Below are 144,179 nucleotides of genomic sequence, written 5' to 3' on the forward strand. Positions count from 1 at the left end.
TTTCCATTTTTATAATTAATATTTAAGGATTTTAGTAATAGGATTATAGAGTGTGGCAGAATTAGAAAGAAAAAACAGAGGGGCGCCTGGGTGGCTTAGTGGGTCAGTTGAGCATCTGACTTCTGCTCAGGTCATGATCTCATGGTTCGTGAGTTTGAGCCCTGCATTGAGCTCTGTGCTGATGGCTCAGAGCCTGGAGCTGCTTCTGATTCTGTCTCCCTCTCTCTGTGCCCCTCCCCCGCTCATGCGCGCGCACGCGCGCGCGCGCGCGCTCTCTCTCTCTCTCTCTCACTCTCTCTCAAAAATAGACATTAAAATTCTTTTTAAAAAAAGAAAAGAAAAAAGGGAATTTTGAGAAATAGAAAACTTTTTTATGTCCACTAAATGTTTATCCTCTAAACTAGGGCTTCTCACCCTTAGGACTACTGACATTTTGAGCTCAGCAACCCTCTGTTGTAGGAGCTGTCGTGTTCACTGTAGGATGTTTAGCAGCATCTGGGCCTTTCCACCAGATGACAGTAAGCATCCCTCCCTTCCCCTCTCCTCCCCACCCCTATGACAACCAAAAATGTCTCCACACATTGCCAAATGTCCCACGGGAGAAAGATTGTCTCTGCTTGAGAACCACTTCTCTAAACTCACCCTTGTAGCACTTTTAAATAAATTATAAGTAATTTTATTCTTTTTTTTATTTTTTTGAGAGAGAGAGGAGAGAAAGAGAGCGTGTGTGCACATGAGCAGGGAAGGAGCAGCAGGGGAGGTGGGAGAAAGAGAATCCCAAGCAGACTCCACACTGTCAGTGGGGCTGATCTCATGAACCATGAGATCATAACCTGAGTTGAAATCAGGAGTCTGACGCTCAACTGACTGAGCCTCATAGGGGCCCCATCAGTAATTTTAATTGTATATATGTTCACATGCACGCATGCACGTATCAGAATTTTGTCAGAGAATATTAGGCCAGCAGATCTGAATGAACTAAACCAGTACATCTCAAACTTTTTTCTCAAATCATAATTCCCATCTCTCCCTTCAGTAACTATATCCCCCAATCCCTGTATCCCATAGTAAATCATGAAAAGATGAGTCCAGTACAACCAATTAATAGCTGAACTCTCACCATGACTCTTATTTTGATTGATTCCAATATGAAAATAAGAGAAATTATGCATGAAAGAAGCACACAAAATATTTTCGCTGGTTTTACTCTCATCAATAGCATTAACTTCTACCAGTGCCTTTAAAAAAAATGTTTTCTAAATTACTAGGTTGAAAGATTTTCATGTCATGTTCTAGGAAACTTTGATTGTGATTTGTTTATAGTGATAGTGAATCGAAAGCTAAACTATATGGGAGCTGGGAAGTAGGGAGACAAGGGCATGGACAGTCAGCCACTGAATTATACATACAAATGTGTCTTTCCAGGGAAAAGTAATAAACAAGAGCTAGAGAAGCACAATGATATATCCATAAATATTGTGTATGTTCTCTGTATTCTGTTCTCTTCTTTCCTGTGGATCATAAAATTTGTGTTGAGGAAGCCAGATTGTGTGGTCATAATCACACTCTATAAACTAAGAGAAGTAAGTATAAGGATATGGAAAAGCATTTCAGCAGCTCTGGAGAAAAAGTCCAAAAATTTAGGGCTCTGTCCCCGCCCCAAGAGGCTGGCAGACCTTATGCAAAAGAGAGGCAGCAAATTAGAATTCTACTTTTATAAAATTTGTTACTGAGTTGACCTTCTCCCCAAAGTCTCCCCCATAACTTTGCCCACTCTGTGTCTAGCCCCAGCTTGTGATTGGATCCTGCTGTTTATTTTAACTTAAAACTTTCCAGCTTCAATTTCTTTGTTGACCTGCTTCTCTAGTCTTCAGCCTACAGTGTTGCTTCTCAGATAATAGTCCTTCTTTGAACAAGTGCTCTATTATCTCAAACAATGAGGATCCAATGAAAAAGGAAAGAATGGTCTATCTTGGAAGGCAAACATGGAATACTTACCATATAGGGTGATTAATATTGTGAAAAGGAACTTATGGGGGTGTGCTAGCTTGAACTCTTCCCCCCAAAAAGATATATTAATGTTCTAACCCCCTATATATAGGTATATGCCCATATGAATCACCTTATGGAGAAATAGTCTTTGCAGATGTAATCAAGTTGAGGTCATTAAGGTAGGCCCTAATCCAATATGACTGCTATCCTTTGGAAATAGAAAACATCATATGATGTCAGAGACACAGAAAGAATGCCATGCCATGAGATGACAGAGACAAAGAGCTGGCTTTCCATAAAAGAGGAGAATTCCAAAGCTCAGGGTTCTTCCAAGGAGAAGAAGGGATATGATTTCTTCAATGTGGCTATACTGAGTTTGAGGTGTCTATAGGATTTTCAGGTGAAAACATGTATCAAACATGTTACATGGTAACATGATACATGTACCAGTGAAACATGTATCACAAGGGTATAAAACTTAGCAAAAACATGATAAGAAATTTAGTTAACTGATAAAATTATAGCACAGCCACTTGAGAGAATGGAATAAAAAGCTAACTGGGACCTTAAAAATGATTTCCAAGCAGATTGACAGTCTAACCAAGACTAAATAGCATAAGTGACTCAAGTTGTAAATCTGTTTTAATGTTTGATGATCCCTGTATCACCCCAGAGTCCAGAGCCTGTGAGAAGGCAGATGATCAAAACTGCCAACATTGGCAGTTTCCTGAGCAAATGTGGTAAGAAGGCAAGGGACTAAAGAAGCTAAAAGTGCTAACACAACATGAATGATGAGTGTGAAATGTCAAGGGGTCTCCGCAGGGGAAGGGACTAGTCAGGCAAAGGTTGGTGGCTTTGAAAAAAATTAAAGGAATCAAAGGTCTAAGGTGACATTGAAATCAGACCCTAGGGAAGGAGATGAGATAACGGGGAGTTATAAAACACTGTGGTTGCTATGGTCTGAGTGTGTCCCCTAAAGTTTGAATGTTGAAATCCTTGCCCCTAAGGTGATGATATTAGGAGATGAGGTCTTTCAGAGGTGATTAGGTCATGAGGAGAGATCCCTCCTGAGTGAGATTAGTGCCCTCATGAAAGAGACCCCAGAGAGTTAGCTCACTCCTCTCACCAACTGGGGACCCCGGAGAAGGCGGCATGCAAGAACCAGGAAGTGGGCTCTCACTAGACATAGAACTTGCTGGTTCTTTGATCTCCCACTTTTTGCCTCCAGAACTGTGAGAAATAAATGTCTGTTGTTTATAAGCCACCCAGGCTGTGGTAATTTGTTAGAGCAGCCCGAACAAATTAAAACAGTGATCAAAGAGAAGAGTATTAGATTTTCTCTGAATTCCTTTACTGAGAGAAAAAATGTGCATAAAGATTAAAATTTTTGAAATAATTATGAAATTAACCACTATGTCAAAAAAAAAAAGAAGTTTGCAGCATCCTAGAAGCCCTTTGATCCAATACCCCTTTCTTTCTTCAGGAGATGATCACATTTACTTTTGTGAAAATCATTTCTGGCTTTTCTGTAGTTTTGCCATCTCTGTATTTTCCGTAAACAGTATAGTTTGGTTTTGTCTATTTTAAACTATATTTAAATGGAGTCATCTTGGATGTATTCTTTTTCAACTGATGTTCGTTTGCTCTTTCCTTATGTTTGTAATATACAACCATATTTTTGCAAATAGCTATAGTTCTTTAATTTTCAATGATGTCTAATGTAATATTGTATGAGCACACCACAGTTTATCCACTTGAGTGTCGATGAGCATTGGGTCATTTCCAGTTTGGGGTGTTATAACAGTACTGGAATGCACATATTTGTATAAGCATCCTGATTCATACGTGCATGAATTTCTCCAGTACACATAAGTAGGAAGAGAATTGAAGGGTTTCAGGACATGTGAATTTTAGCAGGTTATCCCAAATGATTTTCCAAAGCAGTTTTGCCAACTTATGCTCCACCTGCAACGTTTAAAAATTCCTATTGGTCTACACCTCATCAATATTTAATGTTGTCAGACTTTTTAATTGTTAATCCGGTAGATGCTTAATATATCAAAATACATGTGTAATTTCAATTTCCTTATTACTATTGACACTGAACACCTTTTTATATGATTATTGCTTATTTGGAGTTAGGTTCTCATAAGAGGCTTACTCAAGTCCTTTGCCCACTTTTCTATTTGGATGTCTGTCTTTCTTGTCAACTTATGAGAGCATTCCTTATATATTCTGGATACTGGTTCTTGTTGGCTATATGTGTTGTGTGTATCTTCATCATTCCGTGGCTCATCTTTTCTCTCTTGTTATGGAGATTTCTTAAATGTGAAGAAGTTCTTGATTTTACATCACTAGAATCAGTCCTTTCCTTTGTGGGTAGTGATTTTTGTATCTTGTCTGAGAAAATCTGACCTACATCAAGGTCACCAAAGTATATTTTTATAACTTTTTAAAAAGCCTTATGTTTTTGCCATTTACATTTAGTACTTTAAACCACCTGGACTGTTTAAATATGGATGCTGTCTTAGGTTGAGTGCTTTGGAAGTAGTTCCTAAGATGAGGATATTTGTGCAGGTGACTCATTAAGTACACGTTTCTAGGGAAAGCTCTAAGGGATTTGGAAGCAAGGGATGGGAGAAAGCCAACCAAGAATGCAATGTCAGGCAAGCCCTACAGAAAGTAGGTGCAGCCCATCCTGCAGAAACCTCTAAAGCAGTGGTTCTTAACAGGGGGTGATTTTTGACCCCGGGGGATATCTGGCAATGTCTGGATATATTTTCTTGATGGTCACAATTATGGGTTGCTACCAGCATCTAGGGGGTAGAAGGCAGGGATGTAGCTAACCATTCTTCAATATATAGGGCAGCCCCCATGACAAGGAACTATCACATCCAAAGTGTAAATAATGTCAAGCTTGAGAAACCCTGCTCTAGAGTGTGAGTTATGTCTTGGAGCTCTCAGGCAAGAAAGTTGAGATTTCTTACTCTTGTGCTCATCAGTCATTGATGAAGAACTGCCAGTTAGAGGTAGGGGAGACATGTTTCTGGGCAGTTCTGGGTCTCTGAAGGATGTGGAGATAAATGGACTACATGTCTCAAGGTCAGTCTTCCAGGGCCAAAAAAAAAAAAAAAAAAGTACACCAAAGGTGGGATGTTCACGGAAATGGTACAATGGCAATCAAATGCATCTGACTGGAGCAGAGCATCAACTCTGTCTACTATGGTCCACTCGTGAACTGCACACATGCACCCATATTTCAGTCCATACTGTTGTGTGCTCCAGAATGGTGCTTGGTTACAATGTCTAGTGAGAAAAATTACAAGACAAGGATCACTGGTACAAACTACAATCTCCACTGCTACAACTGGTGTGGAGGCTGAAACTAATCATACCACCCACTTTATATTTTCTCACCCTTGCTTAACCCTTCTGTTGTCTACATTGCTCACCTGATGGGGTGATCTTTGTCCTGGCCTTCATTCCTGGTGAGCTGCTGGTGACCATGAAGGTGGTGGTTGAATAATTGCCCATTCACAGTTAAATTTAGGCATAAGAGTACCAAGAGTGGATCCCCGTGGATCCCACAAATTCCAAACACACTTCTCTCTATCCCCATTGTGTAACAGCAATTATACCTCCTCCTGACAAACTGAATCAATTGCCTACTGATCTAGTAGCAACCAAATAACCAGGCAACCTCTGTGGTTTTAGCTTTTATAAGATTCTTACTGAGTCCCCTCTCTAGGAAGCAGACCTCTCCACCCATAGAACCTAAAGCTATTGGAACCAGAATCAAAAAGTCCCCTAAGGGCTTACAATGAATGATGGCAAGTGGGGCCACTCACACTTTTATCATTTGGTGGTTTATTTTCTTAACTTGGCAGTTTCAGAGGTATGGGGGAAAGGGTCAGGATCTTCCACTCAGTCTTTTCTTATAATATAGTTTTTATTTCATAAACCAATGAATCAAAATGAGAATAGAGCGTTCATCACATGCCAGGAATGAATTTATCACCTGAACTCAACATACCTCTACTCATGATAGGTAGCTTGGGTCCCTTGCTATCAGTGTCAGCTCAAATCCTGTATCCAACTGCCCTCAAAACACCTAGTGTGCTGTCAGTGCCCAGTTACTGGATAAGTGGCCATTGATCTCTTTGGGGAAAGACAGAAAATTTCTATTATGTACATTTGTTGTGCTTTTCCAGTGTGCTTCTTCAAGAGGACGCAGCCATTTATTCCATGAACTTTGTGTCTAAGAACTGGCTCACTTATGAAAACCCACTTGCATGTCTAACATCTGACTTATGTTCATCCATTCTGATATCTTTTGATTATACAATCTCTCTTCAGAAGTCTTTATGAATATAGTAATCTGTTAGTCATGGGTTTCTATAGGCCAGAGCCCCCGGCTGCCATTCTGACAGCCCATTACTTAATGTTGGCCATTACTTAACTCCATTTTAACTCTGATTATTTGGTCTCAAATTCTATCATTTCCATTACACTAGCAAGTACATCTCATAATAAAAAAAATCCTCTAACAGCCATTAGTACAAGGACATTATTGGGTTTATAGATGATGCTAGTCACCTAAATAATACCAGCAGATTTCTTAATACATTGGTGAAGGAGTGTCCAGAGAACACTAGAGTGTCCTAAAGGACGTAATAATCTGGAGACTCTCAGATGGGGTCTTATAGAATAAATCCATTCAGGGGCGCCTGGGTGGCGCAGTCGGTTGAGCGTCCGACTTCAGCCAGGTCACGATCTCACGGTCCAGGAGTTGGAGCCCCGCGTCAGGCTCTGGGCTGATGGCTCAGAGCCTGGAGCCTGTTTCCGATTCTGTGTCTCCCTCTCTCTCTGCCCCTCCCCCGTTCATGCTCTCTCTCTGTCGCAAAAATAAATAAACGTTGGAAAAAAAAATTAAAAAAAGAATAAATCCATTCAGATACAGTAAAACCTTGGATTGCAAGTAACTTGTTCCATGAGTTGTTCTGCAAGATGAGAAAACATCTTTAATAAATTTTAACTTGATAAACAAGCGATGTCTTGCAATATGAGTAGTATATGATGCCGAATGTCACATGATCACAACTGAGCTGATGGTTCTCTCTCTCTCTTTCTCTGTGGGATTGTGGGTGGTCAGCTCCCAAGCTCAGATGCTTGGTCTCAGGCTGCGGTGCTTGGCAGAAATTAGTGATTTTTCAGAATGGTGGAAGGTGTCCACAACTGGCACTAGTGTATTTTTTTGTCACTTCAAAACACCTATGGACAGTCCTTTGCTTTTTCCATACATGAGTAAGCTTAAGAATGCTTTGCTTCATTCTAGGTCAGCCTGCCGGCAGATATAGACCCTTCTTCTGCTGCCTTATTGCCAATTACATTAAATACAGTATATGACAAGAGTTTATTAATACTGTACTACAGTCAACACCTGAGTGAGCATATACAATGGCCCCCATACAGAAAAAGGTTGAAAGAAAGGTGATAAGAAGAAGGAGAAAGTTACAGTGGAATAAGTTAAGAAGGAAATCATTGAGAAGTATGAATAAGGTATGCAAGTGGCCGAAATTGCAAGATTTTGTAATAAGTCTACATCAGCATCTTGTCTGCAGAGGGGGAGGAGGAGAAGGCAGAGGAATCCCTTACTTCAAATGAGATTAGGGAGATGCGTAAACTGTGGGAAACAGTGCAAAATTTTATAGAAGAGCACCACCAAATAAGGCTGTAGCAGTGTGAGCGATGAACCTAATGACAATGCAATGTCACATTTCCATGAAATCCTCAAAAGGAGGTAAGAGCAAGTGTCTTTAGATAGGTTCCTTGTTAAAGTTGCACGAAAAGAAAAAGATTCCATTGAGGCAATAGATAGCAGTGATTCTCTTAGTGATAGTGAAAGTCGTCCTACACAATAACCCTTCTCTTGTCTCCCTCACACCAATCATGAAGGTTTTCCAAGGTAAGTTAGGTTAATGTATTTATTTTTCTTTATATTTTGTATTTTCTTTATTATTATGTATTACATTACAGTATTGAAATAATTTTTATATGATTATTTTTGGGTTGTGGAACGAATCATCTGAGTTTCCATTATTTAAGGGGAAATTCACTTTGATGTACAAGTACTTTGGATTACAAGCATGTTTCCAGAACAAATTATGCCCACAAACCATTATTAAGGTTTTATTCTATCCTTATTTCTCTGCACTTTTTGAGCCCTTCCTCAACACTCTACCAAGGCAACTGTGACCTCTCCACCTCATTTAGTGTGTGTTCTTGCTTTTTCCAAACTTAAGAGCCATCCTAGCAGTATAAGAATAGTTCCAGGAGCCCTTGCCAGAGCATTATATCCTAAATCATTGAAGAATGATGCATATCAATAAATTTAACCTTACTCAGACTTATCTTCTGCCTCCACACCCCAGTCCAGCCCCCTAGATATCCATTTCCAGATGTGCTCTCTGCACTTTTGCCTGGGGATTACTGTTCTCCAGCACATCCACCATGATGTTTTTGTCTCAAGTCTCGAAGTCCCATCTCTTGTCCATCAGGGTCTGACTTTGACTTAGGAGACTTGCTAAGGCTGCAAACTCTACCTTCTCAGTTTTTCCTTTCCCAACATAGATATTCAGGTGCTAGACCAGGGTTTCTAAGAAACTTAAGATACATAGCAACCAAATGCAGGGAGTAGTTCTTGATTGGATTCTTAAGAAAACAGTTGTAAAGGATATTTTTGATACATTAGAAAAACACAAATAAGGACTGCAGATAAATAATTTGTATTATGGTGTTGGGTGGTATTTGATGTAATGATAGCAGATTGGGTAAGAAGGAGTCCTTGTTTTTGGAAATGCAGACTGTGATATTTAGAGGTAGAGTGTTGTGATGTATATGGTTTTCTTTGAAATATTTCAGCAAAAAAGGATGATGAAGGAAATATGGCAGAACATTATAATTGTTATATCCAAGTGTGGTAGACATGGCTGTTCATTATCATATTCTCTCTACTTTTTACATGTTTGCAATTTTTCATAATAAAAAGTAAATAAAAGGCATTTATAGAGGAAGGAAAAGTTTAGACTTAGATTTGATTGCTCAAGATAAGGAAACAACCAGAATCTCCGAGGAGAAACCTTCAGAATGGAATGGTCCCAGAAGGATTCAAGGAGGCTAAGTGATTCTAAAACTGTCCCTCAGGTCCTGCAGTAGTTGAAGAATGAAATCCTGGGCAGTCTACACAGAGAACCCCACCCACTTACATGCAAAGAGAGGAAAGAAAAGGAAATCAAGCAAAATAAAAAAATAATGTCTGCTCCTAAAATATGGCACTTGCCCTTTCCCCATAAAAAAAAAAAAATCTCACTTTAAATGACCCATTAACTCTACAAACTACCAAGATACCACACAAACTGTTTCTGTAATTGTTGCTCATATCTTAGAACCCCTTTAAACTTTGTGATGAAATCCAAAGGAGAATCATCTTATACTCAATTCAATTTTAGTACTGAGATTCTGCGGCACAGGAAAAAAAACCAAAAAACAAAAAACAAAAAACTTCTATTAGGAAACAGAGTTTGTTCCAGCAATCCTGATTCTGGGTATATATCCAAATGAAATTATTATCTCCACGAGATAGCTGCACTCCAATGTTCATTGTAGCATTATTTACAACAGCCAAGATATGGAAACAACTTACCTGTCTGTTGCTAAATGAGTAAGTGAAGAAAATGTGGTATGTATACACAAGGAAATATTATGCGGCTTAAAAAAAAAAAAAGGGAAGGAAACCCTGCCATTTGCAGCATGGAAGGACCTGGAGGACATGACGCTAAGTGAAATAAGCCAGACAGGAAAAGACAAATAAATGCTGCATGGTATCACTTACATGTAGAATCTAAAAAACAGAAAGAAAAAAGTTGAACTCACAGAAATAGAGAATGATGGGGTGCCTGGTGGCTCAGTCATTTGAGTGTCAGACTCTTGATTTCAGCTCATGTCATGATCTCATGGTTCGTGGGATAGAGCCCTGCATCAGACTCTGTGCTGTGTGGAGCCTGTTTGGGATTCTCTCTCTCCCTCTTTCCCTGCCCCTCCCCCCCTCCTCAAAATAAACAAGTAAACATTAAAAACAAAATAAATAGAGAATGGTGATTGCCAGGGGCTTAGGAGGTGGGTGTGGAATAGGGAGAGGCTGGTGAAAGGGTACAAACTTTCAGTTATAAGATGAAAAGATCTGAGAACCTAATGTGAAACATGGTGACTGTGGTTGATAATTCTGTATTGCAGAATTGAAATTTGCAGAGAGAACTTAAATATTCCCAATAATAATAATAAGGTAAATATGTGAAGTGATGGATATGTTAATTAATTCAGTGGTGGGCAATATTTCAAATTATATACATGTATCAAATCATCACTTTGTACCCTAAATATACTAGAGTTTTGTCAGTTGTATCTCAATAAAGCTGAAGAAACAAAAATGGTCACTGATCAGATTGAATCTGTCAGCTAAGCTCACTTTCCTTCCACAAGTTACCTCTCTTTGAACTTGAGACTTTTTGAGATTCCGATTCTACTTATTACTGTACCTTAATTATCTTAAGTGGATGTCCAGGGGTTTAGACCAAGAATCACAGAGTTCCTAAAATATTGAGTGGTGTTCTGATTTGCTGTTTACTTAATATCCTCATCTTGTAATAATTGAAGCATCAATGTGACATTCTACATTCTCAATCAGTTTTCCTCTCATGGTGAATAAGCCTATTTAAAATGCATACTTGTCATATCTTTAAAAAGTGGGATTTATTCACTGGTTATATCAGTGAAGTATTAGAAGCAGAGTTTTATCCACCATTTAGCAGTCAGTGAATGCAATTCCGTTTCACACTCACCATGTGCTTAGACACAGTACTAGACAGCCCAAGTGCCGTGTGCACAAAGCACAGCAGGTTGCTGCCCTCAGAAAGCTTACAGCTGTAGAGAGAAAGTAGAGATTAAACAAGACCTGAAAATCATTAATTAAATCATTACCCAGTGTTGCAAAATGTTTTAAAAGAGAACAAGAAACAGGGGACCTCCTGGATTGTAAAATACAGAGATGATAATATCTTTGTGGCATTTTCAAGGCAAGTAATACAAGGACGTCGAACATGGTTGGGAAGAAAAAGAAAATTGTGTGTTTTGGGAAAAATGTAGAGTATTAAAGCCAAGGAAAAATGCTTTAAGATATGAAACCTTTGTAGGATAATTTATTTAATAAAAAAAAAAGATATGAAACCTTAAAACCCCTTTCCACCAGTAGCCAAATAAAGTTGCACTAATATGCAAGCAAAGCTGCATACAATAGTGAAAGGTAGTTTTTTTTTTCTATAGTACATTTTGTTTATTGCCAAATTCACTGATATAATCCTAGTGAAACTATTCCATTTTCTTCAATAAACATACATCGCATGAAATAATCCTTCGCAAATTCGTTGAAAATCACATTATCCTCGGGGCGCCTGGGTGGCTCAGTCGGTTAAGTCTCCAACTTCGGCTCAGGTCATGATCTCGCGGTCTGTGAGTTCGAGCCCCGCGTCGGGCTCTGGGCTGATGGCTCAGAGCCTGGAGCCTGCTTCTGATTCTGTGTCTCCCTCTCTCTCTGCCCCTCCCCTTTTCATGCTCTGTCTCTCTGTCTCAAAAATAAATAAACTTAAAAAAAAATCACATTACCCTCAAATGTAACACATACTCAAATACCACATAAAAGATCTGCTCCCAACTACATGTATTTTAATATTACTTGATGGTCCCATGTCCTCTTGTAGAAAGATCAAAGGTGCTTTCTACATGTTCCTGAGGATTTAGATTATTTTGCCATAGGAGACTGGGGAGATAATTATGATAAAATTTCTTCTTCAGCAGACAATATATAATTTACCTTACTAGCTTCAGATTCTGGAAAATTAATTTTGTTCTTTTTAAGCAGGAAGCACATGTCTCTCAACATACGATGAAAATTTTAACTAATTTCTGTTTTTTCAAACATAGAAACTGAGGCAAAGAGCATATTACCTTTTAATTACTATCCACTATTATTACCTTTGGATGAACTGAACTCCTGTAGCTCTGGAATTTTGAATTGCTTTTTTAAAAAGTGTTTCTGAATTTAAAAATTAGAAAGGATAGAGCATTGCCAACAGACTTTCTGGAGCTGGGTAAAATTTCAGCCCCAGACATCGATGACACAGAGATAAATAAGTTTTCCTTCTATTCAACATTCACACATGAATCTGTAAACTGGAACTTTTGTTGTCTATGAAGGAGTGAGGAAGGCATATGGTGAGGGCAGCATCTAATTTAATAGCCCTTTACCAAACATCTCATTTCAGGAATATAACCCATCTCATGCCAAAAAATCCACATTAAAAACATACCACAGATGTTATCTGTTAGGGGAGGGGTTGAGGTTGGAGGGAAGGCTGTAGAGAGAAGTCAGTTTGTTAAGGGAAGTCAAGATCCCCAAGAGTGAGGGAGAAATTCCCAACAGCCAGAGGACAGAGGTCAGTGTGTGACAGGGAACAAGGGACGGGCCTGGAGAAGCACTTCTAGGAAGGGATACGGAAAACCAGGCTCCAGCTCTGGTCATCATTTACATTACAGAGGATTTCACATATTACAAAGAGCTTTCCGTACATTACTTTCTTCAGACCTCATTGTGGGGAGGCAGGTTTTACTAGCTACATATTGCAGCCAGGGGAACAGAGACCCAGAAAGCGACCTGACTTGGGTTGTGGCACTTGCCTAAGGGAACATAACTAATAAGCAGAGTCCAGACCTTCTCCCAAATAGGCTCACTCCTCTTCCCAGTACCTCACCTTTGGACTCCCCTGTTATTACCAGAAGCTCCAAACTTTACTGTTGGCAACGACTTCTCCTACCATGTAAATTTTAACATGTTTCATCAGCCTAAGATCCAGTTTGTTTCTTTCTTCTGCTTTGATTACACAGTATATAGGAAATCTGATTCAAATGGATACACAGTTGTAAATAGTAACAATTTTTAATAGCTCCTCTTGTAATTTCAAGAAAATTTCAATTAAATAAAAATAACAGAAAAAGCATTTTTTCCAATAACTGCATAAAAATGAGTTAAGCTGCCAGCACAAATTATAGAGTTGTCTCCAATGTATAAAGGTACAGAATTCAATGTACCTGTTGTTTTTATAACATAGTTTCAACAGTGTCTGTGTGCATATACAAGCACTATTCTATGTATATATTATGTATATATACATACATATGATATCTATGACATACACATGTGTATATACATATACAGAGATACATATGGAGGCAGCGATATATATAAACACATACATATATATAATGACTTGAAATTAGAGACAAGTATTTGAAAAACAAGGTATTACTCTATGTGTATGCCACCAAAGTTTGCTCTGAATCTTTGAAAAAACAATAAGGGTGATAACCAAATGACTTTATCAACAAGAATTAATTGGGTTGTATAAGAGGGCTATGAGAGAAGCTTACAGTGCTGAAGAATTGGTCTTAGATAATTATATTCCTGTGTCTGAGCTTTATGAATGAAAGAACAAACAAATGAGTTAATTCATCTTTATTTGAGGCAATCAATCCATAGATATTTACTGAGTGACTTCTGCTTGCTAAAACCACAATGTTATGAACTCTAGGGGATATAAAGACACAGTCTAAATAGAAGTTAATAATGAAGAACAAACAGGAACAGATAACCAACCTTACAGAGAAGTGAATAATGAGTACCATGAGAGTCTTATGAACAGTAAGTAGTCAAGTGGTTCAGAAGGGGAGAAATCGCTTCCATCCCGGGGATTCAGGATGTTGTAGAGGGGGTTCAGCTGGTGTCTGATAGGTGATTGAAACTGGACTCACAGAAAAATGGAAGAAGGGCATTCCAGGCAAAAGTAGATACCACAAACTACTCTGTAGTTTAAAAAGGGGGGTGGGGGAGCTGGTGCCTAGGTGACTCGGTTGGTTAAGGATCTGACTCTTGATTTCGGCTCAGGTCATGATCCGAGTGTGGTGAGATTCAGCCCACATTGGGCTCTGTGCTGGGTATGGAACCTGCTCTATCTCTCTGTCCCTCTCCCCCTCTCTCTGTCTCCCTCTCTCTCTTTAAAATTGAAAAAAAAAAAGGCAGGCTGTAGCCTTTTGAGAGTCATTACCTGACAAACTATATAATTTGAACTCTGTCCAAGAAAGGCAACCACACAAAGCTTTGAGGGAAGGGAGAAGCATGATCAAGTGGTAGGGCGCAAGATGATTAGAGACTTGGGAAATTGTCCAGGCATAAAGTAACAAAAGTCTGGAGGAGGGTAGTTGCAGTGGAAAAGGAAAGTGAAGATATGAAAACAATTAAGTCTTAACTAACCAAGGCTCTGACTAGACTCTACATCGCCTGGAGGACAGAGATTGCATTGTATTTACCACAGTGGCTGACTCTTAGCAGGCCGGTATTTGGAAATCTGGATTTTTGCAGAGAGAATGAATACAGAAGAGAAAAGAAGGAAGGCTTTTAATGATTACACTTTAAAAAAAAAAAAAACGTTTATTTATTTATTTTGAGAGAGAGAGAGAGAGAGAGAGAAGAAAGAATCCCAAACAGGATCCATTCAGCACAGAGCCTGACAGCGTGGTCTGATCTCACAATCACGAGATCGTGACCTAAACTGAAATCAAGAGTCAGAGGCTTAACCAACTGAGCCACCCAGGAGCCCCACTGATTACACTTTTGAACCTAAGCAGCTAGAAGAAAGGTGGCATTGTTAACTAAAATAGGAAAATCAGTGGTGAGACCATTCTGGTATTAAAAATGACTATAAGCAAACCTCACCTTACTGTGCTTTGAAGATACTTGCGTTTTTGACAAACTGAAGGTCTGTGGCAACCCTGCGACATGCAAGTCTGTCAGCACCATTTTTCCAACAGCATTTGCTCACTTCGTGTCTCTGTCACATTTTGCTAATTCTCACAGTATTTCAAATTTTTCATTATTATTATTTTGAGTTGCTGTGATCTCATGATAAAATGTTAATGGATGAGGAGTTGGGCGAACACGAAAGTGGTTTCTTGAAACTGCTCCTGGTGAAGATGTGGTGAAGATTGTTAAAATGACAACACAGGAGTTAGAATGTTCCATAGACTTGGTTGATAAAGCAGAGGCAGGGTTTGAGAGGACTGACTCCAATTTTGAAAATTCTACCATGGGTGAAATGCTCTACAATATCATCACATGCTACAGAGAAATCATTTGTGAAAGGAAGTGTCAATCGATGTGGCAGACTTCATTGTTGTCTTAATTTAAGAAACTGCCACGGGCACACCAGCCTTCAGCAACCACCTGATCAGTCAGCAGCCATCAACACTGAAGCAACACCCTCCATCAGCACAAAAATTACAACTCACTGAAAGCTCAGCTGATAGCTAGCATTTTTTTTTTTAGCAATAAAGCATTTTTAAAATAAGGTATGTACATTTTTTAGACTTAATGCTATTGCACGCTTAATAGACTACAGTGCAGTGTAAACATAACTTTTTATATGTACTGGGAAATCAGAAAATTTCATTTGACTCACTTTATTGAGATATTTGCTTTAATGCAGTGGTTCGGAACTAAACCTGCACTATCTCCAAGATATGTCTGTAGAACGAAATTCGATAACTGTGTTGAATTGGAATATCACCATTATCCCAGTCCCCGTTACCACACCTAATCTATTACTGACCCATAAAATTGTTTTTAGGTCAGGTCCTGCTGGCGTCTGTACAATAACATGAGTCATTCCTTTCCTCAGGATGACTGTCTTCTTTCCTAAGTTCCTAACGCCAAACTTCTGTAACTCTGGGAAGTAATTACGAGAGCAAAGAAAAAAAAAAAAGGACTGATTGTGCTCAGCCTGAAACCATAGCACCAAAAAGGCCCAGTCCATGGGAGCACCATCTAGCCCACACTGTATAGCCAAGGGGACAAAAGACAACCCCCTGACAATGGTTCCTCAGACCTCAGATCCCAAGAACCTGTAATGACACCAAACGTGAAATACATCTGGCATGATGTGGACCGTATCACAGGTACACAGAAGTGGGTGAACTGTTCACTAATGAGTAGTACTCACTAGCTATTTTAAGACCAGGAAAAAAAAAAATTCAGTCCCAAACAGATTATTTAGTTGGACTTATTCTCTCACTTGTTCATCATTTTTTTAATCAGTGCTTCTGTGGGCCTTTTTATATAAAAGGACATTCTCTATTTCTGCCAAGTCTGAAAATGTTATCCAATTCTTCCTCATAAAGACGGCAGTTTGCAAACTTAGCTCACAAATTCAAATAACTGTGTAATTACCCACCACATCTTTAATTTAGAGCATCTGACATTATAAGGCATAGAAGTAAAAGTAATGGTACTGAACACCATAAATGTCTCGATAACAAATAAACCAATAAAAATATTACTCAAGATAATGCATGCAGTAAGAAAACTCGTAGAGGATTTATATGTATGCTTAAGGCATCCATTCAAAATTTGCTTTTACAATCACTTTAAATGAATAATAAACATGTTACATTACTAAAAATAAAATCATTCAACACAGTAACAGAAGCAAAGAGAGCAGCTGGTATGTGCACTCTCCTACTGCAGCTGTTTTGTATTATTAAAATTTTACATTTTACAACTGACACTAAAGCAATCTAGACTTTTCCAAATGCTATATGATTTGGACTACTTAAAAATGTTTCCCTCATAGCCCAAAAATACAACTTAAAAAATTTCTTTTTAATGTTTATTTATTTTTTAGAGAGACAGAGAGACAGAGCACGAGCTGGGGAGGGGCAGAGAGAGGAGGAGACACAGAATCCGAAGCAGGCTCCAGGCTCTGAGCGGTCAGCACAGAGCCCGACGCAGGGCTCGAACTCACAAACCGTGAGATCATGACCTGAGCAGAAGTTGGAACTTAACCGACTGAGCCACCTAGGCGCCCCCAAAAATATAACTTTTTAAACTTAAAACCATAAATGTCAATCCCCATATTACAATGGGTCTACATGCTCAAATATATGAATGGATGGGGCCAACTCTTAATAAGCTTCATATGCTGCATATTATCATCTGTTTATAAGATTTTTGTTTCAAGAAGACCTGTAAAGGAAAATAGACACAATCTTCAAAATACAGACTATGTATTCCCCTGAAAATTATGTAGGTATGAAGGCCAAATCTAAAGAGATCTATACATAACAGACCATGTAATTATGTGAAATATGGCAACTGGACATAAACTTTGGAGTAATTCAATGAAAACATCTTACTGGACACCTACTATGTGATGGGTACTGGAGGCACAAATAAATGAAAACAATTCTTGCCCCCAAAGGGAAGGCATGAGCAAGGAAATCACAGATGCTGGGATGCCTAGATGCCTCCATGCCAGTTACTTCCTGGGTCATCTCATTTAAATCTCACTCTGAGAGGTTGTCCCATCGCCTCATTCCTTCTCTCCCTGTGAACCTTCTCTCCCCTTCTGTTGTGTCTTCCCCTACATTTATCCACCACTACTTCCCTTTCCTCTGTCTTTTCCTCCCTCTAAGACATCCTAATTACTCCCCCTCTGCCATACATCCTCCAGAATAGAATAAGAGGCACTGGGAAGATATTGCTCCAAAAGATGGCCTGCATACGAAATTTAAGATCAGGTCAGTGTACGTCCACTATGAAACCCACTCGTGGCTTCAACCTCCCTGCTGCACCACAGCCCCCTAAGGCCAATTGCTGTCTGCCCAGGAAGCTTTCTTGACATACAGCTTTATCTCTACTATGGGGTCAAAGGACACAGCTCTATACCCATGGTCATTTCTTATGATCCCAATTTAAAATGAAACTAAATGTGTGTGCACATCCTTTCTCCCTGGCCCATACTACGCTATACACCCTGTATTGCTAAATATTCCCATAGTGCCGAAAAGATGGACATCTTCCAAAAATTGCTAATTTTTTAGCAAACAAAAGAGACTTTGTGCAACAACATTGTGTCCTTTATAGATGACAACCATGCTTGAGTGTGAAGCATGCACTTTGTTCTCCCAGCAGAGACCAAGACATAGTCTTTCTCCTCTATTTTCTTTTTATGTCTTGATTAATTCATGTTACCTGTCTAATCGTTAAGTATTTGAGATCAGAGCTCTTTTACACTGTCCAAGCACAATATGATCACACATGTTAACATTGTCGACCCTCCAAAATAATAATGACATTTGGCATTAATGATTCAGAAGTTAGTTTTTCTCTCCTAAGCAAAATTTGTCCAGTGATGCCAAGGTGCCCACACCTATCCTATAATCAGGAGGGGAAGAATGACAGCTTGTGCTACTTGATGTGATCTCAGGAAGCCATATCTGCTGGTCTACAGGCTGCTTTCAGCAGGTCCAGTGTGTTTCTCTCATGCTAGGACACATGCAAATATAGTCTCGTTGGATCATCCTGCTACTTTCAGAATCTTCTTTTAAAATACTTTTGTATGCCCATTATAAATTAACCTTCAGTAAATGATTAGGTCAATTTCCTTTGGCATCGCTAATAGTTTAATAAAACTTGTTCAAGTTTACTGAATATATTGAAAATGCCCTTGATAGTCAAAATTAAATAAATTCACCACTTTAAAAATATTAAACATCATAATTAAAGCTTCCTTGCGATTATTCTGAATGATATTTCAAAATCATCAGGTCAATTAGTGAAGCAACATTTACATGACATCTTCTCTGTCTTCATTTTCGGATCACTTTAAATGGGAAAGTTGCAGGAGTTTTTAGTCCAAACTGATGGAAATACACACATTTATAGCCCGAGGATTTCTCATTCGTCAGTTGGTTTGCAAAAAATTGGCTCTAAAGAAATCATGGTAGGAATAAGTGTGGCTACATGATATATTGTTGGTATTCTTTATTGTCATTATTTCTGGGGGGAAAAAAACTAGTACTAAAGTGATTTGCTCTTCTTCGTAAGAGGCTCCAGAATTGATTTCCTACCTAACCACCCACACATGAATTTACATGGAGCACTGCATTAACTCTAAGTATGAATAATCAGTCCCTTACTAATGAGGTAGGATTCAAATTAGACTTTCCCCCTTCAGCTTGCGTGGTAAATGTTTTCCTACCAAGTTAGCAATCTTTACAGGTTACAACTAGTTCATAATATTGTTACATACCCACCCTTGGCTGGGGTGGGGCTGCTACTCAGGTGGTTCTGAAGGACAGAGTGGTCAGAGCATCCAGCCAAAGAGGGTTATTCTCAAGACTTAAAATCTAATGTCATTAGCCCTGCCAGTGTCAGACTTGCTTGGGACCCATGACTCTTCCTTCTTCTTCTTCTTCTTCTTCTTCTTCTTCTTCTTTTTTTAATTTTAGAGAGAATGAGAAAGAATGCAGGTACAGAAGAGGGACAGAGTGGGGGGAGGGGCGAGAGAGAGAGAGAGAGAGAGAGAGAGAGAGAGAGAGAATCTTAAGTAGGCTCCATACTGGGATTCTGAGCCGAAATCAAGAGTCAGCCACTGAACTAACTGAGCCACCCAGGTGTCCCTCTTCCTTTCTGATCTTACCCCTTTTGGAGTGGAAATGTGTATCCTACGCCTGCCCCACCAGTAACTTTGCTTTCTGGTTTCATAGGTTTGCAGATGGAAAGGACTTTTGCCCCAGGATGAATCATATCCCAAGAATCAACCATAACTGATTTAAATGGTATTTGGATATTTTGGACTTAGAGTCGATGCTGGAATTCGTTAAGACATTTGGAGATGTTGGGATGGGGTGAATGTGTTTTGTATGTGAAAATGGTAGGAATCCGGGGAAGGACAAAGCAAGAGTGCCATGGTTTAAACCATGTTTCCCCAAGATCCATACATTTCAGTCCTGACCCTATTACCTAACAGTGTGATCTTATTTGGAGATAGCGTCTTTACAAAGATAATAAAATTTAAATGAGGCCATTAGAGTGGGCCCTAATCCAATATAACTGGTTTCCTGAGAAAAGGGAAATTTGGGGGTGCCTCACTGGCTCAGTTTGTTGAGCGTCCGACTTTGGCTCAGATCATGATCTCACAGTTCGTGGGTTCAAGTCCCATGTTGGGCTCTGTGTTGACAGCTCAGAGCTTGGAGCGTGCCTCAGATTCTGTGTCTCCCTCTCTCTCTGCCCCTCCCCTGCTTGTGCTCTGTCTCTCCCTGTCTCTCAAAAATGAATAAACATGAAAGAAAGAAAGAAAGAAAGAAAGAAAGAAAGAAAGAAAGAAAGAAAGAAAGAAAGAAAGAAAAAAGAAAAGAAATTTGGGCACAGAGATCTGCATAAAGGGAAGATGATATGAAGACACAGAGGGAGGAGATGGCCATCTACAAGCCAAGGAGACAGGCCTGGAACAGAGCTTCCCCTTAGAAGCCCTAGGAAGGAACTAAGCCTGCCGAACCTTGCTTTCAGATTTGTAGCCTTCAGAGCGGTGAGACCATAAATTTCTGTTGTTTAAGCCACACAGTGTATGGTACTTTGTGATAGCAGCCCTAGCAAACTAACACAACACAATTTAATACTAATGAATTAACACAGAAAATATGCTGATCTTTAGATCATAAAGTTTATGTGATATTTGAACATTTATTCAGCACTATAAGTTATATTTTACAGTAAGATATTGATAAAGCTTTAATTTCCTTATAAAACGTAATTAATAAACATAGAATTATATCTTAAAAGTCATGTATTTACTATGCATATTCTGCATTTGTGTAATTGATTTAAAGGAAAAAAGTCAAAATAGAACACTCTGACAGCATATGCCAAAGAAAAAATAGTTAAAAGTTATACTAATTATATATAATGGATAAATATGCTACCGAGTCCTTTTCAGAATTTGGCTGAGCTTTACATTTCAGAGCTGAGACCATGATTGTACTATTCAACAAATCAATTCTTAAGAGAATGAAAAGTTGATTTATTAAAAATGCATAATTCCCCATGAGATAAAGCTTGTATACAAATAAATAGAACTATGTCTAAAAGTCAGACTTCCTCTTACTTGACTCATTCAAATTAGATTAAGGAAAAACTCAAATAATGAACAAAATAGCATCCTTAAGTCATTCTGACGTCAGATTCAACTGAGATTTCTCCAAAAAAACACTGCCAATTAAATAATATCACTCATGAGAGCTCTTGCTTCTAAAATTTGAAACTTCTCTAAAGCAAATCTCTGCTAAATAAACATTGTACCTATGTACACTACAAATGAATAAAGAATACCAAGTACATTAGAAAACATTCAATCTTTTAACTTTGATCCTTTTTTATATGTGTTCTTCATGCATTCCTTTGAAATAAAAAATAGTTACTTCTTTTATGTGTTGAATAGTTTAAAGGAACATGGTCAGGGGAGCCTGGGTGGCTCAGTCAGTTAAGCATCTGACTTCAGCTCAGGTCATGATCTCACAGTCTGTGGGTTCGAGCCCCATGTTGGTCTCTGTGCTGACAGCTCAGAGCCTGGAGCCTGCTTTGGATTCTGTGTCTCCCTCTCTCTCTGACCCTCCCCCACTCACCCTCTGTCTGTCTGTCTCTCTCTCTCTCTCTCTCTCTCTCAAAAATAAGTAAACATTAAAAATTTTTAAAAAATAAAAAATAAAGTAACATGATCACTTAACATGTCATAAATCACCCCTGAATATTGTCTTTTGTTCTTCCAGGGTCTTGTTTTCAACCAGGAATGAGGCCATTTGAACCAACTCTTTGTACTGGTGCAAAGAAGAGAGTTCTTCATCTACCTCCCACAGGCTCCCCTGCCCTTGAGTCCTTGCCACCCATCATCTTCTCTGAACAGCGACAACCTGAACAGGAACCCTGGAAGTCAGGGGTCATGCACCCAACGGCCGGAAGGATGGCTTTTTCCGTCATGAGAGCTATAGGACCACCTGCTCTTTTCCAGATGTCAGTTGAAATCTCAGAAGAGCAGACAAACCATTCTGATTCCTCTCCTCCCTCTCTCGCCCCACACGCCCTGGTTCCCAAAGGCTCCGACAATAACCGTGCACTTTACATTAATAGGATAACTAGAAGTCATTGTTGGGAAAATTTTAGAAGGTAATGAATGTAGTGCCACATCTTTGATACAAGCTGCATGGTTACATATAAGCGCATGATGATCTCTTTGCCCCATTGGGTGAAGCTTGCCTTTGACAACATCCTGTAGTGTGTGGGGGCACAGAGAACAGTGGTGCCCATCCCTGGGCATGGAGATCCCTGTCCAGATCCACGCCAAAGAAGATATGGTCCTGGATACAATCATTGAGATGCAGCGGCAACCACTGCCTTCTTCAGGATGGAGGGACCAATAAGAAATACAGACGCCCCTCTAACTCTGTGGGACAAAGCTGACTTGGCCACTGATGGGCTATGTTCTTAACTGACTTAACCTCTCTTAAAGTTGCTGTCCTGACAGATGACAAATGACCTACATGGCCAATGGATGCCATTTTCTTTTTTCTTTCTTTTTTTTTTGAGGGGGAGGCTTATTTGTTTTCTTGACCTATAGCCTTCCTAGAACATGTTCTTCGATGTCTAAGAGACCATTGCCGGCCCCAAGGCCAATTAGAGTAAAGCCTCCAGCTAGGTTTCGCTGCAGTTTATAAAGTTAAACATTTGCAAGCAATCTGACTCAAGGCATACATCTTGTGATATTTGGAATTTAGGCCCTTTTATTCTCCAGCTGGTAGAGAAGAAAAAAAAAAAAAAAAAAAAAAAACCAGCTGCAGTGAAGACCAATTGAATAGCTTAGCCCTGACACAGGGAGCAGAGAGAGTGTTGTGGAACTTCTCAGTTCATGGGGCAGGAACCTGACCTACTTGTTCTCAGTCATTTCCCCTGAAAGCTAGGTGTGACTTTTCTGAAAATGGACTGCCTCCCTGCCAAAGCATAGGCAGGATATTTGGACACATTGTCTCCTTTCTATGACCTATTAAATGTCATTTATGTACTCCAGAGCAGAGACCATTATTTATGGAGTGGGACTTGACAGAAAGTTCCCTGGAGTGACAGGGACATATGAGGAGTCCTTCCCTGTAGGACGCACTTTGAGTGAAAGTTGAATTAATTTAGAAGGTAAAATGCGGCTCAGTTTAAACAATACATTTGGGATGATGAGAGATAAAAAACATGCAATATGAATAAGTGAAATTGCTCTGTGTTGGGTGGGCGGGGGAAGCTTTCACAAAATAAATATTTAGCTAGATGTCAAATTTGCATTCTCTAAGCAGAGCTGTCACCAGCCTCTAAGGAATGAACAAAGTCTGAGGAAGCTGGTAACAAAAGGGTTAATGGGACCAATAAGCACAGCTGCCACTTTTTACCCAGACCTTTTTCATTTGCCCTTAAATTTCCGAGTCTCCTCCTTCTGGGAGGTGGATCAGAGGCTTGTCTTTGCATCACCTCCATTTGGGTGCCTTTCAAATAAGCCCTTTCCTTGCTGCACCCTTGATGTCTCAATGATCATCTTTGCTGCCTGTCAAGCACATGAATTTAGCAAGCTAGCCAGGAGCTTTTTGCCTGTGGTTCATGGGCCCCCAGAGTGTACTGGGAGTCCAGTGAGGACTCCAAGCAGCTGCCTGGGCATTCTTTCCTAGGGACCTTCCCTAGGCAACCCCCCCACCTGGGTGCCGCTAACTTTTGGCACTCAATTTAACTCTTGCTGCAAGAAAAGGGTTTTGGGGTTTGGTTTGCACAGACACAGCTCGTGGTGAGTACTTCGTGGGGAACAGCACCTGAGCATATTTCTTCCTCCTCTCTGGCCGGGCTCTCCCTCTCTTAGATTTCCTCCTCCCATTCGGTTGTCTCCATATAGGTAGTGTGGGTTCTCGTCACCGTCTTTTCTAGCTTAAGAAGCTGATAAGGAAGCCATTTGGTTCAGTCAGTGATGCTCCGACCCTTAGGCAGGAAGTTGAAAGCCATCTGGTTCAGTTGGTGAAGCACTAACTTCTGGGGAGGAACCAACACTTGCAGAGGTACCCTAGGCTTCATTTGGTTTGTTTGCTGCTGCAGCTTTGGGTAGGTTTCCATAAAACTGACCATGTTCTAACTGGAAAATGGGAAATGACAATTTGATTCCCAGATCAGCCGTTGGGCCGTATTCTCCAAAACTGAGCAATCTTTTTTTTCTTTTAAACATTGCTTGGCCACAATATTCAGAAAGGTGACCAAGTAATGGTTCCATGAATTATAATACTATCTTGCAGTCAAACTTATTTTGTAAAAGAGAAAAACTTGTAAATTGGGCCTTTAAAATTTTGTTTGCCTCTTTGCATTTGTATGTGTTCATGTATGTGGTATGTTGTGAGATAATTTTTCTACCTTCAAAGGTGTTGCTAAAATAAATTTGTAAAAGAGCCCTATTTAGTTGGTTTAAAGGCAAGCGCTTATAAGAATTTGGACATTCTAAAACTCAGAAAGATAGAAACTAACTCAAATGTATTTCAAATCCATGCAATCTTGGAAAATACTCAGTAGTAAAACTAACTTAGGGTTGTTGGTTTAATTAAAATGGACATGTTTTTAGAATTATCAGCATTAAATGTAAAACTCTTATTTCACTCATGTTTATTGAAAGTCAAATAAGTCAAATAAGTTCATAAGTTTCCATTCCATTTGTCAGGAAAAAAACCCTGAGAACTTTGTCAAATGCCTTAGAAAGTTTTATGGGCAATATAAGAACAAACAGATGTAAACAATTTAAATAAATGTAATTAAGACTACTGAAAATAAGGGAAACAACTCTGTATGCAAGGAAAGCAAGACTGGTTATTTAAAGAGGGAAAACTTAGGACAAAATCTGAATAAATGTAAAAGGAACATTGGAGAAGGTTTGTGAGAAGGGAATCTTTGGAAAGGAATTTTGTGCACGGTCAGGACGAAGATTATGGAGATTAGTGTGTAAACAAGTGTGTTAGGGAGTGATCAGCACCTGGCCAGGAGAAGGGGAGGGTAAGAACAAGGTTAGGCAGGAGTTGAGTGGTAGCACATCAACAGAAACCTTAGCTGACTCTCTGAGGAGTTCCAAATGTTGGATTGCCCTTCAGAATCCTCCTAAATTGGGACAAAAGGGTCGGACTTTTATACCCTCCTGTTGAACAGTCATTGGATGTGAGCACCTGGGGAGAGGGCATGCCCTTGGCAAGGCAGCTGTCTTCTGTCAGGGCGACCCCCCAGTGGCATCAGAGAGTTGGGGACCATCGGTGGTGTTCCTACAGCCCAGAGTCCGACATTTCTGATGGGGATTCTGGTCAGCACATCCCAGCACCTGCCACAGGAACTCGGATCCACACGGTTCCCTGGATGTCCTGGTCTCGACATCAACATGGGAAATAACAGGTAAGAAAAAAGGGAGAGATTGAATCATTTTTTAAAATTCATCTTCCTGGAAAGAATGAGTCTTAATATTATAAGTATACCAGTAAAAGATTAGAATTTGGTGTGTCTCTGTTAAAATGAGATTTTTCTTAGATTATTGGCCTAAATTATAAATAAAGGTTTTTTATCTTTAAACTGTCTAGAAAAATGAAGCTTCTATGTTTTGTCTTTATTAGGTATTTAATTACTTAATGCTGCATCTTCTCAATATTAAAAGTTACAACTATGTAACCCTCTGCATTTACCTTAGAATCTTATTGCCACCTTCGCTGAATATATAATTTTACAATGATCTCTAATTTTATTTAGGCATGTGCTTTAAAACCTTGATATTTCAGAAAAACTTCCCAAAATTAAGCTTCTAAATTAAATCTTTTTGACTAATTAGGCTTGTAATGTCAAATCACATGGGAAGCATTATCAAACAAGTGATGATAAATCTCCTTAGGTTATGTTACATGGTTGAATGCTAGAACTGTTCAGAATTTGTATAAAATTCCTAAGGTGTTGATATGTCCTGGTGTAATGCCATCACTTGCAATTCTAATGATTAAAGTGTTGTGTGTCACAGAATCTTCTTGCCAATTGCATTGTAATAACAAATACAGGTCTCTGATATCTTTAAGGTCATAAAACTAAATCTGGAACTAATGGGAAAACTGCAAACAGACTCTTGTTAAAAACATGGCTGGTTCTCTAATGTTTGCTATTCCAGATTTAAGGCTACCTATGATTTGTAGAAATTTCGTAAAATATTCCTTTGTAAACAAATATTTACATTTATCTTTATCTCCCTACCTGATCCCTCCAGAATTCAGACACTTCTATTTTCATGGCAATGTATTTATTTGCATAAGTTTAATAAGAATCTGTTTTACTGATGTCAGAACACAATGGAAAAAACATTGGTTATATTGCCAAGGCTTTGACTGGAATGTCCTAATTTAGAGAGATATGCATAGACTCAGCTATGACCAGACTGCTTTAAGGAATTAAGGTTGACTTCATGGAGCCAATGTAGTCTCTCTGAAAAATCAGCCTGATACCTTGCTTACAGGGTTCCAGCAGCCTTCCCAAGTGAGTAAAGAAGGTCACTTCCTGGCAGGTACACGAACCTCAGGATACTTGGGGGACCTTGAGAAGAGAGGAATTCAGCCAAACCTGTAGGTATTACAGGTGAAATCTGATGGCAAGTATTTGGCTTGGCTTCTTAGCCTTGAGAGGCAATCAAAAGTTCAATCTGAAAATCAGATATGAAATTCAATATGAAAGTTTCCAGGAAAGCAGATTTAAAAAAACAAGCAAACAAACAAAAAACCTATATGGCCAATCACTGTTTTGCTGCACTTAGGGTAAATAATTAGGCCAAGTTTGTCATAACTGGACTTATTTTAGAAACAAATTAGCGCCAATTTAATTATCTTTGGAAATGGGGGTGATTTTAGAGAAATTCTATTTCAGTAACACACCTTTGTTACTAGTTAGATTCTAGTTCTGATTAACTGTCTTTTGAGTGTTTGTTGTTTGCCTATAAAACTGAGCTGGGTTCTGAATTCTTCTGGTTTCCTCAAATATCTGGCTATGACTCTCCAAACTAATATTTCCTATCTTCTCCCATTCTCTTGACATGCAATCACTGAGAAATAAAACTGTTCTTTTTACGGAAGCCCTGCAAACTGAAGCTGGACAACTTGAGGTAAATTTCGAGAAAAACTGCCACGATGCCCCATGTTTAGACTGTCTTATGCCTGTTGCTTCATAAACCACTCAAAGATCACCAGAGACATACAGATAATTGAGCAAGTTTATTCCAGACATCCTGATCTGATGGATCTGCTATTGGAAAATCCAGAGTTTGAGACGTTTATGGACAAGAACAGTTGAATGGATCCAAAACCATTAAGAGCTGATTGCAATGGTGACCCATCAGCTATTGTCCACTGCTGAGGACACCAGAAATTAGACTGATTGCCCAAGGGAACAACTGGGCAGATCAAGCTACCAGGCTGGCGGCCTATACTAAGGTCCAAAACCCTCTCTAATTATAGACTTTAGTGCTAGACATAGATTTAACTAAAGTATCAGCCCCAATATTCCTTGGAGGACAAAAAAAAACAAAAAACAAAAAACAAAAAACAAAAAACGCTAAGGAATGGGGATTTAAACACCATGCTGACATTAAAGCCAGCTGGAAATATAATGAACCCTTATTTCAGAACCTCTTGTGGGAGAAATAATTAACTATATTCACCCAAGCACCTATTATGGGTGAGATGCTACTCTTCAGTGGATCCGGAAGTATATTGCAGATCCCAATATTTAGAGAACTATTAAAAATGTGACAGCTGGACTAAAAAACAATCTTAAGACTGGGCCCGTCCCAGTGCTAAAAGGTATGCAATTTAGAGACACCAAACTTGGAGAAGATTGGCAGGTAGATTTCACCATGATACCAAAACAACAGGTAATTTTTGATATTTTCTATTTGTAGACAACTTTACAGACTGGGTTGAAGCTTTTCCATGCTGTTCAGAGAAGTCCTCAGAAATTGTCAAAACACTTTTAAGCAAAATCATTCCTAGGTTTGAATTGCTGCTAATAACTCAGAGCGACTGTAGAGCTGCATTTGTGGCAAACGTCATACAAGCAGTGTCCAAAGCCTTGGGAATTAACAGAAATTAAACTCCTTCCTGGAGACCCAAATAAACTGGAAAAACAGAATAAATGAACTTTAGCTAGGATATGCCAAGAAACCAACTTGGGAAAAAGCCTTGACAGGTGCCTTGCTTTGGGTTAGAGCAGCTCCTTAGAAGCAGGCTTGGTTTAAGCCCCTGAGAAATGTCATATGGAGGACTCTACACTTTTTTCATGACTTAAGAGTTCCTGGGGCACCAGGGGTGCCTGGGTGGTTCAGTTGGTTGAGCGTCCAACTTTGGCTTAGGTCATGATCTCACGGTCAGTGGGTTTGAGCCCCACATCAGGCTCTATGCTGACAGCTCAGAGCCTGGAGCCTGCTTCGGATTCTGTGTCTCCCTCCCTCTCTACTGCTCCTCTGCTCTCTCTTTCTCTCTCTCTTTATCTCTCAAAAATAAACGTTAATTTTTTTTTTTAAGTTCCTGGGGCACCTGGATGGCTTAGTCGGTTAAGCATCTGGCTCTTGACTTTGGCTCAGGTCACGATCTCATGGTTCATGAGATTGAGCCCTGTGGCCAGGGCAGAGCCTGATTGGGATTCTCTCTCTCTCTTTCCCTCCCCTGCTCATGCTTTCTTTCTCAAAATAAATAAATAAACATTAAAAAAAAAAAAGTATGAGTCCTGTCCTGTCAGGAACTCTATCAGGTATGTTCAGTACATATATTTGCTTCCAGCAGGTTGAAGCACTCCACAGATGTGCCCTTACAGCACCCGAATCCTGGACTTAGTGTTACTGAAGCTGGAAGACCAAACACCCAGAGCACCGACTCCAACTGCCTTGTACAAAACCTTGCAAGGTGCTGTTGACCACCCATCCCTCAGTGAAACTAAAGGGAATTAAGCCATGGATTCATGACACTCAAATTAGAAGAATCCACAGGTTCCTTATATCCTGTCAGCAAGGAGAACATCAAAAAGAACCTCGGTTGGACCAGGAAGCCTCTGAAGGACTTGTAACTATTTAGGAAAGCTAGTTCAAAGAAATATATGGATAAGTACAACAAGCTACTTGGTTATAACAAATCTCCCTGAAGGCTCTAGATAAACTATAGTACAAGAACTACTATAAAAATATAAAAATCCAGGTAATGTAAACTGTTGAGTTTCAGCATAGAGCTAAAGATTGCTAAAAGAGCGCAGAAAGCTCTCATTCCTCTCATCCTGATCTTTGCCCCATTTTAGCAGGAAGTGGCTAGAATGGTCATTGTCCCAATTTCCTCAAGAATGAGAAAGGATCAAAAGACTGGTAACCTAAGGGTTAACAGGACTAATAAGCACAGCTGCAGCTTTTACCCAGATCCTTTTCATTTGCCTTTAAATCTCACGCCCCTCCTCCTTCAGGGAGGTGGATTGGAGGCTTGCCCTCCTGTCTGTTCATCTCCTCCTTTGGCAGCCTCCTGAATAAAGCCTTTCCTTGCTGCATGCTCCATGTTCTAGTAATTGTCTTTGCTGTGCATCAGGCAGATGGACTTGGGTGCAGTTACAAAAAAGTTATCCTATCCTTGCACTATTTTTGTTTGTTTGTTTTGCCTGATACCTGGACTTCATAGTATATCGATTACTACTTCTTAATCTTTTATTCATTCAATCAACAAATAGCTCTTATGTACCTGCTGTGTGCCAGTCCTTGGCATAAGCACTGGCTATCAGGGTCAACATCGCATCCTCCCTACTCTCACGTTGCTTCATCAAGTTATCCACAAATGCATAATTACAAACTGATTTAAAGTGGCTTGGGGAGCATAGGAAAAAGGGTTCCTGAAGAAGATGGACATGAACTGAGAGGAAAGAGGAAAGCCAGAAGGATGTGGCCAATGGACAATATGAAAAATAGCCATGAGATTTGGCCACATGGAGTTTGCCAATGACCTCAGGTAGAATTTTGTTGATGTTTCTAACGTGGAAGCCAGACAGTAGTGTTCTAGGAGGGAGGGAGTGGGAGGATAAGTAATTTAGACAGCAGGAAAAACAAAAACCCAAGCCCCACTTTCAAGAGGTTTGGTAGGAAAAAAAACAGAACAGAGAGAATGTTAGCTGGAGGGTTTGAGGACAAAAATAAAAACTTAGTAGTTTAGCCTTCCGTCATCTCACCTGCCTACACCCATCTCTGCCTATGATGAAAATAGCACGTGGACCAGATAGTTGCCCAGAGTGAGTGGTGCTTGGACAGGAACCAAAATTACACTCACACAGGAACATTCATTTGGTAAAGTTTAATATATGCAAAAAAGTTCAATGATCGAAAAACCATCCTTTGGACAAGGCAGTAGCTGTATGAACTATAATTCCTCTTGCATTTACAACGGAATTTTACCTGTTTCAATTCAAAATATATATTTTTTTTTAATTTCTGGGCACACTGGACTAGCATAATTAGGCTAAACATTTTGTTTTAAATTTGCTATCTCTTAATATTGTTATGTGAACAAATCTATACTAATGGGGTATACTAGCATTCTACCTTAGTGGATTATGTAGACCCTTGGCATTTCACTGGCTGATTAAAATATTTAGAAAATTAACTCTTTCAAGGCAACAGCAGATTATTTCTACTCTGGGAGTCAGTGCTGCTGCTGCTGCTGAAATGAATCAAACCGACATCTGCAACACAGTAAAACAAAATAATCTGAGGACAACATTCTACATGTTTAAATTCCCCTTGAAGTCATTTTTACCACTACAGTTTTGGATGCCTCTATTTTCATGGACATCGACAAGTCTCACATTTACATTAATTGCATAAGAAAGCGCATTGCCATTTTATTTACAGGAAAAGATCAGTCTTCCCTGTGCTAAAAGGACACCTCGAATATATTTTTAAAAACAAGGATGGGAAGCTAAGTAACTAACACTACACCCACGGAAGGCAGGCATCCTTAACTAAAAGCCAGGAAGAAAGAGCCTGATGGCATTCCAAGTGTTAAATAGATTAATTCACAAAAATCGATCCAAGTGCCTGGGGTATTCTGCTACTGTTTCTCTTGACATTCTCGCCTCTGGCTACTATATATTTTTCTACAAAGAAAGTACTTAGGAAACAGCATGTCTAATAAACTCAGAGGGAGTCACTGTTGATCAGATTCGGAAACCACATTCTAAAAAAAAAACGAAGGCAGCCAACCTGCGCCCCCCGTTGTGGTATGTGAGACCCACTGACTAGAAACCAATTTTAAAAGCTATTCGAGTTCGCCTGCCTGGATGCGCATCTTGTTCCTCAAGAAGTGAGCAGAAGAAAAATGCCAGGGTTATTTTGGAAGCACCGAATTACAAGATCTGGAATAAGCAGCTTCATCAGACAGGCAGCTAGAAAATCCTGTTTGCAAAATAGCTCCCACTAGCTTCTTTTATGTCCGAAGTGAGACTCAATTTCGGCTAGAAAATGCACGCCTGTCAGCGGTAAGGAAGAGGTATGGTGGCGCTCCCCCCCATCAGAAACACGGTTGCCTGGGTGAACGGACCGCGGGAGCGCTGTGTCTTCCACGCGCAGAACTGACCCGGTACAGTCGCTGTCACTCTCCCAGTCCTAAAGGACAATCTCTTTGAGGCGTCCGGGGAGAACATCCCGACCAGCTGGTTTGAAGCAGGCAGCCGGGGCTGCGCGGTGGCCGACTACCCCTCCGGGCACGAAGGTCAGTAAGGTAGCCAGGTTAAAGGCACAAAGGAGAGGAGGGGCGAACTCCGGCACCCTCGCTTAGGTGTCGGGGCGTTGGGACAAATCCAGCGGTCCCGGGAACCAGCCGAGGAGAGACTTGGGACTCAAGCAGGGCAGAAGGTGGGCAGAGCCCCTTCTCCCCGCGGCTTTTACCTGCCACAGCCGAAGCACGGCCACCGGCTCTTGCTGAGTCCGCGCCTCGGCTCCCGACTGGACCGCAGCCACTCCCTCCCCAGCCTGCACCTGCAGCTGAGCCGGCCCTCTTCGGACTGGGCAGTCTCCGGGACATTCCAGCGCCGAGGTCCCATGGCTGGGACTTCTCGGCACCCCGCTGGGACGCCCCGGCAGCTTGTCGCGGCGCTCGCCTACGTGCTCCTGAGCTGCCCCGTGCTACATGGACAGGTGCCCTCGCCTGGGACTGAAGACCACCCTGCGCTCTACTGGCCCACCTGGGGCGCACCGGGTCTCAGTAGCCCCGACGGCCCTAGCGTCCTGATCGCCAACCCCGGACTCCGGGTTCCTGTGGGCCGCTCGCTTTGGCTCGACCCGCTCCGGGACCTGGTGATTCGAGTGCAGCCGGGGGACTGGTGCGAGGTGACGGTGCTGGAAGCCTTGCCGCTGAGCCACGGCGCGCTCTCCCCCGGCCGCTTCCCCTGCGCCTTCGGACCCCGCCAGGTCCAGTACACCCACTTCGGCTCCCGAAGCCCCGGGCGCGCTCGGGTGCGGCTGCAGCTGCGCTACGACGCCCCGACTTACACGCTAGCACTGCCCTTCACGCTGGCTGTGGACGTGGTGTTTCCCCCGCCGGAGCTAGTGATGCGCAACAGGCCTTTGGCGGTGGAGAAGCTGCGGGGCTGGAGCCACGCCATCGACAAGAGAGTGCTGGACTTTGCGTCCCTGGCGTCCGCAGGCTCTGCCCCCAGCAGGTGCCGGCTCACCCTTCTTCCTCCCCAGGGCGGCCCACTGCCCAAGTATGGGCGTTTGGTGGACGCCATGGGGGCCCCTCTCCCCAGGGGCAAGGGCGTAGACTGTGAGGCTTTTGTCAGAGCTGGGGTGCGCTACCAGCATACCGCCACCACCCTGTCGCCCAGTCGGGACTATGTGCCCTTTATGGCGGAGCTGCTAGGGCCAGAAGACAGAGGCGTGGGGTCAGCCGAGGTGCTGCTCCGTGAGCATTTCCAGCTGCTGGTGAACATCCGCGACGGAGTAGAGAACACGGCACCTCGGCCCAGTTTTGTGGCCCTGATGATGATGGAGGTCAATCAGTTCTTGCTGACAGCCCTGACCCCTGACGCACTGGCTGCGGAAGACACGGAGTCTGACCCTGATGACCTGGTCTTCAACATTCTCAATGCCCCCACAACCACACGAGGGCACGAGGGGTACGTGGTCAGCACTGACGACCCCCTGGGCCTTCCAGTCTCCTTCTTCACCCAGCGGGAGCTTCGGGAACTGAAAATTGCCTATCAGCCCCCTACAAAGAAATTGGATTCAGAGCAGCTCTTCCAGTTGGAGCTGGAGGTGGTGGATGGAGATGGTGCCACCTCAGACCCCTTTGCCTTCATGGTGATAATGAAGCCCGCGAACACTCTGGCCCCAGTGGCTAGATATAACCGAGGACTGCTGCTATTTGAAGGTCAGTCCAAGCCCCTGTCCAGCACCCACAGCCTTCAGATCAGTGATAATGATAACCTGGAAGAAGTGACAGTAACTGCAGTTAGGGGCTTAAGACATGGGCAGCTGATGGTGCTTGGGGCACCCGCTGGGTGCAAGCATTTCACACCGGTGGACCTGGCAGCAGGGCGAGTGGTTTACCAGCATGATGGCAGCAACACCTACAGTGACAACATCATCTTCCGGATGGAGGATGGACACCACCAGGTGGAATTCCTCTTCCCCGTCACCATCATACCTGTCGATGATGAACCACCAAAGGTCAAGGCCAACACCGGGCTCTCTGTTACAGAAGGACACGTGGTCCAGATTTCCCCCTTTGTCCTGAGTGCTACTGATACTGACTCTGAGGACTCAACCATCCACTTTGTGCTGGAGGACCAGCCTCTGGAAGGGAAAAAGGAAGAGGGAGGGCGGGATCTAGCCCCTGGTTCCTCCTACTCCAGTCAGTACCAGGGGGAGATGCTGCTGCGGCAGACTGAGCCACCTCTGTCCCCTGAAGATGAGGACTGGTCTTATGTGGAAAGAGAAGGACTTTATGAGAAGGTGGTGACTGAATGGCTTCAGCAAGACATAATGGGAGGGAAACTCTTCTACCGCTATCTTGGACCCCATAGCCCTCAACCTGTAGTGGCCCGGCTGACTTTCCGTGTACAGGATGACCATGAGCCACCCAATCTATCCAACCAACACTTCTTCACTGTCAGGGTCCAACCAGTGGATCTGAAGAGTCCAGAACTATTTCCAGGAACTACTCTAGAAATGACTGTGCAACAATACCAACTCACTCACTTCCAGAAGAAATTCCTCCAATATACTGATGAGGACTCAGATGACCAGAACCTGTGGTACACCCTGCTGACACCCCCAACTGACACAGATGACAACCACCAAGTCCTGGCTGGAGAAATTGTCCTCACTGATTCCCCAGACATGCCCATCATGCGTTTCACCCAGGCCCAGGTAAATCTGCACCAAGTTGCCTATCAGCCCCCACAGAAGATGCTGGGTGTCGCACGACGGGTTGTGCAGTTCACCTACCGAGTGGAGGATGCTGCAGGCAATAGTGTGCCTGGCACATTCACATTATTCCTAAAGCCTTTGGACAATCAGCCTCCCAAAGTCACCAACAGAGGCTTTACTGTCTTAGAGGGAGAAAGTTTTATCCTCAGCAGGAATGAACTGGGTGTCATAGATCCTGACACAGATGTTGACCAAATTGTCTTCATATTAGTCTGGGGTCCCCAACATGGACACTTGTACTACTTAAACAAACATATGACCCCAGGAGAGCTTTTCATGCAAGCTGATGTAATTAATGGGAGTGTCTCTTACCAGCACAGCAGAGACCAGACTACCAATGACACCTTCCATCTGGAGGTAAGTGACGGGGTTCACCACATACCCATCACCATCCAGATTTCTGTGCATCCCACTACAGCTGACAAAACTCCCAGGATCTCTATTACAGGTGGTCCGTTATTAGATGTTTCCATTGATGTACTAGAGAACAGAGCCGCTGAGATCACCATGGGCATCATACATGGCAAAAAGAAGGGCACAGATGACTTGATGTTGTCTTTCATTTTGGAAGATAGCCCAAAATTGGGTACTATTCTCGTGCATGGTTTACCTGCAGAACGATTCACCCAAGAGGACCTCATCAGTGGGGCAGTAGTCTATGTCCACACTGGGGGTGAAGTTGGTTTCCAGAAACAACATGATGTCTTCAGCCTCACCCTCTCCAAGGGTTCTTATCAGTGGTTGGTGGGGAACAGCATAGTGGAAAGAGTGCAGGTGAAAGTGGTTGTGCTGCCTGTGGACAATGTGGCACCCAAAGTCTCAGTGGCAGAGTCTTATATTGTTGATGAAGGTGGGAAGAGTCCCTTGACCTTACAACATCTCAGTATTGAAGATGTGGACACACCCCAAGATGAAATCCTATGCACAGTGACCAGTCAGCCAGCCTCTGGCTACCTGGAAAACATTGCACCAGCTCCTGGCTCAAAAGAATCACGGGCTGGTAGCCCCATCAGTGCTTTCTCCATCAGTGATGTCCAAGTGAGGCATATCAATTATGTACAGAGTATTCACAAGGGGGTAGAGCCACAAAAAGATCAATTCACCTTTTATTGTTCTGATGGCATCAACTTCTCCCCAAATGTTGTCTTCCCCATAATCATTTTACCCACCAATGACGAGCAGCCTGAACTTTTTGCTGGTGAGTTTGTGGTATTAGAGGGGATGAGTCTGGTCATAGACACCCCACTGCTCAATGGAGCAGATGCTGACTTGCCACAGAATGAGCTTCACTTTCAGCTCACAGCCCTCCCTCAGCATGGACGAATCGTACAGCAGCTGGCCACAGGCAGCCAGCCCATCCACAGTTTTACCTTACAGGAGATCCAGGAGGCCTCCACCATTGTGTATGAGCATGATGACTCCGAGACCACAGAGGACAGTTTTGAGGTCTGGCTGAGTGACGGCAAGCACGTTACCCACAGGAAGGTACCCATTGTGGTGATCCTAGTGGATGATGAAACCCCTCAGCTGACCATTAATGATGGGCTGGAAGTAGAGACCAGACACACTAAGGTCATTACAAATTGGGTCCTCAAAGCCACAGATCTTGACTCCGATGAGAAGAGCCTCAGTTTTGTCCTCCGTTCAGGGCCTCAACAAGGGCTTCTACAGCGACTGAGAAAACCCAGAGGGGAGGTGAGGAACAACCTCACCCTTGGGATGAACTTTACCCAGGATGAGATTAACAGAGGCCTCATCTGTTACACTCACACAGGCCAAGAAGGAGTTCTTGACATTGTCAAATTTGATGTGACTGATGGGATTAACCCTTTGATAGACTGCTCCTTCTACATCACTGTTGGCAGTTTAGACAGAGTCTCACCTGAGGTGGTTAGCAAAGGGATTACCCTGACAGAAGGTGGCAGAGTGACCCTTACCACCAATCTGCTTAGCACCAGCGACATCAACAGCCCTAATGAACAGCTTCACTTCAGAGTCACACGGGCTCCTAGCCTCGGGCACTTGGAGAGCTCTGACCACTCTGGGAAGCCCATTGCCTCTTTCACTCAGCTACAGTTGGCTAGCAACAAAATATGCTATGTCCACACTTCAAATGATGAGATAAAGATGGACAGCTTTGAGTTTCAAGTGACTGATGGGCACAACCCTGTGTTCCGAACCTTCAGGATCTACATCATAGATGTGGATGATAAGAAACCTATCTTGACCATCCACAAACTAATGCTGCAAGAAGGGGAAAGCAAACAGATCACTCCCTTTGAGTTAACAGCGGAAGATAAGGATACTCCAGATGATCTTCTCCTCTTTACTATCACCCAGCTCCCCATCCATGGCAGGATTTTGTATAATGGCCACCATCCTGTGACCACCTTCACCAAGCGAGACCTGAATGACAACCTGATTAGCTACTGGCATGATGGCAGTGAGGCGACTGAAGACTGTTTCTCTTTGACTGTGACAGATGGCACTCATGCTGACTTCTATGTCTTCCCAGACACTGTCCTAGAGACACACAAACCTCAGGTAATGAGGATCCACATAAGTTCCCTAGATAACAGACTCCCCCAGATTGCCATTAACAGAGGTGCATCGGCCTTGAAGCGCCTTCACACTGGACACATGAGCTTCTTGATTACCAGCAGGTCTCTGAGGACAGAGGATCAGAACAGTGTCCATGGGCTCCTGAAGTATAAAGTGACCGGAGGACCAGAGCATGGCTTCATTATCAACACTGGCCTTGGGAACAAGAGTACGCGAGTGTTTACACAAGGTTAGTAAACAATGTCCCCGATGCCTCTGTCCCTCTCCTTGAGCAGATTAGATCTCCCAGTTCTGTTTAAAATTGTCCCAAGCTCTGCATTTGCAGAAAAATTCTGATTCTGATGAAATACAATGGAATGCGAGATTATTCAGATAACAAAAAAAGGCAAGTAGTCTTTCTTCAGCTATTTCCTCAGGATGCCCGTTTAACAGGAACCCTTGGACAGCTGGTAAGGCTTTTAGTTATGCCTTAAAATTACAGAACGCAGGTGGACAGCTTCTGAAAAATATCATCATAAGATATGATTACATTAATTTTGAAAATATCCATTGAATTTCAAATTTTAAGTAAAGAAGCATACCTAGGAATTGTTTTCATAGTTCACTAGTAAGTTTACTTTTCTGAAAATGATATTTTATATTTATATTTTAGAGACAAATATTACACTGCACATTTTATTGTGTTCAAATAATTTTCAAGTAATTTCTGCATCTAAAAAATAAAAGCATAGAACTAAATTTTCCTAAATGCAGAAGGATATGTTTGAAGGATTTTTTCTTTCTAAATATATTTGTTGTTAGTACTAATGGTGAACTTGAGGCAGGTTCCTCTGTTTTCCCAGGCAATGTGACACCTGGTCTCTTTGGTAGCCCTTTACATTGTCTTAACACTTATCGTGCAGCTCTGTGTGCATGAGATGTGAAGAGATTAAGGGAATTTTCTACATACAATACATTTAAACCTAAATGCGGTCTTAGAGTAAAACTTATGAAGGCTGTTTAAAAAATAATTTAATTATCAGAGTACCTGGGTGGCTCAGCCAAGCATCTGATTCTTGATATGGGCTCAGGTTGTGATCTCACAGTCGTGGGATTGAGCCCTGTGTTGGGCTCGTGCTGAGGGTGAAGCCTGCTTGGGATTTTCCCTCTCTGTCCCTTAACTGCTCATTTTCTCCCTCTCTCTCTCTCTCTTTCTCTCCCTCTCCCTCTGTCCTTTCCTTCCTCTCAAATAAATTAAACTTTAAAATGAAAATTAAAAATAGTTTAGTTACATTTTCAGAATTGTCTCTAAAGCCAATGAAATCATATGTGGTTTTACAAGAGAGAGAAGAGAGAGAGAGAGAGAGAGAGAGAGAGAGAATCCCAAGCAGGCTCCGCACTACCAGCACGGAGCCTGATTAGGGGGCTCGAACTCAGGAACTGTGAGATCATGACCTGAGCCAAAACCAAGAGTCAGTCGCTTAACCGAGTGAGCCGCCCAGGCACCCCATAAGAATTATCTTTATAAATAAATACCCCCAAAATGCAAATTGTCTTTAAAATACTAATAATTACCAATACAAAAACACGATAATAGACCCAAGGGACAAATTCTTAAAAATCCGGGGCGCCTGGGTGGCGCAGTCGGTTAAGCGTCCCACTTCAGCCAGGTCATGATCTCGCGGTCCGTGAGTTTGAGCCCCGCGTTGGGCTCTGGGCTGATGGCTCAGAGCCTGGAGCCTGTTTCCGATTCTGTGTCTCCCTCTCTCTCTGCCCCTCCCCCGTTCATGCTCTGTCTCTCTCTGTCCCCAAAAAAATAAATAAACGTTGAAAAAAAAATTCTTAAAAATCCAAGAGAATAGGTAATAATAAAAAGTCATGATTTGATTCTCATTTTCTTTTTCCTTAGAATGCAGCCATTTTTCTTGTTTAAATTCATTTTGACAAATAGTTAATCAATAACTGCCATCAGGCCAAGCTCCATGCTTTTGCAGAAGACCTAAAACCACATGGATTCACCTCTCCATGAGGGCCCAGATGTTGTGAAACATGCACATCTAGAATGTCCTTTTTGGGGGGTATTATCCTAAAGTTCATACACATAGCCCAGTAACAAAATTTTAAACTAAGTTCTATTTTTGCTGGTATAACATTAAGAACAATTTAGATTCATGTTCACTTAATCATTTTTAAAAAGTTAGATTTGTGTTCGTTTCATCATTTTAAAATTTCTTTATTGTAGTATTTTCATGCCTTAAAATATTGACTTTTTTTTTTTTAAGTTTACTTATTCATTTTTGAGAGAGAGAGACAGACAGAGAGAAAGCAAGCAGGGGAGGAACAGAGTGAGAAAGAGAGAATCCCAGGCAGATGGTGCTCTGCCAGTGCAGAGCCCGTCACAGGGCTGGATCTCATAAACCATGAAGTCATGACCTGAGCCCGAAATCAAGAGTCGTTCACTTAACCAACTGAGCCACTCAGGCGCCCCAAAATGTTGACGTTCTTAACATCCTCATTTTCTGTTGTGCCATTATGATGAGTGAAACTTGCTCTTTCATCAGCTGACATTGATGAGAGCAGGATCTGCTATGTGTTGAATGAAGGCAGCAAAGCAACAAACGACCTCTTCTACTTCTCTGTTGAAGACAATGGTAAGTCAGTATTGAAACCTTAAAAGGGAGTCTTGGTTATTTAAAAGCAATATGAAATTGAAAAAAATGAAATCATTTGCATAGTAATCACAATCAGTATATGTCATAATACAAACAAATGAATTCTTTTTGCTTTATTTGTGATCCCATGTCAAATGGTCCTTGACAAATGTTTTTTGGAAGGCAAAGCAATGAGGAATTTCAATAATGAGATATGAAGTATTTTACCTGACCTAGATTACATGTGACATCCCATAAGCAGGTAAATCTTTTCTTCAGGAGGTTCTGAGAATCTGACTGAACACATTAGAAAATCCACCCTTAGATTTTGTTAGGATTTTCAGCTCCAGAACTGAATCTTAGTGGCTCCTTCTCAGAATTGTAATCTTCATGGATGCAGTGAAAAATATATTGACTGGCATAGAGGAAAACTTGCTTAAAAAATCGCCTGTGTGCTGCACCTATATTGGTTTACTCTGTCTTCAAAGTAGCGCAATGGGAAGCAACTAGCTAACAACAGGCACTCTCTTTACACAGCTAGGAATATGCTGACTATGTTGTCAGTGAAAAATTATTTTGCAGTATAACACGATAATTGCAAAAATTATGTCTGTGTGCTGCTTGCCACTCAATAACTTCTCTCAGTATAAATCATTACTCATTCCCAGTAAGTAACATGCATTTTCTTCCTCAGTCTTGTGTAACCATTCAAGACTGTTTGGAAAGCAGACCTACATGAAGGCCATATGGTATACTGAGCTTGAATCCCAACTGACCCCATGTGACCTTGAAGAAGTTACCTTGTCCTCTCTGTGGTTCATTTCACTCATCTGTAAAATGGCAGTCTTCATACAACTTCCAGAGGGCTGCCAAGAGGATTAAGTGAGATAATATATGTAAGTCTTTGGCACGGAGTAGATGCTCATTAATAATGAATTACCTTCTCCACTTCTTTTTTTTTCAACGTTTATTTATTTTTTTGGGACAGACAGAGACAGAGCATGAACGGGGGAGGGGCAGATAGAGAGGGAGACACAGAATCGGAAACAGGCTCCAGGCTCTGAGCCATCAGCCCAGAGCCTGACGCAGGGCTCGAACTCACGGACCGCGAGATCGTGACCTGGCTGAAGACGGACGCTTAACCGACTGCGCCACCCAGGCGCCCCACCTTCTCCACTTCTAATGAGACTAACTATAGTGGAAACCACTAGCCCCTCCTCTCAATCTTCTCACTTAAAGTTTAAATGTTTATTTAATTTGGAGGGAGAGAGAGACAGAGTGTGTGTGTGAACAAATGGGGGGAGGCCAGAGAGGAGAAGGACAGAGGATCCAAAGCAGGCTCTGCCCTGACAGCAGGAAGCCCAATATGGGGCTGGAACTCACAAACTGTGAGATCATAACCCGAGCAGAAGACAGATGCTCAATCAACTGAGCCACCAAGGAACCCTTCACATGAAGTTTAAAAACAGAGCTTTCCTTCATTCCCCAGGTTCCCAAGGATGAAAGTCCCTAAAAAGATGAAGATGAATTTAAGTCTTCTAAACTGATTCACTAATGTAAAGCGCCTTTGAGACCCAAATGATTTATAGTGACTATTCTTCTGATTTTGAGTGGGATGATATTCTAAAAAGATATATATCTGACTTGGACACTATGCTTTCTGGGCAACATCAGAAACAGAGTCAGTCTGTGTTGATAAATGTGAATTTTATATTGCGACCATTTTGAATATGTACTTTCTATGGGCCAGACAATGCTTATACACATTATGACTTTGGGTTTTTACTATAAAATAAGAGGTAAATGTTACGATGCCCATTTGAAAATGAAGGCACCAAGGTTGACTAACTGGACTCATGCCATACAGGTAATAAGAAGGTGAACTAGAATCAAACTCAGGTGTTACAGGTTTCAAAGCCAAGGTTCTTAACCACTATTGCTATACCACCTCTGTTCAGGAAGATAAAATCATGAACAGAAGTCAGAGAATAAGGCAAAGATAGCACTTCTTCACCTAACAAAGGAGCCCCTAGCAAATTAAAGTGATAAGAATAATCAAGACTCTAAAACATTTGCAGATACATTTACTCATAGTTGGATCTTAAAACACATATGTATGTCCATATGCTGATTAAATATTTATGCATTTATTTGGGGCACCTGGGTGGTTCAGTCGAATAAGTGTCCAACTCCTGATTTCAGTGCAGGTCACGATCTCACGGTTCATGAGATTGAGCCCCGCATAGGGCTCTGTGTGCTGAGAACGACACAGAGCCTGCTTGTGATTCTTTCTCTCTTCTCTTTCTGCCCCTCCTCCTCCCCTACTCCTTACCTCTTTTGCACATGCTTTCTCTCTCTCTCCCTCTCAAAATGAATAAGTGACCTTTTAAAAAATATTTATGCATTTATTTGTTCCCTGGATTTTTTTTATTGTGTTCTGAGTCCCATACACAGAGCTGAGATCCATGTTGCCATTTTTAGAATTCTTGGAATCATTTACAATTGCTAAAGGACCCACTTAAACATTTTTGTACCAGGCATTTTTAAATTATATAAATTTATTTCTCTACAATAGCCAGCTTCATCTTTTCTTTAAAAATATCCCAATTTTTAAAATATTCCCCAAATAGAATGGGACAGCATATAGCTTGACAGTGCATAGCCCTTCCAGTTATTTAAGCTTTTAGAATTGGGCACACTTCTAAGGGATACATTTTCTTACCAATGGGCTGAAATAGAATTTGTTGTTGTTGTTGGTGGTGGTGGTGGTACCGACCTTGGAAGCATTAAAAGAAGACTGTGCCCTACCTCTAGGACTGTGCATTAGGCACATCCTCAGGTGAGCTCAGGGTCTTAAAGGTGAAAGCATTGTCAGTATGACTCTAGAGCTGCAATTTATTAAAACCCCAAAGCTTGACAGCAGGAAGGCTTCCAGTTCATAGGCTCTGAAACCAGGCTCCCTGCACTCAAACCCCAGTCCCACCATTTAGTGGTTGTGTATCTTTGAGGAACTGTGCTTTCATTTGCTCATCTGTGAATTGGAGACAATCATAGTGTGTATCTCATAGGATTATTATGAGGATTTTATTGGTTTCCTATTGCTGCTATAGTGAATTACCACAAATTTAGTGGCTTAGAACAACACAGACTTGCAAGTCTGTCTGTCAGAAGTCCAAAATGGTTCTTACTGTGCTAAAATCAAGGTTTAGACAAGATTGCCTTTCTTTATGAACACCCTAGGGGAGAACCCATGTCCTTGCCTTTCCAGCTTTAGAAAATGTCCCATTCCATATTAAAAGCCATAAGTGTCCAAGTCTTTCTCATGTTGATTTACTAAGGCACCAACTCTCCTCCCTCCCTCTTTCACTACAAGAACCCTTGTGACTACATTGGGCTTACCTGGATAATCCAGGATACTCTCCCCATCGCAGAATCTTTAATCACATCTGCAGAGTCCCTCTTGCCCTGTAATAAAACATACGTACGGGTTCTGGGAATTAAGAAGCGGACGTCTTTACAGGGTCATCATTCTAAGTACTACAAGTACTAAAGAAACAACCCACACAAGGCATTGAAGAGTGCCTGGCACAAAGCAAGCACACAGTAGATGTTATTACCTTTAGAACTTTTAGCTGAGATACCAAATTTTTTTTCCCTTCTTTTAGATAAAAAGAAGTTTAACAATTTATTCCTGAAACTCTATAGTTAAATCAGTTGATTATTTAAAAAGGTCAACTTTAAACTATTATGGTGAGTTATCTTATTGGGGTATTGCCTGGAACTCTTGGTTTCTCATCCTTTTCTCTGCCCACTCATAAACTGATTCCATATTTGTTAGAAGTCCGCTAAGGAGACAAAGGAAGAAGAGGAAGTAACTCAAATCCACTGTACAGGTTTTGCCCGTGCTTGCTCAGCCTCTGCACAAAGGAATAGCTTGCCTATCCGCCTCCTGTTTCCTGTATCAATTGTGCCTTTTTCTTTTTGTTCTGCTGTAGTTAAATGAAGTCGCACATGCCACAACGTAATAGGATACTTTTCTTCTTTCCTCTCAAATAGTTATGAGCATACCTATACTTGTATGCAGAGCTGAACTGGGAATTCACATGGAAATTTTTGTCGATGTACCTGGTTTGTATGTTGCATCAGTTGCTGCCTCATCAATTTTCAGTAACCAAGACTAAGGCCATTGCTGTTTAAGATCTCAGTCTTTTTTATAACATTGGTGGTAAACTTCATTATGTTCAAGGTTCTCATGAAAGTCACTGGTGAAATAGAGAATACATTTTAGATTTATAAAGCTCTGTACTGTACCAGTTAAGCATACTGTCAAGTGCATTCGTATTCCTTCTTAAGTCATTATACTTATAGATTTGTCTTGAAATTTTGCATATCTCTACTATATGTAACACTGAACAGATCTGTTCCACTTACCATATAATAATATTAACTTAATATATATAGCACTTAACATTTCTCCAAAATGTTTTACAGATGTTATTTCAATTGATCCTTACTATAACCTGTGAGATATAAGTTATCATCTCAAATTTTACAATGAAGAATGGATTTGAAGAATTAAAATGATGCAACCAAAGGAACCATCAGAAACATCAAGTCCATTCTTTCTAATAAGCCACACTGAATGATTATATGGGTGTGAGACAATTTTTAGTTTGGCGATGTACTGTAGATATGTCCTTAAGACCAGAAACAAATTGCTTTATTTTCTCTTAAATTATTCAGCATCTAAAACCAGTTTGACTAACACTATGCATTTTGATATTTGCATTTGACCTGATACTTGCCTCATGGTCCGTATGAATACCAGTTTTCTGTTTAGGTGAACTGTCTTCTTCAAGTTATGAAAATAAAGTAGTGAACAATGATTTTTTTAGGACCAGTGATAGAACTAACCATAAGTCCAGTGAGTCTGCCCGTGTTTTTAAGGTAATATCATGCTTGTTTATTTAGAACTTTAAACTCCCTAGAACACATCTGTGAATTCAAGAGCAAGACAGAAAATGTCTCTGAGTAGTCCAATCAAAATCCATGGCCCAGTATTTTCACACTTGACTCGAAGAAGCCCTTTCCTGGAGTCTAATTACTCTTATTTCCCAAACAATTCTAATTTCAGTTTAAATAAAAACAGTAATAAGAAGAGAGTGGGGGGTAAAAAGCAAAGAGTTACAGAATGCAGAAGGGATAGATAAAAATGAGCAGCTACAGAATTCAAATTCAGGAGAAACCAAGAGACAATATAGAGAAGAGACAACATGTTCCACGTATTTCTATGAGTATAATATGGCAGAAGCATAACTGCAGTAAAACTATAAAATATTTTGCCAGCCTTCAGGATGATGTCATAATAAACCTGTATTTAATATGGAAAGAGGTTCATAATGTACTCTTAAATAAAGAAAATCAAGTAGAAAACAGTGTGTAAAGTTGTAAAGGATGATTACATTTTCACGTATACATCCATATGTATATGCATAACAAAAAGTCTAAAGTATATGTAGCAAGATGTTAAAAATGGTTTGTAATGGCTGTGATGGATTTTAAGTTGTTTTTATTTCTTTTGACTTTTCTTTACATTTTCTTGTGTAAATGCCATACAGTGGCCACTATTATCAGGGAAAAAAAAAAAAGCAATTTCCATTTAAGAAAAAAGAACACTTGAATACATCACAACCAACTTCGTTCAATAATATTGATTTAAATGGCTAACCGTGTTACTCTGGCTTATAAATAATTCAAAAATGTCTCCCTTAATAATGTAATGGATTCAAAAATCCAAACAAAGGAGAATCAGGGTGGATTCTTTTCAGGCGGGAAAGAATCAACAGTTTACACTGGTCACTGACTCTTTCCTTCATGAATCCTACCTGCTTATATCTTTTATTCCTTCCTACCGTGACCAGAAATGAACTGTTAGCTCTTGGACAAGCCATAATAAGCAAGGCCGGTCCAAAGGCTATAGAGCAGACGGCTAGAGGGACAGGAAAGGCTCACCACCAATGTCCCATGTTTAGTACCAATCTGTGGAAGAATTAGTTCAGAGCCACAAAGTGTAGGAAGTAGCTAGAGGGTTGGACGTGGTGATACTGTGCTAAGCAAAACTTTGTCATCCCCTTTCCTTTGTGAAATATGCTAGGTAACCTTCCCTTTGTGTCACTTGTGATTTGATTTGATTTTTTCACTTTTATACCGAAGCCATTGATTCTTTATAGAAAGAGAGAAGAGGTACTTCTGTTTAGGTCACCTTACATGCTGTCTAGACAGTCAACTCAGCCATATTTCCTCTCAGTTTGGAGGCCACACCTGCAGTTTAACTGTCCTGCAGCGATATTTTGCTACAAATTAATCCTTTTAGAAATGGCAACATCTTTCCACAACCCTCAGTATGGAGTCATTTTTAGGAAGAGCATTCAGTGAATGGGAGAATGGTAAGGAACAATATTGAAAACTAGCTTAATGGCACCCTATTCAAGCCTTGTTTTTAGCATTGCTAATTATACTTCCTGCTAAAAGCTTTAAGTCTTCAATTCTGCATAAAAATACCTGACTGTATGGGTATTTTTAACATAGTCTAAATGTTTAAATGGCCAATAATTCCTCCACCAGATAACTTGCTGTAAACATTTTTTTAAAAAATAAATGCATGTACATGGTTAAAGAATAATAAACTGTACCTTGATACCTGATCCCTTTTCCCAAAGGAGGAATTGTTCTTTCTGTTTTCTTACAAAAAGAAAATTAATCACATAGCAGAAAATATATGTATATCCTTTTTAATTTACACAAAGGAGATTATTTATTTTTTATGCTTGGCTCTGAGCCTTGCCTTCCTGTGTTTAATGTATGTCTATATTATATCCAGACATATATTGAACTAGTAAAAACAGATCAACCTTATCTGCTTTATTCGTTTTAGACAGCTATGTAATATTTTACTTTTGACTGTATTGTAGCCTAATTAACTGGTTATGTAACCCAAAGTATTTTTTGCTCTCTCATTTTCAGTGCTACTATGAACTTACTCTTGACCTACATTTGTGAATGCACACGTTTTCTTAGCAATGAAAGATGCTGATTTAACCTGGATATTTACATGTCTAAAACATGTCTAAAACATTCTAGCTTTTCCCTAAATTCATAGTTGCTTCAGACATGCAAAACTTTTCCTCACAACAGTACCAAGACAGACATGTAGTTCAGACAGAAAATGTGAAAGCAGTTTATTCCAAAATTAACTATTAATCCTTAGAAGTTAAAAAGTGTCAGCAGGGGCGCCTGGGTGACTCAGTCAGTTGAGCGTCCCACTTCAGGTCAGGTCATGATCTCTCGGTCTGTGAGTTCGAGCCCTGCATCGGGCTCTGTGCTGACAGTTCAGAGCCTGGAGCCTGCTTCGGATTCTGTGTGTGTCTCTCTCTCTCTCTGCCCCTTCCCCTCTCATGCTCTGTCTCTCTCTCTCTGTCAAAAATAAATAAACATTAAAAAAATAATTTTTTTTAATTGTCAGCAAAGAAAAAAAAAGGAAAGCCTTTGCTTCTGGGAAGTGCTCCCAGAAATCCCTGAAGTTTTGTACCCAGTCAGTTATGGCTTCCTTGGCTCTCCTAGGACTGACTTTGGAGGAGTATCTAGTTTTGGTATTTTTAAGGTCTGTCATGGCTGAACTTGCAAAGATTGAGTCTCCAATTTAGAATGAAGTCTGAAGTCTGCAGGTGCAGTGAACTGCCCAGGATGGACCACTCTTCTGAGTAGAGGTCAAAACAAGTTTTGCTAATCTCTAGCTCACTGGTCAGTGGGGTCACGAGGACCACTATGCAGTGACAACGAGAGAGACAGGGCAACCTCATCCATTTACATGTCACACGCAGAGTGGAGTCTAAGTCACAGCATTTTATAAAATATTGTGTGTCAGTGCCAGGTGCTGGACTACTACACCTATTCACAGTGTGGGAATACTTTTAAACCTCATAATTCTGGATAATTCCCACATCCTATTTTGTGTGACACCAGCTAGCCCATGCTTGATAAACATAGCAGCTTTTAAAAATATACTTAATAATAACAAATAGAATTCTTTACTTGGTTTCCACATAGAAAATTAAGTGGGGATTTTAGATAAAAGTTCTTCAGATGTTGAGGTGAAAGTGAGATGATTTCCAGATGATTTTCTCAGTTCTCCATTTTATTCTGCTAGTGCTAATGTTTTCAGCAATATTGTTTTAAACTAAAAATAATATGTGTACAAACAAAATATATTCAAATAGTCCAAAAGAGTTAGCACACACACACACATACCTCTTGCTGTAATTATGTCTTCCATTAATTTTGAAGTCCTAGAGGTCTGGGAGATAGCAGATAACTTAAATTTTATTTACTTATTGTCTGCTTTTTAATCTTTATGTAAAAAGGGAGTTGTTTAGGATTGTATTTTGGGCTGTGTGTACCAGGTAAAGAAGAGGAGATAATCTGGCTGATTAAATTGATGTGTTCAATCGAATCATATAATCCTGATCATAATCTGTGTTAGAATTGAAATGACTTCCTGACAATACCTAGCATATAATAGGTGCTCCAATCATATTGGTTGAGCAAAAGTGTAAACACAAACTCATGAAAAAGCTACCAAATCTCAAATTCATTTTATGATTTGTAGAGACTGTATGCTTAGTCATAGTTGTGATTTAAAAAATAATATCGATCATAATTATGGATAATTTGGAAAGAGATTTTTGAAATTAAAAAATAAATGTATTTTAGAGTTTATGATCGACAGCAAATAATCTCAAAGAAAAATTGCTTTGGTCACTTTATCTTTGAGCATGAAAGCATTTTGTTCATCGTTTTCTCCCCATAAAATAAAACACAGGCTTATTTTTTTACCGTAATCTACTTTTTTAAACCATGCAATTCCATGTATAAAAGTTGAAAGCCAGGCTGAGCATGCAGTAACCTAGGAAAACTCTGGTATGAGAAAATAATCACTCTTCACAAGGATGATTAATGAAAGGAGAAAACATTTTTGAGAGCTAAGAAATCTTATGAATGATGCTCTTTTAGCATTCTCTACTAGTAAGTCAATACCTACTATATTCAGGGAGTGTCTCCTTTAGATCACATAATTGTGCATCGCTTGCTTTTCATTTTCCAGTTGCTAAATATCCTCATTACCACATACATCAATTTAAGAAACATTTTATTGCTTGAAAAGAGAGTTTATTGCTTAAAAAAAGGCAAAGCTGTTTTTGTCTTGTGTTATGTAAACAGGCTCTTAAATAATCACTTCAGGGCTGAATTTAAAATAAAACTTGACAGGGGTGCCTGGGTGGCTCAGTTGGTTAAGTGTCCAGCTCTTGATTTCAGCTCAGGTCTTGATCTCCAGGGTCATGAGTTCAAGCCCTACATTAGGCTCTGTGCTGACAGCAAGGAGCCTCCTTGGGCTTCTCTCTCCCTCTCTCTCCGCCCCTGCCCCACTCATGTGCATGAGCTCGCTCTCTCTCTCTCTCTCTCGCTCTCTCTCTGTCTCTCTCAAAATGAATAAATAAACATTAAAAAGTAAAATAAAATAAAACTTGGCAACTTTAGCATTAAATTCCATGGACATAACACATGTGCCTACTAAACAGATAATTATAAATAAACAAATACACATACGTGTATATATACATATGTATATTAGTTTATGAGGTATATATGGACACATAGAGCTCTCTAAACTGAGAAAAACATTTTGACTTACTTGGAATGGCTAGTTAACATGTATCCATCTTCTTGATAATGAAGTAAAGTAGTTTGGTTTCAAATTCAGGTTCAACATTTATTGAACGTCTATCTTGTCCCGGGTATTGTGCTCGACATTTAAATTCCTTACCTCTCATTTAATCTCCACAGTATCATCATGAGATAGGTATTATCCCCCCATTTTATAGGAAAACTAACTCTTGGTGACATTGGGTAAAATGACTATTAGTATTAACGTTATTAGCACTTGAACATGTGGAAGGATAAGACAATCACAAAATCCTAGTTCTTATAAAATTAAGTCAGTATTAATATTATCCTTAAATGTATCAATCTGCTCTTTGTTCAGAAATTACATGTTGCTCTGGAATGCAGAAGACATTTAATTTAAAGCAGAAATTGTAGGCAAATACTCAGAAGCTGATGTTTATATACTGCACATGCGTAAAGGCAAGTCCTTCAGAGAGAGGAAGACAAGAAGCACAAATGAGCGAATGATGCCATTGCCACTTTTACAAATCAGAAGTCACTGTTTCAACTTAGGGCAAATGACTCATCTGCAGTTTTGAATGACTGGAGTCACGGAAGACAATATTTTTAATAGAAAAATTATCTACAGATTGCATTCTGACTGAGTTTCAAATAAGTTGGGCTGCTGGGCATTTTGTTCATCGTTTGCTATCAGGCCACAGACACACTGGCTTGGCTCCATGTACGATAATGATTCAGACTTTTCTAAAGTAATTTGCAAAAAGTGGGAATGAATATGCATATATCCATCTGTGCCCCTTCAGCCTAAATATATGAGAAGCTGTCAGAGAAACAAAACCTATGTAAGAGGCGCAGAATGAATATCAAACCCTGACCTCACTAGCAGGAGACCATGTAGTTAAGTATGCTAAACATCCCTCGTGTTAACCTGGTCAGGTTTCCAGAGGCTGTGTCCTAGCGGTAGCACAAAGCCAGGAAGCCAGTAGCAATGTGATGTCAGCCTCTTGAAATCTCAAGCTAACGTTAGGGTATGGGGTTAACTGATAAAATGATCAAGGATCGCAGTGTTTTGTTCATTAGGTGTGTTATTAGAAATAGAGCCTGGCTGGGGCGCCTGGGTGGCGCAGTCGGTTAAGCGTCCGACTTCAGCCAGGTCACGATCTCGCGGTCCGTGAGTTCGAGCCCCGCGTCGGGCTCTGGGCTGATGGCTCAGAGCCTGGAGCCTGTTTCCGATTCTGTGTCTCCCTCTCTCTCTGCCCCTCCCCCATTCATGCTCTGTCTCTCTCTGTCCCAAAAATAAATAAACGTTGAAAAAAAAAAAATTTAAATATAAAAAAAAAAAAAGAAAAAAAGAAATAGAGCCTGGGGGCACCTGGGTGGCTCAGTCGATTGGGCTTCCGACTTCGGCTCAGGTCATGATCTTGCGGTTTGTGGGTTCGAGCCTTGCGTTGGGCTCTGTGCCGACAGCTCAGAGCCTGGAGCCTGCTTCAGATTCTGTGTCTCCCTCTCTCTCTGTCCCTCCCCTGCTTATGCTCTCTCTCTCTCTCAAAGGTAAATAAATAAACATTAAAGAAAAAAAAAAAGAAATAGAGTGTGGAAGTAGAATGTTTGGCTTTTGCTACTCTTTTGTGACAAGAGTTTAAGAAAGTGAACGTGGGAATGTACCCTTCTGCAGATATAAGCAGAGGGAGCCTTGGAGCTTCCAAATCATCGTTAAGTGACGCCTTCAGTATTCCGCTTTTTGGCTTTTACTTTCTTCTTCTTTCTACCTCTCCTTTCACCTTCTGTCCTCACTTTCCTTCTCGTTAGCTTTTAATTGCTTCTGCACAACTTAGAGAATTAGTTCTGGAGGCTCATCATATTCCTCTTCTTCTCTGGTTCTTGGTTTTTTCCCAGCCCTGCAATATACTTCACCTATGACTTTATTCACATTTCTTAATCCTACTTATGCATTCTTTTCCATTCTCTAAGATAGTGTTCAGAAAACAGAACATACTTTGGTGTATGTATTAAAAAGTGTTTGACAAAGTGTTTGACAAAAATAAAATACCATTATTAAAGCAATCCCTCCATCTTATAATAAGCAACTTTCTTAATACCTGACCTTAGTTACATCGAACAAATGTGCTGAGGAAGGTATGCAAGTTGTTGTTTTGGAAGTAAAAATTCTCTGAAACAGAATGAGGTGTGATGATGTTCATGCAAAAAGAGCGAAGAACATTAGAAACATCCACTAGAAAATAAAATCCTGCTGAAGGGAGAGAAATGGAATCCCTTTGAGCTCAGCCATGTAAAAGGTTTCTTTCACATGAAGAGCTTCAAGAAGCTAGACGTCCCGTCTTTAATCATCAAGGCGGGCACTAAGCCATGCTCAGGACAGGCCCTTTGGTAAAGTTGGCTGTGTTACAGCCGGAAGCATCTTCGCTCTGGAGAGCCAACTGAGTTTCTCAGCTGAAATGATTATGATAGCCTGAAAATGGCTGTGGTCTCTGCTTCCTGTGATGAAAGAAAAATGGAATATGCATCAATGGCACAGCATTGGGAGAAAAGAAAATGGGTTTCTTGAGACAATGACTTTCTGGTCTTTTTAAGCAACTGCATAGAGCTGCTGGAGTTAAATGATTATTTGGGGGAAGACCTGTAATGGATTTCCCATTTCCTTTTTTAAAAAGGCAGTTTGATCTTACATGCTCTGTTAAATTAATAAATGCTGCCTAGCTTCAGAGTCTTGGTGGCCAAAATTGTGTGCGTAGATGAATTAAAGACATTAAAGGCAAATCCAGTTTTTCTCCTGCGTAGTTTATTTTCAGTAAAATAAATCTGTAGATCTTAACCCAAGAGATCTGTAGATACAATTCAGACGGTCAAGGAACTTGAATGAAAAAAAGTAAAAAGAATATCTTTATAATTACTAACCTCCACCTAAAATACAGCTTTCCCCCCAATTATACAGGTAGGTAACAAATGATAATACCACCAGCAAAACTTACGGCTTTGTAACCAACCAATAGGAATAACAGATATTTTAATATCAAATTATGGGAATTGTAGAGATGTCAAAGTATCCTTTATATTCATTACTACTTTGAAATTTTGGTGATAATTACTATTGGAAATTTTTTAATAGTCTTATGAGATAATTCACGTACCATAATAATTCATATTCATCCATTTAAAGTGTACAGTTCAGTGGGTTTGGATATACTACATTATTATTTTTTTTAATTGTAGTCATATATGTAGCATAAAATTTGCTGTTTTAGCCAGTTTACACATATAATTCAGTGGCACTAATTGCATTCACAGTGTCATACAACCATCACCACTATTTTCAAAATTTTTTATATACCCCAAACAGAAATGCTCCAAGCATTACACAGTAATTCCCCAACCCCTCTCCCCCAGCCCTTGTAATTTCTAATCCACTTTCTGTCTCTATAAATTAGTCTTTCTGTATATTTCACATAAGTGGAATCATACAATATTTGTCCTTTTGTGTCTAGCTTATTTCACTGAACATGATGTCTTAAAGCTTCATTCATGTATCAGTATCAGATGTACCAGTACTTCATTTAAAAAAAAAAAAATGTTTATCTGAGAGAGAGAGAGAGAGAGAGGCGGGGAGGGGCAAAAAGAGAGAGAGAAACAGAGGATCTGAAGTGGGCTCTGTGCTGATAGCAGACAGCCCGATGCAGGGCTTGAACTCACAAACCATGAGATCGTGACCTGAACTGAAATCAAGAGTCAGATGCCTAACCAACTGAGCCACCCAAGCGTCCCTCAGTACTTCATTTTTATCGCTGAATAATATTCCACTGTGTGCATATACTACATTTTGCTTATCCATTCACCTGTTGACAGATACTTGGGTCATATCCACCTTTTGGCTGTTGTGAATAATGCCGTAATGGACACTAGCATAGGAGGGTCTATTCTAGTCCCTGCTTTTCATTCCTTTGGGTATATATATCTAAGAATGGAATTGATAGGTCTCATGGGCTAATTCTATGCTTAGCTTTTTTGGTAACCACCCAACTGTTTTCCATAGCAGCTTCAGAACAAATGTTTACTATTCTGATAACTGTGTTTTAATATAATTGAGTTTTACATAATTATATCCATTTTCTTGTGTACATTCAGAAACATTGTCTGAGGAACGGTCCCCAGGCTGTCAAAGGGCTTCCATGACACACACAAAATGTCAGGAACCTCTGCACACTGGCTTCTCTTTTGTTAAGCAAACTGATTTAAATCTGTGAAATCCTGGCAAGTGGTTGATGTCTAGAACTAAAATTGTCCATCATTATAAAAATAGTGATTTTGCATTACCTTGGAAATTCAGTTCAGCTGAGCTAGACTAAGGACTGAACTTTAAAAATGCTTTCAGAATCAAATTTTCTTGGTTGATAACATAATAGGCATCTTTACTAACAAACATGTTAAGAAAACATAATATGCACTTCAATGGGTAAGTACAAGTTCCGGCTTTCAATATTCTAGAGCATAAGGGCTGGTTGGATGAGTATACTTTGAAAAGCCAGATCGTTCCTGAAATGTGGCTGATTTATCAATCAGTTACAGTGGAGTTCCGAAAAGAGAGAATAAAAAATATGAACGCTTCAACAATTTGCATCCCTCCCATAGAACTATAGTTGATTTAAAACATCACGAAATGCATTCATTCACAGTCTTGTGCAACCATCATCGCTATATATTTTCAAAACTCTTGTCACTTCAAACAGAAGCCACATAACCATTAAATAGTATCTGTTATCATTAATGTGTCATTTATGTAGAGGTTCACTTAAACTCTGTGTTTTTCAATGAGAAATATATTGTAGCCACTTACTCCGTCCAAGCGTTTAAGATTTGGAATATGATTGTCATCAACTATGAAAAGAAACACATAGGAAGAACTTGCCTCAAATTTCAGAAATGGCATAGTTCTGTTCTGACTTAAGTATCTCTTATTTAATTAGCAAATATTTATTGGGTACCTGCTATATGCCAGGCTCATGATATATAACAGGAAAAAAGGCATAGTCCCAGCTGTGAAGCAACTTACAGTCTCATGGGGGATAAGTTAAAAGTCAGGGTAAATGCTATATTGAGAGTCAGTTTAGATTGTTATGAGAGCAAATGTGAAAGGCATCTTATTCAGAACTGAAACGAGGCTTCCCAAGATGTAGCCAGGTGAGGGAAAAAGGAAAAGAAGAGTGGAAAGGCAAAACAGAAGAAAGAACAGAGGAAATTTGGGGACTGCCATGAGCTCACTCTAACTGCATGGGTCAGAGAACAGAGGCTGTGGCAGGAGCTGAAGCAGTGAGCAGGCTCCAGACCAGGAAAGATGTTCTCAATGTGTCAGTGGACTTTATCCTGAAAGTGAAGAAGAAACAGTAAAGTTCAGACAGAGCGGTGACGTGACTACCGGGTGCTATGTGCGCATAACTTTGCATTATAGAGACTAGATCACAGGCAGAGGCAAAAGTAGAAAGGGGGAGATTGCAGTAAGATAAGTGAGAAATAATGTTGGTATAAGCTTAAGTGGTAGCAATGAGTGTGGAGAGAAGTGGATAGATTTTTTTTAATTTGTAGGAGCTAGAATTGACAGTTCTTGAATTTGAGGGAGCAGAGAGAGGAACTCAAGAGTGATGCCTAGGGTCTTCTTTCTAACATTATTATTGTCTCCCTAATATACTGTGTTCTCCCAAAGTTTTAAATGCAAGTGAGCAGCCATTCGCCAGTGACTGATGGTCTGTGTCCTACTGGAACAACAAAAGAGAACAGAAAAATATAACCAGCTCGAAAAATACAAGCCTGATATTGCCTTTTGTACAAGGCATAGAGACTCGAAGAGGCATTGGTAACTGAGACTCATGCTAAGACTGATGTTTTGGTCAAACCTCTTGATTGGGCAAGAGGATAATCAAAAAGGGGGACTGTTGAAATAAATTCCTAGGCCCAAGATGGAACTGTTTCTGCCTAGGGTGTCACATCAGGGAACTAAACTTAGATAACTTTCGTGTCCCTGTAAAAGCTCCACTTGACCAGAACTGCAGTATACCCAGTCATCCAATCTCCAAATGCCAAGCCAACTCTGGGCCTTCTCACCCCAATCAAGGGTGACTGGGTGACCCCAGCCAATCAGATGTTCTCTATTTGTTTCTTCCTTGGTCTTTATTCTTTATCCTATAAAATCTTCTTGCCTTCCACCCATTTTGCAGTTCTCCAAAAGGAAACTGTTCATTTCATGAAGTGTTAAATGAAATTTGTTTATGTCACCTAAAACAAAACAAAACAAAACAAAACAAAGTGACGCCCAGGTTTTTAACGTGGAAACCTGGGGGACATGTTGGCAAGGAATAAGGAGTTCTGCTTGGAAAATATTGAGTGTCAAGTTCTCATTCCAGAGCCAGTACTTACCAGCCCTATGGCTTTGGGCAAATCTTAGGACTTTTTGAACCTCTGTCTAAAATAGAGATGCTGATTTCTGTCTGGTTCACAGGATGTGATGAGGCTCTAATAACTTATGCTTGTGAAAGCCCTTTAGAAACTATATAACTGAAGAGTACTGTGATTGAGATGTGAGTACTTCAGTAACTGACTAAAACCTTATTCAGTGTCATCATTGCTATCCTGAATTACAATTTAGAGATAGGCTTAGTGGGAAAATATAAGCCAGGGAATCAGGAGACCTGAATGTCTGCTAGCTCCACAATGGAGGACTGGTCCTCCTCTGAAACATAAAGTTGTCGAACTCATCATCTCCAAGGGCCCTTCTGGCCCTAAAATTATAAGAATGTTGTTAACTGTTGTCTTGAAATCTATTGGATATCCAGCATGATCTTAGTAGGTCTAAGGGGATTATTCTTGTGGACAGCAGTTCAAGAATTTTCAGTCACCATTAGCCTACTTTATGGAGGAAAGAAGGCTCAGGCTTTCTGAGAAACTATTATTACACAAATAAGTACATATGTGATTAATATGTTACTTGATCAATGTGAATGTGTTGCAGAAACAGTATAATTGAATATGACTAAGGGATGGCAAAATGTGATTCATTTGGTGCAATGAAGAGTCAAGAAGGGTATGAAGTAATTCTAGTATCTCCTATTGGATTTCATTTTATGGATTGAATATATGAAGTTTGATTTCCCCTTGTGCCTTTAATTGCAAACAGCAGAAAATCTGTAAAGTCCTAAACAATTCCCTGCTAGATTATTTTATGCTCTGCACTGCTGAACATAAGCAACCACTCCTGGGGCTTCCCCTGCCCCTTAGTTTTGTTTTGTTTTGTTGCAAAATCTATTTATTTACATGAAAGTTAGGTACATAAAAATACATGAAATGTTAATATAATATTTTAATACCTTTATTGAGATATAATTTGTGTATTATACAATTCACCCATTTAAAGTACACAATTTAATGGTGGGGCACCTGGATGGCTCATTCAGTTAAGCGTCTGACTCTTGATTTCAGCTCAGGTCATGATCCTGTGGTTGGTTTGTGGGTTCGAGCCCCAGGTCGGGCTCTGTGCTGACAGTGCAGAGCCTGCTAGGGATTTTCTGTCTCCCACTCTCTCTGCCCTCCCCCATCCTCTCTCTCTCTCTCACTCTCAAAATAAATAAAATGAACTTAAAAGAATAAAGTACACAATTCAAAGGTATTAATATATTCCCAGGATTGTGCAACCATCACCACAATCTAGTTTGCTAACATTTCGTTCCCCCAGAAAGAAACCCGTACCTGTTGGCAGTCACTCTAGTCATTTCCCCTAGCCTGTCATTTTCCCCTAGCCTGCCCTAGGCCTTGCCAACCCCTAACCTACTTCCTGTCTCTATAGATTTGCCTATCGTGCACTTTTCATATAAATGGAATCATGGAATGTGTGGCCTGTTGTCTGGTTTCTCTCACTTAGCATAGTGTTTTCAAAGTTCATTCACATTGTAGCATATAGAAATACATCATTCCTTTTATGGATGAATAATATTCTATGGTGTGGATATACCATTTTTTATTTATCTTTTGTCAGCTGATGGGCATTCGGCTTGTTTCCACTTTTTGGATATTATGAATAATGTTTTCATTTCTCTCGGGTGTATACCTAGGATTGGAAGCCTTCCCCTAAGTTTTTTTTTTTTTTTTTTTTTTTTTTTTTTTTTTTTTTCAACGTTTATTTATTTTTGGGACAGAGAGAGACAGAGCATGAATGGGGGAGGGGTAGAGAGAGAGGGAGACACAGAATCGGAAACAGGCTTCAGGCTCTGAGCTGATGGCCATCAGCTCAGAGCCTGATGCGGGGCTCGAACTCACGCACCGCGAGATCGTGACCTGGCTGAAGTCGGATGCTTAACCGACTGCGCCACCCAGGCGCCCCTTCCCCTAAGTTTTAATAACCCAGAGCTTAATATGTGTTCTCACTGATGCCATGGGGAACCCTTTATTACAGTTGGAAGACTAATAATGAATGTCAACTAATAGAAAATCGATTGAATTTCTTTTGAAAACACATTTTAGGGCTAGGCATTTTTTAAGTGTGCACAAGTCAGTTGTTTGCAAATTTATCATCACAACAGGGTGAGAAATCTGCAGTGCAGTAAGTACGTTTCAGAGAGGCTCGGTAACCTAAGATTGTAGTCTGTTTTCTTTTTTTTTATTTTTTTAAAAACTTTTTTTTTAACGTTTATTTATTTTTGAGACAGAGAGTGAACAGGGGAGGGGCAGAGAGAGAGGGAGATACAGAATCTGAAACAGGCTCCAGGCTCTGAGCTGTCAGCACAGAGCCTGATGCAGGGCTCAAACTCACAGACCGTGAGATCATGACCTGAGCCGAAGTTGGACGCTTAACCTACTGAGCCACGCAGGCGCCCCTGTAGTCTGTTTTCTTTAGAGACTTCATGACTTCAATAATGCTTACTGCAAGTAATACCAGTCATTAATACAGGGTTTGTGTCCATGGGGAGAGGAGGGCAGTGAGAAGACTCAATAAATTTGGCACAAATCCCTTGAGCAGAGTTTTACTTTCCTATTAACACAAGCTTTTCTATTATGAAGCTTCACGGGGAATTTTTAAGACATCTCTAAGACTTCACGGCTTATAGCCTATAGCTATATGCCCCAAGTCCCTGGTTCTTGCCCCTCCTCAGGACAAATTCACTTTTATATGTCCTTAGGATTATTTTGGTGTGAGGTTTGAGAAGCACTGATGGATGGAATTTTTTTTTTTTTTTCACATGGCTGTGAAAGGACTTGAAAATAATTTAACTGGTATTTCCTGAGTGGAGGGCCATGGAACTAGTTGTTAAAAGATGTTGCATTAAAAGAAAAAAGAAAATCCTGTGTTTAAGTAAGTTTGAGAAGTAATGAGAGTAACAAATTTATAGTTCCTTTAATTTAAAACTTCTCAGAGGCCAGAGAGTTCTCTTATCTCTGCTCAAAATGAAAGATCTAGAACTACCTGCCACAACCTTCAAAATTAGACCTGTAAAGCATTTCACAGAAGTTAAACCTTTGCCTTTTATTTTAAAAGTTGAGTCGACCAAAACAATTACAGTAATTAGAAATCATCCCAAATGTTAATTTTAGAGCACTGAGGAGATATTCATGAAAAAGTACTCTCTAGATGTAAAACACTCCAATTTTATGAACCACTGAATACAGTTTTGTCTCCCTGCAATGCTTCTCTTCTCTTGTTTTCTCATGTGTGACAGTGTTGGGATTGGTAATGCCATTTCCTTAACTGTTTCACCTGGCCTGTTTTCTGATAAAATGGCTTCATGCTGGCAGACACATTTTCCATGATTAATTAAGCATGAAAGGGTGATTTTTTTCTACACAATTTCACCTTTCAAGCTTTAAATTGATTTTCCTTTGCAGCTCCAATTTTTCTCTCCTGTGAACTCACTTGTTAGGAAAAAGAGCCCTAAATAGGAACCTGCTGGTGTATGGTATAACGGATATTTGGAAGGGGTCTCTGACAGAGGTTTCTGCAGGGTCTTTTGGTCCTAGTGTCGCAGGATTGTTTTACCACAACACCCGGAAATCGTTGTCTTGCCTCTTTGGAGAATGAAGAGGTGGACACAAAATGAGCAGCAGGCAAAAGTCTATTAGAGTATAAGATCAGAGAGGAAGAGGGGCGCCTGGGTGGCACAGTTGGTTAAGCGTCCGACTTCAGCCAGGTCACGATCTCGAGGTCCGTGAGTTCGAGCCCCGCGTCAGGCTCTGGGCTGATGGCTCAGAGCCTGGAGCCTGTTTCCGATTCTGTGTCTCCCTCTCTCTCTGCCCTTCCCCCATTCATGCTCTGTCTCTCTCTGTCCCAAAAATAAATAAACGTTGAAAAAAAATTAAAAAAAAAAAAAAGATCAGAGAGGAAGAATAGTATGAAAGCTCTCTTTACAGAGAGGGAACATTCAAAAGTGAATGCCCCAGGACTATAGGCAAGCGTCCTTATTTTATAAGGTTCTGGTCAGCCGTCCCTTCCCTTCCCCCTCATTCCTTCTCAGGTTCTGCCCTCATTGGCTTGATAGCTCTAGGTGCTGCGTTGTTCATTCCTGATTGGCTCATTTCTATGGTATGAGGGATGGTCTATGGCCTTACGTTCCTTGTGGGTCACACGTTTTTATGGTCTACTACTTATTTTTGGTTAGGTCTTTTGTCAAATTTGCGGGGGAGTAGGTGGTGTCTATCACATTCTTAAGAGAAATCTTACGCATGAGACGGTTTGCTGTCGTCAGACACTCCCAGCATTGTTCCAAAATATGTGTTTTTCCCACCCAGGGACCTCAGGTCCTATCCTGTCCCTGTCTGCCTATTTTATCCTATCTTTTCCTATCGTACTAGCTACAGCCTGTGCCATCAGAACTCAGTTCCCTGCTTGGACCACCTGACATAGAAATAATAGGAACAGCTCTCCTATGGCTATTCGTACCAGCCATTTCCTCTGTGCTTCTCCGATTCCTTCACTTACATATCTCTTTAACTCTGACCTGTGTCATTACTAAGCCGAGCATACTCTGCACAGCTCACTGCAAAGCAGTATAGCATAATGCAGTTCGGAAATCCTGTTTCAAGAGTTGTTGTATGGCAAGTTCAGGAAAGTTGAGTCTTCTCTTCGTTCGGGCAGTAGTTCCAAATGCCAAGGAAAACAGGTCACTCCGGATTAGTGGATGTCATTGCTTTACTCATAGTTGCCTGGAAGAAGCTGGTTATAAATCATATGGCAAAACATATAAGCCGCATTTAATGGAAAACAAGTACAGCTAGAAGATTGGAAATCATTGCATTCACTCCAATGTATCTCTTCTTTTTATTCTTACCAACAATCATGTTATTACTTATTCATTTCACTCAAAGTTACTAATGTTAATTTGTAGACAAAAGATTCTTTAATGTGTTGTTCTAAGTCTGAATTTAAATCAGCATCTGTCTTGCTAGCACATACTAGAAAGATTCTCTGCTGGCCTTGAAGAAGAAAACAGCCATGTTGCAAACTACATGTTGAAAGATCCACATGGCAGTCATGGGGTATTGGAGTGTTGGTGGGGTTCATGGGGTTAAGAGCTGACAACCAAGAAAGAATTCTTGAAGATGTCTTTGGTGCAAAAAGGTGATTTTATTAAAGCATGGAGACAGGACCAGTGGGCAGAAAGAGCTGCACTGGGGTTGTGAAGAGTGGCTCCTTGTATACTATGGGACTGTGGGAGGTAAAGTCAAAAGGGAAGTTTCCAAAGTGATTTTCATATGCTAAAGATTCACAGATTACTGGAGGCCTAGCTATTGTCAAGCTAAGGTTGTTTTTCCCTCTAGCAAAGCATTAACACTGGGACGTTAAGGAATTCCTGGACTTTAGACTATTGATGGGATGTCTTTTTTCTTGTAAACTGGTGGTGACTCTTATTAATTTAACCTTTTTTTTTTTGTCTCTTCCTGTTTTGGGGTAGCCAGGAGTATCCAAGGAACATCATACATATACCACCTGGGGGAGGGGGGGTAGTGTGCTAATTTGTACTTTGCCCTCAGCCTGTCTTATGGTCCCTCATCAGCAGGAAACTTCAAGGGACCTCTAGAAGCTGAGGGCAGCATCCAGCCAATAGCCAGTAAGAAACTGGGACTGTTAGTCACACAACAACAGGAAAATGAATTCTGTCAATAATCTGAATGAGCTTGGAAGCAGATCCTTCCTACTCAAGGCTTTGGATAAGGATGCAGTCCAGCTAACACTGTGGTTGCCGTCTTATGACCCTGAGCCAGGGACTCAGCTAAGCCATGTCTGTATTCCTGGTCCATTGAAGCTGTAGGATAATGTGTGTGTGCTTTATTCAGCTTCTAAGTTTGTGGCAATTTTTACATGACAGTAAAGTACTAATACAGGAACCACTCTCTAATAATTATGTCAGAGCCACTTGTGTTTCAGTTTTACTATGTCTTATAATGTATGCCCAGAATATAAAAGAATAGAGGTAACCTTCAGATTTGCTGGATGCTAGGATCAATTATGCAGCTTTTTTTTCCAAGCTCTTCATGTCATTAAGAACAAGCAGGCAGGTATGATATTGTGATTTGTACTAAGAATACATAGGAGTAAGGCACCTGGGTGGCTCAGTCAGTTAAGTGTCCAACCTCTGCTCAGGTCATGATCTGATGGTTCATGGGTTCGAGGCCTGTGTTGGGCTCTGTGCTGACAACTTAGAGCCTGGAGTCTGCTTCATATTCTTTGTCTCCTTCTCTCTCTCTCTGCCCCTCCCCCACTTGTGTGCATGCGCTCTCTCTCTCTCAAAAATAAATAAATAAACTTAAAAAAAAAAGGAATACATGGGACGACTGGGTGACTCAGTCAGTAAAGTGTCTGACTCTTGAATTTGGCTCAGGTCTAATCTCATGGTTCATGAGATAAAGCCCCATGCTGGGCTTTGTGCTGGCAGCACAGAGCCTGCTCAGGAGTCTCTCTCTCTCTTTTCTCTCTCTGTCTCTCTTTCTCTCTTTCAAAATAAATAAACATTACACGAAGGAATCTACTCCTGAAATCATTGTTGCACTATATGCTAACTAATTTGGATGTAAATTTTAAAAAATAAAAAGGAAATAAGTTAAATAAATAAATAAATAAACGTTTAAGAAAAAAAGTATAGATTTGATCTTCTCCCTATTTTGGAACCAAGCTTCTAAACCCCCTTGAATTCCTGTAAAGAGAATAGTCAAGGTATCGTTTGTTATGTTACTGAGGCGACTCTAGAAAGCACCTAAGGATAGGGGCTGATTAACTGGGGAGCCAATCTTGTGTTTAGAGGGTTAGAAATTTCAGTTCCACCCTTTCAACCCCCCACAACCTGTAGGGAGGGAAAAGGGGCTGAATCAATCATCAGTGACCAAAAACTAAATCGATCATGTCTATGTAACAAAGCCTCCATAAAAACCCAAAGGGCCTATTAATTAGGGGAGCTTCCAGGTTGGTGAACATGTAGAGGTACTGGGAGAGTGGCACCCTCAGAGAAGGCAAGGAAGCTCTGCACCCCCTACCCTGGCTGTTTCTGAGTCATACCCTTTTATAATAAACCGGTAATCTAGTAAGTAAAATATTTCTCTGAGTTCTGTGAGCCACTCTAGCAAATTAGTTGAACCCAAGAGGGAGTCATTGGGACCTCCCATCTATAGCCAGTTGGTCAGAAGCACAGGTGACAATCTAGACTTGCAATTGTCATCTAAAGTGAGGGCAGTCTTGTGGGACAGGGCCCTTACCCTGTGGGATCTGATGCTCTCTTGGGATAGATAGTGTCAGAAATGACTTGAATTGTAGGATACACAGCTGGTGTCAGAGAATTGCCTGGTAGTATTGGAAAAATTACACATTGGAATTGGTGTCAGCATCATAGCAAACATGCATGGTCTTTACCTCAATCCATCCAACTCACAACACCCAAAGGGACTGAATGTGATGTCTTTCTTTTTTCTTTCCTTTCTTTTCCTTTTCTTTCTTTTCTTCCTTCTTACTTTCTTTCCTTCTTTTTTTCTTTTTTTTTTTTTTTTGGTCTGTTACATAAACTAACTCATTTATTATAGACTAGCAATGTTTCAAATGGTGGAGCTGCTCCTGGCCTCTCAAGTCCTTCAGTCTTCTGATGGCAGATGTTACTGTGATGGCAGAAGTAGTGATGTAGGTCTGGGTACTACCTGCTGCTGTTTTCATGCAGGAATCACAGTGCCAGATCCCCGCAGCTTGTCTTTTCATCTTGGTTTAGCCTAAGAAGGAGCAAGTGTACTTGGCTTGCTGACTAATTTCAATTTTCTTCACCATTTTCCTGAGGGAGGCACCATAATGACTTCCATGTTTACTGATGATTCCAACCTTCTTGGTGCATTTAGCCATGTCATCACAAACTAGGTCTGAGTCCAGAAACTGGATGGGATTGATTTCTACATCCCATTACTTTTGCTAGCTCTGTTTTCTATTGTTTGTTATGGCTTTTAAAACTCTTTATGTATTATTCTTTTCTTCTAAGGGCAGGAAAAAGTCCATTTGAATGAATAGTTTAGTTCTTTTTAAAATCACGTCTTTAGAGCACACCAGGAAAACCAAATAAACAGGGAGGAAACTGGCACTTTGCACTGGTTTAATATGAAGCACAAAATGGTGAGATGCTATACGCAGTTGGGGACTAATGCAAAAATACAAAAGATAGAAAAAATTTTAAACTGTTAGTCATTCAGAGACTAAAATAAATGTAGTGCTAACAACTGGTCCATTGAAATGAAAATATAATAATATTGACTTAAAGTCCACAATTCCATTAAGTGCTTAACTGATTCTCTTGCCCTGTAGGTCTGTCCCTTCCTCTCCTCCTTTATCTTCTTAGAGGTATAGAGAGAAATAGACTTGATTTTAGAGTGTTCTTTCTTTCTTTCTTACAGGTCAAGTGACTTTCTAATGTCCTTATTGGGTTCTCACAATTCTAATTAATATAGAACCCGGGTCTTTCTAAGGTCCAATGAAGTCGTTAATAAAAGAAATAGATATATAATATTTAGTTGGCCACTTTACTAATCAGTACCCACGGAAATAAAAGCAGTTACTCTCTGTTAGTAAATTAATTCTAGGGCTCTCCAGATCCCAGCATCCTGTGCTGTGCCTCTGAATGTGCGCATCCCTATTATGGGCACCAGGGTGCTTACCAAGTGCAACTCTGAGCCATCTTATCTGAAGTATTTGGTTTTTGAGAATTGGGATGTTGATCTTTTGTAATGTGTTTTAACCCATCCTATGAGCTCCTATTGAATTCACAGGAAATCAAAAGATTCTATCTCGCTTGGTTTATGTACAGCAAGCCAAATGCTTGAAGAAATTTAGTGGATGATAGAAAAACTGTCTAATGATGAACATTAAGTCTTTGTTTCCAGAGTCTGTAACAATTAGAGGAAAACTAGCAACATTTTAAACAGGGGGGTGGGAGGGGGACATGTTTTAAAAACCATTTAAGAATTCTGTTGTTTTTTGTTTAACATGGTGGAGTTATATTGCTATCTGTGCTTCTGGAAACACACACACACACACACACACACACACACACACAAACTAGATAGAGTTATCTCCTATTTAAATAGTGAGTAATATAGAGAATATGAATGTTTTTAAAAGAAATACTGAGACCACTGCAGTGGTCAAATAAAGGAGCACTGAGTCTAGTGACTTGCCAGGCAAGGAAATACACATCAGTGAGGAAATTCAGGGTGGTTCACTAAAGAGGAGAAGTCAGGGACCCATGTATCCCAGAAAGGGGAAGTTCACTGTGTTTGTGCTAATTAGGGACCAAAGCTTACATACAAGAGAGGGTGAAATGACTCCGTAGTACTGATATAACTGCTTAAAACAAGTCACATTTTTCATTGGTCACAGAAGACTCTTCATTTGGGTCTGGTGAGGATCTAACATACCAATCATTGTTCATCTTTAGCTGGTGGGTGCTTTAAATTCATAGCAGTTTCAGCTAAGGCTGTTTAGAACCAACTGTGGGAGATACAACATCCACTTTTGATATCTCCTAGGCAAGAGCTGTCACAGGTACAAAGTTCATTTATAGTCCCTCCTATTAATTTTCATCTATCTAGACAAAACACAGTGATTACAGAAGGATAGGCAAATTATCAGATTTTCAGGTCTACACCACAATTTTGATGAGGGGGGCTAATTTTATAAAATATCACTGTCTTTATCAGAGTCCCTTCAGATTCCTTTTGTTACAGAATCATCAGATGGTTGGAATAGTGATGGTGCAATGTTTATGATTCTGTTAACAATTGACATGACAAGAGCAATACTTAGGAACAAGGAGAGAAAGAGCATAACTAATGTATATAGAATACCCCCAACTAGCTTCCTGTTTTACCAAGCCCAAGCCATGAAAGTAGATGTCACAGATTGGTTTGTTCAATTTCAACAACCGGTTGTTTTCTTCTAAGTTTTATGCAAGTCCCATGAACTGGTCCTAGAACTTACACCAAGAAGCAACAAAAGATGCTAACCAGTGTGAAAACAGAATCTTGATTTGCCATTAAACAAACTGGAGCAATTCTGTTATCTATACTATCAAAGCAAGTACATGGAGGCTCATGTATTAACAATCATGTATTAACAATGTATTACATATATAGTTTCATATGCAATGACAAACAGGTGAGAGAAAGATTTGTATACAGCTTTCAATTTTTATTTTTATTTTTATTTTGAGAGAGAGAATGAGCATGTATGAGCAAGAGAGGGACAAGGGGGGGGGGAGAGAGAGAGAGAGAGAGAGAGAGAGAGAGAGAATCTTAACTAGGTTCAAAGCCCAGCATGGAGCCCATTGTGGAGCTCAATCTCAACACCATGAGACCCATTACTGGACCCATACCTTAAACCACTTATAAAAGTTGACTCAAAATGGATCACAGGGGTTTAGTCAGTTAAGCAGTCAAGCGTGCAACTCTTGATTTGGGCTCTGGTCATGATCTCACAGTTGTGAAATGGAGCCCCATGACTGGCTCCACACTGACAGTGCAGAGCCTGCTTGGGATTCTCTCTCTCCCTCCCTCTGCCCCTTCCCTGCTTTTGTGCATACATGTGTGTGCACTCTCTCTTTCTCTCTCTCTCTCTCAAAATAAATAAATAAACTTTAAAAAAATGGATTATAGACTTAAATGTAATCCCTGAAACCATGAAACTCTAGAAGAAAACATAGGGACAAAGTTCTTAACATGAGCAGTGGTAATGATTTTTCAGATATGACATCTAAAGCGCAAGCCACAAAATCAAAAGAAACTATCAAGAAAGTGAAAAAGATAACCTATGAAATGGGGGGGGGGGAATTTGCAAACCATAGATTTGGTAAGGAGTTAATATCCAAAATATATAAAGAACTCATACAACTCAATAGCAAGCAAGGAAGAAGGAAAGAAAGATAGAAAGAAAGAGTGGGCAAAGGACCTGTATGGACATTTTTCCAAAGAAGATATATGAAAGGTCAACAGGCACATGAAAAGATGCTCAACATCACTAGTCATTAGGGAAATGCAAATCAAGACCACAATGACATTACCTCATGCCCGTTAGAATGTCCATGATCAAAAACACCAGAGATAACAAATGCTGGCGTGGATATGGCAAAAGGGAACTCTTGTGCACTACTGGTGGGATTGTAAGACAGTCACTAAGGAAAACAGTATGGAGGTTCCTCAAAACTCCTAAAAATAACATATGATACAGCAATTCCACTTCTGGAAATATTCAAAGGAAACAAAAACATTAACAAAAAGATCTGTGCATCCCCACATTGACAGCACCATTATTTACAATAGCCAAGACATGGAGACAACCTTAGTGTCCATCAATGGACAAATGGATAAAGAAGTTGTGGTATATATACACAATGTAATATTATTTAGCCATAAAACAGGGAAATCCTACCATTTGCAAGAACATGGATGGACCTTGAAGGCATTTTGCTAACTGAAATAAGCCAGACAGAGGAAGAAAAATACTGTACGATCTCACTTAAATGTGGAATCTAAAAAAAGAAAAAAGAGATTAGACTTACCAGAGGTGAATTGTTGGGAGAGGGAGAATTGGAAGAAGGTAGTCAAAAAGTACTAGCTTCTAGTTACAAGATAAATAAGCACTAGGGATGTAATGTACATGATGAACACAGTTAACACTGTTGTACAATATACAGGAAAGTTCCCATGAGAATAGATTGATCCTAACAGCTCTCATCACAAGAAGAATTTTTTTTTTCCTTTTTTTCTTTTCTTCTTTATTTACTTTTTATTGTACCTATATAAGAAAGTAGACATTAGCTGAACCTATTGTAATCATTTCACAATCTATATAAATCAAACCATCATGGTGCATACCTTAAACTTTTCTCAAACTGGGCAGGAAGGGGGAAGTATGGGAAGTATGGATAAAGAATAGAAAAAAAGTATGTTCAGTGGGTATCTATTGATGCCTCAAGGTAATGAGAATTTAAATCTTGTGAAGGGTCTTGTTAACACTCCCAGTCAACATTTCTCTTTCCCTGGGTTGGCATTAATTTAACTTCCACAAAGGAAAAATAAACAAGAGTCTGTATACCCACGTATGGTATCAGGAGGAATCCAGAGATTTTCCAAAGACTGCAGTGCTGATCAGAGGTTGCCTGATGAACAGGACGAGCAGAGGAAGAGCATCACATCCAGCAGGGGATATGGAACATGAGTTTAACTAAAGAAAACTTAGTTACAATGAGGAGTTGCTCTGCAGCTCAGATATAGCTAATATTTTCACACCGGTGAGGCAGAATCTACAACTGCAATCAAATGCATTTAGAACGTTCAGGGAAATGTAACAGTCATAGAAACTTGTTCTGATACATTTTTTTCCATCAATGGCATTCTCTTGTTTTACTATCCTAATTAAAATGTGAAATTAACTCTATTTTGTAAAACTAAGATTTGTAAGCCACAGAATTTAGGTTTTAAAAAAAAATCGTAATCCTTAGTTCCAGAAAATATATCAGGATATATCCTAACGCTTTAAGTAATGAGTGCAAATGCATCCCTTCTACAACTCAAGTTTTTCCCCAGAGGATTTTTGAATGGATATTAGGTATATTTTATATAAAAACACTTTTAAACCTTTGTGTTATATCTCTAAACTTTCCTAGCATTTCCAAGCAGTTGTACAGGTTTGGTCAGTTTTATAAACATAGATTTTTCTTTTCCATCTAATATTGTCTTTTTTGAAGGATCTGAGTTTAAAGCTTCATAAAAGCTCTTTGGGCAAATTAGGTAGATCAAAATGGTTCGTCTCTGTCACTGGGGAAAGGGAAAAATTCTTCCCAGAGAATTCATGTTGCAATGGCTGTGTGCTAAATGCATCTGACTAAATTAAAACAAGCAAACAAGGGGCGCCTGGGTGGCGCAGTCGGTTAAGCGTCCGACTTCAGCCAGGTCACGATCTTGCGGTCCGTGAGTTCGAGCCCCGCGTCGGGCTCTGGGCTGATGGCTCAGAGCCTGGAGCCTGTTTCCGATTCTGTGTCTCCCTCTCTCTCTGCCCCTCCCCCGTTCATGCTCTGTCTCTCTCTGTCCCAAAAATAAATAAACGTTGAAAAAAAAAAATTTAAAACAAGCAAACAAAACAGGAAGACAGGGTCCCAACATCTAAATATGATTAAAAGGACATGTTGGGAGATGCTTGCATCTAGAATAGTTTCAGAAAAGCTTAATGTATCAGAGGAAAAAAGGGGGAGGGGGCAGGTATTATGGTGACTGTATTAGTCACTGTTCTCCAGAAACACAGAACAGTAGGAGTAGAAGAGGTATAGGAAATGTGTGTGTGTGAGAGACAGACAGAAACAGAGTATTGGTTCACACAGTTGTAGAGCTGGCAAATTTTAAATCTGCAGGGTAGGCCAGCAAGTGGGCAACTGAGGCAGGTTTTTATGTTGCAGTCTGAGTTAGAATTGCTTCTTCTTGGGGAAACCTGTCATTGCTCCTAAGACCTTCAGCTGATTGGATGAAAGCCACACCCACATTCCGTTTTACTTAAATTCAACTGATTGTAAACATTGATCACAGCGAAAGAATACCTTCACAGCAATGTCTAGACTAGTGTTTGTCAAAAATACTGGGCATCATCTTTTTTGTTGACACGTAAAATTAACTTACATCACAGTAACAGTTTTGCCAAAAACTTTATTTATTGATTGATTTACTTACTTACTTACTTATTTCAATAAGTATTCAATGGGGCACCTGGGTGGCTCAGTCAATTAAGAGTCTGACTTCGGCTCAGGTCATGATCTCACAGTTGGTGAGTTTAAGCCCACACCGGGCTCTGTGCTGACAGCCCAAAGCCTGGAGCTTGCTTCAGATTCTGTGTCTCCTTCTCTCTCTGTCCCTCCCCTTCTTGTGTTCTCTCTCTCTCAAAAATAAATAAATAAACATTTTAAAAATAAACAAATAAATTCAAGTTAATTAGCTTACAGTATACTATTGGCTTCAGGAGTAGAACCCACTGAATCATCACTTATATATGACACCCAGTACTCATCCTAACAAATGCCCTCCTCAATGCTCATCACCCATTAGCCCATCCCCCCACCTACCACCCCTCCAGCAACCTCAGTTTGTTTTCTATCTTTAAGAGTCTTTTATGGTTTGCCTCCCTCTCTGTTTTTATCTTATTTTTCCTTCCCTTCCCCTATGTTCATCTGTTTTCTTTCTTAAATTCCAGGTATGAGTGAAATCATATGACATTTGTCTTTCTCTGACTGCCATATTTCATTTAGCATAATACACTCTAGTTGCATCCACATTGTTGCAAATGTCAAGATTTCATTCTTTTTGATGGCTGAATAATATTCCAGTGTGTGTGTGTGTGTGTGTGTGTGTGTGTGTATAAAGCCATAGATAGATATAGATAGATATAGATATAGATATAGACATAGATATAGACAGATATACCACATCTTCTTTATCCATTCATCAGTCAATGGACATTTGGGCTCTTTCCATACTTTGGCTATTGTTGATAGTGCTGCTATAAACATTAAGGTACATGTTGGGTTGCTCTCCTCTTGAAGCAGACTACAGATCCGCCTTCAGCACCACTGGAATCTCGTGCACGTGCTGTATGAGAAAAGCAGCCACATGTGTCTTAAGAAGTGTTTCTCCTCTGTTCCCTAGTGATACTTATTCCCAGTCTGTTGTGTCAGCCAGTATTAATACATAGAAAGAAATCCAGAATCTGGAAAATTATGGAAATAATTTTGGAAAGGATAATCTTGATAGAAATAGCATATTTTGATCCTTGATTCATGACTTCTGCCTGGGCCTGCCTAGGAAAACCAAAAGTCCATGTAGTGTAATGTAACTGTGGAAAATCATGCTGGGCAAAGGACCTTGGCTTAAGGGGCCATCATATTTTTGTTCTATGGTTGGTGCCATAAAATTCATATGCTCTGAGTTGGAAAATATTTCCTTTCCTTATAAACCCCAAGGAACACTTTTTAAAAGAAATTATATGCCCTAAAGATTGAGCTTTCATCTTATTTTAAAAAGAGTGAAATTGTAAAAACTACTATCAGTATCATTATTATGCCCACTTAGAATCATAGACCTGAAGACCGAAAATGACCTCAGAGGTTGTACCCATTTTTATGTTTCAGCATGTTCAGTGAAAGACATGGGAATAAAGCATTACCTTGAAATTGTTTTGTAAACTTCAAGGGAGCTACTAGATTAGATTCCCTTTGGTATAGTCCAGGCAAAGAATAAACTGAGAAGCCTCTTTTTAGATGCTGCTTATGGAATCACCATTCATTCCGTTTTAAATTTTTTAAATATAGTATATACAAATACTAACTAGTCTTCTAGAAGCTGGAAAGAGCTCATGTAAACACAAAGATGAAGTGGAAATCGAGGAGAGGCAGATATACAGGAAAGGCAGGATGAAGGAAACAGAGAAAGACTTTGACAAAGCAAACACACACACACACACACACACACACGCACACACATCTGTGTGTGTTAAACCTCACCCACAACATTTCTTTTCACAGTTGAGTATCTCCTGACCATTATATATAATAGGAGCCAAGGTCAAATTATGCAACAGCATAATTCAGAAAGCATATAATCCAAAGTCTTCAAAACAAATTTTGTCTTCATAAAGTATATCTCAAGTGATTGTTACACTGAATTTCCCTTACCATTACTACAGCAATGGGTTTAGTCTGTCACTGACCTATTAGCTATGACCTATTCTGCCATTTTTTATTCTGTGAATCTATAGTCTCATTCAACATGTTGTGTAACAGAGACACTTCCATTTTCCATAAGGGTCTGTAAGATTTATGTATTTGGCATTTGATTGCTTTAGTGGAACCTATTGGGACCATTTATAGCTTGTGCTATAAAAAAAAGGCACTCTTATTTCTAGAAAATAAATACTTTACCCAAGAGTTTGTAAGTTGAGTGGAAGCTTTTCATTTATCTAGCAATTGTTGACTTGTGGTCTGGCAGAGAGGAATTACTGACAAATTGAATGTTTCCCCTGGGAAAATAAAAGCTCAACGTATATTCTTTGCCTGATAAGTACTTTCCAAGAATTAGGCTAATGACATTTGTTGGCTCTCTGGCTTGCCCATTTTTGTAAGGCCTGGACTAACAATGGAGATGACACAGAGCTAGCCTGCAGTTTACTTTACCTTCCAACCTTTCCTCCCTAATTACTGTCTTGTCAGACCTTAAGAAGAACTCTACCAGATGTCATTCCCCATTCATTTAGAGCTTAGTTAGATGGTTCCAAGGTTTGGCCAAACCCACTTACAAGGATATATGAATATACTTGGCTCTACGTTCTGGGCCGTGTTGAGTAGAACTTTATTTTTATGTCTCTGCAGAGCTTCCTTTTGACCCTTTTTTCACGTGACTCCTCCTTTCCCAACACTTCCAAATCAAATTGCTCTTGAAACACTCTTCTATCTCCTTTGGGCTGACTGTAGACATAAGCTGAGATGGGGATGTGACATTTGTCTCTTTCTTTGTAGGAGAATAAGTGATTCTGATTTTCAAGCCCACTATTTCAGAGCTGCTTTTAGCTGACATTAGAGTAGCCACCCTGGGGGATGTGTCCTGTGTTGAACACCTATAAAAAACTGTAGGGACTTGGTTTGGTTGGAATCACATCTTCCTAAGGCATAGAGTGTATTATGGCTTTTCAGGAAATATTACTTTCATTACACATACATAACAATTTTTATTATACTATCTCATTTCTTTTTTTTTTTTCTGTTGGGTTGTGGGGAAGGAGAGAAATGCTAAGCTACAAAGCAAATAAAACTGTAGAATCATTCTTAAGAAAATGAAAACACGTATATAAAAGCTATCCATTTCTTGAGAATTCAGTATAACCACCACAATGTTAGTATCGCACTTGAAAGCAATGTAAGCAACATGTCAAAGAGCAAAGTGGCCCAATTTAACCAGTACTTGGAAGTCCTTGCAAGCCCCTAGCATTAGTTCATTTATTTCTGTCCACTTTTAAAATATAATGTGCTATAAAAAAAAATCTCAGCATACCATCACAGCTATTTTATTTATTTTTTGTGTTTGTTTGTTTGTTTGTTTGTTTATGTTTATGTTTTCATTAATTCATAAAATATTTATTTATTTACTTAAATATAATTTATCATCAAGTTAGCTAACATACAGTGTATACAGTGTGCTCTTGGCTTCAGGAGTAGATTCCCATGATACATCACTTACATACAACACCCAGTGTTCATCCCAACAATTGTTCTTCTCAATGTCCATCACCCATTTTCCCCTCCTCCCCACCTTCCCCCCCATCAGCCCTCAGCTTGTTCTCTGTATTAAGAGTCTCTTATGGTTTACCTCCCTCTCTGTTTGAAACTATTTTTTTCTCCTTCCCTTCCCCCATGGTCTTCTGTTAAGTTTCTCAGATTCCACATATGAGTGAAAACATGGTATCTGTCTTTCTCTGACTTCACTCAGCATAATACCCTCCAGTTCCATCCATGTTGTTACAAATGGCAAGATTTCATTCTTTCCCATTGCCCAGTAGCATTCCATTGTGTGTGTGTGTGTGTGTGTGTGTGTATGTATATGTATATGTAGATGTAGATGTAGATGTATATATCACATCTTCTTTATCCATTATCAGTTATCACAGACATTTCAAAGGGAAGACTTTACTTTTGCATGGTGTCTGGCTGCATCAATTACTGAGATAAAGAACAAAGTATTCAGCCATGCCTTATACTATCTCATTTCTAATGCCAATCAAGCACAAACCTATATGTCCAGTGTTATGTGATCAGTTTCTAGAACATGAGCAGAACACTGGACTATGGTGGGGGGGGAGGAGGAGTTAAATAATATATACTATGGAAATGTAAAAGAATATTTTTTTAGTTTTTTAATGTTTTATTATTTATTTTTGAGAGTGAGTGAAACAGCACGAGCAGGGTGGGGCAGAGAGAGAGGGAAACACAGAATCCAAAGCAGGATCCAGGCTCTAAGCTGTCAGCACAGAGCCCGTTGAAGGGCTCAAACTCACCACAAGATCATGACCTGAGCCAAAATCAGATGCTCAACCGATAAGCCACCCAAGTGCCTCTGTGAAAGAGTATTGTTATTATTTTTTTTAAGATGTCTCTAGAACTAGACCCTCAAGTTTAAAGATCAGTTCACAGCCTGTGCACACAGTATTTTGCAGAAGTAGTTCTAAGCTAAGAGGATAACAACCTGGATTGCAGGTTCTGACTCCCTTTCTAACTAGAATAAAACCACAGGTCCATGCTATGATATCACTACATTTTTTAAAAACCATTATCTACATTTTTATGAAGCAAGGTAATATATTTACAAACTGCACCTAGGTCAAATTATTGGCAGTGCTCATTCTATTCTTTAAATCTATGTTTAGGTCAGTTTTTCTCCAGGAGGCAGTCAGTCATTCAACAAGTATTTATTGAGCCCTGTAATTTCTAGGATCTTTGCCAAGGGCTAGGAACTCCATAATGAAAATAAGCTACTGATATGGAAAGAGAACCAGACATAGAGACAATTCACTCAAGTACTAGCAAAGAGATATGTGCATGAGTGACAGAGATGAACCATCACCCAGGGAAGTTTTTCCAAGGAGCAATGTTCAAACTGGGCCTTGAAGGATGACTAAGAATTTTTAGCTTCACCGTTAGCTTCACAAACTGCACATAACTTAGAATAAGCTAACTCATAGGCTCCAAAGGCAGCAAGAGAGGTAGGAGATGACGGGGGGTGGGGAGCCATGGTGGAAAGAATCCAGACCATGGAGGGCTTTGCATACTTTTAGATTTATTGACTAGCTATGTGACCTTGAGTGAGGCACAATTACTGAACTATAGGCACTTCACTTGTCAAATGTCATGTATGCCCGTCCCTGTATTCAAAGTGGTGGTAAGCATTGGATTTTCACATGAGATCTCAGATATTAAAGGATTCAGTTGTAATATGCCAGTGGGGTTAAGATCACACCTCTGGATGTGCCAGTGCACCTCTGTACCCAGATAGTTGGTGTGCCTTCCCAAGAACTCATCCTCCTCACATGTGGATAAGCCTCCTGAGAGCTTAAAGTTTGCATTTGATTTATCAAGTTGCACCAACTTATGCTGAGTAATACTATTTTTCCAAACTGGGACATAATAAATTAATATGTTTTCTTTATTGCTGTGACAGTGCCACCTACCAAGGGGGACAGAAAGAACTAGGGAATGGTAAACCTGAAGGAACTCAGAAAGGTTTTAATTCCATCCCTCTTTGGAGAGAAAAAATAATGAGGTTCTGAGAAAGACCCTGAGCTTTCTCTGGCTCTATCTAGATGGTATCCAAAAATGAGAAAGATTGTTCTGATCTCCAAAGAGGAATTTGCTATATATATTGCATTGGTCTGCATTGCATTGCATAATATTACATTACATTACATTACATTACATTCTCTGGAAGGAAGAGTTTGCTTCAACATCCTCCTTGAATCCTATAGAGTCTTGAGAAGGGAGAAGGCACAATGTTTTCTCCCTTCCAGTTATGCCATGTGGAGCCCCAACTCCCAAAGAGAAATGGCCATTGCATGTGATCATGCAATTGGTGTATTTTTTCTTTCCTCCTAGTTGGAAACTTCTGCTAATAGAGTCTCATCCTTTTTTTAATATTCTAAAGTCTTGCTTTGAGAGTACTTCAGGTAGTTTTGTTTTGTGTGAAGGGCAGGATGTGGTGCCCCTATAGAGGCATGCGAAACAATCGAAGAAAAGCTTCTGGTCTTTACTTTTTCCCCCTGCTTCCACTGCAGTAATATTGAAGAACTCTATTTTAAGAAGGCGAGAAAGGGCACAGATAACTTGTATTGTCATACATAGCAATAGCGTGTTGGGTTTTATTCTTCAAAATGGAGAGCAAATATATCATCAAGACAGTTTGGGGACATCTCCAAAAAGAATACCAAACACCTCTGTCACACTGCATTACACCTGCCGCCCCTGTAGCCCCTCCCACCTGGCGGTGAACACAAAGATCCCTTCCTCCATCACCTGCCCACACATTTCCAAAGACTGCATAAGTGAATATAGAAACACTGTCTGGGAAGTAACATTGCTGTAGCTTAGAAGAACACAATGAGAGAAATGACTGTAGATAGCTCATCTGTTTGCTTTTTAGTTTTCCCCTCCTTTTCTGAAAAACGTGATTTGCACAAAACAACCTGTTTTTCCTCAAGAAGAGAATGGACATGCACCTGTGTGTTGGGGACTCCAAAAGGAGGGCCACCTCTCCTCCCCTGCTTTGGGTCATGGGTGGCCACACCCTGAATCACTGAAGGAAGAATCAGGCAGGCCCATGGAGTTACTGAATAGAAGTGAATTATGCAAAAGAAAAGAGGGTGGAATAATATCCTTGTGCAGGAAGGGGATGTGGCATATCTCACCCAACAAAGAACATGGTTTTAAATTGCTACTCACAACTCCAGGAACACTGGAGACAGCTAGGGAAAAAAAATGGAAGTTGGTCTCATGCAATTTGACTTTTTCTCTTACCTAATTTTGTTAATTCTTCTATCTCAAGTTACTTTCTTTTCCCTGAAATTATACCTCTACTGGGGAAGAATACATTATATTTATCATAGTTCTATTCTGTAGACATGCAACTTAGCTGTACGCATCAAGCCTCAAACACATTTCATCACAATGAGGCACTGTGAAGCATTTTCCAAAGAAAAATGGTATTAACTGACACTACGTGAAAATTGATAGTGATAGGTATTATGATGAGGTGGTGCTTATGGAAGTCAGATACATTTTAAAGTTGGTGGCTGTAGAAGTTAAATGCTTATGACAATGAAGCTATTTGAAAATGTCATGGAGTATTAAAAAACATGAGTATGATATTAGATGTTCATTGGGTGATTATTAAACATTTGAGATCAAATATCCTATTCAATTAAATCTTTTTTCAGGCTCAAGGCCATAAGCTATTAACATTTGACAATGACTGCTACCTTATCATTTAGTACTTGATTTGACTCATTTGAGAGTCAGCATTTATTTGTTTTTTGTTTTTATTTTTTTCTCAACATGGAATGCTTCATGAATTCCTGTGTCATCCTCACACAGGGCCATGCTAATGTTCTCTGTATTGTTCCAGTTTTACTATATTTAGTATATGTGCTGCCAAAGCAAGCATGAGAGTAAGCATTTATTTTAGATGTATTTTCAAAATTGTCTTTAGCAATACATAATCTATTTTTCATTTTAAGGTGTTTTTCAATCATTTCATTTGAAAAGAAGAGATTATATCAGAAACCAAAATTGGTACCTAAGTTACATCAAAATTAGATCTTCCTGAATATAGTAATTGGGTAAAACACTTAGGATATATTTCCTTTTTTAAAAAACTCAATGGGAGATAATTATGAAAATGTAAATGCATTATGCCCTTCAATTCAAGAAGCTTGAAATTCTGCAGTTGGGTATTTTTCTCCATTATTACTTCCAATTGCTTTCTAAGCCATTGCCATTCCAAAATTCACTTTTCTACTTCTATTCACCTCACTGTGCACTCAGATCTTTTCCTCGTCCAGACTGGTCCTGTCAGTTCCTATTCCCTGACTCCTATCTCTTCCATCTTGTTTGTCTCTTATTTTTCTTCTTTCACATTGGCAGATTGCACACTTCCTAGCCCAGAGCTCCACATGTATCAGGCACTTGGGACATGTTGGTCCTGTTTACCCCCATCCTGCATCCCCCATTATGAGCTTATATGTTCTGTTTAGAACATTATAGCATTAATTTCATTCTACATAGTTCTTTTCTTAATAATTCATTCTCCTGACTCATGAAGGAGAAAAAAGGAACTTACTAATAATAGCTCAAACCATAAAAATGACGTGCCCACACTTCCCCACCTACACGGTCTCTCCTATCCAGTGCCTCCTGTGACCCTGTCTTTACCACCGTCTTACAGATGGGGGAGCAGGGATGGAGGCACCTGCCTATGGCACAGAGATCACGTGTGAGAGGGCTGCCTCTGGTCTTCCCACCTAAACTTAGTGACCTGATGCTTCCATTTCAATAGCTGCCCAGGAAAAAAGTGTGATGGTTAATCAGATCCCATGAATATCGCTCTTGTCCGCAACTTTAAACTCTGATTTGTCCACAGGAAAAATAGTTTTAATGTCCTTGATATTGTATCCTTCTAATTTTCCTCAGATTAACTTAGATTCAGGCTACCTTCTGAAGTCAACGGGGAATGTTTGATTATCAATGTCAAATTCAAATCCAAAATGTTTCATTTGTCATTCTCCCAAAATAGGAGTATGAAATATAGGAACATTAAAAAAAATTTTTTTAACATTTATTTATTTTTGAGAGACAGAGAGAAGCAGAGCATGAGCAGGGGAGGGGGAGAGAGAGAGAGAGATACAGAATCTGAAGCAGGCTCCAGGCTCTGAGCTGTTTGTTATCACAGAGCCTGATGCGGGGCTCGAACCCACGAACTGCAAGATCATGACCTGAGCTGAAGTCGGACACTCAACTGACTGAGCCACTCAGGCACCCCAATAGGAACATTTTTTATCAGAGATGCAGTAAAATCCTTTAATTTCATCTGCACCAGTGGTTCTCAATGAAAGATTATTTTTCTCCCTAGGGGACATTTGGCAATGTCTAGAGACTTTTTTTTTTTTTTTTATTGTTACAATTGGAGGATAGGGGTAGGTGAGAGACTGCTGTCGGTTTCTAGTAGGTAGAGGTCAAGGATACTGCTAAACATCCTACAATCCGCAGGACAGCCCCTCACAACAAAGAATTATCCAGCCTAAATGTCAATAGTATTGAGGTTGAAAAATGCTGCCCTAGAGTGTAACTAGATATGTAGCTGTTATCATTTGATATAGCAAATAACAAAGTATCATCCTTTGATAAGAAGATTATGGTTATGCTTGAAACTCTCCTTTTTTTTTTTACTTCTGGATGGTAGTTTTATATCAGACTTACACAGTGGGATGAAACTAACTCAAAGGCTTCTTATTTTCCATTTTGTTACTTATTTTCCTTCACTGGCTCCCAAAGGCAACTGTCCCCAACGTTTAGTTCTTGATCTTCTTCTTTTGTTTTTTTTACAGTTACTTCCTTATTGAAATACATAACATCGTCTATGCAAAGTCTTTCATAAATTGGACTTTCATGCAATCCAACGTCTGCATTCTTATTCATTATACATTAAACCACCTCTCATTATTTGGGATGTAATTGTTAATGCATCAGCTGGCTGCCTGCCTGCTTCTGGGTCCAGGGGAAGAAGCTGCACCTGTGAAGAGTGCTACCAACTGAAGCCTGGGAGGGCACAGCTAAGGCCTAGGCAACCATCCTCTCTGACCCCCACTGGAAAGGATCATAGTCACATCCCACACCTCCTCTCCTCCTCAGAATGCCCTGACTTCCAAAGCTAAGGGCCCTGTAACTGACCCTCACAGTCAGTTGGGACCTCCATCTTAGCAGGGGCTCCCTGGCCATTCCAACCACTTCCTCTTTCTTATATTCCAATCCCTTCTACCCCCCACTCCCAACCCTTTCCCCAGCAAGTGATGGTGCATAGCCAACCAATAGGAGAGACTAAGCCAGAGCCACACATGCAAGTCAAGGTGACTGGTAGAGACCAACTCCTTTCCTCCACATTGCTCCTGGCTTGGCTCCTGTTTCAAAGTCCAGGGACCAACCGGTCTGAGAGTAGAAAAGGGCAATGCCTGAATCAGCTTCTTCAGGGCCCCAGGATGTCTGATGTCAGGTGCTCAGCCAGGATCATACTACTCTAAAGACAGTGTCTAAGAGGCAGTGTCTGACAAAGTACAAAAATTGTATAATATAGGAGCATCTGGGTGGCTCAGTCAGTTAAGCATCTGACTCTTGATTTCGGCTTAGGTTATGATCTCACAGTTTCATGAGTTCTAGCTCCACATCGGGCTCCACCCTGACTCTTCAGAGCTTGCTTGGGATTCTCTCTCTCCTCTCTCTGTCCCTCCCCATCTTGGGCTCTCTCTGTCTCTCTCAAATAAATAAACTTAAAAAAATTATAAAAATTGGGGTGCCTGGGGGGGAGCCTGGGTGGCTTAGTCAGTTAAGCATCCGATTTCGGCTCAAGCTATGATCTCTCAGTCCTTGGGTTCCAGCCTCACGTCAGGCTATGTGCTGACAGCTCGGAGCCTGGAGCCTGCTTTGGATTCTGTGTCTGTCTGTCTCTCCCCTGCTCATACTCTACACATCTCTTTCTCTCTCTCTCTCAAAATCTCAAAAATAAATAAACATTAAAAATTTTTTTGGGGCACCTGGGTGGCGCAGTCGGTTAAGCGTCCGAATTCAGCCAGGTCACGATCTCGCGGCCCGGGAGTTCGAGCCCCGCGTCGGGCTCTGGGCTGATGGCTCAGAGCCTGGAGCCTGTTTCCGATTCTGTGTCTCCCTCTCTCTCTGCCCCTCCCCCGTTCATGCTCTGTCTCTCTCTGTCCCAAAAATAAATAAAAATTGAAAAAAAAAAAAAATTTATAAAAAAAAAAAAAAAAAAAAAAAATTTTTTTTAGGGGCGCCTGGGTGGCGCAGTCGGTTAAGCGTCCGACTTCAGCCAGGTCACGATCTCGTGGTCCGTGAGTTCGAGCCCCGCGTCGGGCTCTGGGCTGATGGCTCAGAGCCTGGAGCCTGTTTCTGATTCTGTGTCTCCCTCTCTCTCTGCCCCTCCCCCATTCATGCTCTGTCTCTCTCTGTCCCAAAAATAAATAAACGTTGAAAAAAAAAATTAAAAAAAAATTTTTTTTTAAAAATTGGGGTGCCTGGGTGGCTCAGTCAGTTGACTTCGGCTCAGGTCATGATCTCACAGTTTGTGAGTTCGAGCCCTGCATAGGGCTCTGTGCTGACAGCTCGATCCTGGAGCCTGCTTTGGATTCTGTGTCTCGTGTCTCTGCCCCTCCCCAACTTGTGTTCTGTCTCTGTCTCTCAAAAATGTAAAAATAAATGTAAAAAAATTTTTTTAATTATAAAAATTTTATAACATATATTTAGCTCTTTATTGTTATTTTGAAAAACTGGACTTTAAAACTCCCTCTCAGAGACTCCCTGTATCACAGTACACCCATATATACATTTCTTGCCTTTGTCCATTCCTGAAACTTTTTCCCAAATCTCCAAGTATCCAAAGTAACTGATGAACTTTTCCTTTGGACTTCTTATCATCCCTTCAAAGCCAAATCTGAAATTAAACTCCCAAGTTGTCTTCCCCTCCTAACTTCTCTATATCTGCTCACATTACACAATTCCTCCAGCTGCCCAATTTAAGCTCAGAGTCCCTCTCTGACAGCCTTCCTCACGTGTTCTGGCTTCTCATCCCCCAAACCTGTCAATTCTCCTTTATTCTCTCTAAACTGTCCATTTCTTCTCCACTATCACCGCCCAATGCTTAAGCCCTTACTGTCTCATGAAATCTGTCCATATCCTCTCTGAAGAAATTATACCTTGTGTCAAGTGACAAAAATAATACAATTGAGCAACCAGTTTGATATCCTTTATTCAAGAGAAAGCCATTCATGGACTGGGGGAGGCAGTGCCTCACAAGCAGTGGAACACTTCCCACAGGATTTGGGCGTGAGGGCAAGTCTCATAGAGCATTAGAAGAGGCAGTGCATGGTTGGCTGGGAGGCTGGAGATTTCCTTATAAGGCTTGCATTTCCCTTTTGAAGTATTTGAGTAGCCAAAGTTGAGTTGGAGGCTTGTATGTTGAGTTTCCTTGACAAGAGTTTCCAGTAAGCACAGGCTGACTTAGGTTTAGATTTTGTGACATGGACTGGGCCACTGGTCCATTTTGTGGGTCCTGATATACAAATTAACTTTATCACTTGCATGTCTTTTGATCCACAACACTTAGCACAAATCTTAGCACTGTGTTTGCTGATTGGTTAGAATTTAAAGTAATTATTTATAGGATGTGTAAATGAGCAAACAAATGGTCTTCTGTACCTAACTGATTTATACATTTAAAAGTACTGATTTGTACTTATTTTCTCCTGCTTCTCCATTAAATTATGTGCATTGATGTCAGTATAACCTTAATGTGACCACTTTCTTTGAGTGCCTACTGTGTGCCAGGCATCATGCTCGTCATTTTTACCTTTACTATCTCGGGTAATCCTTACAGCTCTGAGGAAGATATTATTCCTGTCATTGTTATTGTTATCATGCTCATTTAACAGTCAAAGAATCTACAATTCAATGGTACTTGGTAACTTTTCTGAGTCCATATAGCTAATTAATAGCAGAGTGGTCACTTGACGCTATATCCAAAGTCCCTGCTGTTTCTGTGCCACGTAGCTGCTTCTTGGGATTATCTGTACATTTTATTTTAAGAATCTGAGTACAGAAAAACTATTGGTGACAAGAATGTAAAAGGGCCCTCTACTATTTTCACCTAGTTTTTGCATCCTGATGTTAGGACACAAATACCATTTAGATATCTAAATCTTCGAGCGCTTTTCACTAAGAACTGCCTTCCTCCTCAACCTCACGCTGCAGCGAGGCCACACCTAATAACACCACAGCTACCCACACCCAAGCTTGACCATTGAAATGCCATAAGGCTAATCTATCTCTGCTGGTCATGTGAAATAAAGATAAGCAAATCAGGATACATGGGGGACACGCAGGATACATGCATGGACAAGTGGCGAAAGTTAGCTGGTATTCAGATTATACAGAATGAAGCAAACACCCAGAGAGAAGTCTTAACACGAAGCCATGTGGATCTAGGGGGCAGAAATTTAGGGTAGCTGCTAGGGTCTAAAGATTTTCAGACCCCGTTTTTTGAGAAATCCATATCATATACATTTGGGATGTGAAAATATTTTTGTCTCTACTTGTTGATCCTTTTTCATCATGGATATTTTGATTCGGAGAATCTTGTTTGCTATAGATTTTGCCCATTTCCATCTTTTAAAAAATGTTTATTTATTATTTTTGATAGAGAGAGAGCAAGTGGGGAAAGGGCAGAGAGAGAGGGAGACAGAGGATCTGAAGTGGGCTCTGTGCTAACAGCAGAGAGCCCAACATGGGGCTCAAACTCACGAACTGTGAGATTATGACCTGAGCTGAAGTTGGACGCTCAACTGACTGAGCCACCCAGGTGCTCCTTGCCCATTTCCCTTTTGAAGCATTTGAGTTGCATTGATCCAGGAGCATTAATCATAGGAGTGGCACTCAGAGTCAAAACCAGAGCACAGGACTAGAAGTCTGCAGTCCAGACAAGACCTTGCCACTACCCTGCACAGACCTGGCCCAGTTACTTTATTGTCCTGAAACTACTTGCCTAGATATACAATGAGACTAATATTTGTCCTATTCTGTAGTATGGTTATCAGAACAAAATAAAGCTTATATGACAGAACTTCAAAAAAGAGTAAACTTGAGGTATTATTTTGACTCATGATTTCAAAATCAAAACAAAACAAAACAAAACTACATACTTGATGAATTTAAGTGGTTTCAAACTAGAAACAAGACCAGTATCATATCTTTAAGTAACATAAAAGGATTTCTGGTATATTTGTCTTACACTTTTCTGTACTTATCAAAATATGCACAGTAATATCAATAATCTTCTTCAAAGAGAAGATAGATGGATCATAAACATGAAATTCAGCAGGTGCGTTTACCTTGCATTTATATATCAGTGCATTCCTGGTGCACCAAATGAGCACAACTTGTGATGTAATCAAATTATGATTTTAACTGTATGTTCTTTTAACATTTTTTTCAGTGGTGGTGCTGGGAAGAAAGGTTCTTCCCTTCCTCCTACAATGGATACTTGGCAGTCACACAACTTTTCTAATCACTCTCAGATAAAAACATCTTACAGCCATATTAAATCAAAAACACAGTGTCAGTCTGGTCATTAGAATTCACAGCCCGAAGCAGTAATTAAATATCAGAACTTGTTCTGTGTTATGCCTTCTCTGCAGCTATTAGCCAGAGCTGGGACAAGGGGGGAGGGCAGAGGCCATCTTCTGCTCTTCCCATGTTCATGGTTCTCCTGGCTTCCTAGCAAAGCTTTGATCCTTCGGCTAGCCCCAGAGAGAGGGGAGATGGGGGACAGAGCATAGTCTGGTGTGGCAAGTATTGTTGCATCCGATGTTGGGGCCCCTGGATGGCAACTATTTAACGGCGACTCTTTCTTCCGTTGGTGTTTTCATGAGTTCCTTAAAGAGTCCTGACTATGGAACGTGCAGTTCCTCATCTTTCACCGTTTCTGCAGTTGGCAGGGATCTGGTGGTCAGCTTCCAGCTTCCCACTGGGATCGCATTGCCTCCTCGACAGGTTCTGTTGGGCAGATGACCCACCTCTGGCCCACACGCATGCTCTCCTTGTCCCAGTCTTCATGGGTAGTTAATTACTTCCCAGATGCAGGCCTCTCCACTCTCCCTACCCTGCCAAAGCCACATGAACTTTTTTGGTAGTGCATCAGTCACATGAAGGGCATGTCAGCTCTCTAACAGGTTCATTGAAGCCCACTCTCCCTGGGCTGGAGGTGAAGAATGTAGCTCTACTCCTTGCCCACACCCTACTTGGGTGGTGGTAGAGATGCCCATCAGCTTTTTCTAAAGTACTCTCTTTACAAATCCTCCATTCTTGTTCTACATGTTGCCTTTTTATGATATGCTCGATCTGATTTAGGGGGTTAGTAGTTGTGGAACTGGTTAGTAAAGCTTTCTGTTGTAAATTTTGTAGGTGGTAGTCTGCCTATACTCACTTTGTTAGCTCATATCTATTATATTGGTGCCTCAGTTTCAACTGAGGCCTAGAGAGTCCTATTTCAACATCCTTTTACAAGTGATTATTTGTAACAATGGCTCCCCATTGGAGGGAAAACTGCTCTTTCTTCCAATCCACACACATTGCACAAGCTCAATATGGAGCCAGGTTAACCATCATCAAAGAAGCCTGTGACCCAGTGTGGACAAGAGGAAATAAGATAGACCCCCTATATCCTTGTCTCTTACAGTCCACTTGGACAGTTTTTAAACAGTGAGAATCTGAGTTCAGGTGCCTGGGTGGCTCATTCTGTTAAGCATCCGACGTCAGCTCAGGTCATGGTCTTGCAGTTTGTGAGTTTGAGCCCCTCATTGGGCTCTGTGTTGACAGCTCAGAGCCTGGAACCTACTTCAGATTCTGTGTCTCCCTCTCTCTCTGCCCCTCCCCTGTTCATGGTCTGTCTCTCTCAGTCTCTCTCTCTCTTTCTCTCAAAAATAAATAAACATTTAAAAAAAATAAGAAGAAAAAAAGAATCTGAGTTCAAGACATCATACCAGATCCTCACAGTAATAAAATAAGGAAATATAATGTGGGCACTGTGTTCAGGGAAATTGTAGCCTGTTGTGAGAGCAAATGGATATATAAACAATACAAAAGAGTATATCAGAAGGCAGAGAAAGAAAACGAGGGGAGAAAGGAAGCAAACAAAGGAAACAGTGAGCAAAAGATGGGAGTGTTGAATATGAGTGAAATTTAAAACTACCAAGCTTTGGTTCTTTGGAACCCTAATGTGTAAGACCTTTTAGGAATAGACTCAGGTTAATAATCCTGCATCAAGCAGGGGGAACAGGGCCTCACATAGGGCTCATGACATTCTCTAGAAAAGCATAGCACTTCTTTCTCTATAAAAAAGGAGCATGTATTTTGAAACCCTTGGCTTTAGAAGCAAAATGCAAACCCTGCATTAGATGATTTTTCTATCTAATTCTCTCACTGTCATCCAACTTCTCCTTTACCCTTATCAATTGCAGGAGGAAATAAGCTAACACATCAACCTTTCCATCTGAACTGGGCCTGGATTTCTCTGGAGAAAGAATACTACATTGTGGATGAAGACTCCACGTTCTTAGAAGTGACCCTCACGCGCAGAGGGTATCTTGAAGAAACATCCTTTATCAGTGAGTAAATTTGGATTGGTTGATGGTAATAGGTAACAGAAACATGACATCTAAGCTTGGAAACAATTATGAGAGAACAGATTGGAAGAGAATCAGCAACCGGTTTGGGGAAACTTCTAAAGAAAATTTATGAAATGGTGCCATAGTTTTTACTCAATGTGAGTTATGGGCTTAAATATACACTCCAACTTTTCATCCTCCTCCTCCTGTTGGGACTTTCCTGGAAGGTTACATTATTTCTCTTTCCAACCCAGAAGATGCCAGGAAAATTTCATAGCCACATATCACAATCCCCAAGTCACTCAGTTTCTTTTAAAGTTGTTTTTAAGCATATAATACATGATTATGCTTAGTTCCAGCTATTTCTTTTGAAAAATTATTTGTGAGTACATGGTAATTATTATGTTTTGTTGTAGCTATTCTTTTGATTATATATAATTGTTTTCACCCTGCTATTAGATTATAAATTCCTCCAAAACATGTACAGCATCAAATTTTTCTATGTTCTACAACTTGGGGTAAACAGATATATAATGACTACATAATACATGTCATTATCATCATTAATTATTAACAATAATTTTTGTAATAATGCATTAGATTTTTATAATATCTGTAGCTGCCAAAACTTTCAGAGATCATTTTGTCTTTATTTTTCACTAACTATTGACAAGACAGATAGGAGTGTGTTATCTTCATCTTACAAATGAGCTTCCTGAGTTTCCCAGACATTCGGAATCCAGAGACCTGCCAACATATCAAAACTATTTGGAGAGAAGCCAGGAAGGAGACGGCTGAGAACAGGCAATTAAGAAAAGACAAGCTTTTCCCTAGTCTCCTCTCCAGGCCTGAGGCTCTGGGATCAGACTGTTCCCCTAGGAAAAGAGGTCAGCATAAGAACACTCTGATTTCTGGGTGGTCCTCAGCCTTAGTCTATGCTGCGGGTTACTTTCTCAACACACAGTAGAACTTACTGCAGGAACTTCAGGTGAAATATGCCTCCTTTTTCTTTAAGGGTTCTGTCTTTATAATTCTTTATCTCAGGGATTTCTCATAGGCATAAGATTGGGGTTAGTATGTCAAGAAGTATTTTCATATCCTGCCTAAGGAAAAGACTCATCTATCTGCCCAGAACCATTTGGATGGTTATAGAGTAAACTCTTCAGAGAGATGTCCTCAGCCTCCTTATCTGAACCAGCCCCTACACAGGTGCTATCCCCATGTCCTGCTTTTTTCCACATGGACCATCCCTGGCATGCCTCATATGTCCATCTGTCCACTGTCTGTCTTCCTCAGTAGATTTCCAGCTCCACTAGGGCAGGTACTACATCCTGGGTAATGCCCAATTCTGAAAACAGCATGGGGCATATGGTAGTCACCCATGTATTGTTAAGTAAACTACATACAGTCAACTCTTCTGTCCTACAAAACACTACTTAAAACCACATCAACACCAAAGTAGGGAAACTTAGTGCTGCAAGAAGTCCATCTAATCCCTTCACCCCACCCCATGCTGGGGCTGGCAGTCAAAGTGAAGGAGCTAGAAGAAAACAAGACAAAGCAAAACAAAACAAACCAACTGTGGGGTTTGAATTCCTGCTCTGATGCATATTGTTTTTTGTGATGCTTTAATGACCTTCAATGTCCTTATCTCTAAAATATCCATCTCAAGATTTGTAGATTAAATATGATGTGTGTAATTCAATCTAACATAGTCCCTGGCACACATTAAATACTTAATAAATGTTAAATATCATTATTATATCATGGCACTCAAAATCAAACAGAATTGAAATCACTTGTTTATCTTCCCTTGTAAACCTCTTTTTTATATAATTTATTTATTTTTGAGAGGAGGGGAAGGTCAGAGAAAGGGAGAGAGAGAAAGAATCCCAAGCAGGCTCTGCACTGTCAATGCAGATCCCGATGTGGGGCTCAAACTCACAAACTGTGAGATCATGACCTGAGCCAAAATCAAGAGCAGATGCTCAACCGACTGAGCCACCCAGGCCACCCCGTCTTCTAAACCTCTTAAAGGGTAGTGGTGGCTGTACCTCAGCATTGCATTCTTAGCACGTCACACAGAGTGCTCACCAAATATTAAGTAGTCATGTGCCTATTCAATTTATACAGCAGTACCCCCTACCTCTGCTTAAGCTGTGGCTAAGGACAACAGACAATCCCTCTTCCTTATTTTCTCCAATTCCAACATGTGGCCAGAGGAGGCTCTTCCCAAATATTGAGCATTCATTCTTGGTTACCAAACTAGTATTGATGCAAGCTTTCTTCAACAGTTTTTAAAAGTCAACACAAGCTCTCTTACCTTGGAAATTATTTTCACACTCTATAGATGTGGGTGTCTTTGAAAAGATATCAGATTCTCTGAGAATGAGTCAGAGGAAAGGGCAAAAGGAGCTATTCAGCTCATTTTATGTAAAGCTTTCCACAATAGCTGGTGTCAAGTCATAATATTCAATTTCATACACTGGAACAACTACAGAGTCTTCACCTTAAAATGAGAACTAAAGTGATGAGGTGTAGGTATTCTTGCTGCATTAGGCCTTCTTTGGGATGTTGGAATCAAACCAAACAATCTAGAATACTGCTTGAACATTTTGTGGTGTGGGGAGGCTCTATTCAGCCTGGATAGAGTAGCACCTTTTACCCTCGTACCTCACATTGAGTACTTTAACACTGTGTTGCTGGTGTTCAGTTTCTTCAGTGAGTCGCTGATTTCCTATTTCCTCACAGACCTCAGATCTATCCCCATCTCTCCATTTTCACCAACAGCACCCTATGTGTCTGGAAAATTACTCACAATTCTCTTACAATCATAAATCACTAGATACATAAGGAATCAAGCCACGAGGAGTAAAGATCTGCATGAGAAAAAAAATTAATTTAATTAATGAAAATTATTAAAATTATTAGATACAAAATATTCACTCAATAAATATTCATGGAATACTTATTACATGCCAGGCACTGTTGTAATCACCAGCAGTGCATCAGTGAAGAAAACGGCCAAAGATCTCCACCTCCATATGGTGCACACACATTCTAGTGGCTTCTTTTTTAGACTCTGAGCTCTCTGGAAACTAAGACAGTTTTGTACTCATCTCTGATAAGCACCTGGTAGAGTTTGGCACATCAGATGCCCTCAATAAATATTTGTAAAATAAATAAGTTGAAGACTGTTCTCTCTTTTTGTCACTCCTCCTTCCCTGCTTTCCTCTCACTTCCCTGTACTTCTACTTACAAATACTCTTAGCCAATAAGTATAGTTTATAAATGTCTCTTGGGAGCATTAAACGAAGTAATTTCCGTGTTATCTGTTTTTCATCAACAAAAGAATCTTCTTTGAAAAGAAGAATATTTCTTCAGTCACTTGGCTTTACATTCATGGTCTCCCAATTCCTATTTAGGCATTGTAACCAAAGATGAAACTGCAAAGAAAGATAAAGATTTTAAAGGAAAGTCCCAGAAACATGTCCAATTCAGTCCTGGACAGACTACAGCCAAGTGGAGAGTGAGAATTATGTCCGACAATAAATATGAGGCTTCGGAGACCTTCCAGATCATTCTGTTGAACCCTGTCATGGCTGCACTGGAGTTTCCAGAAATGGCAACTGTTGAAATCGTAGACCCTGGAGATGGTACGTGGTTTCTCTTGATATGATTTATCAACCAGTACACATTCCTGTGTCCATTGCAGGCATTATACCTCCTCCCTCGGGCTCCATAAGCCACTGAATGTGTTCATACCATTTAGGATTTAAAGCTAAGTAGATCACTTAAAGGCAGTAATTTTTCCTTTGCCTCTTAAGGTATTTTTAAAGAAATAGAAATAGAAATTATTGAAATAGACATGACTTCACCAGCATCCCTTTAGAATATGCATAAGACCTTGTAGTTAACTTTCTACACACTCAGTAGGGCACAGCCTTGCCCCCAGATGGCTAATTCTCAGGGGTCATTCCAGGCCCACTATCTTCTCACAATTTTCTGGGAGCTCCCCACCAGATCAGAGGGGCACTTTAGATATCCCTTGTTCTAGATGTGGCTTCTGGGAGCAGTCAACTTGGTTTTAGTCTGTGTTCCAAAAAGTTCTGTTATAGTTGTGTATCATATTCTTGAATTCACAGATTCATTTTATTCATTTATTTGTTCATTAATACAACAAATATCTCCCAAGAGAAAGGGGAAAAAAAGTTTTAACTAATAATTGTGCTACTTCCTGCCCCTTTTTGTAAAAGAAGAATACTCCTTAAAGGAAGGTTTTAAAATTCATCTTTGAATTTTAATTAGACACATTGATTATCACAGTAGTTGAAAGAATTCAGGTGTCACCTAGAATTGCATGACTTACTACCAGGGCATAAGTCTGAGTTAAATTCACAAGAATGCATGGAGAGTCCTCTGTATTAGTATGTCCCAAAATGCATAACAGAGAACAGTAGTATAATAGAATTTCTACAACAGGGTCAGAAAGATTTCCATGGACCAAAGAAATCTAGAAACTGTTTCAAATATCTTCCTTCCTTTGAAGCATCATAATTCATGCTAGCATATTAATGTTTCTAAAACACTTGCCTGGGGCACCTGGGTGGCGCAGTCGGTTAAGCGTCCGACTTCAGCCAGGTCACGATCTCGCAGTCCGGGAGTTCGAGCCCCGCGTCAGGCTCTGGGCTGATGGCTCAGAGCCTGGAGCCTGTTTCTGATTCTGTGTCTCCCTCTCTCTCTGCCCCTCCCCCATTCATGCTCTGTCTCTCTCTGTCCCAAAAATAAATAAACGTTGAAAAAAAAATTTTTTTTTAAAAATAAATAAAAAATAAATAAATAAATAAAACACTTGCCTGTAAAGAAACCTGTTTAACTTTGTTTAAACGGTTTCCCCAAACTAGACCATGGACTTTTTTAAAAATTTATTGTCCTTACGGAAAATCCTTTAAAATCTCTTGGTTATAGTTTTCTTGAAATACAATTTGGGAAATATTATTCTATATGCTTTGCATTTTGGCAGACAAAAGTAGAAAACATTGCCCTATCACCCAGTGAACAAATAGAAAACATTGCCCCAATACCCAATCTTATCAGTTTTATTGATAACAACACTTAGACACATGAATCAACTATGAAAGCCAAATGTTAAGATACATGGCTAAAGCAGTAAGAGTTCTGAGGTGAGAAAGTAGAGAGAACATCATAGTCCTAAGTGGTTAAACCTCCTGCAAGAGGGAGGGTTTGAGCTGAGTCTTGAAGAATAAATGAGATTTGGCATGGATGGAAAGGAGTAGCCTTTTCAAAGTGTGAAAATGGAGAACATATCTGAATAACCCAACATTAATGTATTTTTCCAAGTTTTTTCACATGAAATCAATAACTTTAGCTTACTTTTAGCTTCTTCCATTATGCCAGGTTTTTGAATCAAGGTATGTGAAGACAGTAGACTACCATTGGAGGGTAAAATGGAAGAAAGAAAATTATCACTTGTCTTCTTCCTCTGTAACTCAGGACCAATATTTACTTGGAGGTAGTAACTGTTGAAACTAATTTAGGCAGCAAAATAAAGAAGAAAAAAATTAACCCATAATTAACTACACAATTCAACATTGAATTCTGGGTTTTCACTTAGTAATAGTTCCAAAAGAAGAAAGTATAGTGTACAATATTTTCCCTTCTTGCTTTCAAGAGGAAGATTCTATGCGTATATATGTTATGAAAGAAAGAACTGAAGAAGTTAAATATGGTTTGATCCAGATAGTTACTTCAGTTGTCCACTTGACACTGTGAGTAGGAACAACCCACTTTAAATTTTTATATTTTTAAAACAAACACACATAAAGCGGTGCCTGGGTGGCTCAGTCAGTTGGACAGCCAACTTTGGCTCAGGTCATGATCTCACAGCTCGTGAGTTCAAGCCCCACGTTGGGCTCTGTGCTGACAGTTCAGAGCCTGGACTCTGCTTTAGATTCTGTGTCTCCCTGTCTCTCTGCCCCTCACCCACTCACACTGTCTTTCTCTGTCTCTCAAAAATAAATATTTTTAAAAATTTTAAACAAACATACATATTTAATTATACAGTGTCCATGCTTAATGAAAAGCCCTGGAAAACATTGAAAAGCCCAAAGAAAAATAGTACACACAATTCCATCAACAAGAGATGACCAATATTCATATTTCAGTGAATATTCTGGTAAGGTGTATACATGCATAAATACACACACATGTGCATGCATGCAGGTGCACACACTGGACACAGCTCAGTAAATTTAAGTGAGAATATTATTTTTAAAAATAAGGATATGAGCATATTAACTATAATTAAAATAAAAAGCCTGATTAAAAAAAATTAAGGGTAGGACCAGCAACTTATTTTTCTCAAAATATTAACTGGCCAGGTTCTTCCACACAATATCTGTCCAATAAGTGTTGAATAAAATTTTTGTTGAGTAAAGCAGGGAAAAAATTTTTCTGCATTAATGAATTAGATTACCTGACCATTAAAAGCATTTAAAAAAATAAGCAGTAAAAATAAAGTAAGGGCAGAAATGTGTGATCTCTATATAAAAGACCTAAAATTTGACCTCAAAAAAAAAAAAAAAACCAAGACACGATTTCTGCAAGATTTTCCTTTCCATTTTAGTGCTAGCTTTCCTTTTTTAACCTTTCAAAAGACTCCTAAACCCAATTGCACTGCCTCTCCAGCTCCACTTAATAATAAACATTTCCTATTCCCATCTATTTCATGTAGTCATTTGTGTTGGAGAAATATAGGGGGCAAAGACTATGTATATTTCTACTCAGGTTAAAATATCACCAATATCACCAATCCAACTGAAGTCTTGCTAAAGAGTCTTCTACCATCTTTTCTAGAATCAACAGTTTATATTCCAGAGGCAGAATACAAAATAGAGGAGCATGTTGGAGAACTTTTGATTCCTGTAAGGCGGTCTGGAGATTCTAGCCAAGAACTGATGGTCATTTGCTCTACACATGAAGGTATGAGGCTTTGTGGGGTACAGATACCCAGGAATAAGATTCTTAGGATTGTGGGGATGTGGGGAGTAGCTGAGTGGTGAGTCAAGTGCTTCGGGAGGACTGGGAAGCCTGGACCAGCCCCTGCTCTGTGCCCTGCTGCTTGACAACTTTGTAATCACATGCAGGTGCCCTAACTCCTCTGGAGCTGGTCTCATCAAACAAGGATAAAATTTTACTCAAAATTGGTATGAAAGCGAATGTTGTGACTACCTCCTGAAGTTTTTGGAGGGTCAAATGAGATATTTTATGTGGGAATAGTTTAAATATGCTGGTGGAAAATATAAATAAGGGATTCTTAATTTTAATAGCTAGCATTGCATTGAAGAAACAACGTAAAGTAGTCCATATGTACTATTCAATCTCTTCTCTCTCCTCACCCCCAACAATTAAAAATACTCCCAAATTATGGGCCCGGGTGTCCTCACACCTCAAAATAACATCCCATTCTTTCTGACCTCTCCACTTCTATACAGTCAAAATTGAATTGTCCTCTGTCCAATCCCTCAAAGTCATATTTTCTCACTCATTAGAACTATGTAATAGGCAAAAAGGATGGACCTATAAGAAGACCACGCAAATGAGAAAAATAAGCTGTAAAAATAAACTACATTTTTCTATGTTCACACTAGTAGTTCACCTCTGACACCAGATGTGTGCAGGTTTTTCCCACACCAAACAATTCTCCAGTTTCTATGCACACCAGCTGAGTACCCTAAAATTCAATTCTGATGCCATCTACCTGGAGATAACACAGACCCCAAAGGGTAAGAGCTCCATCCCGGAAGACTGCCTCCATTTCAGACACCTATGTCAAGTTTAGGCTGTTAAGGTTGTTACCTGTGTTTCTGAATTACTGGGTATCAATTAGAAGTTCCCACCACCCCTGTTTGGGTTTGAGAATTTTCTAGAACAGCTCACAGAACTCAAGAAACCATTTACTTACTAGATTACATGTTGTAAAGGATACAACTCAGGAACAGCAGATGGAAGAAATGCACAGGCAAAGTATGTGGGAAGGGGCGCAGAGCTTCCTTGTCCTCTCTGGGTGGGTCACCTTCCCAGCACCTAGACATGTTCGGCAACCCAGAAGCTCTCTAACTCCTTTGTTTAGGGTTTTTATGGAGGCTTCATTACATAGCCATGATTGATTAAATCATTGGGCATTGGTGATTAAATTTTCTTCCAACTCCTCTCCCCTCCTTGGAGGTTAGGGAGTAAGGCTGAAAATCCCAACCCTCTAATCACTGGTTGGTTTCCCTGTCAACCAGTCTCCATCCCAAGGCTATCTAGGAGCCCTCACCTCTAGTTATCTCTTTAGCATGCAAAAAGACACATCACTTCAAAGATTCTAAAGGTTTAAGGAGCTTGCGTACCAGGAAACAAGGACAGAAACCAAACATATATTACTTATTATGTCACAGGCTAATTTATTCAGAGCTCACCATAGCAAGGGGATCAGCCACCATCACTTGCATTTGGCAGAGACTCAAAGACAGGCAGAGGATTGAAATGCTTTATTGTGGAAAAAAAGGAAGCTATTCCTTGATTAGAGGCTGTTGGCATAAGGAGGCTGGGGGTCTGCATATTAGATTAAGGAAGTATATTTGGCTTTCTCTGGTTGGTCCTAAATCGGAAGCCTGGGCAAAAATTAGAGAAGCTGGCAGTTACTAACTCCTGACCATTTGAAGCCAATTGTTACAGTGGTAGTGGTTTCACTTCCTAGACTGGTTGCTGCAGAGAGATGGTGGGTCAGATTCCTATTTTTATATATGGTCTGACCACTCTCTGTTCATATATCCAATCTGGCCACATCTGTGCTCACACTTGCTAAACATCCAACAATGCACAGCACAGCCCCCACAATTAAGAATTATATACCCAAAATATTAGTAGTGCCAAGGTTGAGGAGAGGAATGAGAATAAGTTCTCCTCTGCCCCGAGGACAAGGAATTTGGCAGTAAGCAGTTAATTCATTTTGAGATTTTCAAAGCCAACTACAAGGACAAGCCCCTGTAGTACATCTTTACGATCTTCATGTTTGTGTTCAGCTGTATGTCTAGAGATGAACTGCCCTGTCGCCTATTCTGTAACTAAGAGTGCCCTCTTGAAGGGATCAGCTGCACTGCCAGCTACATGTAACTTCAGAATCTCTTAAGTTTTAACCTGCTGTTCCCCCATGTGGGAAGTGAAAAGCAACAAGAAGAAATAATAAGGTGAGACAGCCTTTGAGGTCCTTGCCAGGTGATCCCTGGAAGGCTATGCTTCTCTTTCTCTCCCAAGTCCACACAGGGCTCTGGTTGAAGTCTTACAATGAATGAGGACCTGGGCGTACAGGGGAGTGGCTGTAGGTGGGCCAAGAAGCTGATGGAGAAAGTGCACTCATTCTCTGCTCCACGCTTCCAGATTGGCTTCTGATACCAGTGGCATATTCTCTGTCCACACCCATACTGTCTGGAAGACAATGATTCTAGAGTTTCCCAGATGTAAATAAGAGGAATGAGGTGGTAAAAAGCCCAACTTGGAAGATCAGTTGCAATTGCTAAGTTGGAAGAGACTGCCAATGTCTGCCTATCCCTCTACTTCTGGAACGAGCTACATTGTAGAAAGACAAGCAGAGCAAACTAAGAAGTTCAGAAGATTTGGCAGTGAGCCAACTAAAATAAGGGGATGCCTCCCCCCAACATGGGAGAAGCTACACCCAGATCTAGCTTCCCATAGAACTCTTCAATGGGACCCAACTTCCAATAAGGTCTCTAGGTTCAAGACTGGGAGTCCCAGAAAACTTTCTACCTAGCTGGCACACAACTCAGACTGGTCTGCACCTGAATCTTGACCCACACAAAAGACAATTCTCATGCTTTCAGTAAAAAAAAATGCCTTCTTCCATTTTGAGTTTATTTTTGTGAATGGTGTAAGAAAGTGGTCTAGTTTCATCCTTCTGCATGTTGTTGTCCAGTTCTCCCAGCACTATTGGTTAAAGAGACTGTCTTTTTTCCATTGGATATTCTTTCCTGCTTTGTCAAAGATTAGTTGGCCATACTTTTGTGGGTCCAATTCTGGAGTCTCTATTCTATTCGATTGGTCTATGTGTCTGTTTTTGTGCCAATACCATGCTGTCTTGATGATTACAGCTTTATAGTAGAGGCTAAAGTCTGTGATTGTGATGCCTCCCACTTTCGTCTTCTTCTTCGATATTACTTTGGCTATTCAGGGCCTTTTGTGGCTCCATACAAATTTTAGGATTGCTTGTTCTATCTTCAAGAAGAATGCTGGTGCAATTTTGATTGGGATTGCATTGAATGTGCAGATTGCTTTGTGTAGTATTGACATTTTAACAATATTTATTCTTCCAATCCATGAGCACAGAATGTTTTTCCATTTTTTTGTATCATCTTCAATTTCCTTCATAAGCTTTCTATAGTTTTCAGCATACAGATCTTTTACATCTTTAGTTAGGTTTATTCCTAGGTATTTCATGATTCTTGGTACAATTGTGAAACTCCACACCCGAAAAACAAATAATCCAGTGAAGAAATGGGCAGAAGACATGAATAGACACTTCTCTGAAGAAGACATCCAGATGGCCAACAGGCACTTGAAAAGATGCTTGTCACTCCTCATCAGGGAAGTGCAAATCAAAACCACACTGAGATATCACCTCACGCCAGTCAGAGTGGCTAAAATGAACAAATCAGGAGACTATAGATGCTGGAGAGGACATGGAGAAACGGGAACCTTCTTGCACTGTTAGCGGGAATGCAAACTGGTGCAACCACTCTGGAAAACAGTGTGGAAGTTCCTCAAAAAATTAAAAATAGATCCTATGACCCAGCAATAGCACTTCTAGGAATTTATCCAAGGGATACAGGAGTGCTGATGCATATGGGCACTTGTACCCCAATGTTTATAGCAGCACTCTCAACAATAGCCAAATTATGGAAAGACCCTAAATGTCCATCAACTGATGAATGGATAAAGAAATTGTGATTTATATGTACAATGGAATACTACTTGGCAATGAGAAAGAATGAAATATGGCCTTTTGTAGCAACGTGGATGGAACTGGACAGTGTTATGCTAAGTGAAATAAGTCATACAGAGAAAGACAGACACCATATGTCTTCACTTTTATGTGGATCCTGAGAAACTTAACAGAAGACCGTGGGGGAGGGGAAGGGGGAAAAAAAAGTTACAGACAGGGAGAGGCAAACCATAAGAGACTCTTAAAAACTGAGAATAAACCGAGGGTTGATGGGGGTTGGGAGGGAGGGGAAAGTGGGTGATGGGCATTGAGGAGGGCCCTGTTGAGATGAGCACTGGGTGTTGTATGGAAACCAATATGACAATAAATTTCATATTAAAAAAATTTTTTAAAGAATAAAAAGGCCAGGGTTTTCCCCTTGGAGAACAAAGCCCCAGTGTTCATGATCACATCCTGACTCTTGCACATCCTGTGGAACAAGAACTTATAAATCTGTATGTGCATTTGAGTGGCATCGCGGTATTTATCTTCATCTAATCCCCACAGATACTTAAACATCTCAGGGGATGAAAGTTTAGTTTGGTCTTTTAAACCTTATAGAAGTCTCATTAAAATAAATCCTTACCCATTCTTATTTTCACGAATAAAATACACATAAGCTCTATAAACAGTGGAATGGAAAGCAAACTCATGCTTTGTACATTAGTAGGAATTCACAAATATTAGAACTGTATTACACTTACAGATGTAGATGAAATAAGTGGATGAAATGAGTGGCTAGTTTTATGTTGTACTTTGATGGGGATGTCAGGTTCCCACCATTAAAGTTTCAGTCTGCCATGGCATTGCCTGAACTTGCTACCTGCCCGATTTGTGCATCATCAGTATTCTCACACAATGATATGGGGGCATCGTACTTTAAAGAAATTCTTGGGGTGCCTGGGTGGCTCAGTCGGTTGAGCATCCTACTCTTGATTTTAGCTTAGGTCATGATCCCAGGGTTGTGGGATCAAGCCCCACATGAGACTCCAACCTGAGCATGAAGCCTGCTTAGTATTCTCTCTCCCTGTCCCTCTGCCCCTCTCCCCTGCTTGCACTAAATAAGTAAATATTTAAAAAATTTATTTGGGAGAAGAAGAAGAGCTGAAGGAATAAACTCTCTCGATGAGTGAGAACTATTACTCCCTAGAGAAATGTCTTAAGCTCAAAGATACCTTGGGAAAGGATGTGTGCAAATTAGTTCTTGGCCCTGTTTTATTGTCAAGATAGATGATATCCATCTTTTTCTTCTCATTAGTTACATCCTTGTTAGGAAACTGCTCTTACTGGGAGAAAAAAAAAAGGCAAATGAAGAGCAAACCACAGAACCTAAAATCAACATCCCAGGACTGGTTCTGAACCATCCTGTGGTTTTGGTCAGCCCCAAGTCAAATATGTTGAGGTTTTTAAATGATCAACTTTCTCCAGTTGTAAGGGACTATGTGGTAAGCCACAAGCCACGGCCCAGCCCCACTTCTCTGATAGGCTTGTTTCTCTGGGTCATGTTAAAGAGGAGACAGAAAGCAAATTATTCTGAGCAGGTTCCAAGTACATCCAAACAAAAGACCTTCTCTTTTTTTTCTTTAAAAAAAATATTCTGGGGGCACCTGGGTGGCTCAGTCGGGTAAGCATCCGACTTTGGTTCAGGTCATGATCTCACAGTTCGTGAGTTCAAGCCCCTCATCGGGCTCTGTGCTGACAGTTCAGAGCCTGGAGCCTGCTTCAGATTCTGTGTCTCCCTTTCTCTCTGCCCCTGCCCTGCTCACACCCTGTCTCTGTCTCTCAAAAAGTGAATAAACGTTAAAAAAAATTTTTTTTACTTCTGTTTCTTTGAGTATAGGTATGTTTGTAGTTTATAGAAGTTATACCTTGCATTTTTTTTGGGGGGGGGGGTCCTTTGGATCATTCAGAAGTTCCTTAACTGTAGGCTTGCTGGGAGTAAACTCCTTCAGTTTTTCGTTTATCAGAACATGTTTTTATTTCAACTTCCATCTTGCAATTCTAGGTTGACGGTTATTTTCTTCCGGCATTTTAACACTTCAGCATCTTCCAGCTCCTTGTGCTGTTGTTGAAAAGCCTGCCCATGGTCTAAAGTCATCTTTGCAGTGATCTGTCTTTTCTATGCGTTCAAGATTTTCTCACATTTGTTTGGCTGAATCTGTGAAAGATCTGAGGGCTTTACTTGAGGATGCTTTCCTCCAAGGAGGATTTGTGTTGCTTCTTCCAGGATGTAAGAGCAGCGCTGACCCAGAAACACTCCTGCTCCCCTGCATCCCCAGACTTAATTGTACAGTTTCAGATTCTGCTCTCTGATGGAGCCTCGGCCCGGGGCCCAGTCTCCCCTGAAGTGTGAGGCTGCACTTGCTGTCAGGATGACACCAGCTTCCGAGTGGGATTCCCTTCTCTAGCTTTATGGCATTTGGAGTTTGGGGGCTTTAAGATCTTGCTTTTGTTTTATTCTGGCCCTGGTGATTTTCCTTATTCCTAAGAGCATAGAAAAGTTAGAATACTATTTCCTCTAGATGATTTGTAGTGGGAGAGCACCCCAGTACACCCCAGTAGTCAGCCAAACTACTGGTAACTCTTCTAGACTCTTCTAGACAGAGCTTCTGGTGCTGCTCCAGCCCAGCCTTTCCCAGCCTTTCTTTCATTCCACTTGCTCCTGCACCTCCCCCAATCATGGACCCTCCTGGGCATGAAATGAACTGTGCCTGGGGCTTCTGACAATAACCTGCTTCAACCAGGAGTTAAATGCTGCTTTTCCAAAGAAGAGTGACTTTCTGTCTTGCTGCCCTATTAAAAAAAAATCTATGTTAAATGAAATTTGTATGTTTAAAAGAATTTACAATTAAATACTATAATAACTAAAGATAATGTGGGGAAGTAAAAGATGCCCCATCAGGAGATGAATATTTTACTTATGGAGAGTCAATCAGGGAGTTCTCTACCTCAATTTTCTCATTGATAAAGTGCCCTAGCCACCTCAGAAAGTTATCAAATACTGTAATATAGTGATTCAATTAACCTGTAGTGTAGTTTCTTGATAGAACTTTCTCTGACTTTAAGTACCATCTATGATTTTTATAAAGCAAATGTACTATGTAGCTGCAGAAACTGAGCCATATAGTCTCTGTAAAGAAACAATTTTTTTTTAAATAACTTCATAGATTCTCCCACTCCTAGTGATGTCTGAACAAGAGACATATTATAGGAGAGCCTTCTCTAATATTCCTTGCAAGAATGCTATAGAACAACCACTGGTCAAGTGGCCTAACAAGATTTGAGGCTCAGTTGCTAAAGCATCTTTTTGAAAACAACCTGGAACCACATTCATGCTCCTTGGACATGCTTTATTATTAAAAAAGAGATGTACAGACTATTGCCAAGGAACCTGATCTTATAACTCAGGTTATATTTGATGTTTTCAGAACAAAATTTTCTCTCTTAATTCCTGGGGATCTTAACCTGCTATCAATAAAACAGAGCTTTAATTTTTTTTAACTAAAATAAATACCAGTATTCTCTCTTCTTGCCTGTTACACATAACTGATCATTGGTTTTCCAAAATTAAATTTCCAGAATCCTAGGAAGAATGGACCACTTAAATAAACTGAATTTTTTTATTAAATGAGATATAAATTAGACTACCTTTCTCTATCAATGCTTGTTGTTTTAAAATTTTTAAAAAAACATGCTAAAATATATTGTTTTACTTTTGGTTTGAGTCGAGTTTCACAGCCAAATGATTTTCAATAACAATTATATTTTAATCTTTCATTGAACCCAGAAAGCTACCTAATTACACGAATGTCTATTTCACCAAGTGGATCAGCCAGCTGAAAAAATTGAACAGAAAAGGGAAAAATCCCAATCACTTTTGTTTTATGAACTATGATAAATCCTTATTTGACTATTCACTAGACAAAATATATTGAGAAAGAGATTTCATAAAGACAGCTGCTATTTAATAAAGATAGCATTAGATACTTACTATGCAAGTCCAGTGTATATCTGCTTTTGGTATTTATCCTGAGGAGCTAAATGTGCAGTTTCTGATAAGGATGTTTTCTCACTTCAGCTGTCATATCAACATTCTGCATGCCAGACGACTAGGGAAAATTTTTAAAAAGTGTATTCTCCAATGTATAATCCCTTTTAAACTTTGGGCTCTTAAAAAAGCATCTCAAAGGTTGTTTTTTAATCTGATTATTGAAAGAGTTTATTGCTTTTCCCCATTTTTTGTGTATATCCTGAAGGCTAAAAAGTCTCCCTAATCAACGGAGTGTCTCATTGTGTTCCTGTGAACTTTCTGTGTTGTAGGCACTTACCTCTCTATTTAGTTGGGGAGGGCCTCTCTCTAACACTTCTTGATAGCCCTGTCTGACACTCTGGGAACCAGCCTCTCCTTCCTGACTTGGCTCACAGAGCTCTTCCAAGCATGGAGTTCACAGGACTGAAGTGGGAGGGAACATCATGAAGGAATAAATTTCAAACTACAGGCTGGAGCTGGAGCTTGGCTGGCTTCCCCAGCAAATGACAATCCCCCAGGATAGCTATCCACACCTAGAAGTTACTGCCCTCTGCCTTTGTAAACATGTTTTATTTCCATCAATCCCTCCAGCTCTAACCTTTATTTTTAGGTTCCCAGAATAAAAAAAAAAAAAAACAGTCAATTTGCTACTACCTGATAATTCTAAAATTTGTGCTATTGAAAAATCATCCTGAAACATTTTGTGAGTTAGTGCCCTTCCGAGCAAAACCTATGAAGTCAATTTAGGAATCTTCTTCACTTTCTGACAAGCTGTGTGTATACATCAAACACACATTCATCGATATCAACTTATATTTATATCAATGCACATTAGCAGGAAGGCAGTGGACATTGGTGTTAGCCTGTATATATGTATATACCATAGCCACAAATAAGAAAGACACCTGCAAAACTAGAATGTCCAGTTCAGAAGCTCACTGTCATATCCCCATTGCTTCTTATTAAGGAGAAGCGTGGTGAGAAATATTTATTCTTTTCAAAAAGTGCTTATTTAATATATTGAGTAATGTTACAGTCTTTATTCTACCTAAATCTGGTCTGGCTAGGTCATTTAAATTACTGTAACTACTTTTTACTCTTTTAGCTCTAAACCTGTTGTGTTGATATTTTTTTTTAATACTGCAGAAAAATATACTGACTTGAACTCTTGGTGGGGATTATAAAATGGTACAACGGCTATGGAAGTAGAGAGGTTCCTCAAAGAATTAGAAATAGAACTGCTATATGGTCCAGCAATTCCATTTCTGGGGATATATCCAGAGAAGTTGGAAGGAATTGAAAAGATATTTGCACACCTTTGTTCATAGCAACATTATTCACAGTAGCCAAGGTGAAGCAATCCAAGTATTCATGGACAAATGGATGGATAAACAAAATGTGATTTATATGTACAATGGAGTATTACCCAGCCTTAAAAAAGAAGAAAATTGGGGCACCTGGGTGGCTCAGTCAGTTAAGCATCCGACTTCGGCTCAGGTCATGATCTTGCAATTCGTGGGTTCGAGCCCCGTATTGGGCTCTGTGCTGACAGCTCAGAGCCTGGAGCATGCTTCGGATCCTGTGTCTCCCCTCTCTCTGCTCCTTCCCCACTTGCACTGTGTGTGTGTGTCTCTCTCAAAAATAAATAAACATTAAAAAGAAGAAGAAGAAAATCCTATCACATGCTACACCATGGATAAAACCTTGAAGACATTGTGCTAGAGGAAATAAGAGAGTCACAAAAAAGAGATAAATACTGTGTTATTCCACTTACATGAAGTACTTAGAGTTGAAAATTCATGGTGGTTGCTGGAGACTGAGAGGGGAGGGGAAAATGGGGAGTTGCTATTTAATGGGTATAGAGTGTCAGTTTTGTAAGATGAAAAAAATCTAAATATTTCACAATAATGTGAATAAACAACACTATTGATATGTACACTTAAAAATGGTTAAGATAGTAAATTTTAGGTTATTTTTATTTTACCACAATAAAAAATTGCACTAATTCCCAGAAATCCTACTCCTAAGTATGTCCTCAAGAGAAATAAAATTATATATCCATTCAAAGACCTGTACTAGAATATTTATAGCAACATTATTCAGAAGAGCTAAAAATGGAAAACAACCCAAATTATCAAGTGGTAAGTAGAAAAATAAATTGTGGTATAGTCATACAATGGAGAATACTATTCAGTAATAGAAAGGAAAAACAAAAACCTGATGAGTCTCAAAAACATTGTGCTAAATGAGAGAAATCAGACACAAAAGAGTAAGAACTGTATATTTCATTTATATGAAATTCTCATAAAGGCAAGTAAATCTGTAGTGACAGAAAACAGATTAGTGGTTTCTAGGGCTGGGAGACAGGGAAGGAGAATATGTCATCTTTTATGGGTGGATAAAAATGTTCTGTATTATGCTTGTGATAATGGCTACATGACTGTATACATTTGTCAAAACTCATCAAATGGCACGTTTAAATTTGTGAATGTTAATGTATGTAAATCATTACAATAAAATTTAAAACACAGTGCATCGAAACTGAAATCTTCCAATCAACCCTGTACTTCTTCTAAAATAACTAGTAATTTTGTGGCTGCATTTTGGTGCCATGCAAGGAACTCTAGTCAGGGCGTGAAGTGTTGGATTATGTAGACAGTACTCTGTAGCTCTGTGGCTATGGGAAGGGGAGAGACAGGAAGACATCTGTACCACGACCATGGCATGGACTCTCTGATCCTAATTTCTCTGCATTTCAGTGTTCCCATCTGTAACATGAACGAATTAAGCTAAACCAAGCCTAGTATTTTATGATCCTTCAGTTTATTTAGCCCCTAATTTAACAGAACTTATTCACTATGTACCCTATTTAAAGACCACTAACTGTGAAATAACTGTTCTGAAAGCCTTCTAAGTACAATATTAATAACTATGACTGTCAGAGATAAGTGTGATTTATAATTCAGATAGCATTGTGCTCCATGCCGTTACCTAAAAATAGTTTGAAGAACCAGTGGGGAACAGGTTTCCTACTTGGAATTCCATTTCTTCTCACCTTCTCTGTTCCATCTCATATTCCTACAGGTTCTGCCTCAGGTTCCATTCCTTCAACTGCATTATCTTTCTCTGACTACGTCTCCCGTCCAGAAGATGGCGCCAGCATCCTCCACTTTGACAAGGATGAGGCTGAGAAAAGCTGCCGGGTCTTGATCATCGATGACTCCCTCTATGAAGAGGAGGAATCCTTCAGTGTTTCACTGAGCCTGCCAGTGGGAGGGCGACTGGGAGCCCAGTTCCCCACCACCAAGGTGGTTATCCTGGCTGATCCTAATGATGGTAAGTCGATTTCCTGCTTTCAACTCTTTTTTTTTCCCTAGGTAACCTGCATGATTCTTTTTTTTTTTTTTCAACTTTAGCTAATTAACATATAGTGCAGTATTGGGTTCGAGAGTAGAATTCAGCGGTTCATCATGTCACATACCCAATGCTCATCACAATAGTGCCCTTTTTAATACCCATCACCCAGCTAGCCCATCTTCCACCCACCCCTCTCTGTCAACCCTGTTTGTTCTCTATCATTGAGTCTCTTGTGGTTTGTTTCCCTCTCTTCTCTCCATCCCCTTTCCCATATGTTCATTTGTTTTGTCTCTTAAGTTCCACATGAGTGAAATATTTCGTATTCGTCTTTCTCTGACTGACTTATTTCACTTAGCATAAATAGATTTATGTCATTGCAAATGCCAAGATTTCATTCTTTTTGATGCCTTAGTAATATTCCATTGTGCATATGTGTGCGTGTGTGTGTGTGTACCACATCTTCTTTATCCATTCATCAGTTGATGAACATTTGGGCTCTCTCCATAGTTTGGCTATTGTTGATAGTGCTGCTATAAACATTGGGATGTATGTACCCCTTCAAATCTGTACTTTTGTATCCTTTGGATGAATACCCAAAGATGCAATTGCTGGATCATAGAGTATTTATATTTTTAGTTTTTTGAGGAACCTCCATACTGTTCTCCAGAGTGGCTGCTCCAGTTTGCATTCCCACCAACAATGCAAGAGGGTTCCCCTTTCTTCTCATCCTTGCCCATACCTGTTTTTTCTTGTGTTGTTAATTTTAGCCATTCTGACAGATGTGAGGTGATAGATCATCATAGTTTTGATTTGTATTTCCCTGATGATGAGTGATGTTGAGTGTCTTTACATGTGTTTGTTAGCCATCTATATGTCTTCTTTGGAAAATATCTATTCATGTTTTCTGCCTATTTCTTAATTGGATGTTTGTTTTTCAGGTGTTGAGTTTGGTAAGTTCTTTACAGATTTTGGATACTAATCTTTTATCAGATATGTTGTTTGCAAATATCTTCTCCCATCTTGTAGGCTCCCTTTTACTTTTATTAACTCTTGGCAATAACTGCCTTATTATTACATTGTCCTTCAACAGTTGAGAGATAAATCTATTTAATGTTCCTTTCTCCAAAGACTGTGAGTGGCTTGTCAAATACATAGATATCACCAACCCCAAGAACAAAAAAATAATTCAGGAAGATAAAATATTTGTGTATGAATTTATTAAAAAAAAACAGCCTAAGGATGTGACCCAAGACTTAGAAAGAAGCCAAGAATAGGACCAAAGTTAAGTATCTGATTCTCCAACCTGGACTGCCCACAGTGACCCTCATCTTAGCAGCATAAGGGGGCTTGCTCATAACAATAAGTACATGATTCTTCAAATGGCACAAGGGTACCATGGAGCTCCCATGTCTAGGCATCCAGACTTTTCTTCCTACCCTATGTGACAAAATATTTGGCTCTAGTTCCAGGGTATCCCAGCTGAAATTTGGCCAGAGAAGAAGGGGTCTCCTCACTCCTCAACACCAACCCCATGCCCCAGATGTGATACAAAGTATCAAGCCCAATATTATTTTCCTAGGTCTCAATTGCCCTTTCTACAAGAGGCACTTTCAAGAGAAAATGTTGATAAAGCCAGGAGCAGGATCAGACTATCTCATTACCAGTCTCAGACTGCTTCATCTCTCAAACATGCTTCTGTCAGGATGTGAGCGGCCGTGAGTTGCTGTGTTCAGATCTAGGCAAGATTAGATGGCATTCTGAGGCTGGGCATTACCACCTCTCCAGGTGACGTTGGTCAGGTCAAGCTATCTGGAGCTCAGTTTCCCAATCCATAAAGTAAGGAGGTTTAAATGTGTTATCTCTAGGGATGCTTCCAACTCTAGAATTTGATGTTTCTTTTTTTTTCCCAAAGTATGTATGTATGTATGTATGTATTGAGAAAGAGAGTGTGAGTGCATATGAACAGGGGAGGGGCAGAGAGAGAGGGGGAAAGAGAATCTCAAGCAGGCTCCATGCTATCAACACAGAGTCCGATGCAGGGCTTAATATCATGAACCTGTGAGAGCATGACCTGAGTCAAAATCAAGAGTTGGATGCTTAACCAACTGAGCTACCCAGGCACCCCTAGAATTTGACGGTTCTTGAAGTCCTTCTTAAGGCTTTAGTTAATCATTATTCATACCTATAAAATGAAATACCCTATAGAATATTTGAGTATTTTTTAAATGTTGTCATGAACTTAAAAATTTGTGTTAAAATACTGCTCCTAAAAAGTCAGGTAAAACGGCTAATCACTGAATTTGAATGGCCTTCTGATTCAGGCTACCCATTTTGTTTTCTGTTTCTCCAAGGCTTCCTCCAGATAAATAAATTCCTATTGTTTGACTCATGCTATTTTTTCTACTTGGGTTCTAGGAGATCCCCCAAAATAATGTCTGTACACTATATAGTTTTTCATGCTGTAACATTTTCTAAGCATATGAGTTACACTTTGATAAGGAAGTACACTGCAATTTTACCCACACATTTAAGAAGAAATTTTTCTTAAAAATCATCCTGAAAAACTAAAGCAAAAGTAAAGACTAAGATTGTCCAACCTTCAATGATTCTCTTTTTTTTTCCCAGTGAGAAGTGTATTTCTTACAACCTCTTTCCCTAACACTTTTTAAGAGTTTATCAAAACACCAGAGTGTCCTGCAAAACTACAAATACCAGAGATGAGCATAAATGATCCAACACACATCAGAGCTAAGCAAGAAATTTCACAGGGCTCAGAATGGACTATGACTTTGTTGGTGTGCTCAAAAGTGAGTTTACTCTTGGACCCACCTTATGGAAGAGCTTGGACCGAGCTTCTTAACCCAAATCTCAGTGTTTGTGTGTACAGTAAGAAATGAATAACTGTCAAAGGGGTGGACATTCAAGTCTATTGGTCAATATGGTAGGCTGAATAATGGCCCTCAAATAAGTCCATGTCCTAATCCCTCAAAGAGAAATACTTTCTCTTTGAGTCCTGACATATCCCCACTTACTTTTTACTTTAAAACCTTAGTAGTTTCAAAATGTTGTTTTTTATTTTTGAGAGAGCACAAGTGGAGGGGGAGCAGATAGAGGGGGTGACAGAAGATCTAAAGTGGTCTCTGTGCTGACAACAGTGAGTCCGATGTGGGGCTTGAACTCACAACTCATGAACTGCTAGATCATGACCTGAGCTGAAGTCAGACGCTCAACTGACTGAGCCATCCAGGTACCCCTAAAAACCTTAGTAGTTTTAAATCTTACCATGTTTAGAATGGAGAAATGATGTCACTCTCCAATGCTAAATATAAAAAGAAAGGGAAAAAAATAGAACAAAAAGGAAGAAAATTAACACAAAATCCAGTATATGATACAGTTGTTAACTTACAGTATTGTTTGAAATGATTTTAGTAGATTCTTAAGTAATTAAGTCATTCAAGAAACATTTATAGTGACCTACTGTGCACTTAGCACAGGACCACAAAGTCAAATAAGGTCTTTCTCTTGCCTTCCTGTCACATCTGACTTGATCTCTACCTAGACTTCTCAAAATCATGACATCTCTTGAATGTGGAAACAATCATGTACAGAAATAATGGAAGATTTTTAGTTTGGTATAAACAATCTTAATCGCTACATACTTTTCTGAGCAAGTCACTGTTAGTAATGGTTGAATCCAGGAAACTTGCATTCAGATCCTTTAACATTTATTGATGATGGAGCACTTTGCTAAGCTGAGAAAACCCCAGTACCCACTCATTAAAGGAGACTACATGGGGGCGCCTGGGTGGCGCAGTCGGTTAAGTGTCCGACTTCAGCCAGGTCACGATCTCGCGGTCTGTGAGTTCGAGCCCCGCGTCGGGCTCTGGGCTGATGGCTCAGAGCCTGGAGCCTGTTTCTGATTCTGTGTCTCCCTCTTTCTCTGCCCCTCCCCCATTCATGCTCTGTCTCTCTCTGTCCCAAAAATAAATAAACGTTGAAAAAAAAAAATTAAAAAAAAAAAAAAAAAAAAAAAAAGGAGACTACATGGGCAACGACCTTATAAGCAGGAAATTGTTTGATGTGCATCTTAGCAATGCCATCAAGCCACAGAACCACCTCTATCTAGCCTGGGCAAAGACTGTCGGGAGTCCTGGACTCTCAAGGTCCATGGTCAGAATACTCTTCCTTTTAACATGGCTGGAAATGGGCAGCCCATTCTTTCTTCTGGCTGCTTTCTCTTTTCTAGGCCCCACACAGAGTAAACTTCATAAAGCGATTTTGCTACAGATGTGACCATACTAATCTAGCCCCACTCTGCTGAGGCTGCACAGTCACGTTCCCTGTAGCCCCAGATGGACTGTACTGAGTAAGTGTCCTAAAACATCCCAATTCCACGGTCAGAATTAATGATATTTCAGCAAAGGTATTCTGTAAAATTCTAAGCTGTGACTTCCTCCCCTTTCAGGTCCCGGTGGTGGCGCTCAGGTAACAACTGCCCCTGAATGACTGCTATGGGTGCTTCTTCCACTTTAGTCACTAGACTAAAGGTATTCAGAGATTTTGCCATTCATGATGCTACTGGTTCCTTTGAATGGTACCATTTTACCTTCTCCTTGAGAAATAGCCATAGTGATTATTAGTGTGCCTACCACGTGATTATAATCTTTTGGAATACTGATGTTAAATGACAATTCCTCTAATTCAGTTTTTAAGCACTAAACTTTTATCAAACTCTAATGTGTAGTCTATCTCAGGCAGTAATATAGTTGTCATTTCGGTCAGGAATAACAAGTGTCTTACAAAATTGACGATTTGGGAAAATATTGAGCAAAGTGCATACTCATTTTCCAGGGTTAGGATTTGGTGTGTAATTTGCCATAGTCTGGGCACTTGTTAAGAACCAATAATGCTTTCTTTGTTCAGACATGTCGAGTCAGTCCATCATCTTGTAGCAGAAGTAGGTTTTCATTTAGGCCAACTATCCAGCAATCTAAAGATGTGGCCAAGCCAGTTGAAGGAAAACTTTTTTTTTTTTTCTAATTAGAATTGGAATGCAATGGGTTTTTTTTGTTTGGTTGGTTTGGGTTGTTTTAGATAATTTTTTTAATTGACATATAGTTGGCACATAATGTTACATTAGTTTCAGGGGTAAAACATAGTGATGGTCAAGTCTATATGTTATGATGTGCCACCACAAGGGTAGCCACCATCTGTTACCATACAACGCTATTACAATACCAATGACTGTATTCCCTGTGCTGTACCTTTTAAGGGATGAAATGTTGTTATTCTATTTAGCTAGATTCTGAGAAGTGTTTTGCTTCCTTAAACAGAGATCAAATATCCCCTTGTCAGATGGGTCACCTACAGGAATACCTTTGTAAAGGCAACTACCATGGAGTAACACTAAGAAAAGAAATCATTCAGGAGCAGAGGCAACTGAACCATCCAAGATCCTGGCCCTGCACTACCACAGAATCCCTTATAAAAAACAGCAACTGATGAGGGCAGATACCACAGAATATGGCCAATAAGTATGAGCTAAATGAATGCGTGGTAGGCTTCAGACCCTAACTTCCACTGGCCCTGTACCAGGGGCAGGAGGAAACTGAGGACACTTTTTTTTTTTTAATGTTTATCTATTTTGAGGGAGAGAGAGACAGAGTGTGAGTTGGGGAGGGGCAGATAGAGAGGGAGACACAGAATCCGAAGCAAGTTCTAGGCTCCAAGCTGTCAGCACAGAGCCCGATGTGGGGCTTGAACCCACGAACTGTGAGATCATGACCTGAGCAGAAGTCAGACGCTTAACTGACTGAGCCACCCAGGAGCCCCCTGAGGACACTTTTAATTAGCAAATTGTGTCTGTTTTATATTTAAACACTTATAGCAGGTTCCTGTTTTCTACTGAGGATGTTTCTTTCAGTTTTTATGATGTGATTTGAAAACTTGTAATCTGCTACAAAGAAAGAATTGATGTCCAGTTTCATAGAGGGCTGTTAGTTTTGTACTAAGGCAATAAGATTTGTATAACATGCATAAAATTTGCCTATAAAGATTGCCACATAGATTAGTATCTTTATCATTGAATGGGTATTGAACAGAATGATGACAGATTTAAGAAAACATTGTAAAGAAAAATTGTGTAAAGAAATTGCATATAAACAAGGTGTCATTTTGGTGAAATCAGCACATCCAACTTTTTTTTTTTATGTGGTTAATACTGTTGCAAGACCAAGATAAAGTTCAACACATAAATGGTTTTAAAACCTGAAAGACCTTTTTCTGTGCTGTAAAACTAGGAAACCATTCAGAAGAAAGAGTATCACTGTGCGGTATAGGGTTGTTCATATTATAATGCAATTGCCACAGGCTTCATAAATAGAAAAAATTATTTCAGTTCTTTTTTTTTAAGTTTTTTTATTTATTTTGAGAGAGAAAGAGAGAGAGTGAGAGAGAGAATCCCAAGCAGTCTCCCCACCATCAGCACAGAGCCCAATGTGGAGCTTGAACCCACAAACCATGAGGTCGTGACCTGAGCTGAAATCAAGAGTCAGATGCTCAACCAACTGAGCCACCCAAACACCCCACTGTTTTTGTTCTTAAACTTGGGTGCCATAGTTCACTTTTTGCAGCTTAAAGTTTCATAAGATGTATTTTTTTGTTTTGTACTGATTGCCACTGTTGTCTTGCCCATATCTTTCTGGAAATGCTTACTACATTTGACGTCGTGACCACTCATTTTTCTCAAAACTCTCTGCTCTTGATACTCCTGGTTCCCCCTTTCTTGCCATCAATCCGTTTTTTCATTCATCTGTCTGTCTGTCCTTCCTTTTTCTTTCTTTCTTTTCTTTTCTTTTTTTTTGTTTGTTTCTCTTTTGCACTTTTTCCCCTCTGCCAGTTTCCCTAAAGGTTGATTCCCCCACTACAATTCTCTTTATTCATCCATATTGGATGATTATATCATCTATACTGGATGGACTCCAACTTGTGTGCCTAACACCCTCAAATCTTATCTCGAGCCCTGATTCTTGAACTCCAGATTCACACATTAAACCTTTCTAGACCTGTCTACTTGGATGTCCCATCAGATGTCATCATCTTGCCCTCTCTTACTCCTGGTCTAGACTATTTCCCCTCCTATATTCCCAACTAAGCTATCGACAATTCCACTCCCACACCCCCAGGGCATCCTAGAAGCTGCCTACATCCAACCACTGGGTGCTGCTCAGGACACTTAACCCATTCATCTCCCCCTTCAACCTTAATACTAGTATGTACTTCAAACCATGCTCATGTGTCACCTGGATAATTGCAGTAGCTTCCTACTTGGTAACATTAACTCTTCCTTCAATCTGTAGCTCACACTGAAGTTAGACAGATGTACAGAAAACAACAACAAAAACCAACCACCTTTCCACTGCTTAAAATCGGTTCCCACGTTCTATAGAGTCTAAAAAGTAAAGACTCATTTACTTCAAATTGATCCAAGTCCCTGCAGTATCTGGCTTCTACCTTCCTCTCTAATGCATTCCCAACATCCCTTTACTCTCATCTCATGTATCACTAGGAAACAAAGGCTTGCATTTCTCCCCAGACACTAGGCTTCTTCAGGCTTATATGCCTTTTCCGTATTAGCTACTCTGTTTGGAACATTCCTCCCAGCTTTCCCATTGGTCCATTCTCCTTCATCCTCAGTTCCAGCACAGCTTTATTCCTCCCAGGACTCCTCCTTTGAGCCTTGAGGTTGTGCCTTCTCTTGTCCAAGCACGCAGGGGTCAGCTGATTGAAACTGGTGTGGCTGCCCTCTTATACCAAAAATACCTTGAGGGCAAAAAATACCTACTCCTCTATATCCCCATTAGCTACCACAGTGCTTAGAGCACAGAGGGGATGTTCAGTAGGTGTTTAACTGAACAAAACAAAATTGAATTTGACTTTGTGAGGCCTGATATTAAAGAACTCATATTGACTCATAGGCATCACCTCTTTCTTTCCTAAGAATTCAGAAATCATTTTAAATAAACTGTTTGAGAATTTTTCTAGATATTAAGCTTACCAGTTTGCTTCTGGATTTTATTTTCTCTGCTGAGGCAACTGAAAAGACATTTTCCTACCTTCCATCTTTTGACATCTATCCTGTTCTGAGTGGTTTCTCAATGTTTACCAATAGTGCTTCTGTCACTTCCTCTGAAAGTCCTTTCTGGATCTTGTCAAGAAATTTCCCTGAATCTGGACATTGAATTCCACTGAATTACATGACGGTCATATCTCTTTTAAGCGCTTCACTTCCCAACTTGTCATACTCCTTTTCCCTATTTCTGTTTAAAGGACATTCTCTTTGAAAGGAGATAAAAACACATCTATGGCTGTGGAATCAATTTAATGTAAGTGTGCTGGGGTCACAACCATCATTTTCTTTGAAAGGAGATAAAAACGCATCTACGGCTGTGGAATCAATTTAACGTTAAGTGTGATGGGGTCATGCTCTCATAATTGCCTGCCCTTAAGGATTACTGCCATCACCTCAGTTCCTTAGACAGACCTAGGACAAAGATAACTGGAGACACTGCTGGGCAACACAGAGACGGTCTTTTCTCCGTTTCAACAAATCTCCTGATGCGCCATACACAGAGCATCTCAGGAGGGTTTCATTATTTTTCTTCCAAGTGGCACTATCCTCCTCTTACATCTTACATCTGACTATATTCCTAGAGGCTTGGCACATTTTTTTTTCTGCATAGCGACATATGTGACCCAAGTATGTTTTCTCTTTCTTACCTCTTGCCCTTCCCTATACATAATACAGAATAAGTTCTGTGCTAAAATATCAGATCACTTTGTCCCAACCTAAAAAAAAAACGAAAACAAAAAACAAAAAAAAACCCCTTTGTAATAAGTTCAAAATATAACAGAAGTGAGTTAAAATTATTTTTTTGACAAATTCTTCAGTACTTGTAATACACCAGCCTCCGTGTCACTGCGGGTACGCTTGGACTACAGTCCCTGACCCTGAGAAGTGTGTAAGGTTGTCATAAAAACACAGAATAGCATGTTAGCTTGGTAGCTTTAACATTTTAACTCTTTACAGAGGTCATAAATCAAGAGAAGGAGTTCTTTTTTAATTTTTTTTAACATTTATTTCTTTTTGAGAGACAGAGAGAGAGCGCAAGCAGGGGAGGGGCGTAGAGAGAAACACCGAATCTGAAGCAGGCTCCAGGCTCTGAGCTGTCAGTACAGAGCCCGATGCGGGGCTCAAATTCACGAACTGTGAGATCGTGACCTGAGCCAAAGTTGGATGCTTAACGGATTGAGCCACCCAGGCATCTTAAGAGAAAGAGTTCTAAGGAGACCGTTTGGGAAGTAATGTGTGTCATGTACAATATGGAGGACACAGCGAATTGACGTTTGGCTCTACCTGGAAAATCACAATGTAGGAGTCAAGCTGGTCGGGTGCTCTGATGGATGAGCAAAAAAGAGGGGCTGCATCAGGATTAGATAGTATTCCTTGAGTTTGTCAAGGCAACAGTTGCAGAAAGGTTGCCATGGACCAAATGTGAGCCAGGCACACAGGGGAGAGAGCCAGAATGAACTCGTCTTAGGTCTTGTCTGCAGGCGCCATCTAGAGGGGTGAACGAGCCTAAGCAGAAGCACTGCCAATGCTAAAGGACTGAGGAATGATTAAGTGACCCACAAGAGTAGAGATGCATCATCCTCATCAAGGGAACAGCAAATGAGAAATACACAACTACGGGAGTGAGGGCTCTCTAGAGAACACACAAAAGTGCCTGTGAGAAAGAGAATCAGTTTTCTTCCGTCGTCTAAGACCAGAGCATGTGATCACCATGATAGCCACTGAGAAAGAACTTCCCTGCTCCTTTTGCCTTTCCTCCCTCTGTCCTGTCCCAAGCTTGGAAGTACCTGAAATATTCATCGGCAGCAATGGGGAGATGGCTTGAAAGGTCTAGGCAAGAAGAAAAGACAGAATCCCCCCCCCTCTCTTCTGTGAGCGCAGTCCTCCCATCTACGGTGAGCCCATAGCAAGGGTGCCCCACCCCTCAGGCACAGAGCTACTCAGAACATTAGGAAGCATGGGGTAAAGAATGCCGAATTTCTTGAGTAAGTTATATATGGCTTCCCAGAGCAGGTAACTCTTAATCACATTCTTAAAGAATGAGTAGAAATGTGTGAAATCGGATATTTGGGAAGAGAGTTCCAGCTCAGGAAAAATCACCAGCAACAATGAAGGCCCAGAAACACACAGTGTGTTGGGTATGCAGTGAGCTGTTTAGTGCAACAGGGCACAGGGCCAGTTGTGGTGCCCAGTGATTTCAGAAAAGTGGACTCCAGTCAGATAAGGAGAGGTCTTGTATGCCATGTTAAAACTTTGAGTAAAACTTTCCTCAGCATTAAGAAATCTACTAAAATACATCCTGAGTAAATAATGCTTATTAAATTTGATTTCCACCTTCCAAAATTTTAAATTTAATCCGGATATGCTCCCGTGTTGCGTTATGCTTGCAAAGATGTCACCTCTATAATGTTAACTTTCCATTTACTCTCTCTGGCGTCATTCCTCCATGGTGAAGCTGCTTCTTGGTGTTTACATTTTTTTTCTTGCCTCCAGATTTCACAGTCTACACAAACATTCATTTTAAAACCTTTCCATGACAGCTAGTATAGCTGTCTGGTATAACAGCTAGCTAAACCTGTGTAAGCTTTAAATAGTCAGCTAAGTTCAGGGGCTACTTTTTAAAACACCGAGAACAAGATATAAATAGGTATACCCATAAAAGTCCTAACTTTCTCATTGTCAAACTTTTCCTCCCTTCAGGAGATACAGGCTACCCTTCTACCTGCCCCCCAGAGTCTGATTTCCACTTTGGCTTCCTCAACCTACTCTATCTAGGGACCCCCTTCTCTGCCTCCAGTGGAGCATTTCTGACATCTCAGCTCATGGGATCCTGCCACCCCCTAGGATTTGTGTCTATCCCTGTGATCAACAAGTGTTATGAAAAAAGGAACAGCAGCAGTCCTCAAATTCAGAACCCTGGCTAGACTGTCCCTCAACATAAAAAGCACTTTCTCCTGAGAAAAAGCCTTGTAAATTCCCCACCATCTTTTCCCAAACAATAACTGACTTGCCTGAGTTACAGCTAATTGACCAATTTTCCCCAACAGAGAAATTTCTTTGTATGACAGAAATCTCTTGAAACAGAAAAGTGAGTATAATTCTAGCTGATCTTATCTCACTGCACCTCCTGGAGTCAAATTTGTGGCATGTGATTCTGACATGGATGTGTGTGTGTGTGTGTGTGTGTGTGTGTGTTGTTTTTTCCTTCTCCAGTCTGTGGGATCTGTCAAGTCTGATAATTGTGACAAACATCCAGGGTCACAGGGCCAATGAGATAGTTGGCCTGGTGGGCTGAAGTATTCTTAATTTGTCCTTTGGTGCCTCCCTAGAGCCTACCCTGCACTTTGGGAATGCTGAGTATCATGTCGATGAAAGTGCTGGCTCCTTAGAGATCTGTGTCTGGAGGACAGGCCCTGACCTTTCACAAGCATCATCTGTCACTGTACGCTCCAGGAAGACAGAGCCAGCATCAGCAGAAGGTGAGAGGGCCATTTTTTAAAAAATGTGTCATGGGGTTCCTGGGTGGTTCATTTGGTTGAGCATCTGACTCTTGATTTCAGTGCAGGTCATATCTCATGGTTCATGAGTTCTAGCCTCGCATCAGGCTCTGTGCTGATAGCACAGAGCCTGCTTGGGATTCTCTGTCTCCCTCTCTCTCTGTCCCCTCCCTCTCATGCTCTCTCTTTCAAAACTAAATAAATAAACATTTTTTTAAATAAAAAATATATCATTATCAAGATATATGTATAAGGTGGAGACTAGTCTGTTAAGTGTAGTATGCCTGGTCTTTGTTAATGGACCCTGATTTTAAGTTTCTCCTACCTGAGCACATAGATGGTCTGTGTATGTAATGACTTTTGCTGTTTATAAAATAGACTTTATGATCCATTCATTACCCATTGGATTGTCATGGACCCAAATTAATTTTCCAAAGTTCAGAATATTTGTAGATACTAAAAGCTGTTCGTAACAGTATTTCAGACCAAAATACCTCTTTAATGGCTGAACCAGGCCCGTCTCCCAGGGAAACCCAGGTACTGTTAGACCCTAGAAGGATAGGAGGTTTGCACTCTGACTCAGGCATTTTCCTTGGCTTAAGCATCGTGTCTTCATGGCCCACTCACCTTTGCCCCTGTTGATATGGACAATTAAGGCCTGGCTGACAGTGGAGCTAGACAGTTCTGGATACTACCTGCTCTGGCAAGCCTGTCGGCTGCTTTACCAAAAAATAAAACAAACAAACAAAAACCCAAAACACAGAATAATTCAACAGGAAAAGAAAGGGAAATTTCCATCTACAATGATATCCACATTTTCTCATTTGTCATCTGGGAACTTTTAGTCTCCTGGGTCATGGACAATCAGTTCAGGATATCCAAGGCACATGAGAATATTTTAAGATAAAAGCACAAATCTTGCAAATAAAACCCAGCAATATTAAAGTCTACACTAACTAATGAGGCATCAAGAGAATAAAATCTTTATTGACCTCTCAAATTGTAAGCCCAGTTTCAGCATGTACCCATAAACAGGAATATAAAGAAGGAAAATAAAGACAGATTTAGGGCACGGTGCTTGCTCTTGGAAGAATTCACATGTTATAACTCTCCAGTGATTATATCATAGCACATGATACATGAAACCAGTAATGATCCGTACAAGGTTTTTTAGTGGGTTTTTGGTTTTTTCTTATTGCTTTTTTTTCTTTTCTCTTCTTTCTTTTTCTTAATTTACAGAGGTCATTTTTCACTCTCTATGTGTTTGTGGAAACAAAAATAAATAGACTAATTGGCTTATTGGGCTATTTTGCTTGTGGTTGGGAAAATAAAATTCGAATTCATTTAGATAAATCCCTTTGCATACAAGTAATGACCCTTCTGCTAGCTCTCAGGTGGGGGTGGACTAATAGAAATAATGCATCTGTGGAGCACCTGGGTGGCTCAGTCAGTTGAACGTCCAACTTCACCTCCGGTCATGATCTCACAGTTCATGGGTTTGACCCCCACGTCGGGCTCTGTGCTGACAACTCAGAGCCAGGAGCCTGCTTCGGATTCTGTGTCTCCCTTTCTCTCTGCTCCTCCCCTGCTGTGCTCTATCTCTCTCTGTCTCTCAAAAATAAGTAAATGTTAAAAAAAATTTTTTTAAGGCTTCTGCTCAGCTTGGTTAATTAACAATAATAAGTATGCATACATAGTTATACTATATCATTATAACTTGTTACATAAATAATAATTACAATTTCTTTGTACTAGATGCCTACTATTTGCCAGATTCCATGCTAGAATCTTTGCTGTATTATCTCTAATCTTCACAACAACCTTGTAAAAGAGCAATAATTACCCCATTTTGCAATTAAAGAAACTGAGACTCAGAGAGTTTCAGTAGTTGGTACAAGTAAGCAATAAACTCAAGACCTGAACCAAAGTGTAAAAGATCCAAAAGTCTCTTTTCCTTACTCTCCTGCCCTGGTATTTTTCAGCATAATCTTGCTTTGTCTTTCTTAAATGTAATTATTTAATGGCTTTTTTAAAAAATATCTTTGCAACAATCTCAAACTTACAGAAAAGTGACAAGTACAGGAAAAGCAGGGTTGTTTTTTTTTTCCTGAACCATTGAGAGTAGGTTGCCAATAAACTTGGAACCATCTCTCTGAAAACTTAGATTGCCATTCCTACAAAGATATTTTCCTTTATGACCACAATGCAAGCATAAAATCAGGAAATTAACTTGATAAAATTACTGCAATTTAATCCAAACACCTCATTCAAGATCCACCAGGTCTGATGTTTCCTTATAATTAGATTCAGGCTCTGCATCTTTGGCAGGGAAGTTGCAGAGATGACACTGTGTTGTCACTGGAGCCAATCAAATGGCACACCATTTCCATTTATCCTGTTAGTGGTGGTGTTAACTTTGATCACTTGGTTAAGTGGTATCTTCCAGGTCTCCCCACTGTGAAGTTATTTTTCTTCCTTTGCAATTAATAATTATTTTATGGAGAGATACCTTGAGACAATATAAATATTCTGTTCCTCGATTTATTAATATATTTATATTACCTAGGGTTCTCTATTGTATTCTATTGGTTATAATTTACTGCTGTCTTTACATTTGACGACTTTTTTAAATAAGTAGCAAAGAAATTATATGATTAGGTGCACTAACTTACAAAATAATAATGCAGAAAGTGGCACCAACTCCATGACTTAGTAAAATTGAGCAGAATGTGATAAGGTTAACCAAATATCTAGCAAAGGTGAATGAGTGAAACCTAATGAAAATTAAATTCCTGATAGTTATCTTAACAATAAAAATTAAAAAGATAAATTCTTCACTACAAATTGAAGTTGCCTTCAGAGAACCTTCAGTCTATCAGTGGGATTTTTATGGAAGTACTTAAAAAGTGATGTGCCTGGTCTCAACATGGAGAACACTGATGAGGATGTCCCATGCTCATGGATGAGAGACTATCATGGCATTCAGTAGAATATGGAAACTTTCTCTTTCTGGGGGTTGAGCCCACAAAATATGATTCTGAAATTGCTGTGTATATGGGATAATGTGATTATTCCCTGAAGAAAATTTTTCTTTGAAAGAAAACTTGTGAAAGTGAATCCTACAGTCTCACTCTTGACCTTTCCTTTCCCACTAGCTGGAATAGATTATGTTGGCATCAGCCGAAATCTGGGCTTTGCACCAGGAGTGCATATGCAGATATTCCAAGTGACAATCCTTGATGACCTGGGACAACCCATCTTGGAGGGTCCAGAGAGGTTTGAATTAGTTCTCCAGATGCCAGTGGGTGCAGTGCTTGGAGAACCAAATAAAACCACCATTTTCATCAATGACACCATCACTGACTGTAAGCAGAGTACTTGTAGTTCCTTTGATTGAAAGACTTTAAGGACTTAACAGCCAAAATATGTCTCCTAACAACAGAATGAAACTGTACTGTATTAACAGCTTAGCAACTCTGGAATATCAATGATATTGTACTGTTATTGATGTTATATGTATGCTGGTGATATACACAAATATAGCTTATGTGACTGTATGGATACAGAGATATGCACATATACAGAGAGAGGACTGAGCCCACAAAAGATTAGACTGTGTTCTTGTTTTCCTTTTCCTATTTTCTTTTACTTTGTTTCTAAAGCTCGTGAAAAACATTGTCATCAATTAAATCAAAAGTTAAGAACAAAAGGGTCGGCTTCTCTTTGCCAATTGATGCTCAACGTGAAGCACCTTTCACCCACATACATACTGTCACCCTCTTTCAGTTTTTCAGGTTATTGTGATAAGAGTGCCCTAACTGAAATTTGCCCATGCGCTGAAAGCTCCTTTTTGCGAATTGCTCAATTTTCCTCCACAAGTCCTTTTATCAGAGCCACTTAGGTAGGAAAATCCTTTCATCACCTCTCCCTTCTTTTGCAAATGCCTTTATAAAAGATGATTTTAAAAAAGCAATAAAATGATTTTTTTAATGCAAGTATCAAAAAAGAGAAGAAAGAAAAGTTGAAGAGTTGCGTAATCCCCAAACTGCCCAATTAGTTCTTAAAGAAGTTTAAAGTTGGCAATATAAATTACCGACAGCATGCCTTAGCTAATACCCCATAAATCCGAGTTTCCCAACTATTTTGAAAAACACATCTTCGTTCCCGTCATATCTTTTAGGTATTTCTTTGACAAATGCTTTTTAAATCTGTTTCAGACATGACTTAACCTATTTGCAAGCCAACATTGCACGTAAGAACCGTTCCAAAAAACAAAACAAAACAAAACAAAACAAAACATTTCAAGAAGCCTTCCCCACAGATAGTGAAGGGGCCGAGAAGGCCATTGGCTGCCACGTGATCTACGCATTTAGGTAGAGAAGTCCCTGTCATCAACCTGGGTTTTGCTTCCTTACTAGACAATGTCAGCTTCTCCAACCAGAGAGGAGATTTTTCCAAGCTACCTTGTAACTCTTGACCTCACTTCTCCTTAAAATGAGAAATTTGTACTTGATTTCCAGTTCTAATTCCTGTGTGAGTACTTATCTATCAACAGAAAATCACTCTCCCTCATCTTATAATTTGCCCAGTTACCAGGATCAAAAATCTTTTAAACTCAGTTCAATTCAACAGATATTTATTGGGCTTCTCCAATGTGTCAAAAAGATATGAACCCTTCATAAATGTTTTTTTTAAGTAATGAAAAAACTATGTATTGGCCAGGATAACTCTTAGGTACACCCAACAGTCCCCAAGTGAAGCAACCATCCTAAACTTCCCATTGAGCACCTCTGTGCCCATGATAAGTCCACATTGTCAGCCTTATAGAGAAAACCACAGAGGATTCTAGTTTGAACCTGAAATTAATCCCGGTCTTCCAGTGTTTTTCAGCCATTCTCTCTCCCTCTTACCCCCCACCCTTCTCTCTCTCATTCTGTCCTTGGTGAAGGAACTCCATTGAGAAGAATGCAGTGTTTATGCATGCATCATTTTTGTTGGGTAACATTACCAACAGTGCTTTCTGTGAGGTCTGTCTGTTCGATTCCTAATTTCCTCCCAGGAAGACATGCCTGGAAGCAAAATGACTTTTTTTAGGCTTCTAGGATTTAACCTGGTGTATTCTATACAACTTTAGTTGTACTAAATGAATGTACATGCTGAATGAAGGTGATCTACCAGTATAAAAGAGTGAAAAATGCCCAATTTCCTACCAAGAATGGACTGACACACTATAGAAAATTGGACTCATTTTCATTCCTCACATATTCTTTCCTCATGCTAACATTTTTAGGGAATAAAAAGTATGTACATATTTTTCTCATTAATACTTAATGGAGATATGCCAGCCGCATCCAGGATGTTGCTGCTACTGCATAAAACTATACGTGGAAAAGTGTTGTATATTTTATTCTAGTATCCAGAGTCCAGTTTAAGGAGCCCAATTTACAGGAGCGCTGCCTGAAAAAGACAAGCAGCCAAGCGCAGTCATTTTACTGGAGCAGAGGAGACACCAGCTGTCAGTCCATACACTGCTGTACCCACCAGGTTTCAGCCCAGTTGATGATGGACCATGAGGAGCAGCCCAACACTGATGACTCCACAATCCATTTTCTACCAGGTAAGCATTCTGCAATTTTTTTGCCATGAGGCACCACGATGTTGTGCCTCCTAACCTTATTACAATAATGAATAATTATAAACAACCTAAATGTTCCCTACTAGGGAAATTGTTAAATGAATTATGGGACATCTACTTGATAGAATAATATGAATTCTAGATTACCAGTGATCATGTTGCTATTGTAATCTTTAAACATATGAAAGAGAGTAAAAAGGACATGCCTGGAAAAGATAATAACTTTGTTTTAGGGTAATGAGATTAGCAGCCTTTTTTCCCCCCAAACCTACTGAATAGTTACATTGGTAAATATATGTGTTCAAGAGCACATTGTTGCTACTTATGACATTAAGAAAATTAAGCAGGTTATAATGACCTCACTCTGTTACATTATCACAATTTATGACAGAAGCAAATGGGGTCCCTTGGGAATATTAGCCCTTTAGAAAAATGACCTGGATACAAAGAGGTATCCCCAGAACTAAATACGATAGAAGTGAAAATAAAAGAAAAAGGTAAACAGAGTTGCAAAACTGGGTTTCACCAAAGGTGTCTCTAAATATGATGAGGCGGAGACAAGGAAACAAAACAGAATCTTACAGGTGTAATAGGCTGAAAATGGCCTCCAAGGAATTCAGGTCCTCCCTGGAGTGCATGAATTTTGCCTTACATGGAAAAAGGATCTCTGCACATGAAATTAAATTAAGGGTCTTGAGATGGGAAGACTCCTGGATGGGCCCAAACTGTGATCACAAATGCCCTTGTAAGCGAGAGATGCTGGAGATCACACATAGAAGAGAAGAGATTGGGTGATGGGGCCACAAGCCAAGGGAGGCCGGCAGCCACCAAAGCTGGGAGAGACGAGAAGTGGCTCCTCCTCTAGAGCCTCTGGGAGCAGAGCCACCTGCCCTCACCTAGATTTTGTCCCAGTGATACTGATTTCAGACTTTTATATTTGTATACCCCTGTAAGTCAAATTCATAATGCTCAGATGAAGGGCAAGTAATGATGTGATCTTTCATATCCTTGAAAGAATATTTTCAGAGCAGGGGGCATATATGCAGCTGTCTTCCTTTCTTTTTACTCATTTACCAGCCTCTCTTGACCTGAGGTTCATGTTGTCGTTTGAAGGACCCAGTGCCTCAGACCCCTCCATTCTTAGTATTGAGGCATATCTTGACACTATGATATGTCAACTGAATTCAGGTGAGAGCAAACACAAATATGTTGGACTTTTTATGAAGCCTTGTTCTTTTGACTCTACAGTGGAACATCAATTTTAAAAACATGATGGGCAGTCAGGAATCATCCCAAATGCTTGCCTTCTCCACCCACCCCCCACATTTATAATATTAAATGAGGAATTTGGGTTCAAAATTATAATCAAAACAGAAGTATACCATAATTTTGTGTTAAGAATATTATATTATAATTCTTTAAAAATTGGTGATTCATGCAGTGATTTCTACTAACCAAGAATTTAATTAAGCAGAACCATTCAATCCATCTTTCTAGAAATTCAGCAGTGTACTTACTGTTCTTAATATGATCTATTTGTTTGGTAAATATTAGGATGCATGAAAAAAAACAGTTTACTGCTGTAAAAGATGTGGATGTGATAGTGTTCTAGAAGGAAACAAGATTGGGATATTCTACATTAGGCTTCATAACGTGACTAGCACAAAGCACGCACATAAATGACTGAATGCAGATCATGCATTTGAAATTCCTAAAACATCTTCAGTAAAAGAAAGTTTGAGTCTGTCACGTTACTCTTTTCTTGTCCAGCACCTAACACCACACTTGACACATAGGATTATTTTCAAGATTACAAATAAATGAGCAAATAAATTGATGACTCTAAATACATGATTAAAGTACTATTCTTCTGGGGTGCCTGGGTGGCTGTCGGTTAAATGTCCAATTTTGGCTTAGGTCATGATCTCACAGTTTGTGAGTTCAAGTGCCGTGTCGGGCTCTGCCCTGCAGCTCAGAGCCTGAAGCCTGCTGTGGATTCTGTGTCTCCCTCTTGAGCTCTGCCCCTCCCCTGCTTGTGTGCTCTCTCTCTCTCTCTTTCTCTCTCTCAAAAATCAATAAATAAACATTTAAAAATAATAATAAAGTGCTATTCTTCCTAAAGGAATTTTTACTGGGTCAGGGTCCCAACAGGAAAGTCATGGCACACTCAAAAGCATTTAACTGGAGAGTGTTCAATGAGGGAAATATTGCAGAGGTGTGGGCGGGATTATGGCAACCAAAAAGGGGGCAGAAGCACTGAGGGAGCAGCGACCATTGTCGCCATCATGAGGCCTAAAGAGGCAAGGACAGAGCAGTGTGCCAGAACCTGGAGAGAACAATACCTGGAACCCTACAGAGAGAAGAACCACCCAGTAGGAGCCATATGTGCAGGGAGAGCCAGGGAATCAGTATCCTAAGCTCTCTCTGCTCCCACACCCTGCTTTCCTGAGGGCACTTCCCATCAGGGAGATCCAACAGGAAGCCAGAGGGAAAGGGAGCTCATGGTCCACTGGTGTCATCTTCCAGGGTACCAGAGAACTGGGACAGTGGATCTGGAAGAAATGGACAGAGACTATTACCGGCTTACAAGTAAAATATACAGACAACCTCTATGGGAATTATGGGCATCTGACTCATAAGAAAGCTCCGCTCATCATTACCAGGTGCATGTTCTACATCTGAATCTGAAGGACAAAGGGACAAATTAATGCAATAAAATAAGGACTACAGTTTCTTCGGTACGGTCACTTTAGTATTGTCAGTAAACATCCCACAGCGGAATACTGAGATAATCTAATGAAAAATAAGGCAATGCCCTGGGACCACATATTACCTATTTTGCTGCTTTTGAAATGACATTTGTGTATTTCTATTTCAGATGGCCAAACCTATTGTGTGCATTGAAGACACGCATAGTGTTGCAGATGTCACCTTTCCAGCTGTTGCCCAAGTGATGTCTCTTCTTATTGATGATGACGCGTCAACCACTGAAAACAAGGAAAGACCTCTGCTGGTTTCCCACTTGCATATGTGACCATAGGACACATTTTCAGTGCTCTGCTCAGCCCAGCACGCATTAGCCCCCAAAATAGTCACTTGCGCTCGTAGCTAACAAATGCCACGGGTATGCCATAAACAAAACTCTGCGAGCCTCCTATTCTAGCTTACTCATTTCTCTGTAATCTGAAATCCTGTAGGCCCAAATTACCTTAACACATTGATGTTGGTGTTTTTTGGTGTTTTAGTCTGTAGGTAATGATTCTTCTCCAATTGGGAGTATGGGTACTTGCCAACAGGTCTCTGACTGGATGTCAGGTTATACCAGACCAGATCGTAATGGGAAATTTGATGCCTCTCCCTCAAACATTAGTGATATGTATTCGAAATATTTTAATGAAAACAAATATGGTATGGACTAAAATAGAAAACTGTCCTTACTAAGACAAGCCACACATTTTAAAAGTGTTTTCTCATTTCCTCTTCTTGCTCAGCTCCCCAGGGTGACACGTAAATACATGGCCAAATGGCCTTTTTGCAGTCAGAGCTACTCAGTAGAAATGTTTGATCCACACAGACATAACCTAAAAGAATGCGTCTTTTTCTCCCACTTTTTGTCTCATCTTAGGCCTGTAATCCCCAAATCTTCCAATTATAAGATTTGTTCTTGACTGAAAACATTAATGGCACCTTAACCCCGTATGGCTGGCTGGACGGGGCCTCCAGCAGCAGTGATGGGGACTGCAGGAAGCCGACTACAACACTTTCTTCACTGACACAAAATCCTTCACACTTGACCCCATCTCTGTCCAAGCCGGCTCAAGAGGAGAGTGGGCAGCTTGAACTGTCAGTACCAGTGGTGATGTGGGGCTTGCACTTCTGAGTCCAGTTGTCATTGTAAACAAAGAGGACGGGGAGTGGTAGTACCCCAAAAGTAAATTCCTTGGCACAAGGGCTGCATAACGAAAAGAGAAAATTATAATTGCTTGAAACCTACAGAAGTTGGTCCATGTCATATTCATTCTTCACCATTGAAATAACGTGACTTCTGGCATATGTAAAATATCTCAGAGCACATTAACCCAGATTTGGGGGTAGGCATTTTTTTACATCTATTTTACATCTTTTTCTGTACTATAATGAGATGAATGGAAGATAAATGGATTTTTTTTAACTTTCCAAAAAAGAAAGCCCATACACTTGTTAGTTTGAATATAAGTTGGTGCAACCACTGTGGAAAATAGCATGGAAGTTCCTCAACAAATTAAACATAGAAACACCATACAATCCAGTAGTAATCCCACTACTGAGTATTTACCCAAAGGAAATAAAAACACTGATTCAAAGATGTATGTGTCCCTATATTCATTGCAGCATTATTTATAATAGCCAAGATACGGAAGCAACCCAAGTGTCCACCCATGGATGAAAGAAGATTCCATACATGTGGAATATTACCAGAAATCAGAAGACTTCATAAAAAAAGAATGAGATATTGCCATTTGCAACAACATGGATGGACCTACCAGGCATTATGCTAAGTGAAATAATTCAGACAGAGAATGACAAATACCATATTTGTCATATGATTTCACTTATATGTGGAATCTAAAAAACAAAACAAGGGGCACCTGGGTGGCTCAGTCAGTTGGGCGTCCAACTTTGGCTCAGGTCATGATCTCACAGCTTGTGGGTTCAAGCCCCACATCAGGCTCTGTGCTGATGGCTCAGAGCCTGGAGCCTGCTTTGGATTCTATGTCTCCCTCCCTATCTGCCCTTCCCCTACTGATGCTCTGTCTCTTTCTGTCTCAAAAATAAATTTAAAAAACATTTTAAAAATTTTTAATAAATAAATAAAAATTAAATTAAATTAAAAAATAAAAAGCAAAGCAAGCAACATAAATAGAATCATAAATACAGAGAACAAACTGGTGGCTGTCAGAGGGGTGAGCTTTTATACCCATAAAATGAATGTTAAATCAAAGGGATAGCCATTTTCAGGTCACAGAATGCATGTCCAGTCTCAGTGTGTGAAATGGATAGCAACTTTGTCTAAGATAGAGCACCCCATTCATGAGATAGTGTGTGTAAGTGGTCCACAACAGGGCTAGTGGGTGGGACTCCCCATGAGGAGGAAGCCTCTACAAACAACCTGGACCTCATATCAATGCAAACTCCATGCAACAATTTTTAAACCTAATGTGTTTTTCCATTGGGTCCAGACTCCCCTGCTCCTCAACCCCCTAAGACACTCCCAGCCATCTAGCCATTGTAGGCAATAAGTATACTTGAGTTTCTTCCTCCTCTTTCTTTTCTCAAGTCATTCTGAATCTGATCTGTTGTGTGTTTTACATAAAAATCAACTAATAAAAAATAATTTCACTAAGCAGGTGTTTGTGTTCATGTGTACTTATAATTTTTTATGTCTACAGTCCTATCTTTCAAGGACTAGAAGAAATCCATCAGAGGGTCAGCTGAAAACCTCCACAAAGGGAAGTGTTCCATACATTTGCATCTTGTTGAAACAAGAAATCAAACCTCTTTGGACAGGAATTGTTTGGGAAAAAAATACATTAAAAGAGGGGTGTCTGGCTGGCTCAGAAAAGCACACAATTCTTGATTGCGGGGTCATGAGTTTGAGCTCCACATTGAGTTTAGAGACTACTTAAAAATAAATAAACAAATTTTTTAAAAAATACATTAATGGGTGCCTGGATGGTTTAGTCGGTTAAGCATTCAACTTTGGCTCAGGTCATGGTTTCGCAGTCCATGAGTTGGAGCTCCACATCAGGCTCTGTGCTAACAGCTCAGAGCCTGCAGCCTGCTTCAGATTTTGTGTCTTGCTCTCTCTCTACCTCTCTCTCTCTCAAAATAATAAACATTAAAAAAATTAAATACATTAGAAGATTATTATTAATCAATTTATTCCAAGATTTTCTCCCTTGTAATACAGAAGTCAATATTTTCCAAAGACAATTGTCAGTGACTCCATTTCGTCATCTGCAAAATGAGAGTATCTTCTTTGTAGGATTGTTGGGAATAAATGTGATGACGTATGTACATTAGTAATTATTAGGCACTCGACAAATTGTAACTACTATTTCTTTCCTTATTAACCCTGGACTAGCCAGTTGCTTATGTTTTCATTAGAATCTGTTCTCCAGGTCGCTGTCAGCCTCATCTGCTGGCACAGAAGAAGCTGAAACTTCCTCAGCCAAGATTTAATATATGGGCCTGATGGGGACTGATTATCCCAATCTGATCAAAATAATTGTGATGATGTTTAAGGCAAATGGTAAGCATTACTGTAAAACCAAAGCTATAATTATTGCTTTCACTGAGAGAGAAGGGTGACCCTCCGGGCCATGCCACAGGCCTTTGGAAGAACTAGAGCTAGAGATGGGACCCAGGTGCCCGTCCTTGAGTCCTGACCTCTCTGTGAATGCTGCCTGTTATCTCCACATGGGTTTAGGCCAACTTCAAGCTCACTCTCAGTCCTAATGGCACCTGTGTGGGCAGTCACAAGTGCTCCAATCTTCTAGACAACAGTAAGCTTCACCAAGAATGTTTCACCACAACACCTGCCGGGCATGGACAGAGCAGCCCTTATGAGTACTGTACCTCCCTGAGAACTGTCTGCACCCTCCACTTTTACCAGAAATCAGTAGTTACTATGACACGTCTTAACTGCTGGCTGAGCGTGGTGATGACCAGGTGGTCTTCTGAGAGTCTCTGCTGAGAAGGGACAAAGCAGCACTCCAGTCCCTGTGACCAAGGACAGACAAGCCATGCAAGACTTGGAGAAAGCCTAAGTGTGGGGGATCCCGGGTTCATTAGTGAGGCTACTCCAAGACTAAAATTTCAAATGAGCTTTAGATGCCATTGTAATCCATTATCACTAGCTACTTATTTGAAGTTGACAGAAAAGTTTTTTTTAAGTCATTTTCTCATGTAATCCTTAGTCACATGCAAAATATTTAAAAACACCCCATAATAAAAATTTTTAAAAACCCTGAGTTACTCAGGGTAACAGGGGCGGAATTAAGGCGTGAACCCACATCATCTCCCAATTGTATGCCTCCCCATATGCCGTATGAAGTAGAGAATGCATTCGAATGCCCACGAGGAGCGAGGAGCACGTACACGTAGCTGTTAGGGATGGAATTGAACAAGGAATCCTGGAAGCCACGGACAATGAGGCTTGCACTGATTCAACTGAAGTATATGGGCGAAAGTGCTTTAATACAGTGAGCTTAAAGCTGGCAACCAAAGGGTTAATGTGCCTACTAAGCCCAGCTGCAGCTTTTTACTCAGCCCTCTTTCCATCTGCCTTTAAATTTCCCTGACTCTCCTCCTTCCAGGAGGTGGGTTGGAGGCTCGCTGCCCAGTCTCCTAGTTTGACTGCCTCTCCAACAAGATTTTTCTTTGCTGAACCCTCTATGTCTCCATGGTCGGCTTTGCTGTACACCAGGTAGGAGAACTTGAGTTTGGTAACAAAGCTGAGTTGCTGCCTGGGAGTTTTTGCCAGTGTGTTGTCAGCCCCCAGCTGGTCACGGGAGTCCAGTGACGAGTCCAAGCAACCTCTATGCTCTGCGTCTTAGGGGCTGCCTGGGGCACAGACCCCAACTGGGTGCCATAGACCTTCGGTGTTAACTCCTGCAGCAAGCAAACAGTTTGGGGGTTCGGTTTCGACAGACCTCTTTTGGTGAGTATTTCATGTGCAACAGCACCCAAGTTTACTTCTTCTTCCTGTTTGGTTTGGATTTCTTAGCCTCCTTTTCCTTGCATGATTTAGAAAGGGGTGACAGGAAGTTGTGTGGTTCCATCGGTGAAGCCCTGACTTTGGGAGAAGAATGCTCACAGAGGTACCCTGGGCTTCATTTGGTTTCTTTGCTGCTGCAGCTGTGAGTAGGTTTTGATAAAACCAGCTGTGTTCTAATTAGAAAATAGGAAATGACAATTTGATTCCCAAATGCAGCCCTTTGGGCTGTACCCTCCAAAACTGGGGAGCATTGAGTTGTAAACCCATGAAAAGAAATAAGATGGTTTTTGTTGTTACACTGCTTGCCAACATTTATTAGACTCTGAAGAAAAAAGACTAACCTATCCTGAAATCCCAATTCTATCTTGTAATTAGATTTGTAAAAGGGAGATTTGAAAATTGGGCTCTTAACATGTTCTCCATAAATATTAGTAAAACAAAGGCTGTAAGATTTTGTTTGCATCCTGTTTGCGTAGTTGTACATGTCTACCTCCAGGGGGGTATTGTCTACCTCCAGGTGGTATTGCTGAAGTTAATTTGTAAAAGTGCTCTGCTTAGTTGGTTTAAAGGCAAGCCCTTGTGAGAATTGGGCATTCTAAAACTCAGAAAAATGGAAACTAGCCCAAATGTTTAAGGCTTTGTGATCTGGGAAAACATCTGATATAAAGGATAATTTAAGGTTGTTTAATTAAAATGAATAGGGGGGCGCCTGGGTGGTTCAGTCGGTTAAGCGGCCGACTTCGGCTCAGGTCATGATCTCACGGTCAGTGAGTTCGAGACCCACGTCGGGCTCTGTGCTGACAGCTCAGAGCCTGGAGCCTGTTTCAGATTCTGTGTCTCCCTCTCTCTCTGACCCTCCCCCATTCATGCTCTGTCTCTCTCTGTCTCAAAAATAAATAAACGTTAAAAAAATTTAAAATAAATAGGACTTTACAGGTGTTAGCATTAGATGTAGAACTCCCGCCTGTGTTTACTGAAAGTCAGATAGTTCCATACTAAGTTCTAAAGATGACTAGAAATAATAAGGGTAGCAACTCTGTATGCAAGGAAAGCAAGACTGGTTATTTAGAGAGGAAAAACTTAGGACAAAATCTGAATGAATGTAAAAGGAACATTGGAGAAGGTTTGTGAGAAGGGAATCTTTGGAAGGGAATTTTGTGCATGGTCAGGACGAAGATTATGGAGATTAGTGTGTAAACAAGTGTATTAGGGAGTGATCAGCACCTGGCAAGGAGAAGGGGAGGGTAAGAACAAGGTTAGGCAGGAGTTGAGTGGTAGCACATCAACAGAAACCTTAGCTGACTCTCTGAGGAGTTCCAAATGTTGGATTGCCCTTCAGAATCCTCCTAAATTGGGACAAAAAGGTCGGACTTTTATACCCTCCTATTGAACAGTCATTGGATGTGAGCACCTGGGGAGAGGGCATGCCCTTGGCAAGGCAGCTGTCTTCAGTCAGGGCGACCCCCCAGTGGCATCAGAGAACTGGGGACCATCGGTGGTGTCCCTACAGCCCAGAGTCTGACATTTCTGATGGGGATTCTGGTCAGCAGATCCTAGCACCTGCCACAGGAACTCGGATCCACACAGTTCCCTGGATGTCCTGGTCTCAACATCAACATGGTAAGAAAAAAGGGAGAGATTGAATCATTTTTTAAAATTCATCTTCCTGGAAAGAATGAGTCTTAATATCATAAGTATCCCAGTATAAGATTGGAATTTGGGTTTTCTGTTAAAATGACAGTTTTCTTAGTCTAAATTATAAACAGGTTTGTTTTTTTTTTTATCTTTAACCTAATCTGCCTAGAAAAAAGTTTGTTTTGTCTTTACGGGTCTTTGACTAAAAGCTGAAACAACTGTGTAATCTTCTGCATTTGCCTTTAGAATCTGATTGCCACCTTGCCTAAATACATAAGTATTAGATTTTTGCAATGATCTGTAAGCCTATGTAGACATGTTGTTTAAAACCTTCTGATCTCTGACAGACTTCCTAAAATTCAACTCCTAAATGAAGTTTCTTTTATTAATTAGGCCTGTTTACTTAGTATGTCAAATTACATGGGAGGCATAGAACTATTCCAGAAAGTATATAAAATTCCTAAGATTTTGACATATCCTGGTGTGTCATGACTTGTAACTCTGACTATTGAAGTATGTGTCACAGAATTTCCTGGTCAGTTGCACTGTAATGACAAATACAGGTGTCTGATACCTTAAAGGTCATAAAAATAGAGTAAGAATTTCTGAAACTAATGGGAAAACTGCATTCCAATAGAACAAGAATTAATAACATGGGACTGAATGAATTGAGGCAGGTAATTCTATGGCTTTTGTTTGAAGCTTTGCTGGTTTTCTAATGTTTACTTTTCCAGGTTTAAGGAAACCTTCCCTCTTAAGCTATTTATGACTTACTGAAATTTGATAAAATAATACTTTTGTAAACAAACATGAAACATTTATCTTTCTTTCCCGGCCTGATCCCTCCAGAATTCAGAAACTCCAAGTGAATGTTCTTCTGTTTTCACGGCGATGTATTTATTTGCAAAATTTAAATAAGAATCTGTTCTTTATGTCAAGACACAATTATAAACGTTGGTTATATTACCAAGGCTTTGACCAGAATGTCCTATTTGAGGGAGATCTGCAGAGACTTAACTATGACCAAACAACTGGTGTGGTTCCAACTTTAAGGAAATAATGTTGACTTTATAGAGCCAATGAATCCCCTTAGAACAATTGACCTGGTACCTTGCTTACTGAGTTCCAGCAGGCTTACCAGGTGGATAAGAACCTGCCACTTCCTGGCAGGTCCAAGAACCTCAGGATATTTGGGAGACCTTGAGAAGAGAGGAATTCACCAAAACCTATAGGTATTGCTGGGGGAGTCTGATGGCAAGTATTTGGCTTGGCTTCTTAGCCTTGACAGGCTGTTAAAGTTCAATCTGAAACTCCTTATGAAAAGTTCTAGTAAAGCAGATTAAAAAAAAAAACTATATGGTCAATCACGATTGCTGTGCTTCTATAAATAATTAGGCCAAGTTTGCTACAACTGAGCAGAATAATCTTAATTTGGCTCTCCTTCATGGAAATGAAGGTGATTTTAGAAAGATTATTTCAGTAACACCTTTTTGTGGAAGTTAGATTTCAGTTCTAATTAACTGTCTTTGAGTGTTTTATTTGCTTGTAAAACTGGGCTAGATGCTGAATTCTGGTTTTCTTGAATATCTGGCTATGACTTGGAATAGCTGAGAGCTAAAACTGCCCTCTTCCTGAAGTCCTGCAAACTGAAGCTAGACAACTTGAGATAACAGAAAATTGCCACAATGGCCCATATTAAGACAGTCTTCATGCCTGTTGCTATATGAGCCTCTCAGAACAAGTTTATTCCAGCCATAGGGATCTGCCACTGGAAAAATCCAGATCTTCTGATGGGCACAGATGCGAGTAGTTTTCTAGACTAAGAACAACAAAGAGCTAGGTACGTTGGTGACCCATCAGCTATTGTCCGTTGCCAAAAACACTAGAATCAGACAGTTGGATTGTTCCTTAGTGCAGTCAGGCAAATCAAGCTGCCAAGTTGGCAGCCTGTGCAAAGACCCTGTGTGATGTTTAGTACCAGACCTAGACTTAACTAAATATCCATTCCAATATTCTCAAGACCTAAGAAGAGTTGCAGAATGGTGATTTGAACACAATGCTGCCATTAAAGCCAGCTGGAAATATAATTAACCAGGGATAATTCTTATCCCAGAACATCTTCTGGAAAAAACAATTAGTCATATTTCCCAAAACACCCATCATGAGCGAGTTGCTGCTCTTCAGTGGATCCAGAAATATATCGTGGGTCCCAATCTTCAGAGAACTGTTCAAAAGATGGTCTAAAAATGTGACCTTTATGCTAAAAACACTCCCAAGACAGGATCTCCACCAGTTCTAAAAGGCATACAAATTTGAGGCTCCAAACCCGTGAAGGCCAGCAGGTAGACTTGACTAAAAAAAAAAACAAAAAAAAGAGAATTTTCAATATTTTGCTAGTATTTGCAGACCCCTCTACAGGTTGGGCGGAAGCTTCTCCACACCCTTCAGAGAAAGCCTCAGAAGTTGTCAGAACACTTTCAAACAAAATTATTTCTAGGTTTGAATTGCCACTAATAATTCAGAGCAGTATTTATGGCAATAAGTCATGGGAACGGTGTCCAATGCCTTGGGCATTAATGAAAATCTTCCCAGCAACCCCAATAAACTAGAAAAACAAACAAAAAAACGATGAGGGGTGGAGGAAGAATCTTTGGCAAAAACTTGTCAAGAAAGCAACTTTGGAAAAAGCCTTGCCAGTTGCTCTACTTTAGGTAAGAGTGGCCCCTAAACTGTAGTGATCATCAAAGTTGAGGTACTGAAACCAGTAACCAAAGCCTTACTGATAACAATCGATTAACACATATTTTGTATATTATATATATAATACAGTATCCTTATAATAAAGTAAGATAGAGGGAAAAATTAAAATCCTAGAGAAAATACATTTATAGTACTGTACTAGGTTGGGGGAAAAAATCCACATTTAACTGGACCCATGCTATTCAAACCTATGTTATTCAAGGCTCATCTATACGGTGTTCTGATGGGCTCAAGTGTAAAAGCCAAACAGATAGCCTCACCAGATTCAGAATCTTTACTGCTGAGATGTACCTCTGTGCATTATCATGAGCCCAGAACTTCCCTATATTCCCCCTTGGGGCAAATAAGCAGCAGGTCAGACCAATCTAGAGAGAACTAACATCCAGACACAAAAAGCCTTGAAAATTACCATATACAGCTTATTTATAACAATATAACCGAGAAATACTTTAACCCCTCTCGTTGTTGGTTGCCTGGCATCTAAAATGGCAAGAAGGTGCTTCTCTTTGGGGAGCATCTGTTCCTGTCAGGACATATCCAGAACTGAGATCTGCAATGAGGCTGAAAACAGAATCAACCACTCAAGAGAAAAACATGTTTGTAAGTGCTGTCACGTGAAACTTAAGCAGTGGAGAGAGCAAAAGAAATAAAGCATCAAGAGATTTGAACTGAGGGAGATTTAGTAACCAAAGGGATGGTTTATCTCCTGGTCTTTTAAAAGTCTTGGTGCTAGGGGTGCCTGAGTGGCTCAGTCAGTTAAGTGTCCGACTTCCACTCAGGTCATGATGTCACAGTTAATGAGTTCAAGCCCCAAGTCAGACTCTGTGCTGATAGCTTGGAACCTGGAGCCTGCTTCGGGTTCTGTGTCTCCCTCTCTCTCTGCCCCTCCCCGCTTGTCCATTGTCTGACTCTCAAAAATAAACTTAAAAAAAAAAAAGTCTCCGTGCTAGAAAACCCAAAATGTTCCTGATGTATACTTATGAGGGTTTGACTTTCTATCCTCACCATTTCAGGTGTGAAATCTGCTCCAGGCTTACGTGACTGTGTGCACCCCTCTTGTCTCCTGCATCGTTCACACCCCAGCCTGCATTGGTGACCAGCAATCAGGTGCAGCACCCTTATGTCTGTGACCCGGCCATCCTGTGGAGAACAGGGGTCTGCAGAGACCCAGAGTCTGAGCTTCCAGGTGAGCCTTGAGAAGACCTCAACTGATATTTGCAATTTCACTTTAACTGCTAGGACTGTTTCATCTGTCAAGCACTGGGTCTCATGTACAATGCAGATGCAAATGAGGGCTTGCATTTATTTGTTTAAGGTTTATCCCTGCTATGGAGAGACTATGCTCAGTCCAGTTTTGAAGAAATTCCCTCTCACTTGTTTTATGACTATTAAGGGTGAGAAGGAAAACTGCTGTGTCTGCAACACTTAAAAACAGTTGGGCAGAAGTATCCTGCAGGGCATGTACCATTCATTTCTTTAAACTGGCTCCAGGAAAAGAGGCAAGAAATGGGAGGGGGAGGGGCACATGGGTGACTCAGTCAGTTGAGTGTCCAACTCTAGATTTCGGCTCAGATCATGATCCCAGCATTGTGGAATCATGTCCTGCATCAGGCTCTGCACTGAGCGTGGAGCCTGCTTGGGATATTCTCCGTCTCCTACTCCTACTCCGACTCACTCACACACACAACCAGAAAACCTACTAAAAAGCAATTGGTGTGCTAGGATTAAAGGGAATCTAAAATGAAAAGGAGAGTTAAATTACACCTTACAAATCCAGGGTGAACAAATGACCCCCGGCCAACTCCTAGAAAAGAGTCAGAATGTCTGCTGATCTCCAACCTGCTCTTAAGGAAAGGTGGTAAGCACTCTTCCTCCAAACAGTAAACCAATGTCAACAATATTCCTCTTTTCCCCTCTGCTTGGGTACCATATTCCCAACCAGCATGAGCATCAACGAGAAAAACAGACTGGTGGTAAACCTAAAGGCAGAGTTTTGCTTCCAAGGACAGCTAGAATGTCTAATCAGGGTAAGTCTTGCTTCAAGAAAACAGCACCATCTCACCCAAAGAAGTTGCCAATCTGCATGAGAAGCTTTGACAAAAATTCAAATATTCACCATAGAGAAATACCAGTGGTTGGTAGAAACAATGCTTATTCTCTGCTGGATTTCTCTAGCCTCTTTGAAACAAGAGTATGTCTGATGAGTAAGAGCGATGCTCACCGTAACCCAGCATTGGAAAGTTGCTACTATTGTCTATGATCTGTCCTTTCCCTGACCGCTTGGCACCTCTCTGTCCTCTTAGGTGGTATCTGCACACCATCCGGATGTCCCCTTCACTCTGTTCCTCTTAAGGAGTAGACCCACCTTCCACCTTCCATAGGCCAGCACATCACTGGAGTTTCATCTCTGATTTCCCAGTGAATTCAATTTTCAGGATAGGATTTGGTCTAGGAAGAGAACAAAGCTTCTGTCATCCAGTATGGCATTCAAATCCTGGGTTCTTCAGTGATGAAAACTAATAAAGAAAAACTTGTAAAATATAGCATCAAAAAAGCTAATGTGCTTTAGCAAGAAAAATATATGCATAATTGATCGGACTTTGCAAGCATTAATTAAAGTCCTTTTTGTCAATGTAAAGCCACCAGCTTTAATTAAATTCCAAGAGCTTTTTTATACTAGAGATCCAGGCTATGCTATATGAAACAGTGATGTCCTAGAGATAAGACCCATCCATAGAGGGTGCCATAGAATTAGAGGTGACCACCTAGAACCTTGGTTCTCATAGCCTCATTACTCCAAGATGAGTCTCATCAGAGCTGGGGGACCTCTCCAGACACAGGGGATACCCATGTTGCCAGTCTTGGGCAGAGAAGGTGAGGTGCCAGTCCACTCCTGAAATGATGCTCTTCTCTACTTTTATGTGTACCAATAAATTACCCCACTTCCTGATTTTACCACTGAGAATCACATCATTTGTCTTTTTCTCACTACAATATTGGTTCTAACAGCATAACCTCTCATCATCATGGTTAAGTTAATGCTGCAAGAGCCTGTGTACTAAAACCTTAACAGATCCAAGACTATTCTGGGATGTATACAGTGAAGTTAATTACATGTATTGCTGTTCCACACCAAGAACATTTTACCTATTATCTGTTACCTAAAGGATCCCATCAGCTTTGAAGTTGACATCAGGTTCCAACAGGTAAGGATATTTTAGTAACAGCTTCTTACCTATATGTTTCAAGGCTTCTACTAGGTTAATACATGCCTTCTAGCATATCCTTAGTTTGGATTTTACCAGTTCATACTGGGCTGTCAATTCACTTGTTTAGATCTCCTCCGTTAATCCTTATATTTTTAGGAGTGTCTGGCCACACAAATGTTCCACCCTAAACCAATTGATTTGACATATAGCCTATCATCTCAAAGGGATTTTTAAGGCTAAAAAGGGGTAGAAAGATGAACTTTTTTTTTTTACTCAATTTTTCTAGAAAACCAAAGTGGTATTTTGTTTTTAAAAGTGGATCCTCAATTTATCCAAAGGATACAGGAATGCTGATTCATAGAGGCACATGTACCCCAATGTTTATAGCTGTTCTTCCAATAATAACCAAATTATGGAAAGAGCCCAAATGTCCATTAACCGATGAATGGATAAAGAAGATGTGGTTTATATATACAATGGAATACTGCTTGGCAATGAGAAAGAAAGAAATCCTGCCATTTGCAACAATATGGATGGAACTGGAGGGTATTATGCTAAGTGAAATAAGTCAGAGAAAGACCGATATGTTTTCAGTCATATGTGGATCTTGAGAAACTTTACAGAAGACCATGGGGGAAAGGAAGGAGGAAAAACAGTTTGAAACAGAGAGGTAGGCAAACCATAAGAGACCCTTAAATACAGAGAACAAACTGAGGGTTGATGGTTGAGGAGTGGGGGTGGGGGGAAGGGGAAAATGGGTGATGGGCATTGAGGAGGGCACTTGTTGGGATGAGCACTGGGTGTTGTATGTAAGTGATGAATCACAAGAATCTACCCCCAAAACCAAGAGCACACTGTATACACTGTATGTTGGCCAACTTGACAATAAATTATATTTAAAAAAAAAAAACAAAAACTGAGGCCCAGAAACATACCTAAGCAAAAGATAGCTTGTATAACCAAATAGAGATGAGTTCATGTAACCAGCCTATATTAACATTCAAGTACTCTATGCTTCAAAATCTCATCTCTCAGCTTTATGAAGGACTGACCGATAGAGTGCTGCTTTTTAGTGGGTTTTACTTACATTTAAAAAATTTTTATTTGTTTAATTTACATCCAAGTTAGTATATGGTACAACAGTGATTTCAGGAGTAGATTCGTTAATGCCCCTTACCTATTTAGCCCATCCCCCTCTCCCACAACCTCTCTAGTAACCCTCTGTTCTCCATGTTTAGGAGTCTCTTATGTTTTGTCCTCTTCCCTGGTTTTATATTATTTTTGCTTCCCTTCCCTTCTGTTCATCTGTTTTGTATCTTGAAGTCCTCATATGAGTGAAGTCATATGATATTTGTCCTTCTCTGACTAATTTCGCTTAGCATAATCCCTCTAGTTCCATCCACGTAGTTGCAAATGGCAAGATTCCATTCTTTTTGATTGCCGAGTAGTACTCCATTGTATATATATACCACATCTTGTTTATCCATTCATCCATTGATGGATATTTGGGCTCTTTCCATACTTTGGCTGTTGTTGATAGTGCTGCTATAAACATGGGGGTGCATGTGTCCCTTCGAAACAGCATACCTGTATCCCGTGGATAAATACCTAGTAGTGCAATTGCTGGGTAGGGTAGTTCTATTTTTAATTTGTTGAGGAAAGTGCATACTGTTTTCCAGAGTGGCGGCACCAATTTGCATTCCCACCAGCAGTACAAAAGAGATCCTCTTTCTCCACATTCTCACCAAAATCTGTTGTTGCCTGACTTGTTAATGTTAGCCATTCTGACAGGTGTGAGGTGATCATCTCATTGTGGTTTTGATTTGTATTTCCCTGCTGAGTGATGTTGAGCATTTTTTCATGTTTCAGTTGGCCATATGGATGTCTTCCTTGGCATTCATGTCTTTTCATGTCTATTCATGTCTTTTGCCCATTTCTTCACTGGATTGTTTTTTGGGTGTTGAGTTTGATAAGTTCTTTATAGATTCTGGATATTAACCCTTTATCTGATATGTCATTTGCAAATAACTTCTCCCATTCTCCCTTTTAGTTTTGCTGATTGTTTCCTTCACTGTGCAGAAGCTGCTTATTTTCATGAGGTCCCAATAGTTCATTTTTGCTTTTGTTTCCCTTGCCTCTGGAAATGTGTTGAGTAAGAAGTTGCTGCGGCCAAGGTCAAAGAGGTTTTTGCCTGCTTTTCCCTTGAGGATTTTGATGGTTTCCTGTCTTACATTGAGGTCTCTCATCCATTTTGAGTTTACTTTTGTGTATGGTGTGAGGCCAACGTGATAACCGCTACACTACGGAAACCCACAATCCTGTTTCCGCCTGGTTCCGAAATATTTTTGTGTATGGTGTAAGAAAGTGGTCCAGATTCATTTTTCTGCATGTCGCTGTCCAGTTTTCCCAGCACCACTTGCTGAAGGGACTGTCTTTGTTCCATTGGATATTCTTTCCTGCTTTGTCAAAGATTAGTTGGCCATACGTTTGTGGGTCCATTTCTGGGTTCTCCATTCTGTTCCATTGATCTGAGTGTCTGTTTTTGTCCCAGTACCATACTGTCTTGATGATTACAGCTTTGTAATACAGCTTGAAGTCCAGGTTTGTGATGCCTCCTGCTTTGGTTTTCTTCAAGATTGCTTTGGCTATTCAGGGTCTCTGTGGTTACATACAAATTTTAGGGTTGTTTGTTCTAGCTCTGTGAAAAATGCTGGTGTTATTTTGATAGGGATTGCATTGAATATGTAGATTGCTTGGGTAGTATCAACATTTTAACAACATTTGTTCTTCCTATCCAGGAGCATGGAATATTTTTGGGGTGTGTGTGTGTCTTCAATTTCTTTCATAAGTTTTCTATAGTTTTCAGTGTATAGATTTTTCACCTCTTTGGTTAGATTTATTCCTAGGTATTTTATGGGTTTTGATGCAATTGTAAATGGGATCGATTCCTTGATTTCTGTTGCTTCATTGTTGGTGTATAGGAATGCAACCGATTTCTGTGTGTTGATTTTATATCCTGCAACTTTGCTGAATTCATGAATCAATTCTAGCAGTTTTTTGGTGGAATCTTTTGGGTTTTCCGTATAGAATATCATGTCATCTGTGAAGAGTGAAAGTTTGGCCTCCTCCTGGTCGATTTGGATGCCTTTTATTTCTTTGTGTTGTCTGATTGCAGAGGCTAAGCCTTCCAATACTGTGTTGAATAACAGTGGTGAGAGTGGACATGTCTGTCTTGTTCTTGACCTTAGGGGGAAAGCTCTCAGTTTTTCCCCATTGAAGATGATATTAGTGTTGGGTCGTTCATATATAGCTTTTATGATCTCCAGTTATGTTCTTCTATCCTTACTTTCTTGAGGGTTTTTATCAAGAAACGATGCTGTATTTTGTCAAATGCTTTCTCTGCATCTATTGAGGGGATCATATGGTTCTTGTCCTTTCTTTTATTGGTGTGATGAATCACATTGATTTGTGGATGTTGAACCAGCCCTGCATCTCAGGTATAAATCCCAATTGGTTGTGGTGAATAATTTTCTTAATGTATTGTTGGATCCCATTGGCTAATATCTTGTTGAGGATTTTTGCATCCATGTTCATCAGGGAAATTAGTCTATATTTCTCCTTTTTTAGTGGGTTCTTTGTCTGGTTTTGGAATCAAGGTAATGCTGGCTTCATAGAAAGAGTTTGTAACTTTTCCTTCCATTTCTATTTTTGGAACAGCTTCAAGAGAATAGGTGTTAACTCTTCCTTAAATGTTTGGTAGAATTCTCCTGGAAAGCCATCTGGCCCTGGATTCTTGTTTTTTGGCAGATTTTTGGTTACTAATTTGATTTCTTCACTGGTTATGGATCTGTTCAAATTCTTTATTTTTCTGGTTTCAGTTTTGGTAGTGTATATGCTTCTAGGAATTTGCCCATTTCTTCTAGATTGCCCATTTTATTGGCATATAATGGCTCATAATATTCATTATTGTTTTTATTTCTGCTGTGTTGGTTGTGATCTTTCCTCTTTCGTTCTTGATTTTATTTATTTGGGTCCTTTTCTTTTTCTTTTTGATCAAACTGGCTAGGGGGTTATCAATTTTCTTTAATTATTTCAAAGAACCAGCTTCTGGTTTCATTGATCTACCATTTTTTTGGTTTCAATAGCAGTGATTTCTGCTTTAATCTTTATTATTTCCTGTCTTCTGGTTTGGGGTTTTATTTGCTGTCCTTTTTCCAGCTCCTTAAGGTATAAGGTTAGGTTGTATATCAGAGACCTTTTTTTACTTCTCAAGGAAGGCCTGGGTTACTATATACTTCCCTCTTATGACTGCCTTTGCTGCATCCCAGAGGTTTTGGGTTGTGGTGCTATCATTTTCATTGGCTTCCATGTACTTCTTAAAGAGGAAGTTAACTTCTTGGTTAGCCCATTCATTCTTTAGTAGGATGGTCTTTAGTCTCCAAGTATTTATCTTTCCACATTTTTTTTCTTGTGGTTGATCTTGAGTTTCATAGCATTGTGGTCTGAAAATATCCACAGTATGATCTCGATCTTTTTGTACTTGTTGAGGGCTGATTCGTGTCCCAGTATGTGGTCTATTCTGGAGAACGTTTCATGTGCACTGGAGAAGAATGTATATTCTGCTTTAAGATGAAATGTTCTGAATATATCTGTTAAGTCCATCTGGTCCAATGTCATTCAAAGCCATTGTTTCCTTGTTGATTTTTTGATTAGATGATCTCTCCATTGTTGTGAGTGGGTGTTGAAGTCTCCTACTATTATTGTATTCCTATTGATGAGTTTCTTTATGTTTGTGATTGATTTATATATTTGGGTGCTATCACATTTGGCACATAAATGTTTACAATTGTTAGGTCTTCTTGGTGTATAGACCCCTTGATTATGATATAATGCCCTTCTGCATCTCTTGATACAGTCTTTATTTTAAAGTCTAGATTGTCTGATATAAGTGTAGTTACTCCAGCTTTCTTTTGTTGACCATTAGCATGATAGATGGTTCTCCATCCCCTTATTTTCAATCTGAAGGTGTCTTTAGGTCTAAAGTGGGTCTCTTGTAAACAGCATGTAGATGGATCTTGTTTTCTTATCCATTCTGTTACCCTGTGTATTTTGATTGGAGCATTGAGTCCATTGATGTTTAGAGTGAGTACTGAAAGGTATGAATTTATTGCCATTATGATGCTTGTAGAGTTGGAGTTTCTGGTGGTATTCTCTGGTCCTTTCTAATCTTTGTTGCTTTTGGTATTTATTTATTTCTATATATTTTTTTTCATCTTTTCTCCCCTCAGAGAGTCACACTTAAAATTTCTTGCAGGGCTGGTTTAGTGGTCACAAACTCCTTCAATTTTTGTTTGGGAAACTTTTTATCTCTCCTTCTATTTTGAATGACAGCTTTGCTGGATAAAGAATTCTTGGCTGCATATTTTTCTGATTCAGCACACTGAATATATCCTTCCACTCTTTTCTGGCCTGTCAAGTTTCTGTGGATAGATCTGCTCCAAACCTGATCTGCCTTCCCTTGTAGGTTAGGGACTTTTTTTTCCCTTGCTGCTTTCATGATTCTCTCCTTGCCTGAGTATTTTGTGAATTTGACTATGATATACCTTGTTGATGGTCGGTTTTTGTTGACTCTAATGGGGGTCCTCTGTGCTTTGTGGATTTTGATGTCTGTGTCTGCAGGTTAGGAAAGTTTTCTGCTATGATTTGCTCACATAACCCTTCTACCCCTATTTCTCTCTCTTTCTCTTCTGGGACCCCTATGGTTCTGAGGTTGTTCATTTTTAATGAGTCACTGATTTCTCTAATTCTTAAATCGTGCTCTTTTGCCTTAATCTCCTTCATTATTCTCTGTAAGTTTGTCCTCTATATCACTGATTCTCTGCTCTGCCTCATCCATCCTTGCTGCTGTGGCATCCATTTGAGATTGCAGCTCAGTTATAACATTTTTTATTTCATCCTGACTAGCTTTTACTTCTTTTATCTCTGCATAAAGGGATTCTAACCTATTTTCAACTCCAGCCTAGTATTCTTATTATTGTAATTTTAAATTCTGATTGAGACATCTTGCTTGTAGCTGTGTTGTTTAAGTCCCTGGCTGTTGTTTCTTCCTGTGCTTTCTTTTGGGGTGAATTTCTTTGTTTCTTCATTTTGAAGGAAGAAAAGGAATTAGGTAAAAAGAAAAATTAAATTAAAACACACACACACACACACACACACACACACAAAATCAAATAAATGATGCTAGATCCTAGGTGTGTTTTGGTCTGGGTGTTGAAAGGGGCTTGATAGATTAGAGAAAAAAAGGGGAAAGAAAAAAAATCATTTGAAAATTTTAAAAATGAATACACTGAAATCGAATAAAATGAAATGATGAAAGTAAAATAGAATTTGAAAAATTTTGAAAATTTGAAAGAATTTTGAAAAAGTAAAAAATATAGTAGAAAAAATTAAATTTTCATAAAAATTAAAAATATTTTCTCTTTCTGTATTCAAGAAAAAGAAAAATGAAAAAGAAAATTGAATAGATAGACCAGAAAACTGAAATACAATTTGAAATTACTTTTGTTTTCCCCTAGAATTCAAACTATGAAGTGCTTTACAGTCTGTAAACTAAGCAGGTGGAGAGATTTGTGTTCCTGAAGAGCAAGGTTGGCCCATTTGGGCAGGGCTTAGTGTAATGGCTCTGTTTATCCTCTAGATGGCGCTGCTTAGCTTACTAGGGTGGATTGTTGTGCTTGTAGGTGTGTATGCACATTCACGGGAGCGTTGAAAATGGCATCACCCAGCTATCCAATCTCTAGTATTGGAACCCTGTTCTCCCCTATCAGCAATCACACACCTGTTCTTTGTCTTCAGCTTGCCTCCACTCCCTGCCTTTACCCTGTCCATGACCAAGCCTTAAGCAGCACCTCCCTCCTGAGTTTTATCTCAGGTGTGGCTGTGTTTTCTGACCCCTTATTTCTGAGGGACTGTGGTTTTAACCCATTCTGCCCTTCTGCAGGAGGGTCTCACTGACAGTGGCTGGGTGCCAGCCGCACCCAGGAATGTTTGTAAGACCATGCTGCTGCCAATGCCCAGAGATTGTGGCTGGATGCCAGCCCACCCCAGAAAAAGCACACAATCGTGTAGCAGCAG

The 144,179-nt window shown here is 40.0% G+C and overlaps 1 protein-coding gene, 2 non-coding genes and 1 pseudogene across 3 annotated transcripts; 1 reads left to right on the plus strand and 3 right to left on the minus strand.

Moving 5' to 3' along the window:
- The first annotated feature begins 31,408 nt into the window (after window positions 1–31,408).
- On the plus strand, window positions 31,409–119,579 carry FREM3 (FRAS1 related extracellular matrix 3). Its single transcript, XM_043568135.1, has 8 exons — window positions 31,409–37,305; window positions 39,617–39,706; window positions 85,824–85,970; window positions 89,396–89,626; window positions 92,847–92,972; window positions 104,147–104,398; window positions 115,880–116,029; window positions 119,203–119,579. Exons 1-8 carry the CDS (start codon window positions 32,124–32,126, stop codon window positions 119,442–119,444), a joined length of 6,420 nt encoding a protein of 2,139 aa, XP_043424070.1. The 5' UTR covers window positions 31,409–32,123; the 3' UTR covers window positions 119,445–119,579.
- Window positions 63,443–63,812, minus strand: LOC122475988 (annotated as a pseudogene).
- On the minus strand, window positions 73,616–73,735 carry LOC122479290. Its single transcript, XR_006296335.1, has one exon. It is a non-coding gene; the product is annotated as a small nucleolar RNA SNORA15 (small nucleolar RNA).
- LOC122479239 lies at window positions 77,080–77,185 on the minus strand. The gene has a single exon (XR_006296303.1). It is a non-coding gene; the product is annotated as a U6 spliceosomal RNA (small nuclear RNA).
- Window positions 119,580–144,179: the final 24,600 nt, after the last annotated feature.

Source organism: Prionailurus bengalensis, chromosome B1, assembly GCF_016509475.1.
Source record: "Prionailurus bengalensis isolate Pbe53 chromosome B1, Fcat_Pben_1.1_paternal_pri, whole genome shotgun sequence".
In the NCBI taxonomy this organism is placed as follows: Eukaryota; Metazoa; Chordata; class Mammalia; order Carnivora; family Felidae; genus Prionailurus; species Prionailurus bengalensis.

Bases quoted from the DNA above. Each gene is read 5' to 3' on its own strand.
- FREM3 (XM_043568135.1), top strand. From the start codon at position 32,124: ATGGCTGGGACTTCTCGGCACCCCGCTGGGACGCCCCGGCAGCTTGTC. The intron at 37,306-39,616 runs GTTAGTAAACAA...CTCTTTCATCAG, and splicing joins TACGCGAGTGTTTACACAAG to CTGACATTGATGAGAGCAGG. The intron at 104,399-115,879 runs GTAAGTCGATTT...GTGCCTCCCTAG, and splicing joins CCTGGCTGATCCTAATGATG to AGCCTACCCTGCACTTTGGG.